At 43.7% G+C, this 137408-nt stretch overlaps 1 protein-coding gene across 6 annotated transcripts; it reads left to right on the top strand.

The window, feature by feature from the left end:
* Positions 1-24556: 24556 nt before the first annotated feature.
* Positions 24557-115481, top strand: ZNF462 (zinc finger protein 462). 6 transcript variants are annotated; one of them, XM_050986610.1, is made up of 13 exons: positions 24559-25371; positions 64273-64523; positions 65154-70684; positions 71553-71717; positions 73496-73599; positions 76674-76792; positions 80920-81111; positions 95952-96216; positions 98726-98862; positions 104129-104352; positions 106779-106911; positions 111379-111493; positions 112391-115481. In XM_050986610.1, exons 2-13 carry the CDS (start codon positions 64304-64306, stop codon positions 112590-112592), a joined length of 7407 nt encoding a protein of 2468 aa, XP_050842567.1. In that variant the 5' UTR covers positions 24559-25371; positions 64273-64303; the 3' UTR covers positions 112593-115481. The 6 variants fall into 6 exon arrangements, with proteins under 6 accessions (XP_050842570.1, XP_050842567.1, XP_050842568.1 ...); XM_050986611.1 differs by having other exon boundaries at positions 24559-25689; XM_050986614.1 differs by having other exon boundaries at positions 24560-25371; positions 65574-70684.
* Positions 115482-137408: the final 21927 nt, after the last annotated feature.

The following is a 137408-nucleotide window of genomic DNA, read 5'->3' as shown; positions in this document are numbered from 1 at the left end:
GGATGGATGGATGGATGGATGGATGGATGGATGGATGGATGGATGGATGGATGGATGGATGGATGGATGGATGGATGGGTGGGTTGATGGATGGATGGAAGGATGGATGGATGGATGGATACATTAATTGATGGAAGGATGACTGAATAGATGGATGTGTCGATGGGTTCATGGATTGATGAATGGAGAGATGGAAGGATGGATGGATGGATGGATGGATGGATGGATGGATGGATGGATGGATGGATGGATGGATGGATGACAAACGGAGGAGGAATGATGGGTGGACAGATGAATGGATGATGGATGGTTTATTATGGAAGGATAGATGGATGGATCTATCGAGGAATGGATGGATGCAGGTATGGATGGATGATGGATGGACATATAGATAAATGAAAAGGTGAATGGGTGGATGGGTGGATGGATGGATGGATGGATGGATGGATGGATGGAGGATGGATGGATGGATACATTAATGGATGGAAGGATGACTGAATAGATGGATGTTTCGATGGGTTCATGGATTAATGAATGGAGAGATGGAAGGATGGAAGGATGGTTGTTGTTTGGATGACAAACGGAGGAGGAATGATGGGTGGACAGATGAATGGATGATGGATGGTTTATTATGGAAGGATAGATGGATGGATCTATCAAGGAATGGATGGATGCAGGTATGGATGGAGGATGGATGGACATATAGGTAAATGAAAGGTGAATGGATGGATGGGTGGATGGATGGATGGATGGATGGATGGATGGATGGATGGATGGATGGATGGATGGATGGATGATGGATGGATGGATGGATGGACATTATGGATGGAAGGAGGACTGAATAGATGGATGTGTCGATGGGTCATGGATGATGAATGGAGAGATGGAAGGATGGAAGGATGGTTGTTGTTTGGATGACAAACGGAGGAGGAATGATGGGTGGACAGATGAATGGATGATGGATGGTTTATTATGGAAGGATAGATGGATGGATCTATCGAGGAATGGATGGATGCAGGTATGGATGGATGATGGATGGACATATAGATAAATGAAAAGGTGAATGGATGGATGGGTGGATGGATGGATGGATGGATGGATGGATGGATGGATGGATGGATGGATGGATGGATGGATGGATGGATGGATGGAGGGATGGATGGATCGATGCATGGATGGATGGAGGATGGATGCATGGATGGATGGATGGATGGATGGATTATGGATGGATGGATATATTGATGGACAGATGGATGCATGGATGGATGGATGGATGGATAGATTAATGGATGGATGGATTATGGATAGATCGACTGATGGGTTGGTGGTTTAATGGGTGAAGGGTCCATCAATGTATAGTTTTGGCATAGATGAATGGATGGATGGATTATGGATGGATGGATAGATTGATGGATAGATGGATGGATGGATAAATGGATGAACTGAGAGATGGATGATGGTTTTTTTATGAATGGATGGATGGATGGATGGATGGATGGATGGATGGATGGATGGATGGATGGATGGATGGATGGATGGATGGGTGTTCGGATGGAATGATGAATGTATGATGGATGAATGGTCGTTTTGATTGATGGGAGAGGTATGATGGATGGACGGATGGATGAGAGAAGGATGAATTGATAGGTGGTTGGATTCATGAAGGGATAGTTAGATGGATAGTTGGATGGATGATGGATAAATGGATGAGTGATGGATGTGTGGATGGATGGATTATGTATGGATGGATGGATTGATGGATGACTGTAGGATGGGTGGATATATGGATTGAAGGCTGGCTGATGGATTGATGGATGGATGAATGGATGGATGAGTTCTTGGAGAACCGGAGACAGAAGGCAGGACATGTAAACATGTTTTCTCCCAGCATGTCTGTTGTGACGAAACTGTAGACAACTCCAGGCTCCCTGAGGTTTTCCTATCATACCAGGCAGGTGGATCATTCCTCAGGTGAAAGTGCCCTCTTCCTGTCTGGGACACCCCAGTGTGTGTGTGTTGAATGGGCAGCGAGGTGTGATGAGTGGGGACTGCAGCACTGCAGCCGGCCAAGGCATATCTCACCGGCCACCTTTGAAACCTTAGCTTAAAGCTGGGTGAAAGGAATCTGTCCAACAGGTGTTCTGGGAGCCTGGGTCAGGGACTTGGGCTGGGGCCAGTGCTGCTGAGTGTCTGCTCTGCTGCTTGGCTGGCTGGCTAGAGTTACAGCTGGGTGGAGGGAATGCCTGTCCATCTGCAGCAGCTTCTTACTTGCTAGAATATTCTCCCAACATTCCTGAGTCATCTACTGCCCAGACCCACAGCCCTCTTTTCCTTTTGCTTTTCTTTTTTTCCCACCAGGTACCTGTGTAGCTGCCCTTGCCAAGTGTTGCTCCTTTGCAGCCCCAGTTTGAACCAGAGAACACAGGGCACAAGGGAGCAGCAGCCCTGGGATTTGGCTAGCTCAGGTCTAGCATCAAAATCTTTCAGATAGGTCTAGGAACAGTGAGCAGATCAGCATCTGGTTGTTGGTGATATAACCTCAGAGTAGGGATTTATGCAGCAGCCTGATCCCTCCTGTGCAGTTACTCTCAGGACTGCCAGAACTACCTTATCCCAGCGAGGAAATTACTCCAATTTCTAGACTGTCATTTCAGAGCTGCCAAGTCAACCTTCTCACCACACAACTATCAGATAACGATTGGAAGGGATCTAAACACATTAGGCTTGATGGGTTGGGACAGTTTTGGATAGCAAGCTGAGTAAGAGCTTTCAGAGACAAGGCAGTATCCTCTGCTTCCTCATGACTCCAGCCACGTCAGCCAGCCCTCACATGTGAATATGCCTGACTGTCAGCCAGAAAGCTTCCTGATAACCCTTGACTGGCAGTTTTGGGTGCACAGGACCACTTGACAAAGGAACAGGAGAAGCTTTCTTTGATGAGTTTTAAAATAGGCCATTATGATTATTTTTCTTTTTTATAAATGGAAGTTTGACTCTGTGTGCCTAAGATCATCAGGAGTTTTGCTTCTCATCTTAATAGGATTTTTGGAAGGGCACTTAGCAATTCCTGTGCCTCTGTTCACCAACAACAGGAATGTCCTTACCAAGTCCTGGCACCAGATGGGACAAATAAGAAAAGAAGCTAGAAAACCTTGGCCTTGGTATACAAGTGGCCCAGTTGCCTCCAGAAATAAATCTTGAAATGGGAAACTTCAAGTACCCCAGACTGCACAAATCTAGTCAAGTGTAGTTGTCCACAGTGTGACACATTCAGTCCACTGAAAATGTTTGCAAGGCCAGAGCAATTATCACCTCAGGTCTGCGAGCTCTTACTACTTGATTGACCTCGCAGAATGAGGAAGTATAGCAGAGTCCATCCGAGAGCAGTTCAGATCAAAAATCAGATCAAAAAGTGTTTTTCATCACCTGAAAACAAAAACTAACAAAGCCAAAACTGTGGATTATACAGGTGAGTGTTCCTAAATGAGCCTCATTCATTAATTCTTCCAAACAGCAAGCATGCAATCAGGTCAGGGAGAATTGCTAACCTGAAACAATAATTATGATTTGCCTTTTGTGATTTAGCAATTAATTAGCATATGACTAGTGAACATTAAGCATTTATAAGATTGCAAATCTGTAGTCCCAACCCCAGCTGGAGGCTCTGTTGGACTACCCTGCTAACATAAGTCTTAATAAGTGGATTGGTAATCTCTGTTATGGGTTTCTTTCCTGTTCAGATCGTAGGAAACATCCCATTCCTCTAGGTCTGAACCAGGATTAATTGATTGGTCTCATATGAACCTGAAAGCCATTAAGAGCATGAAGGATGAAAAGCAATTCAAACTGCTTTATTACCATTTTCTAGTAAAGTACCAGTTTAGACTCTGGACCTACTGTGAAGCAGCAGGTTTCCAGATATTGACTGTGCTGGCATGTGCTTCTGGAAAAGAGGAAACGGCTGATTCCTAAAAGCAGAAACATCTGCTCAAGTCATGAACACACTTTCTGTCTGAGGCCAAGCAGCAGGACTGATAAAGAAGTCCCTGTGCTGCCAGCCACATCGGATAGAATCACAGCAAAACAGTGGTGAACTGTGAACCATGCTGATCCTCCTTCATCCTCAAACTAAAATATTTGTTTTATGGGGCTCACCATTGCCCTTACTGTGTTAGCTTTCACAAATAAGACACAGAGAATCTTTTTTTCCTCCCAGGTATGGGTGGAGGAGCAAAACTGTTTGCCCAGGAGAGTCATCCAGGAGTCCAGAGAGGCCAAACTTGCCAGTCTGGGCACTGCACTAGGACAATCCACATTTTTGAATATGGTTGTTCTCAAACACCAATTTCTTGGGCTTTTTGATGCATTTGGCTTATTTAAATCAGTGCATCTACCAGAGTGCTCCTGACAAGGCAATGAACAAGAATAAAAGAATTTGGCCCAGTGAGTACAATACTGATGTTTGGGCCCCATCTAAGATGTTTCCTCATCTGCCCTGAGTTCATTTTATTTGACAGAACCACAAAAGGAAAAAAGTGACCATTCCAATGCTTTTCTTGAATCAGCAGAGCTGCAAAATCCAGGCATAAATATCAAGACACTTTTGATAGTTTAGTACTACTGGCAAGTGAATATGACTGAGGAACCTAACCCTTGGGGTACTGGTCTGATGCTCTTACAAGAAAAATCCTCTCCCCCTTTTATCATGAACTAGAAGGTGGACTTCTCCATTTGTATCAGGAGAACAACATTCTTAAAATCAAAAGAACAACAGCAAAGGGGCCAGGCTGTAAAATTCAACCTTGTATCGACATGCAGTGTGTGTGGACTCACATTCTGCACAACAAGCAGAGCATGAGTGGAATTTCTCCCACTGAAGCCATCAGATACTGACCACAATTATTTCCTGAAGTCCTTGTGGAACACGAGGGCCACAGGGATACAGCCCAGAGAGAAGGAGGGTGCACAGCTGACCTGTGGGCCACGTTTTCCAGATCCCACCACACCTTCCTTACAAATTGCTCACCCCTGTTGCCTGCTTCACAGCGCTGTGAGGACATTCCCAGCCTCAGAACTGACACTGCAGCCTTTGATCCTGCCTGAATCCCACAAATGAGAACCTACAGCAAGGGGCTCTTTCTTCCTCTTGCTCCCAGCCCTCCCCAAACCACGTCTCCACCTGCACTTCAGCAATTCGCTCGAGCACGTGCTTAACATCAGGGTCATGCAGGACTTATGTCTGTGGTTAAAATTAAGCATGCATTTAAATGCTGTGTGGAACTGGGACCTCAGTGAGGATGGCTGTTGGATCAATCTGCTATGACCTCTGCTGAGCTGATTATAACTCAGCCTTTTGTAGTATTTTATTTTTCCCCAAAAGTCACAGTTTGCTCACAGTGTGTTATAACAGAAATTTAAATGGTCCTGGGTTTAGGTTTCTGTTCTTTTTTTTTTTTTTCCCTATAACATTGTGCAAATTACATCGATTTTTCTAGCCCTGCAAATATTTGAGATGACAGGAAAGTTGTCCCACACCCCCCAGCTTCCCCCCCAACCCATTTTGTAACACCTTCTGTACACCAAGGAGGCATGTGAAACATAAACATACCTCTTAAAGTTCTAGGAAGGAAATAAAAAGAGTTTCTGCAAAAATTTCAAGTTTCTGCAAACAAAGTTTAAGAGAAAACAGGTGGGTGCTGTCTTTGTGTGTGCAGCAGAAGAAAGAAGAATGGTTAATCACCACCCACGCCACAGAGATTCCTGACTTGTCCTCTTCTGACCACTGAAAAATGTGGTGGCATAAATAATCAGGCAGATTTCCTCCACTTTCTCTCCAGAAGAAACATTGCTTTCTTGCTGGAAGCTCAGAGAGGAGCTCTGAATACGCCTGACTGATTGAGAAGCAGAAGGAGATCTTTAATTTTTGTCCTGCAGATTCATATCTGTGAATTTTGCTAGTCTATTATCCCAAAGGGGAAAAAAACCAAAGAAAATAAAACAAAAGAGAAAATAAACAGGCCACGGGATCATCTGCATCACTGCTGTGAACAGATTAGCCCCATGCCATGTGAAAACTCCTTATCACACAGCTGGGATTTAACCTGTGAGGACTCACTCCTTTGCTGTGTGGCCTTGCTTGCCCATTTCACCCTGAAGTTCCAAAGGCAAAATATTCCAACGTCGCTTTTTCCAATTTACCTATCACCCATATTATGAACAGAGACAGCTGATCTTCCTTCTGATTTTTAATCCTTCCCCCTTTCTGTCCAGAAGGACTGCTTAACCTAAAACCTTAATCCTTAAGCTTGGAAAGTCTGCAGTCACTTGCCTTCATAACCATGTTAGCTTTATCACTGCATCATCAGAAGTGCTATTTTTCTATTTATTTATTTATTTATTTTTTTAACAGAAAAGTCGATGTGCTAAGCCTCTCCTCCAGCACTGCAGTCTTCTGATATTTCACCCTCAGATACAGCTGGTGTCCTCACCCAGCCTCACAGCTGGGGCACTTTGTAAATTCAGGTTTATTTTATCATCCCCAGCAAGCCAGGAAATCTTGGCTAATAGAGAACCAAAGGGTTAATAAAAATTTCATATCTCACCCTGACAGAGGAGAAACAGACCTGTCTGAGCAGACAAAAACAGGGGGTGAAAGCCCAGCACTGTGAAGTCAAGGAAAGCTCTGTCACCCACACCAGCAGGGCAGAATTTTACCTGGGATGTTTTATTTGGTTCCTGGGTGCTCTTAGCTTTGGCTCTGCTCTCCTTGGGCAGCAGCTTCAGCCCTCTTTTTTTTTTTTTTTTTTTTTCCAGTGAGAAACCACTCGTATAATTGAGAGTATGATGTTTCCTTTTCCTTTCCCTGAGAGTGGCTAATAACCTCACCCTTTATTAGAGATGGGAAAAAAGCACATAAGAAAGAGATGCTGAAAAAAAAATTCATTATTTCTGCCACTCATGGAGGACTTTTTCTTCATTAAGAGAGTTATCTTGAGGGCATAAGGGAGCTTTAAATCCTTTTTCTCTGGTTCAGGCTTCTGTTCTCATACACTTTTACCACTCCATCCAAGCATTTCTCCACTTACAGCCTTGGCACTTCTTTTTTTTTTTTTTGGTTTTTCTACTACACCTCTCACCCAGCTACCTCTCCACAGGATTTGTTCTTTTAAAGACACACAGAACTTCTCCATGACACATGAGATGCCTCTGTTAACACAAGATATGCAAAATATATGCTTCACATTTTCATGCCCCGCTGTCAAATTGGGTAATATGAGATTAAATAAAGCATGTGGATAGACTTGTTTAGCTCTATGGTAGTCATGAATGAAAAGCTGAAACCTCTTTTTTTTCTCCTGAATATTTACATTTCAGGTCTTAAGTGTGTTTATATTACAACTATTCATACTTTTTTTTTTTTTTTAATTTTAACTAATAAAAAAAAAACAATCATAGAAAATATATTCCACTTTTCTTTCAGAAAAGGGTAACTTTTAATGAAAAATAGAGAAAATTTGTAATATAGCAAAAAAATATGGACAAGTTCAGACTTCAGTGGTCACTTCATGTGAACAACTTTATATTTTTGTAGAATTTCCATTTTTTAGTAAAAAGTCACTAATGAAAATGACAGTCTAGTAGCTAATATCTGACGTCATAAATTCATCAAAAACTGAAGAAGGACCTAAAAAAAGTCCATTACAAGACTTTTACATGAAAAGCATAGCAACTAAGCCATCAGTCCTTTACATCCAGAGTTCCACACCTAATCTTTAGGGAAGACATGCAAATACAGCCTTCATCACATGGGATTTTCTAGAATTACAAATTATTGTATATTTTTGGCATGAGTGCATGCACACATCTGGAATCCTGCAGGGGAGAGTCGACCCAGCTCCACTGAAACCACTGTCGCCACACTGTTACCTCCTGGGCGAGGATTTTGGGGACAAAAATGGGAGATCTGTGCTGCCCACAGCACTGCCAGTGTGCTCACAACCAGCTCAGGTGGTTTGTGCTTCCATCAGATTCTTCCTCTGAAAGGCTGGTTAGCTGACTGCTAAGATTAAAATAACATTAAAATAAAATAAATATAAATAAAATATTTAAAATAAAATTTAAAAAATAAATGTAAAAAGATTTAAGAAATAAAATATTTTTTTAAAAAAATTAAAATAAAATAAAATAAAATAATTTTTACATAATTTTTAAATTAAAATAAAATAAAATAAAATTTTAAAAAATAAACTAAACTACAATAAAATAAAATTCAATTTTTTAAAAAATAAAATGAAATAAAAAATAAAAAATTAAAAATTAAAAAACCCCCTAAACTAAACTAAAATAATAAAATAAGCACTCCTGATTAAATAACAAAGCAAGGCATCAGAGAGCCTGTGTAATTTCTGTGGAAAATTGAAGCCCACTCTGGCTTACCTTAACATATACATCATTTTTTGCATGTCTGTTGTGCTCCTAATGCAGAAAGTGATGCTGCAGACATGTTGTAGTGCCAAGACTCTTGAATTTAATCCATTCCCTTCTCCTTCACTAATATTATTTATTTAAAAGCATCAGGGAAAATCAAGGCTCCATCCTACTCGACTATTCACCAGCATTGTCAAGCAGAAGAAAAAAGAAAATATGCAATTACATGAAGTATGCAGAGTTTGTCATGTTAGGTCAGATTGATCCTGTCTCTGACAATGACCAACAGCAGATGCTTGAGGAAGGAATGCAAGGTCAGAACAGACACAGAGAGATCTTTTCCTTGTATAATCCTCCACATTCTGAGGAAAAAAAAAAAAAGAAAATAAAATAAGGTAAGCCTCTACAAAACTGAATGTATTACTGCAAGCTGTGAGAATTTGGTTGTGTAATTGCCCCTGTGCTTAGTGTCATGCATGTCCAGAAGTGGCTTCTAATCCAATCTCATACTCTGAACAGCAGCTGGCTCACAGAGCCAGCAACTCCATCAAAAAACACCTGACGTGCTGCACCCCTGAACAGAGCTTGGAAACTGCAAATATTGAAAGTGGTGTCAGAGAGCAGCACCTTGTCAAGTCTTCCACTTTTACTTCAGCTCAGATTTTCAGCTCTGGCCAGGTGTGGACGCCACCACCTCCACAAACCCTCCTCCAAAAGGGGTTTTATTAGGGAATGAAATGGAGCACACACCTAAACAAGAGGAGGAAACCCCACCAGGCTGCTGCCTGTGCACTGGAGGCTCTAAACACAGAGGAATCTGAGGGAGTTAACACCATGAGGATGACAGCCATGGTGTTACTAATGCTCAACCCTGCAAACTATTTGGCCAAAAGAGAACAGGCATTCCCTTCATTTCTGTGGAACAATCCTCACTGCACTGAGCTTGGATTGAGGAGCCTGAAGCTTGCCAAAACTTTGGCTTTATCAAATGTTCTACAGCAGCTCAGCCAAAACCAACTGCCTTTGGGCTGGTTGAAGAGGGTTTCTGTTCTTTTCTGCTCGGGGTTAGTACTGTGAGCATCACCTGGGGCTCTGAGCACTTCCAGTGGGGCTGAGCAAACCAGGGGAGCTCTGTGGTGGTCCTGTGGCTCTCTTTGCCCATTTCCAACAGGATGTTTGGGCTCACATCCTGCTCACACACTTCTGTGTGTTCCATGTATGCAGCCTTCACATACACGCATTGCTTTTGTGTTTGCAGGAGCCAGGGCAATGTCAAAGGAGCCCACTTTCCTTTTTAAGCAGTTTGCAATTGTCTGTATAAGGCTGTTTCTTAGCAGGCCTGACAAGATTCTCTGTTCTGTTCAGCAAGTGTGCAGGGTGGGGGATCCACTGTTTTCTGCAGCCATGAAGGGCACTTGTTACCTTGGAAAACAAAGGGAAAGCTGATTGAGGCCCCATGGGATATTGTTCCCCTTCCTTAAAATCCTTCCTGAGCTGAAGGACTGGCTGATTCTTCCATAAAAGAGCAAAGTGCAAGTACACCTAGATGGAAATTTTTTTTTTCTCTATTTGTTTAGATGTGTGGCAGGAAGGGGCCAATCTCTTGAAAAGGAACATATGAAGATTAAAAAAAACAAAACAAAACAAAACAAAAAAAAGCCTAGCAAATGAGTGCAACAGGCTGCTTTTGTGCTAGAGCATGGCCTTGTTAGGTGAGACCAGAAGCAGAGTTTTGGAGGAGGAGCAGGGGGAAGCATCCTTCCCCTGCCTGTAAAGTGAAGGCCACACTGAAAACCAAGGATGCACAGGTGCTCCTCCTTCTCCACACTGCTCCTGTGCTCGCAGAGAGAAAAAAAGCCAGTGCCTGAGCTGAGGAAGAGGTGGCAGAAGCTGCTGGCAAGGATGAGGATGGTGGGAATACATCCAGAGGAAATCAGCACTGGGAGCAAGGAAGATGAGATGCCCTCAAGGTCTGAGTCAAGCCCTGTTGTGGTTGGTGGGGAGGTTTGCATTAATTTGAGTGGAGCACACTAATGAGTGGTGGCACACCTTGTTTGTATGGCAGTGAGCAGTGCAGCTCCCCAGCGGCAGGAGTGAATCAGAAAGGTGCAAGCTCATCATGCATATGAAATCTTTTCTAGATACCGATCACAACTACAGGAAGTCTTTGATCTTCAAGGAAAACCTCACTTTGCCTTCAGCAATGAGGAATACACACACAGAGGGAGGCAGAAATGTCCTCCTCAAGCAATATTTGTTGTTTCACCTCCCCAGCGAAACAGGGGGTGAGAAAGTGACAGGGCTGAAAAAACTGAGTGGAAACAGGACGAGGCTGCAGCTCAGGGCACTTGGCCATGTAGGAAATGTGGCTTCCAGGCTGATCAAACCTGACTAGCGTTAATTTTCCCACAAATTGCTTCCTATATTTGGCAGTTCTGTGCCCAGCCCCACCAGCTGCTGGAGGGCAGGAGCTGGGTGTGAGGCATTTGTGCAGAAACCATCTGCACCCAACAGCAGCGTGGTTTGTGCCCCTCTTTGCCACAGGAGGTGCCTGTGGATGCCAGAGTTAGAATAATTCCTGGTTGTTCCTTTGCTTCTTGGCTCAGCCAAACCCACCTGTGCCTTAAACTGAGCAGGGACACTTCTTTCCCCTGTAAACTGAATATTTTCTCCAGGCAATTCAAAGCCTTTGTGTTGCTCCACCTTCATTACAGATCCACCTTGGTCTTTCAGAATTTGGTTTGCTCACCCTCCTGCTCCACTCTTCTCAATGTTTTGAGTGCACTGGTAATATATTGGTGCTGTTCTGATTAAACTTGCCTGGAAAACTCTGGTTCAGTATTAGTCTTCAGTGCCTGCCATTCCTACCCAACACTTTTTAAGATGCTTGCCTCACTTTTGTGTTGAACACTGTTTATTTACTGGAATGCCACACGAATTCTACAAAATTTGCCAAGATGGATGGGTTACAACTTCCACTTAAATTTTTCTGCAAAACTCAATGACTGTGGTTATAACTTTCCCAAATTCCTATGGAATGGATTTGTTCAGTCTAGGATGCCAACAACTTCTAAAGTGTGGCGATGAAAGTGTTGTGAAATACTAAATTCCTGTTTTACAAGTCTTCAAATTACTTTCACTGTATTCACAAAAAAAAAATATAAAATATTAATATATTTCAGTACAACAACTCTTTCATTCAAGCCTCTGTTAGAGAAGACTATTTTTCTAAACCTTTCCAGCCATCAAGAAGTTATTGGGATACCAATTATATATTGCCAATTAATGACTTTAGAAACTCGCTCAATTGGAATTTGTTTAGAACTTAATGCTAGAAAAATGCATGGAAGCACAAAAAATTATTAAAATTACTTTTGAGACACCAATTTTCTGTACACAGATATACAGAAAGTTACACAGAAAATTACAACTTTACAGCTGGAGTTATACAGTTTTACAAAAATGCTGGTGTTATGTCTTTGGTAATTTTTAATCAGAAAATGTGTCATTAAATTAAAATACAGTGGAATAGTCATGAGAGTTTTTTAGCTCCTCTTCTGAATAGAATAAGAAAATTCAAAATAGCGAAGTTCTCTTGAATTTAAAAGTTTGCATTCCTGACAACTTAACTTAGTGGCCATTAAAAATAACACACTGATTAATTAAAAGAAACCTGAAATAAGAAGTGCCTGAATTAACTGGTGTGTTTTTCAGTACTTTGGAATAAGTTTAATTGTGCTCCATTGCATGGCTGAGGTGACCCAATACAGCCATGCTTCTCAGGAAGATCAATTGAGAGCTACTGCATCTTCTTCTCTTATGTTCCAGGGAAAAGGAGAGAATAGGAAATGATTTATGCTCCCAAGACCTCAGGGAAAAGTCACTAGTGGCAGGGAATGGGATTAATTTGACTTTTGTCCTCACGTGCAAGAGCATTTCTTAATAAAGAACATTTACAAAATCCGAGCGCTTTTTTTTACCTTTCACAAACCCTTTTTTTTTTTGGAGATGGGAAAAAGTCAGATGGCTCTCCAGACACACATTTCCTCACCTGTACAGCATTTGGTTTCAACACTTTGTTCCAGGTCACATCTTTGCTCTCCAAGGCCCTTCCCAGCCCTGATTTCAACCTCGAGTGCCCAGTGGAGCTGAGAAGGACTGGTGGAGCAGGATGCAAGGCACAGCTGGATCCAGGGAGACATCCCAGGGGAGATGAATGTGTCCCTCTGGTATTACAGATATTTTTGGTTTTCATGAAGGAGATAAATGATGAGGAGGATTTTATTTTATTAGGAGGTGAATTATTGTATTATATGTATATATTATGTCATATAACATCAAGAGAGAAGAGTAGAGTAAGGGATATATGAAGTAGGTCATGAGAATAGGAATGAGTGATTAGTATGATAAGTTGATGTTAGATTATAGGACAGAATTTGGTGGACTGTCACAAAAGAGGGACAGGGATAGAGAGAGAGAATAGTGGAGGTAATGGGTAGGGAAGGAAAAATAGGAGGGGAGAAGGGAAGGATGAATGGGGAGGGAAAGAAGTGTAGAAGGTAGAAAAGGGAGAGGAGAAGCAAGAGGCAAGGGAGAGGGAGAAGAGAGAAGAAGACAAGAAGAGGAGAGGAGAGAAAGAGAGAAGGGAGGAGGAAGAGAAGGAGAAGAAAGAGAAGAGAAAGAGAAGAGAAGAGAAGAGAAGAGAAGAGAAGAGCAGAGCAGAGCAGAGGCAGAGCAGAGCAGAGCATGAGCAGAGAAATGCAGAGAAACAGCAGAGAAGAGAAACAGCAGAGAACAGGAGAAACAGCAGAGAAACAGCAGAGAACAGCATGATCGAAGAGTAACAGCAGAGAACAGGAGAGAACAGAAAAGAAGAGGAGAGGAGAGGAGTAGGTAGGAGAGGAGAGAGAGGAGAGGAGAGGAGAGGAGAGGAGATAGAGAGAGATGAGAGGGAGAGGAGAGGAGAGGAGAGGAGATGAGAGCAGAGATAGGCAGAGAGAGCAGAGCAGAGCAGAGCAGATGTAGAGGAGAGGATATGACAGGACAGGAGAGTGGAGTATGAGATTATATTAAATAATATATGATCATTTAATATAGTTAAGAAAATATATAATTAATAGATAATATATTAATATAATTACATATTCACACATTTTATTTGTGAATAAATATAGGTAAATGAGACAAGAATTTCTTTTTTCCTGGGGTTTAGAGAATATGAATTTTAGAAATTTCTTGGTAAGTTGGGCTTTGCTTTTCTCTTTGAAGAGAAATGTGACGACACTCTGGGGCCCCTGGGACAGCCAGCCCTGCTGGAGAGCAGATCCTTGGGAAGGACATGGGAATGCTGCTCCTCAGCCTGGTCCCCAGGGGATGGGAGAAATGAGAGAGGACAGACCTGGCTGACAGGTACTGGAGATATTTTAGATTTTAGAGGATTTTAGATAAGCAGAACGCTGGGACAAAACTTGGCAGAAGTGAGGTCGAAATTCTGAGGAAAACAGCCAGGACTGTGATCTTTATTTTTTTTTTTCCCCCAGAAAAGGGATGAGCAGGAGTTCCTGCACTTCCTACCTGAGAGCATTCAAGCAACGGGATTCTTTTGTACTGTTGAATTTTACACAGCAAGAAGAAGAATTACTGCCATACAGTGAAACTTTTGTGTCTGCTGCAATCTTCTTTTTATAGTGCATTCCCACAATGCTAAAGACACCACATAAACTTGCTCTTGCTGGTCTGGCTTGGAATCGAATTAAAAAAAAAAAAAAATTAGGAATAGTATGTGAGCCTTATTAAAACTGAAAACTACAAAATGCAAAAAAAAACTACTCACCCTGTGGTGTGCACTTACACTTTAGTGTCTTCATAAGATAAATCTATCTGCATCACTGCAAATCTCTTAGGTGTTCTGGTGTTTTGGAGATTTTTCATTTAATTTAAAAATTAATAAAATAAATTAAAGCAAGAACAATGGGATGTAGGAAACCATGAAACAAGGACTGCAGAAGAAAAACGTCACCTTTGCTTGCTATTTCCACACAGGTAAGTTGATGAAAAAAATCAGTGTTTGATGGTTAAACTACAAAAAAGATTGAATAGGAAAAATGGAATTTCTTGATTTTGCAAGGCAGCATTAGAGACAGTGGAGAGTACTGGTGCCTTTAGATCACAGAACTCTCTAGGAGCAGGTGCCTCTGTAGCCATTTGTGAAAATTAACAATGAGAAAAAATAACAGACCTCCAAACCTGCATTCCAGCCTCAAAATGCCCGCTCCTCAAGTCGTCAGTGTTTGAACAAGGTTAGATATCCATGGACAGAAGAACTGAGGAGGATTTTGAGCTTGGCACAGTGGGAGCATCCTGGTGGCAGGATGTATGTGGCTTGGCTGAAACTCCTTGGCTGGTGGGCAAAAGATCTGGAATCAGATGGGTTCCAATGCTGAAATGGCAGGAAGCCTCGAACAAAATGAAAAGGTTTGGCAGGCTTCATAATCCAGGAGTGAAATGAGACTCCAAAACATGTTCCAAGGCTTCTGCAACTGGGGTTGAGTGTCAGGCAAGAAGATTAGTCTTAAGGGCTTGTCTACACAGGAAATGGGCTGGTTATACTGAAATAATGATACTGCAAGAGCTTGGCTGGTCCATTTCCTGGTGCAGATGAGACCTCATCAAGGCAAAGAAATCCTGATGAGACAGGGAAAGCACAAAGCTGGCTGAGCTTACCCATCAGGCTAAAAACTGTGGCTCTCTCAGAGCTTAGTCTGAGGATGAGTTTCAGTCTCCTGCTTGCTGGGGAAAACCAAGGTAAAACAGCTCATGGCAGATGAAGAGGTCAGCTGGGAAACTGGGCTCCTTCAGGAGCTGCACACTGACCAGGAATGCCAAGTGTCCACCTCCTGTGATTCACACCTCCTCTGCTGTCCTTCCATCCCAAGGGACAAAGAGCAGTTGTTTAACTTAGCAGTAGAGGAGGATGGATATTTGAATAAACTCGTGGAGTACCAAACTGCTGTGGACTGATCAGCACAATCAGGCAGGGTTTGGTGGAACAAAACTGGCTAACACCAGCCCTCCAACCCCAGGAGTGCAAGATCAAGAGTGAACAGGCACTTTGAGCTCCTCACCAGCAAACCACACCTGAGCTGGTGTGCCAAAGGGTTCTTGTTGCTGTGAAATTACATGGCAGCTTGATTTTACACTGAGGACACTGAAACCCGTGAGTAGCTGGCTATGAAGGTAATTAATCACTCAGTACCTCAATCCCAGGGACAATTAAGTAGGTAGGCAAACCAATTAATTTGTTGGAGTCCCTATGTTTTTTTTTTTTCTAGTGTGCCATGGGTTCTTGCACTGGAAATTCCCATTTGCAGCTTGAAAGCTGTCAAGAGGGAAAACAGATATCACTGTAGCTCTGGACTTTCTCACCTGGAAGGCACAAGAAACACTTTGAAATTAGGGAATAAAGACTTCAGAGGGCTTCTATGAAATGATCAAAAGGGAAACAGTTAAACATGTGAGCCCAGCTCTAAAGCTGATGTTTAAGTTAGAAGAATGTGAAGAATGACAATTTAAGAACATACTGAGATGAATGAGAAGGTCCAAACCTCTTGGAGCTGTTGCTCCAGGCTCTCTGCAGACTCTGAAGTACCTGCATCGGCTGTGTTTGAGGCACATTTATCAGAATTTAATTTGCAGTCACAATGACTAAGAAATACATTATACAACATGCACACTTGGACCTTGGAGAATGACCAGGCACCAGGGAGAAGCTTCCACAGGCAACAGCACCTGCAGCAAAAAAAGAAAAAAACCAAAACCACTGAGAACAGAACAGGCAGGCAGCAACAGTATGATAATCCAGTCCAGAGACAGGGAGCAATTTTCAGTAGACACTCAATTGAACTGGAGCTAACTGGCTGCAGAATAAACCTGACTATAACTCCAGCATACATCATTTACCTAGTTTTCCTTCTGAAGGGCTGCAAACTTGATATTGCTCTCACCTTTTCTATCCAAAACATGAACCCTTAGTGTTTCCCATGAAGCTCCTAATTTCTTTGTGGCTGTTCTGAAAAACATTGCCTCTGCTGGTGTATTTCCTAATTCTCACTATGTCCCCTCCAATCTGTCCCAGATACCACCACTAAGTATCAACACGTGATTCCAGCCACATCCCTGCCTTCTCCTGAATCCCCTTCTCTGGTTACTACTGCAATCAAGTCAAATTTGAACTTTTTCTTTTCCTTTTTTGACCCTTCCCTGTTCTTCCCTGTTCTTCCCTGTTCTTCCCTGTTCTTCCCTGTTCTTCCCTGTTCTTCCATTCCCTTCCCTTCCCTTCCCTTCGCTTCCCGTCCCTCCCTTCCCTGTCCCTTCCCTTCCCTGCCCTTCCCTTCCCTTTCCCTTCCTCCCTTCACCGTCCCTGCCCCTTCCCGTCCCGTCCTCCTTGCCTGCCCGTCCTGCCTCCTTCCCTTCCCTTCCTTCCCTTCCTCCCTTCCCTTCCCAAACCTTCCCAAACCTTCCCAAACTTCCCAAACCTTCCCAAACCTTCCCAAACCTTCCCAAACCTTCCCTTCCCAAACCTTCCCAAACCTTCCCAAACCTTCACAAACCTTCCCTTTCCAAACCTTCCCTTCCCAAACCTTCCCTTCCCAAACCTTCCCAAACCTTCCCTTCCCAAACCTTCCCAAACCTTCCCAAACCTTCCCATGTAAAAACCTTTCACGACCCAGAGCAGCAATCACTCTCACAATAACACAACCAACATATCTGCTAAATCTCTGCTCAATTATATCACTTCTCATTACATTCCATGTCAAGTTTTGATGCTCGGCATGTTTTACTATTAGAATAATAAGTACCAGCTTGATTGCAGCTATATCTTTTGAAAGACTACACCAAAAGGAGTACCACCCACTTGCAGTTGTCAGATTTTCAGATAAATTAGTTCATTACTGAGGAAATGATGGCTTTTTTTTTTTCTGCCATCTTCTTTGAAATTAATTCAAATATTAATATATTGATTGGACAGGTGGCATTTACATAGAGACTGATATGTATAAATAATTGTTACCTTTCTGAAGACAGAATGGGATGCTGAAATATTTTTGTAATTGTAGGTGAGGATTTTTTTCCAAGTGTGCTGGTACTATTTATGGACTTTCTTTTGTGTTCTTTTCTGCATCTTTCTTTTGTCCTACCTTCTCCTGTTAATGGGATCCACCCAGTCACCTCAAAAGCCTGGGTTTCCACAAAAGAACTGGAAAATCCACATATTTTTTGTGCTGGAAAAAGGAAACAAAATATACCCAGCTGTTTCCACGTGTTAGTGTAAAAACATTACTGTGTGCAGTCACAAGACAGGCAAGTATGTCCACAAATTATGAAAGATATTTGAATGTTTGGGTTTTTTTAGGTTTTTAGTTTTTTTTTTTTTTTTTAATATGCAATGTAGCACCAGTCTCCTTCAAGATGAGGTTACATTTCATGACAACAGGATTGGCTGTCCCTGACTAGATCAATCTGCAATGTAATCACTGGAAATATGAACTCACATCACAAATGGTGTATCTTCAATTATTCTAGAGAGCACAACAGCTGTGAAGAGAAAAACTGGAAAAAATGCCTTCTACATAATTGTCTCATCATGAGTATAGGTGAGAGGTTGCAGAAGAAGGGCTCCTTTGAAATACAGCATATTAAATTAAATTAATGGAGAGAGAAACTCATCAAAAGTGTGGTTTAAAATAAAGGAGGTCAGGGTGGGCATTAGGAGACAATAACTCTGGAGAAATCAGAACGGGGAGCAGAAAAGAAATGTAATTCTTAAAACAGACTCAGACTTTAAGAGCTATCACTGTATCATAGATAAAACACCAATGGAGAGAAACACAAAATTTCAATACATAGCACCTACAAGGAAAAAGAAAAATCTCCAAGTTACTGAGAGGAATTGGTAAAGATTATTAACCCAATTAGATGCAAGAATGAGCCAAGCAGAAGGTTTAAATTAGCAGTTTATCCATTGGAGTCAATGAAGCCAGCCAAATTGCATCAGCTGAGGATTTGGCTGATCATTTGGAGATGTGGAATAGGGAGGAAAAAAATTAAAAGTGCCATAAATACATGGGATTAGAGAAAATTAAATGTTGTAACAGAGATGAATGGCCAGCAAATGGATGAGGAAGACCTTGATTTTGTGCTGGCCATAGATTTAAAATCCTGAGCAAAATCTTCAGAGGGATTTTGTCAGAACCTCTCCAGACAAGCAGCGGCAGCGACAAGCTCAGAGAGAGGAAAGGTGTGCCCAAAACAAATGACATTATTAGAAGAATAGAGCTTTGGCAGGCACTTCAGCAATGTTCCACTTTCTGCAGCGTGCATCCCTCTGCTCCCAGGGAAAATGAACTGGAATTGACCCACAGGCACCGCTGGGACTTCAGCGAAAGCTGACGAAGAAACAACTTCATTTGGAAATAAACTATGAGCTGAGGTGTTTCAAAAAGCAGAAGATAAAATACATTGTTTCCTTTTTATATCTTCAAAGGCATGCAAGATGGGAAATCAACTACGCCTGAAATCCTTCCACAGGCAACGAAAATACCTGCTGGAGTTGCTTCAAAAGAAGAAACTTGGGCTAACTTTGTAATGTATCAATAAAAATGTCATCAAACTGCATATACCAGACAGATTATTCTGTGGTAGCAGGTACTTCCCTACAAAGCCAGAGATGGCCTTGATCAATTTTATGGTGTGTCTAGAAAAATTAGGTATCAGAAAAACTAGCTAGGGAAGGGGAACTCAGGCCTTTTGGAGGCTGTATATTACACAGGTTGGTTAGGACACACAGAATAAAAATTATTGGCTAGTATTTGAGAGCTTAAGTTTTAAAAAAACTGAGGTGTTAGAGAGACATATCAAGAGATGCAAGGGTTGTATTTGGGTCTTGGGGAAAAAAAAAACCCAAGGAAATGCTTTCCTCAAGGGTGTACAAGCAAAAATAGATTTGTATTGAATTGCATACATCTAGTAAAATACACGAGGACAGGGGCACACTCTGAAAAATGACCAGTAAATATAGCCAGAAACCTTTTTTATCTAACCCATACATTCAAAATCATTTCACAAATCACTCAGTACCTCTCTCCTCTGAAGACAAAATCAAAATGTTTCTCTCCTGAAGTCTTCTTAGCAGTGAGCATAATGCAATATTGGGATACCTTATCCCAACCAGCAAACTGTTGTCATCTTCCAAAGGTCAGATGATGTAAAATGACTGCAGTTACAATCTCACTGACTCCATCTAAAGCCATGTTGAAGGTAAATGAAATCCAGCTGTGTCTTTTGAAGGACTGAATTTCATAAAACCTAATTTGCACCTACAGCAAAGAATATTTTTGCTTCTAAAGATTTCAAAAGTGAAAAAAAAGTGAATTTGATTAAGCTTCATGGTCACTGCTTTTTAGCAGTAAGTGAAGTCAGGACGTGCCTTCAGTTGCTTAGAAATCCTTGTTATGGTAATTGCAGATTTTTTGCAGAGTCAGTTTGTTGCTTGTATTCTAGTGGCGGATAAAGCATCCTTTTGGCTAGACTTCATTCTATTATTTTATTAAATCAAACTTATCACTGAAGAGTGGATGCATGCCGACAAATTACTTAATGAAGATCTAGGGCCATTTGCGGTTCATGTTTTAGTGACTAACGGATGTGTTTAGTTTGGTTCCAACCCAGTTAATTTTAACACTGGAGGAATTCTTTTTCATTAACTCTACTGCAAGTTTCACTGGTCTCCAAACACAAGTTTTTCTGCTGCTTGAACTTTCAGGCATGTTCTGAGGCTGGGGAAGTGTGACCTGTGGTACCCACCAAACCCACCTTGCGGTCTACCACAGCCTGCCAACACCACACACATCCATTACTCCTGTCTCACGCCTCAATTAAAAGGTTTTGGAGAAGGACTGGTTCTCTTTGCAAAGTGATTTCTTGAGCCCTGGTCCTGGTGAAGAGTTTTTGAGGAGCACTGGGGGCAGGTATAAAAACCCAACTGTGAGTTTACTCAAGCATTTCGACTGCTAAGGATTCTGCTTCCTCAAGGGAGCAAAATCTCTATTTCTAATAATTACCACTTGTGCATCTATCAGAGAAGGAAGTGACTTCCAACACCCAGCATGGTCCTCACCAGTGCACTCCTCTTCAGCATTCTCAGCAACATAAAAATACATCTTTCTATGGGTTTTCAACATTCTGGGGTGTGCTTGCAGACAAAGTGATCTCACCGTGAAGAGTTTGCTCTTGGAGATCACAGTCTGAGCTCTGCCAGGTTAAAAGAAAAGCATTTCAAATTTTGCTAGCAGGCTAAAAGTTTTATGTTTTAATAGGAGAATTTTCTGAAGAGTTCTTAAGAGCCTAGATTTGCACTATTTACACGTAAACCTTTTTGAATACACTACAAGAATCTACAAGAGTACTTGCTTAAAGAAAATTTTCTTGATGAGATGATGTCCCTTGTCTTTCATAGATCAGAGCAAGACTTCAGCACTCCCAGACAAAAAGCTTCTCCTCACAGTCCTCTCCAAAGAAGGAAACTCTTAGAGGTTAAAAAAATATGAGAGTTACCAGGGTAAAAGTCAGATCAGCACATTACCAATCTTTTTTAGACAGGAAAGTGAAATTCTCTCAAGAGCTGGAGAACATAATATTCTACAGACAGACTGGTATTTAGTTGTTCAGGGAGCTGACACAATACTTACTTGCCTCTTGCATAAGGATTCTGAAGCCCAGCTCTGCTAGGATAAAACAGCTGTGAAGAAGAGGAGAATAAATACAAGTTCATACAAACTTGTTGTAGGAAAATGAAGAAATTCTTCCAAATCTGGGAAGGAAAAGAGAGAAGCCACTTCCAGTTCTGTGAGTGGACATTAACAACAGTGCTTCACTGCTGACTGTGTACAAAGATTGTGCTTTCAGTGTCTTTATTTTCCACATTGCTTTCCTGGTGTCTCCTGCTCACTATGGCTGTGTCCACACTAAAAATACCAGTTTGCCATCCTGAAAAGCTGAATAGACCCCGTGGAGAAACAGGTTTGGCTGGGGGCAATGGGCTAGGAGGAAAGGAAATTCAGGAGAGCATCATCTTGATCTTTCCACACCATCTTCTCTCCCCTTTGCCTGTGGTCTTGCTAACCTGGGGCTCGCTGTGCAGCCTCCATGGGCTGCAGGAACAGGACACAGGTCCATGCAAACCTGACTCTGCACAGCAGCCAAGCCCAGACTGAGAGATGAAATGCTTGGGGATCGAGCTCAGGCTGGTCATATCCTCCGGGTGAGGAAAGTCAATCCCAGAAGCTGGAAAGGTGTTTGTGTTTGGTTCTTTGTTGAAAAACCTACAGTTGTTTGGTTGGTTTGGGGGGTTTTTTGTGGGTTTTCTCCCCCCACCCCTGGCTTTTTGTTCCCCTGGCTGCATGGTGGAACATCAACCAGATAAATGAGCAAAGGCTTAATTTTTTTTATTTAAAACCAAAGAAGATCCCTTCTACTGTGGCGTCAAACCAACACGGCGGTGGGACACCACCTTTGCTGGGAAGACAGAAAGGAGCTGAAATCCCTCTCTATTTCCCCACCCGCGGGTGGGGAGCGGGGCTACCGAGGGCTCCGTCCCGCAGGAGCCCCGGGCCACCCTGGCCACTGCCCGACGTTCCCCGGCCACACAAACGCCAGCACCCAGAGAAGAGCAAACTATCCCCATCGCCCTTAATGGGACACTTAACCCGCCCGGGTAATTAAGACCAGGGGGCTGTCAGCAAGATTAACCCCCTTATTGCCGGGAGCGGCACCGGGGCTTGCCAGGAGGGTCCCCCCTCACTCCCACCACCCGCGGAGGGTCCCGCACCCCCTGGGCTCGCCCCCCTCCTCTCGGTAGCCACAAACGCCCGCTCCTGAGCGAAACCAGCGCTCCGAAGGGCTTGGGGGGGTCTCCGGGGAAGCTCCCTCTTCCTCTTTCCCCTGGAGTCCGCTTCTTGGGAGCCCAGCGTGCCCACCTCGCTGCGGGCTGCTCGGAGCGCCCTGGGGATGGCAGCAAGCCTGCGGGAGGAAGTTATGGACCACCGGAGCCCTGGGGAGCAGCCCCCCTTGCCGTGCCCCCCGGCGCTGCCCCGCCGAGCCCCCGGTTCCTCCGGCCGCCCCCAGCTCCTCCCGCCGGAGCCCCGCGGTCCCCCCGGGGCTCGGGGGGCTCCTCCGGGACCGGCGAGGGAGGGACTCCCCCCTCCCCTCCGCCCAAGGACCGGGGGGGATAGGGCGGGAAAACACTTCCAGACTATCTCCATGAAGATCCAGTTTCTTTCTTTCTGGTCAGAAGCAACGTGTTTTGTGGTTGTGGGTTGGTCTTTGTCGCTCGCTTTTAATTTATTTTAATTTTTTCTTTTTTAGGTTTGTTTCTGGTGGGTTTTTATTTTCTTTTTCCGTTTGTTTTTGTTTGTTTGTTTGCCTGGGTTTTAAATTTAAAATGCTGAGAGACAAAGAGGTGAATTATCTGTCTCGGCGTTGATGGTACGTCAAAGATTGCAAAGCCCAGGCGCTCTGTTCCTGCGATGAGGATGATTTATAGAAAATTGCAGGCAGAACACATGCACATTCTGGCAGCCGTAAAGACAGTCCCTCCCTTTTCCTTAATGTTCTTTTATCAGCTTCTTAGGAGGTGTCCGCTCCGTTTGTCTGCATGAAACCAGGAGTCTTAGCAGGAATCCTCAGTTTTGGTGTTTTTCCCCCTTTTCCTTAAGAAGAATTCTCTAAATCCAACAGTGCTCCTTCTGCCCAGATATTATCCTTCTTCCCATTCCTCACAGCACTTGTTTGGGGTGGAGGGGGGGGAGCGGAAAGAGGGGAGAGGAGGAGGAGGAGGGAGAAGATCTTTCTCCTGTTTAGTCATTAACTTGCACGGCTCAAAGAAAAAGAAGATTTAATGGGAGAGATCCTGCATGTGTGCTTTGTCCTCACGGCATTCTTGCGGATGGGAAGATCGGAGGATGCATGGGTTTAATATTTGACCACTACTTGGTCTACCGATTTTTGTTATTTTATTTTATTTTATTGCCGTGGTTAGCACTCCTGCATTTGGTCTTCAGTTGAGCTGAGAGGGACAATGAAGTTCTAACACGCCTGACTTCTCCCAGAGTCAGTAAAACCAGAAGTCAAAAATTTCCAGGAGATCACCTCAGGTTCACCACTCCCATGTTAACTTCCTCGGAGCAGGGGAGGATCTCCCCCTCCACCCGAACCGGAGCTCCGTGGTTCTAGTCTCTCTTCCAGCCATGCAAAACTGCAGAGCTGGAGAGCTGGAGAAACCCCACTGATGTTCCAATACCAGTCATGCCCTTGTGCTCAAATTGATTTTGCCTCACTCCCGCGTATTGATTTACTGAGTCTGCACGTAAACCCTAATTCCTCCCGCCCCTCCACCCCCATCCCCCTTTCCTCGCTAGACATAACCCCAGAAAGAATCTGACCTGGTGCTGTGGAAAGACTGGAGGGGAGGGGAGGGGGGGGGTGGTTTGCGCTGAGGTGGGGGTGTCGGGCAAAAAGAAGTAGCTCAGGACAATGCTTAATAGAAACGAGACTAAATAAAAATGCAGGCTACAGCCGCTTTGTCTTTGTCTGCTTGCCTTCATCACCCAGATACCTTTCTTTGTGAGCCTTGATCGTTAGTTTCCACGGTTTTAAATAATCAGTCACAAAGAGGCAGACAACTAGGTGTTGGGAGGCATAAAAGTTGTTTTAAAGTGGAATTATTTATTTTATTTTGCGGCTAAAAAAACCGTTTCACCAATGTAGAAGTGATTTTGGTGATAGTAGTGCAAGCTCTCTTTTCTCCCAAACGCTTGTGAGAAATAAAAAACCTGGAGATGACTGTCTTTATTTCCAGGAGTAGACTTCAAAATACGTGCCAGAAATGGACAATTTGAGTGTCCTTTCTCCACATCAAATGCGAGCTGGAAGGGGGATTAAAAACCAACCACGTGGTAGATCTGGTTTTATACTTTGCAACCTCCTGCTCCATTTATGTTCTTTACCCTGCTCAGGGAAGATTAGCCTCTAGATGGATGTGTCTGAGGGATCACCTCGGGGGCAGATCTGCATGCAGAAACCGGTTTTTGTCATGGCTGGAAGAGAGCTATGACCCAGCAGAGCGCTCCATCCCAGCGGCTCCCCCAGCATCGCAGGAGCTGCTGAGTGCTCCTGTACAGGAAGCTTTGTGAAGGCAACAGCTTGGAAGGGGAAGATCTTCAGATCTTTCCCCCTTCTTCTCCTTCTCCCTGGCCTGTGAGTGATTCAGTGTCCCAAACCTTAACTTTTTGTTACCACCTTCCTCCTCTTAATCTCCTTCATCTTCAACACCTCCTCCTCTATCACTACCATCTTCTCCTCCATCTGTCTGCCTGCTGGATCTCTCTCGCTTGCTTGCTTTCCCCCCTCCTCTTCCACCTCCCTCCTCTTTCTTCTTGCCTTTTCCTCCTCTCTTTTCTTCTCTTTTCTTTCTCTTTTTCCTCCTCTTCCCCTACACGTTGTTGTTGTTGTTAGAAAGGATTCTTGCACCCCCTGGTGCTCTTGCGTTTTGTGTGGTAGGAGAGGAGATTGTCTTCTTTCTCTCTCTCCCTCTGGTTGCTCATTATTCAGAGAGAGACACAGAGGGTGAGAGAGAGAGAGAGAGAGAGACGGATATCTCAGGTCATCTGCAGCTGCAGCAAACCAGTGAAGGAGAGAGAGAGAGAGGGAGAGGGAGAGAGAGAGGGGGGGAAAAGCAGGGAAAGATGGCGATCCTCCATTGCTGAGACCTGGCAAGGAGCACATGAGACTCACAAAACAACTTCCACAACAATAACAAGAAGAGCTAGGCAGAGAGGAAGAGGAGAGGAGAGGAGGCAGCAGCAAGAGCAGCAGTGCCGGGACGCTCCTGTAAGTTCTTGCAATTAAAACCCATCTCTGGTTTGGCATTGGAGAGATCATCTCTCGTTTGTGTTGTGTGTGTGTGTGTGGTGTGTGTGTGTGTGTGTCTCTGTTGTGTGTGTGTCTGTGCGTGTGTTATTTTGTTTGGTCTTTTATGTCTGTCTTTCTTTCCACCACCTTCCTCTGAAATCCATTCATTCGGTCAACGGAGGAAGGAGGAAGAAAGAAAGGAAGGAAAAAAAAAAAAAGAGAGAAGAGAGGGGAGCGAGAGCGGGGTGTTTTGTTTGAGAGAGAAGTCTCTTGCATGGAGGAGGAGAAGAGGAGGAGGTGCTGGTGGTGGTGGTGGTGGTGGTGGGAGGAGGAGGAAGGCGGTTAATTAATTTTTTGTTGTTGCATTACGGTGGGGGGGGGGGAGGTGGGGGGAAATATGGGGAGATAAGTGAGATACCAGCCGAGCTTTCGGGGTGGGGGGTGCCTGAGAGGATATGTGTGTGTGTGCGAGGTCTGGATGGTGCTGTGCGTGTGGACTTGGATCAGAGACGGGAGACACACGGAGGAGAGAAAAGCTCCGTGCTGGCACGACCCAGGCAATCGGGTGACCTCCTTCTTCCTTCCTTCCTTCCTTCCTTCCTTCCTTTCTTTCTTCCTTTCTTTCTCGCTCTCTTTCTTTCTTTCTTTCCTTCTTGCTTTCTTTCTTCCTTTCTCCCAGCCACTCTCCCCCTCCTCCTCTTTCTCCTGGTCCCCTCTCCCTGCCCTCCTCGCCGCTGCCGAGGCTGGTCCCTCACCCCGGCGGTGGTGCCCCCACCGCGGCTCTCCTGGAGTTGGGATGCGGGGGTCCCCGGCGGCTGGAGTCGGGGCTGGGGGGCTGCCGGTGTCCGCAGGAGGTGGCTTGGAGGAGGACAGCGTTCAGCTGGAGAGCAGGAGCCATTACACACGCTTGTGCTCTCCTTTGAGAGAAAGGAGAGCGAGAAGGGAAGAAAGGAAGGGGAAGGAGCCCACTTCTACTTGCTCAGTTCCCCGATGTGCCTACCTTTAAACCAGGCAAGGGAGAAGGCGCTTCCTCCCCTGCCCCTTTCTCAACCCACCCGGAGCAGGTTTCTCCCTATCTCTCCCCCTCTTTCCCTTTCTTTATCTCCCTGTCCTCCATTTGCAAGCTGTCTGCTTTGGTTCCAGTCCAGGCTCCACAACACAAAGCTTCTCCTCGCTCTCGCACACATGCACACACACAGTCCACAGGCTCTTTATGTCTTCTGGAGTAACCTTCTCCTTCCCCCCCCGTGCCCCCCGGCTCCCCTCAGCATTGTGGTTTCTATTCTCCTCACACAGAGATCCTCCTGGAGCTTCATGTAGTTGTGATCTGATAGCATTCCTCCCCCCCTTCCCTTCACCTCCCTCTTTTTGGGGGAGAAAAAGGCAAAAGTTTCATTTGTTTCTCTGGTGTTTGGAAGGGGAGAGACCTCCAAGTTTTGAGTGCTTTCTGCTCCTGCTTTTGTGTGTGCGTCTGTGGGGGTCTGTTTGTCTCATGAAGCTGCTTGCATGTCTAAGAGGAAGTGACTAGTTTGGCAGAGAGCTGTGATCTGAGTCAGGTAAGCCATGTCATGTTCTCTAGCTCCACCAGAAAATGGAGGAGAGAGAGAGTAGACAAAGCTGAGATGGGAAGTGCTCCTAACATTGTGGATGTCTCTCCATGTTTTGAGGCTTTGCTGGGCAGGAGCTGGCTTAATCATGATTTTTTCCCCTAAGGTTTTCCCTTCAGATTTTTCAATGCACAACATTGTGATGGGTCTTCTCGCTGTCTTCATGCTATCAGGAAATGAGGATTGGAGGAAATTGCTCAGATTCTCCTTCACACAGAGAAACACATCCTCAGGCTTTTTTTCTCTGATGCTTTCATTCGGAGGTCACCTTTCTAGATATTTTTCCTTGGTTAAAGACCACAGGATTTTGGAGGTTGATCAGTTGGCCAAGTAAATAGTGTATATAAGCATATATTTTTAGATTTCTGAAAGCATTTGGAGGTAAGTGCGTGCAGCTTGAGGCTGCTCAGGTTCTTCCAGAGGGTATCATGAAATGTCTCTTTTTTTCCTAGGTGATGATGCCTAATTTTTGGGATTTTTAACATCTCATTTTCAAGAGCATTCCTTCTTTTGGATGCGTTTTAAATTAAGATGGAATATTTCTCCCCACTCACTAGGTTGCATTAAAGTGATACTGGCGAGCTTTTAGTAGGTTCCTCAGAGCATCATAACATACATAATTTCCCTTGGAAAAAGCAAAACAGTTTTCACAGCTGTCTTTTTGGTGTCATAAAATACTGTTTTTTCCTGAAAACTCACAGCAACATTCTTATTGTGATTTTAATGTCATTATGGAAACCTGAGATCTTTAAGGCGAGATAGCAGTTGAGCAGGAATCCGTGTGCTTTGTTTTTAACCCACCTTTTAATCTGAAGCAATTTTGAGTAGACCCAAAGCAGGCCTCAGGTCTTTTCCCACCCACTGAAATCTGCACATCAGCTGCACAGTAGATGCAGCTCCTCAAAAAGTTCAAAATACACCCCAAAATGCAGGAGGGGGACACCGGGGTGTGGTGCTGCTGAGCTTGAAGGCACAGCTCCATGGAAGGGTGTCAGGGATGTCCATACATTGGTTATTCTAAGGTGTTTAAGAACAAATCTGGGAAGGTGTTAAGTGGCAGGATGGGGGGACCAGTGAATCTGAATCAGAACAGCCTCCCAGATGTGCAGAAAAACCAGAAGGGTTTGAGGATTGCAGTGATGAACTTGAGATCCGTCTTAGAGGTTAAAAATCAATGCCCTTGCTTTATTTTTGCTGTGGAAGAAATGTTTTAATGTGTAATCTAATACACCTCGGAAGGATGCTGCTTTATCAACTGTGCATCTCTTAAGTTCTGGTTGCTGATGTGTCACCCAAATTATTGAGATTCTCTGGTTGTCTCCATCTTTCAGAAGAAGGCCATGGAACATACCATTTCAGGTATGTTTAATCTTATATTTTGACAAAAAGAGAGACTATAACTGCTTTTGGTTTTGGGGTTTTGTTTGTTTGTTTGTTTTTGCTGTTGTTGTGGTGTTTTGGCTTCCCCCACCCCACCCTGAGGTGGTATTTTTTGATGGATTTTTCAGACCTCTGTACAGGTCTAAGTCAGCCATTGAAGAAAAATTGAAAAATTGCCCACTGACCTTTGCTTATTTGGGCCAGATCCCAAATCTCCATCCCCTATATGGACCGTAGGGCTTGTGCTTCAGAGCTGTGAATCTCCTCTTACTTCTGGGGAGGTCAGCCCAGTGCTGGCACTACGGGGTGCCCTGCAGACACACTGCCCTTGAGCGTGGCATGTGCAATCCAAGAACAGCTCTGAGATTTAAGATCAGGATCTTTTTGGGAGGGCCTCTTAACGCCCTAGATAACCAAACAACATTGTAGTAGTTTTTATGGGGTTTTTTTTCATTGGGTTTTTGGTTTTTTTTCTGGGTTTCCTCACTATGAGACTGAAACCTCTTCAGAGAATTATACTCTTGTTAATGGTACTTCTTGCTGTGGTTCTGCCCAGACAGACTGAAGTTCATCTTGCTGTTAAAATTCTAGCTGAAGAACTTTTATATATATATTAAAAAAAAAATACCCAAACAACACAAAACAATTCTACCCCCCCCCCAAAAAAAAATCCCAAACAAACAAAACCCCCAAAACCCACTGGTTTTTAAAGAAGTTCCCGAGAGATGATCTTAATTCATGCCATGGTGGTGACATGAGTGTTTCTCCTAATCAGGCATAAATTTCTTCATTCAGACAATGGCTTTCAATTGCTTTTGCTTTAGAGCACACAGAGTCTTTTATTGGTCCAATCTCTAATAGAAAGAGTAAGCATTGGTAGCTTATTCTCCAAAATGTGCTTTTCTTAACCACTTTTCTCACATCTACTCGACGTAGCCTATGAACCACTGCTTTAAAAATATTTAAATGATTATTTGATTTCCTTCTACATTTTCACTAGCTTCACACCTGGTTATGTTGTTGAGAAAGTTAAGATGTCCTGTTTACAATTTCCTTCCATAATTAAAAATAATATTTTATTGCAAGAAGAAAACTAAGAATACAGTAATGTGCATGCTTGGAGTGTGAAGAATATGAGCACATAATGGGGTGCTGCAAAGGGAAAGCAGGGCCAACTGCAAGTGGAACTGGAAAAAAATATGATCATCCAGTGACCTTTATAACAAAATTTGTTAGCGTTGTGCGCTTTGGCTTAAAAGAGGAATTGACTTTTATGAAGACCGATAAAAGGATGATTAAAAAGAGAGTTGACAAGTAGATGACTATTGTTCAACATAGATGTCTGGACATCTGGCAGATGTTGCTCTGGGCCCCAAGGAATGGGCAAGTTTAATTTTAGCCTTAAAAAGGAAATGGGAAGAACTTAAGTCTTATAATAGTACAACTTAACAGTTTGAGGAAGATTACTTCAGAAGAGCTCAAAAGATGTCTCTTGAAATCTGGAGCTCCCAGAAACCCAGTGTGAATTAGCATTTCCTGTTGGGTTTTCCCATTACTCCAAACAACATGTGTGGAGTTACAATATAAATTGAGATTACCTCAGTTAAACACTTTCTCTGTGTGGTGTTGTGGATAATTTCCTTAAACGGGCAGAACAACACTGCTTTGAAGTAAGAAACTCCACAAAAAGGACTTGAAAGTGTGAAACTGGTGAATAGCTGTGTTCTTACTCATTAACTAATATTGTCCCATGTTGAAGCTTCACCGGGCAAACATAGGGACAAATGGAAAAGTCCTCAGTGAGACAGGGACTGGAAGAAGCTGCTGATGGAGGAATGAGGTCCTGTTTTCCACAGATCAGGAAAGGTTTACAAAGGCCAAGGTGTCTGTGTAATTTTGTTTCCTTATATTTTGCTTCACTTCCAATCTATTGTGGAAGAAAAATAATGGAAATACTCCTTTAGCATCATGTATTTGTCTTATTCTGACTCTTTAACAGATACTTTTCTACCTTGAAGTAGAAGATTATATATTTTATGAACTTGTTCTGGATGAATATGGTCTGCTGCCAGTGCCAGAGCTGTATGATTGGCTTAACTTGCATGCTTGATCCAAGATGTGTTCAAGTATGAACTTCTGATTGCTGGCTTCAGCAGAGGTGTAGAACTTCACCAGTCCAAATGCCTGCTTGCTTTTCCAGCAGCTGCTTCACTCTAGGGTATACTAAACAACCAAGAAATCTCTGGGCCCACAGGAGGTGAGCAGGAGGTCTGCTGGGTGTTAATTGAGGAGAGAATGAGAAACTCCATCTTACTCTTCAGAGAGTGAGAATCACTTTTTTTTTTTTTGGGGGGGGGGAATGAAAGGAGCATGATGAGAGTGAAGGTTGCTTAAACATCTGCTAAGTTCTCAGAGAGGGGAACTCAAATTGTTTAATCAAGAGGTGCTGGAGAAGGTGGTGTGATGCAAGTCCTCAGCTGCTGGCAGAGACACAGTTAACATTGTACACGGTTGAACTTCAGCATGGCACTTCTCCAAATGAGTTGACTGTTGAAAATAAAATGTTCCAGAAGAACTGGGAGAACAGGAAAGAAGTTAAAATAGCATGGTTTGTATGCCAGTGCTGAAAGAAGAAAAGGGGGGAGGAAGGGAGATAGATCGACTTATGATAATTATCTTGTTGGTTGTAGCAAAAAGGGAAAAATAAAAAGGTCTTTAGTAGAAGTTTCCAAACTTAGGGGACCAGTTTTAATAGGAGTGGTCTTTATTTGCATCCTGAGTTTTGGAAGCATTCTTCTTCTTTCAGCTTGTGTTTGGGAAGTTCAACACTTAGGTAAAAACAAAGTAGTGTGAGTTCTCCTGTTTTTGGGTTCTGTTCCGTTTTGTTCTTTCAACGTTAAAAACAATACCAAGATCTGAAAAGTCTGCCCCTCATCTCTTCAGCTTTATTAAGCTGTGCCAGAGGTTGCAGCACAAATACATCACTGAAGGGATTTGAGGAAGAGGAGAGAGAGTTTGAGATAGGGAAAGGGGAGGGAGCCATTGTGTTTGGTGTCTTGCAGTTGAACACAATCTTAAACACAATGTAATTTTTTTTTCCTCTGGGCTCTTTTACCTGTCTGGGAGTTGAAGGTCTTGGTGCAGTTGCTTTGGTCAGCTCAAGGCACCAAATGTTACTGCAGTAACTCAAAATCTCCTGGCCTAATCACTCCTTGAAGGAGCTTTGCCTTAAGCAGTGTTTGGGAAAGAGCTTTCCCTCATCTTTGGTTTTGTCCGCTTTGTAGCCATTTTTGAGATACACTTGCTATCAGAAGATACCTCCCAGACCTAGCAGCAGGGCTAGATACTGTGTTTTACCTTGATCAAAAGTCTCATCGTTTTTGGCTGGTTTTTGTGGTCCGTAATTATAATTATGGACCTCCACAGCTGCTGTCTAGGGGGAATACAGTGGGGTTTTGGCTTGGGCTAAAAGCAGCTTCTTAGGTAGAAGAAGCTAAGATCCATCAGGAGAAGCAATTAATTAGGTTGAGTTTAGCTGGTAATTGAAAGAAGATGGAAATAGGAGACCTCAGGATGTTGAGGAGTTGTTCTTGAGTGGAGTCAAACGCAGTCTCTTAAAGAATACTTGTTTAATAGTGTCAGCATAAAGAGCTGTAGGCACAGCATCAATGTCATGAGTGATTAGGAGGGACTTATTTAGAGCTTATTAGGGCAGCAATCATTGCAAGGCCAGTGTGTGTTGAGGACAAATAATTCTGGGAAAGCACTTGATTCACTGGGTTACTTCTATTAGTTTTGAACCTGTTAAATTAAGAATTCAGTTCTTGACGTGTGTCACTTGTTACTTCCTGGTGGAAAATAAGACCTTCTAATTGGGATTATGTGTGAAGAAGCTAAGTGCTTGCATTATGTGACAGTCTTTTTCCTTCTCCTTCCAGTTCCAGGAATATGCAATTAATAACTTGAAGTCATTTAGATAATGGGTGCTCTGCAGCCCGGGATGTGTTGTATTTGCAGCACTTGTTACAGATGCAGGCTTTGTGCTGACCTGAAGATTAGGAAGTGGGATGTTCATCAGAGTGGCATTACAGTTGCTATTATAAAGGTCTGGAAAGGGTCCTGAGAACTCCAGCTGCTGTCATGGTGTGGAGGAAGTCAGGCCTTCAAAGGATACAAGGATTAGAGTCAGGAAAAGTAAATGGTAGCATCAGCACAAGTAGAAAATAGGCAGAGCTGTTCAGCAAACAGAAAAAAGTAGGCTAAGGCATGCCATAATTATGTGCAGTGGAAACTTGCTGCTAATAGAGCAGTGGCATGGGGTAGAGAGGCAGGAGGATGATTTTTCAAGACAAAACAAAGCAGACATTGCAGAGAATGATATAGGAAGACTGAGGATTCAGTGTGCTCGTGATAATGTGAAAGAGAAGACTTTGTTTTGAAAGATGCTAAAAATGGAATCTTCTGATGCACATGTGGTCAGTGTTTCCGTGGCCTGGTAGGACAATGGGGGCTTCTTTTGCATTGCTGGGATGAGCAAACCCTTCCTTTCCGCCTGCAGCTCTTGGGTTCAAACAGTGGCTTGGGATGGTATCGGTGGCTGTGGAAAGAAGGCATCACAGGATATTCCTTTTGGGAAGAAGATGGGTCATCCTGGGCTGGACTGTTGTCATGCAAATGCTTCAAAACACAATGGCCAGGCAAGCACATTCCTCCCACACACAGTCCCCAGACCTCTCCAAGGAAAAGGGCAAAATGGGAGGGAATGTAACGCTTGGAACCTGTGCTCCAGCAAGCACACAACACTTTCTTAGATTTCTCTTAATTTTTCTCTTATCCCTATTTGTCAAAGAAACAGCAAAGCTAAGGGAGAGACTACTTTTGCTGGAAGATTTTGGTTCAGAGTGATGGGAATGTGGAGGGTGGTTCATTTACCTTCTAATGACCGAGGTGCTGGAGAATTTGATTGAGTGTGTATCTGGAGAGGGATCATTAATAAAGGCCTTGCTGTGGTCCAAAAGTCAGAATTCAGCTGGCTGCTGATGCTTAAAATGGTTTGGGTTGTTTTCTTCTTTTGTTTGTTGGGGTTTGGGGTTTTTTTTTTGTTTGTTTGTTTTTTTGTTTGGTTGTTTTTTGGGGTTTTTTTTTGGGTTTTTTTAATGTTTTTGTTTGTTTGTTTGTTTTTTGTTAGGGTTTTTTTTCTTTGTTTTCTTGGGGGTTTGTTTTTGTTTTTTCCTTTCTGCCTCGCTCTTGTTGATATGAAATGGACAGCTGAAATAGATCCTAGGCCAGAAATTCAGAGGGATTGGTGAAGGTGGTTTATGTCAGTGGTGATTGTTAAACAACTTCTTTGTAATCTTCTTTTTTTTTTTTTAATTTAAATTTTCATTATTTTATTACACAAAGGGAAAACTGCAGTCTGGGCTAAACTTGGAATAGCTTGAGGAGTGCTGGTCTGGAGGGGGATGCAGTGAGTCAAGGATTAGTACTCATCTCTAGTTGAGCAAACTGCTGCTGAAGAGAACTTAAGAGGCCCATGGATATTTATTTATTTTAACTCAGACTTGGATTCTTCAGTCATAGTCAGACACAGCTAGATTTGTAGGCTTGTAGCTGTTTGTTAAGAGTATTTGGGTCTCTCTGACCAAAAAGAAGGAAAACCAAGGAATTGCTGTACAGTCCTTGAAATATTGCTCTTTTTTTTAATTTGTTAATCTATCCCTCTACCCAATAAAATAGGCATAATTAGGATTTGAAATGGATGTTGGAAATTATAACCCTGATGCTGGAATTCTGCTGCCGTGTGTGTTAAAACAAACCAAGATGAGGAAAGAAAAAGCTTCCTTTTGTGTGTGGTTCTGGTGTGTGAGACTGGAGCAGAGCTCTTCTCTTGGCGAGCACTTGAGAGATGAGATGTGGTTACCTGCCACCTTGTTTTTGTGTCACTGCTGTCATTCTGACTGAGCCTGTCTTCTCAAGTGTGTTGCTGCTTGTGGTGAGTATGGATAAATATATTTATATATACACAGTACCTACTTAGTTGGTGATGCAGCAAAGTTTGGAAGGCAGTGGCCAACGGAGTCATCTTCTTGTTTTCTTCTGTGTTGTGAGACAAGTGGCACCCTGAAGACAAATAAATAAATAAATAAAACGTCAGTGTGAACAAATTTGGAATTATTTCTCTCTGTACTTGATTGGAAGCCCTGACTTTTGCATTCCAGATTCTCCCCTCCCTTTTGTCTACAAGCTGGGTGGCTCGGGCTGCAGGATGTGGGACCTCTTGAAGCCTTGCTTCTATCATGCTCAGCTAAATAGCATGACAAGTGTAAAAAATGTAACAAATGGCTGATGGAAAATCGAGAGCAGCCAGACAGCTCTCAGCCTGGTTAATTAGCTCCTTGACTGCTGAATTGTTCCTGCCCCGTCATATGGCTGTGGCTTGCAGCCCTGCAAGAAAGGGTTTGGCTTCCTGGCCAGGAGCGTGCATCCCAAAAGTTGAATTAATGTAACTTGAAGTCAGTGTGGACAGGTTCCTTTTGGTCTAAATGACCTTTTATCTTTGCTGGGGGCGGGCAGTGGGGAGAAAGCATATCAGCTTTCAGCTGTGTCAGGTCATGCAGAGGCCAAGTTCTCTTGTCTGTGATCAAGCATATGGTGTGAAACAGCCCAGTGTGCAACAGCACAGGGGGAGAGGAGCACTCCAGCAGCCCTTCTGTAGGTAAATGTGACCCAGGGCCATGTTCTGCCATGCAGGATGGGTGTGTTTAACCCTTCAGTGGCTCCTGGTGTGTTTCCATCTTGGTAGGTTGGGAAGGAGCTGCTGCTGCTCAAGAGCGCGCGGGTTTCTCCTGCCAGAGCACCCGTGCATGTGTGAGACCTGAAATCTCTGGCTCCAAGGACTTCACTGTATTACTCACTGGGGCTGCTGAGAGAGTGAGTCAGTGTGTTTGGGTCTTTGCATGAATAGAGTAAACCTGAATTATTCTAAAAATGATCAGATTGCAGAGGTGATGAAAAACTACAATGAGTTTTCTGTTCCACGCCGTCTACCAGTGTTCTGCTCTCCTTCCACCGTGGGGCAGGGGAGCAGGGGGAAGACAGAGATTTTCAGTGTGTTGTTCTCCCAAGGAACCACATAAAAAAACCTGCTGAGGCTGTAGTGTAGCCAGAAGATGTCTTTCAGACAGTCAAAAGTTGCTTGGCAAGATGTCAGGCAGGTTGACCAAAGGTTGCACGAGTTGTGCTCCCTCGAAATGAACATGGAATGGTCGTTGCCATCCATGGTTCTCCAGTGCTTCCACAGGTTCACCAGTTGGTGTACAGGAATATAGTTTGCTTGCTAGTATTCTGGTCTTATCTCTGAAGATATTTATTTTAAGAATTCATGTCTACATAGGTTTGTTAATACTGTACTGTAATATCAGATGGGCTGCTGAGACCTCAAGGGGGTGAGGAATCTATTTTTAGTGTGTTTGAAGGGTAGATGATGTTTCAGGTTGTGGAATGACTTTCTAGGGGGCCTGTCACCATATACTGAAGTTTTGTATGTCATGGCAGTGGAGGCCAGTCATATGATGATGAGTTAGTAACTTAAATGGGACATTAAAAAAAAAAATCCTGCTCTTTGGGGAAATTTTAAAGATAGATGGAGCTAAAATGTCACACTGCCTGTTCTCATGCTTTTTTCCTTGATGTGCTGAAGACATCTAATCCTCTTTACAGGTGAATTAAGCAGTCTGCTTATGAGCTGAAGGCAATACCTGCTGATCTGTTGACATCCAGATTGGAGGGTTATTCATGTCTCAGTAAGACTTTTAGTAATGGATGACCACAAGAACATTTTAGCTGCCCAGGTGGTGTGAAGAAGACGCTTTGTGATCTCCTTCCACATCAGAAGTTAGTCACATGTAGGAAGTTGGGTAGTAGCAGTGCTGTCCTCTTTGAGCATGTGTGACACCCCAGCCTGCAGAGGTTTGGAGCTTTAGGTTGAAAAGATCCAACCTCAGATAAATGCATGTGTGCTGCAATCTGAGCAGTGAACCCCGTTGTGCTTTTGAAGCACTGAACTGTGGTGGCAGCCACGGAGAACAGATTTTAATGATTTATTATAGTTAGGTTTTACGTGGATTTCCTTCCTATTTCCTTTGGAAGACAGCAGAACTGCAACCTTTTACAGGATTCCTCTTGCATTCCTGGGATTTTGTTTAGTGTGCAGGCATGTGCACTTTATTTATTTATTTTGTAACTGCTCACTGCCACTGTTAGGAATGTTGACAAAGGCTTTTTAATAGGTCAGACCTCACCACTGTTGCATTTTCATAGTTACCGTAGTGCATTTGGTAGATAATAGATGGTGGGGAGCTGAAGCCCTTCTGCTCTAAGAGCTCATTCATGTGAACAGTCGCTGTGCCCTGATTCTGAATTTTCACTGCAGCTACTTGTGTGAGTAAACATTTGAAGATCAGATCCTTAGCGGCACGGAGTAATTCTTGTGGAGCTTTTCAGGGAGGCGTTTTGAAAATTACATCTTGAATTGAGGATGCCCTTAACTTTCAACAGCTTCCACCTACATACATGAGATGCTCATTTGTGGTTGCATGTGAGGGCATGGCCGTAGCAGATTTGCAAGATTCAGCGGAAGCTTTTGCATTAGATAATTCTTTCACTTTCGTTCGTGTGCTCCTTCTTTCGTTCTCACTCTTTGTATTTTGACAGCAGGAGCATGCATGTTATAAATACTCAACTTTGACTTCAATTAGTGCTGGCACGTCCCTGAAGTACTGTTTCATGTGACTTTGCAGATGTTCTGGTGAGAACATTCCTGTTGCTGTGTTGTCTGTGGATGATGTTCACGTGTTCTGGAGCCCCATCACTAACTCTGGTGGTTTTGGAAGCCGTTTCTCCCCCTCATTTTTTTCCTCTTAATTAAGGGATTGGCTTGAATAGATACTAGTATGGTAATGGTTTGTTGAAGGCAAATGTTTTGGATCAGGAAAAATGCAACCTAGGTCCTTTTACAATGGCAGAAGTGTGTACCTTTGTGTGTGTGTACATAATACAAGTTCCTATCCATGTGGTTCATGCTGCTGTGGTGGTTCATCTGGCAGATCATTTAAATATTTACTCCAAAAGAGCTTGTTCTCTGTTGGTGTGAAGCAGCATTTCCAGTTATTTTTAGGTCATTTTCATTTTAGCAACCCTGTTGGAGATAAACCAGATACGAGGGCTCCAGACCGTCCCTGCGTTTTGGTAGAGATTAATGAAATAAAACTTAATGGTTTGATCCCAAGGGGAGAGAACAGGCCATCTGGTTAACAGAAGGTTAGGCAAAGCAGTGCAGCACTGAGAGTGCCATAAACCAGCCCAGAATATCTGGTAGTGTGTCCAGTGGCTGCGTGTGTTAAGTTGAAATGGTGCTCTGGGATCTGCAGAGCCAGCAGTTCTGTTACCACTGCTGTGACGCAGGAGATAATTCTGTTGGGCAAGCATCAGCATGGGGGTGGATCTACAGCACAGGATGTGTAATGTCAACATGAAGCATGGGAGCTGGCAGTAAGAAGGAAAGCAGCCATTTCATGCCAGTGCAGGAAGCCCAGATAGATTTTTTTCTTTCCCCCCTTCTGCATCTTGTCCCTTTGTGCTGCTTTCACACTTCATATTAAACAATTACCTTCTCTGTTTTGTCATCTGGAAACTTCAGCCCAACAGGGTTTAATTTCTTCCTCTCTTCCTGAACCTGTGGAATTTTTTTGTTTTTGTTTTTGTTTTTGTTTTTTGTTTTGTTTTGTATGTATTGTTCTTTTTTAAAAATACCATACAAAACAAATAGCAATGAAGTGCACTCCAGAAGCATGTCTGATGGATTATAAAAGGGGCTGGGGGGAGGCTGAAGGGCTGAGCAGATCTGGAGGAAGAGAAGAGTTCAGTCATGTGCAAGTCCTGAGCTTCAGATGAAGCTCCGCTGTAGATCCTGTTGGCTTTGGTGCAGACACAGTTTGTTCAAAAGCTGTAACCATTTGAGAACATTGAACTGCAGCTGGGAAAGGCAGAAGGTATGAAAGGCTGTGATACTGTGTAGGCCTTGAAACTCTGTAAGAAGCTGTAGCAAGCTACTGTAACTGTTCCTGCTTTCTTTTTACCAGAAACACGCTTTTAGAATGCCTTTGTCCTATTTGGCTAATGTGTGACAGCCTTCTGTGTTGGTTTTTTTTGTTGTTTTTATTTTTGAAGAGCCAAATATTGTTAATAGTCTGTCTAAATCTGGAGAAGAAAGATTTCTAAATAAGTTTACTAAGCATTTAATAGACTTTAAAAATCTGGTGGTATGGCTTCTGTCAGCTCAGTCACACACTTGGCCAACAGGTTTAGGGTTTTTTTCCGCACCTAACATTTGGAGATATCTTCCTGTAGCTTCAGCCTGGGAAGCTCAGGGATACTAAAGCTTGCTCCTTGATGGGCACAGAGAGCTGAGCTTCATAATCAGGGCTGTCATGATTTCCATTGCCTGTTCAGCAGGATCTTGAGATAATGTATTACAGATCCCCTTGAATGAGTCCTTGTCTTGGATGCCGTTCTGTGGCAGCCCTGCGAAAGCATGACTTTCTTCATGTGTTCCTAAGAACTGGAGTGGGAGTAGTCAACCCACAGGTATGTTTTCCCAGTTGCAATTCGGTGATGGGAGGAGGGGATGCATATAAAACATGGCTTGTGTGTGAAGACTGCTAGTTCTGTTCTGCAGTAACTCCATCCTTAAAACTGCTCCACTGGCCCCGTTCAGATTTTTTGGTTGGAGCTGTGGGAGTCTGGCCCTTCTGCATAGGGCACTTGCAAATAAGTGGCACTGAGGAGTAATATGGGACTTGAACATCATCTCTCAGGGGAGAACTCCTTCTTGGTTCCATAGATAGGCCATGGTGTGGCTGTTTCATCATCAAATTATTAAGGATGCAGGCGAATCAAACGATTTTTTTAGAAATAAAGCATGTGCACTCTGTTCTGTCTACTCATGTAATTTCCACTGGAGGTTTTACTTTGTAGTGGCTGGTAATTTTGTGTTTTTCCTGGTGGTGTTGGAACAGTTTCCAGAGCCTGCTGGAGGAATGTTCATCAGAAGTGCTTCTTCGTACGCAAATGAACAATGCCACCAGATATTGTCTGCACGTTTTCTCATAGACCATCTCTGCACTGCGAAGAAAATGCATTGTCCTTGACTTTTTTCCTACTGAAAAAGGTGCTACTTGCTGAAGATAGTTTATTATAAATAACTACTAAGATGATAATCTCACCACAGCATGCTTGGCAGTCTTCCACTGAGTTAGCCTGTTTCAGCAAGGAGCTGTCGCTTAAGATACAAAGCAATCTGCAGGGACATATGATCACACACACTGACTGTTTTCTCAGTCATCATGGATGCCTTATCGTTTCCTGTGCCTGTAATTAGGAGCTGGAATTATTATCTGGCGAACCAGCAGGATCCACCTCCAGAAGGATGGACCTGAGTTCCCTCCTCACAAACATTTTGGTTGCAGGGAAGTTCTCAGTTGTGGAGGCTCTAGCAGATGAATGTCTGTTAGACATGGGGTTTTTTGCCTTTTATTTTTGTCACAAGGATGGATGTGAACTACTGGGGAAACTCCTGAGAGATATATACATTATATATATATATATTATAATATATATCTATATATATATATATTATATATAAAATATATATATATAAAAATATATATAAAATATATATATATATATATATGTATGTATGTATGTGTGTATGCTTACGCAGCCATTCCTAATAGAAATTATGGAGAAATGAAAGCCTACCCTTGGCAGTAGTGTAGAGATTTTTTTTTTTATTGTTAGCTTTGTTTGGGTAAATAACAACTTCAGGATCTCTGAGTGTTTGTTTTGTAGGGATGCTGTCCAGAAGAAAGATAATGATAAAGAGATAAGGGATGATACCCACTTTTTATGAGAGTATCAGAAAAGTAATATTAGTATCTGTATACACCTAGTGGCAAGATTTGGCTGTAGTCACATAGCTGGATGGTGACTTTTTTGAATTTGAAAAGTTTACACTGCTTTGTGGTACATGACTGTTGAGTTATCATGTTATTGCAACAATTATGTGATGGATATCAGTGGCAAACTTCCTTTCAATTAGAGTGCTGGCAAGTGTTTGACTTTTATTTGTTTGAAAACAACTTGATCAGGCCATCTCTACTGCTTTGTTGACAGTACAACATGAATCAGAATTTTTTCTAATTTCCATGTTACTCATGGATTTTGTTCTGGGATGCTTGATGCTTCTCAGTCCTAAAAACTTCTCTTTAAAGCTTGGGCATATGTGGTTGCTTAGAAGTGTGGAATGTGATATTTAGTGGAAGAAATTGGTGGGATTGAGGTGGAACAAATGAAGATACCAGCAATGATGATGGACTTTTTCTTCTGCTGGATTTGGCAGATGATGTTAAATCCATGTATCTCAACGAGATCAGTGAGAAAGCAGGAGACATGAAGAATTTAAGCAGACACTGACTTGCAAGGCTGAATATCAGCCCTTTTTTTCCCCCCAGATGTTGCAAAAGCATGGAATTGACTCATCCAGGCAGAGAGATGCCAAGTCTTTATCTAGCGATGGTATCCTTCACTAGAAACTCTACAAAGGCTCTGCTTTTTTCCTGCAAAGTTGTGGGAGCAGATCCATGGTGGAATGGGCTCTGTTCACATCTAAGATGAGGAAATTCTTGGAGCAGATTCCTGGTATTCAGTGTCTCAAGGGTGACTGTGGATTGTTCTTCATCTCAACAGCTGACCCAGATGCTTTTACACTCTGGGATGGCTCTTCAGAGTCTGTCACGTCCATAAATCACCTGCCTTGGATGACCTTGTGTCTTTAAGGAAAATCCTGTGGAACTGTTAGCTTCAACCTTACTGAAGGACACACTCTGAAGAGCCAGCTCATTAAGCGAGCTTTGAAGGGTGTGCTCTGCAGAGCAGCTTCCTGTTATTTGGTTAATGGTTGACCTAGTTCTACTGCCATATGCCTCCTGGAACGCATTCTAATATAAAATATGTGCTAAGGCAAGACTGGGATAATAGATGGAACATCAGAGCCTCTGTGGAACAGAAGTCATATAATGCTGTTGCGTTTTGGAGGGTATCATAGTTACTAAAAATGGCAATATCTTCATGGAGCTGTGCTGATTCTGATGGCAAACTCAGGAATGTTAAACACAGCCACCCATGTTGGGTTTTTTTTCAGGCTGGCCTTTTGCAGCAGTAATTCCCTGTGCTCTGTATGTGAAGCTAAAGTTAGGTAGTGAAGCATTCAGAGTGATATTACAGCTGTGAGAAAAGATTAGATTAGATTTGGCTAAAGGCAGGAGGATTTTTTCCCTGTGGTAGGTGTTTTTTCCATTGCAACCATGGATTAGCAATTTTTTTTTTTCCTTTTTAAATGCTGGCTAGAAGCCAGAAATTGGTATTTGAGCTTTTACCTGATAACAGAGACTGCATATTTATGTACATGCTTGCACTTAGGCAAAAATACAAGAAATTTGGAGGTGGTGGGTGAAGTTCAACCTCCAGCCTGGATGAGGCTTTCAGATGTGCTGAAGTTCTGAAGAGCTTGACCGGCTGTGTTTTCTGGTTGATTTGGTTTTGTGCCTTAGGAAGAGGAAGGATGTATGATAACAACTGTTTTCATAAGCAAGTGTGCATTATGGCAGAACAAGGGGAAGGGAAAATTAAAGCCACATTTTGTAACCTCTCAGGAGCTCAGGACTCTCTATCAGTCGAGGTTGGCGATTTATTTTTCTTCTGGCAGTGTGGGAAACTGAACTGCTCAGCAGACAGCACCACGTTGATGTGTGTTCACACAACCTGGCAGCGGCCAGCCTTTGTCTCTTGGGTTGCAGATGGCTTGCAAGCAGTCCAGGTGTGAATTCTGGGCAGAGGTATGTCACCACAGCGGTGGGGGTGGCTGGGGCCAGCCCAATTTGTCTGTGTGGGAAGCAGTAAGCTGTCGGGACACGCAGAGGCAGCCGCTGCTGATGAGCACGAGGAGTGCCCAACCTTCAGAGAACTGGTGGGAAGTCTTGGGAGTCACAATAATCTTGTGTCTCTCTGACTTCTTCAAGCCTGTTCAGGTGCTCCTGGTGACTCTGTGCTCCTTTGTGTGAGGCTGGGAGTATTTTGGCACCTTTTTGTAGGATACATGCAGCAGCAGCCTTGTGCAGTTTCCACTTCTTTCTTAGCATTTAAGGCTGAACTGAGCTTTTTGTAGGAGAGCTGCCTGGTGGAAAACAAAACTGCAACATTTTTAGCAGGACACGGTGCGTTGTGTGAGCCCTAAGTCGTATTGGTCATGAAAAAAAAAAAAGGGGGGGAAAAAAAAAAGAAAAAATCTCTGCGACTGACACAAGCACAGAAGCACAGCTATTTGTGCAACCTGATCAGAACAAAGGATAATGCTTCTGCTGCAAGATCAGACAGATCTGACGTTTCAGCAGGCTGGGCAAATGAATGGCGGAAGTGGTCCGCCTCCTCTTATCCATTGTCTCAAAGATGCAGGCTCATAGAGAAGAAAGGGAGTTTGAATAGGGCTTCTGAAGGAATATGCTGCTTTGTGTTCTGTGGGAAGAGAGCAAGGAGGAGTTCTAGAAGTTCTCTGCATTGGCAGGCTGACAAGCTCGCAATGGGAAAATGTGGCAGTGGACTGCTGGTGTTGAAGGAGCACTTTCGCTTCTGTAGCCTGCCTAGAAAATCTGACCTGGTGAAATGTTCCAGGCCTGGAATATGGGACCAAGCCTTTCCTGAAGGAAGGTCAGTGGGTCTTTAAATCCAGTGAACTCTGACCTCCTGCTTGAGACTTCTCCTATACTTCTTTTTTTTTTCTTTTCTTTTTTCCTGTGTCCCCTGAATAGTCTGTGTCTTCTGGGATACCTCTCAGTTGTGTTCCTGATGGGATTTCTGGGACAGTCTTCTACTTGGGAGATTCTTGTGGTTTTTCGTGTTCCAGCTGTCAAATTAACCCAATTGGGATTTTAGTAGCAATCTCCCTTTTTAAAAGCATAATGAAGCCAAGGAAATGTGAGAAGGGAGAGAGCAGGACAGGGATTTTTGATAAGCTGGGTAGAATTGAGGGTTACTTCACATTTCAGAACTATAATACATGACTTCCAGCCTCAAGGAGTATTTAATCTGAGAAATTAATCCTTTGGAGGGCGGGGTGTAGAATTTCTAGCAGTAACCTGGCTGGTTAGATTTCTGTATATTACCTTTTTGCATGGCCACTAGGACTAGAAAATGCTAGCAGTTATAGGTGCACCATGATCAGAAAGCTTTCATATGGAACCAGTTTTCTTTAAAATCGAGCGTTCCTTGGCTCCAGGATCAACAGCTGTATTTTTTTTTTAGCAAACACGCTATTTTTCTTTAAGTTAATGGAGATAAGATTTGTGTCTGTGATAACAGAACCGGTCTTGGTCGTCCATGAGATCCCTTCTGCCCTTTGTTTTCCCACGTACAGCCTAAACGATTCTGTCACTCCAAAAAAAGACATAAATTAATTCCACAGGATGCTGACAGTCCATCATCAGCCTGCACTGGGAACAAAGCTGCTGCTTTAGAAGCCCACTTTAAAAAAGCACATCAGAAAGTCACCAGAGTCTCCTGAGTGGAAGCCTGTGTTGAAAGTTCCAAATGTGTGATGGCCAGGCTGCCATGATTGGTGTGTTCAGTGTCCAGAAGCAATTGTGAAAATTCACATTCACATAGAATCACAGCAAGGGTCAGGTGGGGAAGTGACCATTGGCGATCTTTTGGTCCAACCTCCTCTTGTCTCTTTTCAAGAGGCAGCCCCAGCTCCCCCAGCCTTTCCTGGTGAGGGAGATGCCCCAGGCCCTTCCCCAGCCCCACAGCCTTTGCTGGTCCCTCTCCAGGAGCTCTGTGTCCCTCCTGCCCTGAGGAGCCCAGAGCTGGACACAGCCCTCCAGAGGTGCCTCCAGGGCTGGGCAGAGGGGCAGGATCCCTCCCTGCCCTGCTGGCAATGCCCTCCCAAGGGCACTCCAGGATCCCCTTGGCCTCCTTGTCCCCAGGACACTCTGCTGGCTCAGGGACAGCTCTTTGTCCCCCAGGACCTGCAGGTCCTCCTCTGCAGAGCTGTTTGCCAGCAGATCACCCTGGCCTGTGCTGGTGCTTGGGGTTATTCCTGCCCAGGTGTAGGACCTTTGCATTTCAAAAGGTTCTGCTGTACCCATACCTTTGAGAAGGGCAGCAGAGCACTCCCAGTTTTGTATCATCAGTGAACTTGCTGAGGGGACACTCTTTCCCAAGCCACTAAACAGTACTGGACCCAGTACCAAACCTTGGGGACATCAGTAATCAGAGGACTCTGTGCCACTGGTCACATCCTCTGAGACCTACCCTTCAGCCAGTTCTCAGTCCACCTCACTGTTCCCTCTGTTTATTCTCAGCAGAGGCTAAAAAGCCATCCCAGAGGATGTGCCATGCTGGATTTGACCCAAAAACCACCAGCATGTGTTTCCAGCTTCTTTGACCTAAGGGGAATAATACTGGGGACAGGAAATAATACCACTAGTGTTGGTCTTTTATTCAACCATGGTTGCAAACTGTGTCTAAACTAAGTCAGTGTTATTTGGACAGAGTGATCAAAAATGTTTATATTCCAAAAATATCTAGTGGAAGGAGTTCATTGAGCTTTCAATCCATGCCTGAGTGTGAAGACAAGGAGAAAAATCTCATAAATTGCACATAAATCTCTCTCTCTCTCTCTCTCTCAAAAAAAGAAAAAAAAGAAAAAAAGAAGGAGTTTTCTCTCAAGTTATAAAGTTTTGGGTCTAAAAGTGAACGAATGGTATCAGCCTGGCACTAAGCAGAGATTAAAAGGTCAACTGTGCATCAGTGAAGGGTGCAAAATGATTTCTTGCAATCTTCTGCTTACTCACCTCTTCAGGAGATAGGAGGGGCAGCAGAGGATCTTGGCTAGGTTCAGAGATCTTGAGAAAAGTATCCTTTGAAGCTGTTACATTCCCAAATTTATATTAGGCAGATCTTATCTTGGTGGGATATTTTTATTATTTTCTTAGTAATACGACTCCTAGAGATATAAGACAGCTGGACCAATCTCTGCTTTCTGAAAATTCAGAGCACTGTGCCAGTCATAAAGCTGATAATTTTTTTGCCCAAAAAAAAAAAAAAAAAAAAAGAAAAAAGGCTATATTGTGGCCTAAATCAAAGAGGAAGCATGGGAAGCATGGAGGATTGGCTTGTATGAAACTTTGAATGACAGCAATGTGCTTCGGTTCTCAGGCATGTTAGGTCAAGCAAAATGGAATTTTCAAAAACTTGATTTTTGAATTTATCAATTTTGCTTAAATACTACAACAGACTTTTGGTCTGCCATCGATTGTTCCCAGTGGAGCTAAGCTGAAGGAGACAAAAGATCAAAGCATGCTTTTGTACCATCTTTAGATCTACATCTGACATATTTTGTGGTTTGGTTTTGGTTGGTTTTTGGTCTTTTTCACCTCACCAAGTAAAAGGGATTGAGCGTGGGTCGGAGCCTCAGGGATCATCCAGATGGAGGCACCTGTTTTCTGCAGCTGTAGGAGAAAGGGACCATGCAGAAAGTGCAGGAGAGTCACAGATCTCCTTGGCCATTGGCTCTTCTGGTGTATCAGAAGTCTTTTGGATCTTTCCAAGACTGAAGTAATGACCTTGCTTTGATGTATCAAACAAATAACACCAGTGTTGTGCCTTTGAGAGCCCTGATCCCAAAGAGATAAGCAAGGGTTTTCCTTTGTATCTTGGACCCATTCCATTCAAAACAAAAGCATCCCACAGGTCAGAAAAGAAGGGTATCTGACAGGATTTAAAGAGACTTTTCCTTTTTTTCTGTCTGTTTTCTATGCCGGTAATTAATACTATTTTATGTATCAGACCTAAAAGCTCATCATTCAGTTTCTATCTGTAAAAGACAGAAAACATGGAACAGAAACTGGTCTGTGACTCACTCAAGGCACTGTGTTGGCTTTGCAGCCTCTGTGGACTTGAAGGAAGACTCCAGTCTTGTTTTAATTAAAAAAAAAAAAAAAAAAGTGATCCTGCAAACTAGTAGATATTTAAAATTGTTATAATAGCCAGGTGGATTAGGCTGGAAATGCTTGTGATGGTAAAGGTTTGAAGCCTGGAAAATTGTGCTTCACCATGAGAGCTCTCAGGTAGTCCATTCCTCCCTTTCAGAGGTTTTCAGGAATGACATTTGGAGGACTAAAAGCAGCCAGTTTGCCTGTCTGTGTACAGTACTACAGGAATCTGGAGTCTGTATAGAGCTGTAAAAAGATGCAGTGGCTGGAACCTAAGACTAGAAAGATGCTCATTATGTAAACAATTCCTAATTTCTAACTGAATTGAAAAGGGAAAAAAATAAGAGCGATTGGAACTTCTGATGGACTGTCAAAAGTTGTAAGGGGTCAAGTGTAGCTTCTCCTCAGATGCTGTGGTGGGAGACAGGCTTGATTGAGTTGGTTGTGGACAGATGATGTGGCTGTAAAAGCTGAACCTTCAGCAGGAGGAGTCCCAGTGCTGCTATCTCAATTTAGGGATTAAAGCACCTCTGATGAGGATCCTGCCTTGTGGAGCTGCAGGGAGTCCAGGGAGGTGCTTGTGTTCTACCAGAATGTGCAAGAAGGTTCTTCCTCACCTGGCAAAAGAATGGGAAGCAAATAAACCAAATTAGGTGAAATGATAAGGCTGACTGTGGGTTTGTAGTTATCAGATAAGACTTGATTATCTGTACTGGGCATTCCTCCATATCTCCATTTTAGGCTTAAAACTATGGACAAGTGATAGGAATTTTGTTCTCCAAGCGGAATCTGTGCAGAAGGTTGGTGGAAGCTGCTTTCCTCTTTCCTCCTTTTTTTTTTTTTTTTTTTTTTTTTGTCCTGACGGAGCTACTGTGGATTTTCACACAGTAATTTTTAAAGGATAAATAAATCCCACAGAAGGAACATCTCTGGTTTCCTCTGGAATTTAGCAGCACTTTAGTCACCCCGAACTTTAGCCCTGGTTTTACAGATGGGAACCAGAGGCTTTTGTCCTGTAGTTACCATAGAGGAGGTTGTTGCACAAAAACCCAATCATGATTTGTCAACATGTCAGTTTCCTAGGGTAACCTAACATTCTACTACAGACAGCCCAACCAAGCCATCTGAAATTATTATTAGCAGCAGAATTATTATTGTAAATGCTTTTCAGTAGATTTGAGGGTCTCAGCAATTTCAGTTGTAATTTGGTTTTCTTTTTTTTTTTGTTAGTCATCTCTCAAAATCTTAGGCTTTGGTCTGTCAAGGGTGATAAATCTAGGAAACCGAGAGATTAGGTCGTTTTGTCTTCTGTGCTTGTAAAAGACTTTAACAGTAAGCACCATCATTAGATCCTCTTTTTTGATAACTGATGCAAAAACAAGTCAGTTTCAGGGGAAAAATAGTTCATTAGCTTGGTTTTGAAGGTCAGCAGTAGAGGTCTCACTGTAAATGCATTTTTTTTTTCCTTTCTAAACCAATTACTACAGCAGGATGAAGGAGAATTTTGATTCCCTAATTGACAGGCTGTTTTCAATTCTTAATTTTTAGTTTCAGTTTTGGAAGGGTTCTTTCAAGATTCAGAACTCTGTATGGCAGCAGTCTGACTGAAGGAGCTAGAAGCCAGTGGGAGAAGAAAGGAGATCAGGAAGGAAGAAGGAGAAAGATGTTGAAGCTGTTCCCCTTGTTTTTGGAATGAGTGACTATTTGAACCTGTAAATAACCCTCTTAATTAGTGATGTCCCATCATGAAATGCAAGCAAAGATAAGATAAGATACAAAAAGATTGCTTCCTCTTGACAAACCACTTTTTCTCCGTTTCTCTCCCATGTTCTGTGTCAAATCCTTTCTCCCAGGCATGGGTGCAAGTCCTTTTTCCTTCAGCTTGAACACTTCCTTTCTTCTAGTAATCAAGCCTACAGATACAGGCCCTGTGTGCTCAGCTGAAAAGGAAACAATTCCCCCCCCCCTTTTTTGACAGTGAACCTTCACTGCTGAAATGATCCTGTAGTGCAGGTGGCTCAGAGGTATCAGTTATTTTGTCAGCTTTGCAACACATCTGAAGGCTCTCCAGAATGGCTGAACAATAGCACCAGTCCCTGATTAGCATGTCTGGGCTCTGCCTCCTTCAGCTTCTGAGACCTGGGAGTTCCATTGCAGGTTCTCCTTTCAGGTGAGGAGAAACTCACTCCTGTTTCAACCCCCCACTTCATGATAAAAGGCTGTAGTGAGCACTGATCCACACAAAGGTCTGGTCCTCAGCTGGGGAAAACTGGCAGAGCTCCAGCAAATTTCTAGAAATAAAAACCTAGAGAAGTCTCTAAAACCACAGCAGTTGCTGGGGCTTGCACAATATTATACAGCTTGCAACAATACAGCAGCATGAAGCTGGGATGACACTGATGGCTTAATATTTTTTGTGATCTGCTGTTTTGTTGGTTTTCTTTTCTTGTGAGAGTGAAAATCCTAAGGCGAGAACTTTGCTCCTGTTCTCTTGGTGGCATTGGCTTGGGTGCCTTTGTTTTTCTTTGAAAACTGATAGCAGAAGACTATCCAACCTTCAGGAGTGGAGCCATTATATGTGGGGCCGTGCAACAGGAGCCAAAGTTTAAAAATAAAATACCAGGCTGCCTTCCTGAGGATCCAGACATAGCAAACACACGCACACACATACGCAGGACCTCGGCTGGCCACGGTTGTATCAGTTACAGAGCCCAGAGCAGCAGACAATGAGAACCAAAAAGGGAGCCTTGTTCCTCAAAAAGAAAGAGGAAGAAATGCAAGGCTTTTGTAGCCTCAGATGCCAGTTTCTGGTGTGCCATGGGAGGCCCCTCAGCAGCAGCAGGCTCAGGGACAAGCGAGTGCCAGTCATTCCTGGTGATGTTTGCTGTAGGTCCTTCCTGGCCCTGCCTTCTCTCTCCCACATTTTCTCTGCCCTACTGAGTAAGGGGGTCTGAGCTGAGCAGTTCTTTTTTGAGAATGTGCTCCTTTCTTAAGACAGAAAATCAGTGGCTTTTATGCCATACTGAGTGCTGAGTGATTGGCATGGCAAACACCTTCAGAAGAAAGGAAGGACCAACTATTTTGGCTTCAGATAAACACATTGCTCACATGTTTATCTGCTGGACTGCAGAAATAGCAGATGATCAGATCATCTTTCTAGAAGACCTGGAGGATGAGAGGCATACAGAGGAGATAGTGGAGAGACCAGGAAGAATAATTTGTGGCAGGAAAGCAGAAAGGTATGGCTTAGTGCCAGGAATACAGCTTGGAAAGTGAGGCAAGTTATGTTAGAAAGGAATGGTCTTTTGAAAGAAAAGGTGACTCTACTCAGACAAACAAGTCTAGGAACCTAGGAAGATACAATTCTTCATTAATTATGAATGTGGAGAGGGATGAAGAAGGCGAAAGATTTAACCCTTTTTTGCCTGCTTCACAGTGCTGATGTGATCTCACACCCAACTCCTGATTGTGAGCTGGGCTGGCCAGAGTGGGAAGCCAGCATTCCTCCAGAGTCTGGGTGTGGAGCAGCTGGGATTGTCCTTCTCTCAGGTGTCCCTGACAGAAACGGTGTCCAGCCTTCCCTGTAGCCTGTGTGCCACCCCAGGTGTGCTGAAAGATTGGAGCCCATGCTTTTGACTGCCCAGATGCACCTCCTAGTAAATGCAAGCTGAGTTTTCAGCCAGGTGTCTTCCAACTGCACCAGGAAAGTTTGTGTATCTCAGCTGACAGCTACAGGCAGAAAAAAAAACAAAAACAAAAAACCAAACAAACAAAAAAAAAAACCACCCAAAGGAGAGGTGTTTTTCCTCATTTCTGCCCAGGCAAAGTAGCAGTCACAGCTGCCCATGACACATTTGGCTTTCAGCAGAGCTCAGGCTGGTTCTGCTCTGCAGACATAGGATGAAGCATGCTCAGTGTGCTTCCTTTCAGCAGGAATGCCAGCAGTATCTTGGATTACTACAGAGGCTGCTCTGTGTCTGTAAGCTCCTTTTGCAGAGTTTGGGTTCACATGAAATGGGATCAGGAGTCCTTGGTAGGCTGTGCATGGCTCTGAGCACAGAGCCTTTTGGAAAGATGTGTTTTCTTAGACATCCAGACTCTCAGCAGAGAACACTTATTTTATTGAAAAACCTTATTTTCAGGAAAACCATAGTAGCTTCACATGCTGGTTGAACATAGGCTGAAGGTGATGTGTAGCCTAAAGGCTCTGTAGGACGTGATTCTCATACAATCTAAGCATTAAAAAAAAAAATCTATAAAATACCTTTGTCTTGCTTGTGGTGATATACAAACAATGAAGGATAGGTGCAACTGGCAGCATGTGAAAATTAATTGCTTGGTTTGCTGCTGTCATAAATTTTGTCAGCTAGGGTGGAGTGGAAGTGTGCACATGCTTTGTGGCTCCTGCTAGCATGTGTGAAAGAGAGGTCTGATTAAATCAAACTTCCTCTTCTATGGTCTTGAATATCTCCTGCTTAAAAAGAGACACTAAGGAAGATCCAGAGAGTTCTTCTTGCAAGTATCTTTATGAAGGTGCTATAAAGGAGACTCTCTTTGATGACTGCTAGTGAGTATTGATGGGGTTTTGTCCAGATTCTTTGATAGAACAGAATTATTATTATGTTTCTGATTATTTACAAGAGTTTGGGAAGAAAGACTTAGCAGTCTGGGCAAAGTCCTCTCAGGAGAAAAGCCTCTCAGATCATCCAAGAATTTCAGTTTTTCTAGCTGCCAGCCTTGCAAAACAAATACTCTCCCTCACCCTCATTAAAAGCTTCCCTAAAACACCAGTTTTTTTTTTTACCATGTGCATCCTCCAGTGCAATGTCAAGTAACATGAGGGTTAGACCATGTTCACCAACCCCAAACCCCATCTCCACTGGTATTCTTCTCTACAGCTCTGCAGACATTTTGCTGAGTTGACCCAAATTCTGCAGCAAAAGGCTTGGATTCTGGGCAGAAGGGTGGAAATGGCAACTCCAGCCAGAAAATAAATACAGAGATAAATAAAGAGCATCAGTTGTATCCCTGTGTGCGGTGTTTTGATTTACCTTTCCTTCTGGAATTGCAACTTCTGCCACGCTGGAGAGCTTTTTAATTTCTTCTTCTTGTGGAAAGTTAGCACTGGGATTCCAGGGGTAGTGGCACAGGAAGGTAGCGTGGCACCACAGGGAAGGGCTGGGGTCTGGAAAGCCACTTTGTGCTGCTGGCTGTGCCACAAACCAGCTGTGTGACCGGGAGCCAGGCTGCTTCTCTTCTTTGTGGTTCTCCACTACCAGGTAGAGGAGGAAGGCTTTTTTGTGGTGCAGACTCACCCAATTTGCTTTTCACACAGCCAGAGCCCACCAAGAAGGGTGGCCTGAACTTTGTGAGCCAAATAAATAGGTTGTGATTGGATGGAGTAGACTGTCAGCACTGCTGCCTGAAATACTTACATATATCTGCCTTTTTGTTTCCTATCTGCCAGCTGAAATCGCGAGCCTTCAGATTTCATTTTGAATTTGCAGCCATTTGAAAACCAGGGAGATACTTCAGTCTTTGACTTACTCTGAGAGCAAGTCACTTCTGCTGGCCTTAATGACTTGTCTGTGATAAATGAATGGAAACCTGAAACATATGATCCTGCCTTTTGTCATGCTCCAGTGTTCCATAAACAGCAGAAGGGAAAATGAAATTTGCGCAGAACTGATTGTACACTTCTCCCATAGACACTTTGTCAATGAGGTCATGAATTAATGTGGAACTTTGACTCTGCCTGCATTCCTGCAAACAAGAACCCACGCTTGAATGAATGCTTGTTGCTAGAAATGAATAAAAAAAAAAAGTGCAAATGCCTCTTATTCAAATTACTTTTAAAAGGGAAAAAAGTCTAGAGTGGACTGCAAACCACGTTATGTTCCTTTTTTTTCTTCCATTCCGTTCAAGGACGTTGGCTAAAAACAAATCAAATGTCTCAGAACACTCTTTGTATGAATTCTGGTGTCATGTATGCCTCTTTTGGGATGAAAGAAACACCTGACTGAGAAGTGGTGTTGCTGAAGAGCTGTTCATGTAGCTGGACTCTTAATGTAAGGAGAATATGTTGTTTACAGATGTGATTCTCCTTGTGTCCTCTCCATTTGTAAATTAAAAGATGCACCCTGTCCCTTTCAATCACCATAGTTTTGGGTTTTTTTAAACTCTTGAGTCTAGCATAGGTCTTCACACTTTGGGTTTTGCTTTCTGGTTTTCTGCTTTTTCATTTTTTTTCCTTGTTTCCTTTTTTTTTCTTTTGCTTGTTTCCATCTTTATTCCTTTAGCAGGAACAAGACAGAATTCTTTACGTGGTTCTGCTCTGAACTTAATCCTGCTTTATTTTAAAATTTGCTTGAGCTGGAGGAGTCAATGACACTTGATCAACTGAAAGTACTTAGATGTATGTCTTGGAAAAGCAGCAAGCTGGGAAGGTTTTAAGTGCCTTCCCTTTAAGTCAAACTTGGTTACTTTTATTTTTTTTTTTTTTAATGATTCTACAATCATCAGTAAAGATAATAGGAATTATGTACCCATTTGCTTTGGAGCTGTGGAATGCAGCACATGTGCCTTTGTCATTATCACAGGTGAATTTACTTTGTTGAAATCACTGAGAGCCAGAAAACCCTTCCTTTGCTTTCAGAACATTACTTCTGAACTTCCCCAGACCAAAAAGGCAGCTAAATTCCATAATTCTGTTTGTATCTCATCAGGCTGAAGGTTCTGTTTGGTTTATAGATGGATTTTAAACCACCATAGGGCTTCAGTCTTCTGGGTTTCTTTTGCATATTTTGAAGCTTTTTTTTTTTTTTTTTTTCCATCTTTCTTAGCTTAAAAATGTCTTACCCACTCCTGTCCACTTTTGCATGCAGAGTAAATGTCAAGGCTTGCCTAGCCATGGAGTTATTTAGACAGAGGCACTGCAGTTCCAAACAGCCTTTTTGGGTCCCAAAGCACGTAGCCAAAAGCAGAATACCTATCCTGAAGAGCCACTGTCTCACCAATTTTCAGAAATGCAACAAAATAAGGGTTTTTCTGAGGCCAGGTCTTATTAGAAGACCATTTATTGGCCATTTATTTAACAGTTCTCCTGAGGCTTGTCTTTATTGCTTCTGATTATACACAAAACCAAAATCCTGACAAAGCCTGAGTTGCCACTGGGCTGCCTTCCCTTGAATTTGTCTAAGAATCTTGGTGGGGTTTTAAGTGCATTTTGTTTTCTCCTAATTGGAGACGGTTCAAATTTTTAATAGGGACACATATATGTGCTTTTTTAAAAGTCTCTCCACCTTGAATTTCCCCAAGAATTCTCCTCTTTTAGGCCAGGAAAACTGAAAATCTCTTCCAGTCTCCTCTTCTGTGTTACAAAAATAAAGATTTGGGTGCAGATTCCAAGCTACTCAGTTGTTGGGTGATTTAGTTTTGTTTTTTTTTACCTCAAGAGATACTTTTTATTTTGACAACCTAGTCTTGAACAGAGCTTTCCTTGTGAGGAGAGACACTGGGGGTTAAATATGTAGCTTGGCAATTGTTTACATATTCTGGAGTGAAGTTTTTGCTTCACTTTTTCTTTTGTCAGGTGTCATCTTGTATCTTTAAGGCCACGTGAGAATGGTTCTTCAGAAATGAGAGTCATCTTACGACAATGGAGACTGATTATTTTGTTCTAAAATTAGATTTTCTAACCTTCCTAGATAAATTTAAATGCTCGAAGATTGCTGAGTTTCAAATCATTAAGTGCAGAGCATTTGCAACAGCTGAAAAAATTAGGTGTTGTGTAATGGACTTGCAGAAGAGAAAAAAAAAAACTCTTTAAGAGTTCTGTAATGTCCACATATTTGCAAGGATTGTAGCTTTTGAAGGATGCAGTTGCTTATAATCTAAGCCCTTATTACAAAGAAAATCAGGGGTTTTTTTATTCTTTATGATCCATTCCCTGTTTGAGTATTTCTTAGGAGAAAAAAAAAAGAAATTGGATGTCAGTGGCTGACCCTCAAACTGCTTATTTAAAGCAAAAAGAATTAAACTAGGACAGAAGAGCTCCATTAGGAGCTTCAATTTCTTACCATTTTTGATATAACTGAGCCATAGTACTAGATTTCTCCTTAATTGGAATGCATTCATAGTAGTCAGGGACACAAGATGTTTATTACTGGAAAGACATGAAATAAGGTTAATAAGAGGTTGGTTGTGGTTTGGTTTTGGTTTTTTTTTTGTTGTTTTTTTTTTCTGTGTGGGAGATTGTTCTTAATTATTACCTGCATAATGAAGTGCATTTTTTTTTACAGACAGGGACTAACAGGTTTTTCCTTGTTTTAATGTAATAGTTTCTAATTCCTCTTTGATTAAACCACTTTCTGGCTAAGGAACTTTCATTAACACTGGTCAATTCACAAATGTTGTGATCCATAATTGCAGGATCACTCGGAATTCCCTTTCCTCCAACCCTGAAGTGCAATGGAGATGTTCCACTTGGTTTCTTCTAGAGCCTGTCTGCCATCCATGTATCACATTAATGAGTATGATTATGAGCCAGAGTGCTATTTTAAGACTTGAGCTTTGTATTATTACATCAACTACAAAAATCTGATTCCTGGAAGGAGTAAGTGAGTGAAAATGGGGAGTAAAAGGGGCAAGGTTCTCTTTTGGACCCAGGATATTGCACTCATAGTGCACCTCAACATGCAATCCAAAGGATTATATCTATACCTGAAGTTGTTTGGGACAAATAAGTTGTTATTTTGGGCAATGTGTTATCAGCAACTTGCTCCTCCCTTTCTGCAGCATCCCTTCTCAGCTGGCATCTTGCTGCCACCAGCACAAAACAGACAGGGGACCTTCACTTGCCCAGGTGGAAAAGAACTCTTGGGAGGGGTTGTCAGGGAGAAAAGGTGTCACCCTAATGGTAATCACTGGTCTGAGATCTGTCAAGTGCTGGAAAAGTGTATGTTCTTTTACCTGGGGCAGAGATGCTGGCTGCCATGCTGCGTGTGAGTCAGTGGGCAAACAAAACTGTGTATTCTGTCTGGTATTATAAATGGGTCAGTGATGGATTTGTATTACCTGAGGAAATGAACTGGCGGACAGAGGAGCTTCTGCTTGCTGCCCTGCAAATGTCAAATATAGCAGAAAGCTTGGGGGAAGGGGAGGGATAGCTGGAGACAAAGGCAGTGTTAAAATAGCCAGGGTGTCAGTGGAGCTCCTCAAACAAACATGTGCTTCTGAGGGGGGGGCTGGGAGAGCTGAACAATCTTTAGATTTCGTTAATCAGTATTTTCTTACCTTCCAGCAAGGTTTCAGCAGTGGATCTTGCTTTATAACTGGAGTTGTGCATGAGGTGGGTTTGGGCTTGCATGAGGTGGTGTGCTGCTGCACCCAGCTTTGCTGGCCAGAACAGAACATGAATTCTGGTGCTCTGATTTTATGGGGTTAAAATAATCTGAAAGTCCTTTTCCATCCTCTCCACAAGCTCTCTTGTACTTTTAAAGTACTTCTGGAGCATGTAAGATCTCTGGATGGACTGAGGGAGAGGGCTTCTTACTTCCCAGAGCTCTTGGGAAGCTGAGCTCTTATGGGTGTGACAGACAGGCAGAGGGCTATGGCTCACCTGGATCTGATCCAGGCAATGTTCCTTTGGTTCCCAGCTGCCCTGTGATCTTCTCTTAGCGAGTCTTGAGTGACCAAACAGGGTAACGTGGTGCCAAATTAGGAAAGTGATCTCTGGCTGGAAGATTACTCCTCTCACCAGCCAAGTTCAATCTTTGTCACCACGGCTATACCAGGTCCAGTTCAGTTTCTGCACCTAGAGGAGGAACATGAGTCCAGAAAAGCAACTTTTGACATACATCTTTCAAGCTAGTGATATTCTGGCTTTATTTGGCATCACATTTTTTTTAGCTGGAGGCCCAAGGCAGAGCTTTGCCCTTTGCATTTGTGGTTTCTGAGTGCTAGTGACTTGGTTTTCACCTCTGTGACTACACTCACAGTGCCTGCATGTGTTTTAAACCAGCTGTGTTGGCTGGTCTAATCTCAGATCTCTTAAGATTAAAATTCTGTGGCCCCTAAAATAATCCAGCAGTTTCTGTGTTCCCATGGTTTAGCCCTGTCACCAGTTCATAAAGCTGTATTTAGCCTCTGTAAAAATACCGTGCTTCTTGCAAACTGAGATTTGGTCCTCTTTAAAGCTGACAGCACTGCCAGTGACCATGGAACGGAGCATGGAGTTCAGGGTGAATGGCAAGATTACCTCTGAAGGCACTGGAGGGTGTTTTAAGGGCAGATGGCTATCAGGAGATAATCTCTTCTCTCTCCAGACTTTGTGACTGTTCTTTCAGCCCACGGTCCAGCGGGGTACGTGGTGGAGTTTGTCATGTCTGGTTTGCCACTGGCAGGACCCCCTTTTAAACAGCTCCGACTTTTCCTGGCAAGGAAGAGGTCTTTGCTGGGGTTGTGCCAAGATGAGGAGCCTGCACCTCCCCTGCTTCTTCCAGGGTGAGGCTGGTAATGCATCCTTTGTGTGAAAGCTCCTGGAAGGTATTTGCAAATGCATGAGAAGGAATTAGGTTGTTTCTGGAGTGCCCGGGCACCGGTGCTGCCGTGTTCTTCAGCACCACCTACTGACATCTTCCTCTCCCTCTCAACTCAGCACAGACCGGGGTTTGCACCTCTTTCTTACTCGAGGTAATTAACAATGCACTCTTGGCTGGAAATTAGAAACCCCAGACCCCAGTGCATTCAGTTCCATTGTGCCATATGGGGAGCACTAATGAGCAGGGTACAAAAGCCAAGCTGCTTGGCTCTGGTGTCTGTTTTCCTCGCCTGGGCCAGCCCACTTGCCCCTTGTGTCTGTGGAGAAGAGCACTGAGGGGCTGTGGATTGTGTTGGGGAGGTGAACGACTTGGCTCATGTCCTGTTAGTACGGGAACCAAGTGGCAAAACCGCATTTCTGCTCTGATTTTTTGCCCCATCCTGTTTCACCTCCCTCTTAAACTAGTTTTGTGCAGCAAATTAAGTATCATACTTCATAAGGGAGAAGCTCCTACTCTGACCATGAGTTGTTCAGATTCTCATATATATATGTCTGTGTGTGTGTGTATATGTTTAGTGTCTTTCTGAATTCTGTAGGGATTAATAACTTGCCATGAAAGTAATTCAGAAGATCAGAAGAACCCATCCTAGCCTTGCTTGGAGCAAGAGCATTTAATGTTTGAGAGCCTTTCTCATCGGGGAAGTTCTTTATCCTCAGACTCTGTTGCCTATGCTCTGTATCATGTACTGCCTCACAGCTAACCCAAAGGAAAGGGACAAAAAAGGCCAGAATTGTAATTTGTATGACAGTCTGAGTTTGTAATTTAATAAGACTGTGGCATTTTATTTGCAATCTGCTTTTATTTCAAAAGTTTGAAGTTTGAAAGTACCCTTCAGGCATTTGGATGGCCTCTTAATGTATTTTTTTTAACAGATCAGGTATATATGGAGACCCCAGGACAGAAAGAAAGAGAAGAAACATTATTTGTGAGAAAAGGAGTCATCAGCACTTAGGTAGCTTGAATCAGTAAAGCCCTATCAGAAGCAGACAGATAGGTGCCACTATCGGTGATTTTCATTTCACACTTTCTTCTAAAATCCATGGTGTGCCTTTATTCTGCTATGGTCTTACACTGAGATAGCTAATAGGTATTAATACTCAATTGCTACGTTTTTCTGGGGTTTTGGAGTTTCTGTTTATTTGTTTTGCCTTTTTTCCACCCCCATTTTTGAGAAGTCACAGTCAGGGGGAACCAGTTGAGTTGATACCAGTGTATCAGTCATTTGGACCCATTTAATATCATTTATATGAGAGGTTCTGTGAATCCTTGTTTTCTTGAACTGGGAAAAAAAAAAAAAAAAGAAAACCCAACTGTGCTTCTGGCAGCAGTGAGAATCCTGTCTTCCATGAGCTTTAAGAATAAAAGAATAATGTGGTTTATATATTTTTTTTTTAAGGTAGAAGATTTTGCAAGCTGCAATAGATTTAGTGTGGTATTGGTGTCTGGATTCAGGAACATAAATAAATATCAACTGCATGGGAGTTAGCCATCCTATTTTCCAAGACATGGAGATTTCTGATAATGTACAAAGCGTGTGTAGAAGATCTCCTTTTGTGAAACCAGATCTGAAACCCACTTCAGGTTCAAACAGTCTTTCAGGTAGCTGGATAAGGGCATTTTGGAAAGAAATGAATTTGTGTCTTCTCAGTTTAGATTTTGTTTATTATTGATTTGTAATGAATCTCCAATAGTAAAGTTATTCCTGAAAATACCTTTACATTTTGACATATATTTCCATATAAATCAAGGGAAATATTTACTGGAAGAATGGAATTACAGACATTACAGCTCATGGAACAAACAACCCAAAACTGGATGTATGGAGATATTGATAAATAAAGCTGTAATTAGTGAAACAGTTTTATCATTAATTCCTTCACAAGAAAATATGAACCACAAAGTATGTCTATTATACAGTTGCAGCCCAACCCATAGAGTTCTATCAAAATCTGGTTGTATTGAATAAAAAAGGAAAAAAAAGAAAAAGAAAAAAGAAATGGTATTTCAGTTTAGTTTGTGTTGTTACCAGCTTAGAGAAGTAACTCCAAAGACAGTCCTCAGAGGACCAAGAATTCCAGCAGCTTGACTGGAATTCAGTCATTGAAAATGACCCATGAGTTGAGTAGGTTTACCTGACTGTAGTTGATAGTTGAATTTATTCTTTGAATTCTTAATTAATTATGGGGTTTCCTTCATAAATGAAAGGAGAGGTTGGCTTCCTCCAGTTGGAATAGCCCTCAGGTTTCCAGTTTCTCAAATGTGTCAGTTTTGGCATTACTCTTATGATTTTCTTTGCTTAGTCCTCATTTTCGCTGTTGTGACCTTACATTATAAAAAGTGTTTGAGAAATAAAAATCAGGGCTAAAAAAAAGCCCAAAACCCCAAATCAAAGATGAGAGCTGCAGCTCCACTGAACATGGGTTGAACCTGGCCAGGAGCCCAGGCAGCAGGGCTGGAAGGTCCTCAGCACAGCTGTAGGCAATGGTATAAACCCCAGGCTTCTCTAGCAGGGAAAAATGCCTGAGGTGTTACTCATGGGAATTTTGAAAACTTGTCTTATCTGTAATTATATGCCAGCAAAATTTTGTTTCCGTGTTGTTTGGTAATTAATTTCTGGAAGGGTGGGGAAGACTGGAAAAACCTCGAGGACCACAGAGTCCCAACACTGCTCATGTTCACCCACTAAACTGTGCCCCCAAGGTACACATCCACACATCTTTTAAATACCTCCAGGGAGGGTGACTCAACCACTTCCCTGCTCCAAGCTCTGGGGGAAAGAAATTTTCTCTCCAGCTCCACCTTTTTGCTGAGTGAAAGGAAGGCTCTGAGTGCAACCTGCAGTTGTAGAGATGAAGAGGGCTCTGATCATCTGACCAGGGGAAGGGCTGGAGAGCTGGAGATGCCTTTGTTTCACCTGCAGTGTTACTAATGCTGAGCTGGAAGCTCGTGGAGTGCTGTGTGGTCTGACTGACCTTTTTAGTTGTGGTTGTGCATGTGCATATTCTAAACTTGTAGGAGCTCTGCTGACTCCGTCTCAAAATATAACGGATGGGTAGTCAAACCACAGAAGCTCAATTTTGAGGTCAGTGCCTTGGGCTTCACAATTAATTTTGTATTTTGAAGCTTTAAAACCAAACTTAAACATAATGATTTGTACTACTTTGGCTGCTGCCAAATTCTGTAATTACTGTTGTTCAACAAGCACAATTATCTTTTGTTTTGGATTTTTAAAAACCTCAAAATCTAATGCAACTGTGTCTCAGATGTTCTCAGGCGTTTATGAGTGTAGAGAAGGATGCTGTAGATGATTTGAGACCACCTTGTGTCTTTAAAATGATGGCTTTGAGGATCTCTGTTGCCCAATGTTTTGAAAGCTTTTTGCTCGTAAGAAAAATGAGAATACCTCCATATTTAAGAAGACGTTGTAAATGCAAATTAGCCAGACAATGGCATTTTAATAATGTTTTGTGAGGTTAGCATTGCATTAGTAAGGGTATTTTAGAAGTCACATATTATTTATACACAATGTGGTCTCAAGAGATTGCTTGTGAATATGTTCAAGGGCTTCTGGGATTTATGGATTCATTTAATGGTGGTTTTGTGTTTGGTTGCTTCAGGTTTTTCTTCCCACACTTCTGCTGCTGAGTTACTAGATTTGGTAACTCCTGTCTCACTCCACCTCCATTTCCCCTCTAAAATTTTTTTACTGAAAATGTAAAGGGTTATGGAATGAGTTAGCTTAGCTGACCATGATGGAGACGCGTGAACCTCGCTTTGACTCCATGGCTTGGGATGTGTCTTGACATTGTTTTAACATCTGCACTTGAAAATGCTCTTTGCTCTTTTCACTGGGTGAGTCTCTCCTGGTGTCAGGTCCCGTGTGGACAAAAAAGAAGAAAGATGCACATTGTGTTACAGTTTCTTTAGATATATGAGCTCAAACTGGCAGTGTGTGTTTTTAGCCCTTATGCAATGGAGGGAGTTTAAAGAAGAGCATGGAAATGGTGGAGCAGAATCCCTTACGGAAGGCTTCATCCTGCTCTCAGTAGGTGATGGGTGGTGGAAACATCACACTGAAGTCCCCTCAGCTGTACCTGATGTTCATTCCTCACGGGAAGAGCAGCAAGATTAACCTCTTCTTGGGCTTGGTGCTGCCTATGTGATGCAGACCCTGCTGAGATTGGAGCTGGAACCCATTAGGGAGTCTCCATCAGTTTTGTAATCAGCAGCTATTAATGATATCTCTCAAGGCAGTGGTTGGTTTAAGCTTGTGTAGACAGCAACCAGCATCCTTAAGGATGCCTTCTCCAAGCAGCACTGCCTGCTGGAGATGAATGAAGATGGTGGTGGTTTTCACCTCTTGGAGCTGCCAGGATTCTCCTTTTTTTTTTTCCATATCCTCAGCGTTGGTCTCCCTTCTGGTTTTTTATTTTATAAGCTGGCCTGAAGTTTTCCAACAGAGACAGAGCTCAGAGCGTTTTGTGGTGATGTTTCTAAAGGGTCTGAAGTTTTCGGGGGGCTGAGGAGGGTGAGGGCTGAGGGGGGGGGGGTTGCGGCGAAGAGTGAGATTTTTGTGTGTGCCCGCGTTGTTTTTCATCTCTTCCACACAATGGAGCTTTCAGAGAACCTCTCTTAAAAGGCATAGCTACAGCCTTTGTGTGAAGGGTGTGTCCGCTGGCAGGGTTTGCTGATGCAGACAGGCTGGGTGGTGATTAACAAAGGTCATTAGACTTTGGAATCTGGCAGGGGAGTGGGGTGGTGTGTCTTCTGCGCCAAGCAGGAGAGCTCCCCAGGGACAGGCCCGGCTGGAGGCTTCCCGCCTGCTGTCCCCCCTCACTCCCCCGCGCCTCCTCCTCCTCCTCCTCCTCCTCCTCCTCCTGCTCCTGCTGCTCCTGGGAGGCTCAGCTGCGTGTCGCCTCTGCCCGTAGGACAGCTTGGACCAGTGTCTTGACGCTGTGAACGCAGCGTTTTGTGGAGCCCCATTTTGTCATCCATGGGTCAGGGGAACCCAACCCTGAGGAGATGGTTTGGGGAAACCCAAAGCCTTCTGCTGGAGGAGAGAAGGTGCAGCTTTGAGGGAAAGGAGCAGGGGGAGGAGAGCAGAGACACGATTTGGAGGGCAAGCCATGCAGGAGAAAGCGAGATGTGATTCTGGGGGATGGTGATATTTTTTTTTTTAAAAGCATCACCTTCAGGAGGAGGAGTTAAAAAAGGGAGGGGAAAAAAAAAAAAAAAGAAAATAAGAGGAAAAAAGAAAATAAAGGAAAAAAAGGCTGGTGTGCTTGAGCTGAAGCTGAGATAAGTGAGGCCATGTTGTGCACAGGCGAGGAGCTCTGAGGCTCTGAGTGCAGGAGTTGTCTGAGCTAAAATGGCTGCTCCCAAAGCTCAGAGGACTAGGGCAGCTTAGTGAGTCTTAAAGCTTCAGTGACGCAGGGGCTCATATCTCTTGAAAGTGTGATAAACACATTCAGTGGAGCTGTGGCTTGTTTGGCTGAGATGAAAGGACTAAGCTTGGGGGATGGGTAGTGAAAACTGGATGATCTGCTTTTCTGTGAAGTGCTCTAAATGCAGGAGTCGTCTGCTCCATGGAAAAATTTGTTTTCAGGTCTAATGGACTGTGCTAAAGGAGACGTGGGGTGGGGCTTCACTCACTGCTGTAATTTGATCCAGAGCAGATAGCAACCTCTTCCACACAATTTGGTCTGGTGCTTGCACATAAAAGCTTGAGTATCTCGATTATTGTAACTTTGTTAGCTGAAAAGAAGCTGGTGCAGCGTTCATTTTCTTTATTGGTGGAGAGAGGGACTGGGGGGAGAGAAAGGACACCGTGCAGCCTGCAAAGTAATGTAGGTAAATGTGAGGAGAGCCTCTGTGCTCAGACGGTCCGGAATTTGACTAGCTAGAAGTTTATTTTAGCAGGCTATCAGGAGAAGCATTCTTCCATCTAAAATCCTGGTGCAGTACCCTCTCTTGTTTCTGTGCCTTAATGTTTTGGAGCTCTCTCCTCACTTCGTAGGTTGCTTCCTTCATACTCCACGAGCAACAAACACATGGGATTTAAATAGCTGTGGGCTGCTGTTGTGTCTTGGACCTCTGAAATGCTCAATCCTTTTCCAGCAGATGCATGGAAGTTTAAAGAGGCAATTGCTGTATTAGCATAGGAAGGTGGCTCTTGTGCCTAAGCACTGCACAGGGTAGGAGGGTTTGAGTCTTTTGTTTGGCTTGTGCTTTGTGTCTCCTGTCCTTCATGGCAATGCAGCCCTCTGTCTCAGGATTAATTGTCACAACTGAACCACTGTTCTTCACTGTGTCTTGTGTTTCTTTCTACTTGAAGGTATGCGGGGCTTTTGGATAAATCAGGGAAGTCGTAATGGCTCTTGAGTCTTTGTAACTCATGTTTCCATTGTACTTTTTCAGTGTGGTTATTCCTTTTGCTGTCCTTTTCTTCCTCGGGCTGTCTCCATCCCCCAGACTGCTAAGGCACAAGGGTCTTGTCCCTAGAATAGACTGAAATGAAACTGTAAACATTTTAACAAAGAGCAGAGGTGCCCTTAAAAGCTTGGTGGAAGTAGGGCAGAGCCAAGTATTCTGCCTTGGGTTTGTGTAAGTGTATCTAACCTTGCTGCTAGGTCTAGGTTTTCAATATCAGGACAGATAGGGTGCTGTGAAGAAAGACAGATTTCTCCCTGTGAAAGCTTTTGATGCATGGTACTGAACGAGGTAGGAATTGGCAACTTCCAGGAAGGTTAGAGTGTGTCTCCTGAAGGCAGAAGCTGCTGTCTTCTGATTGTAAATTCCAGTGTATGACTGGGAGTAATGTGCCATTTCTCTGCACATGGGCTGTGGTCTTTGGACAAGACCAAATTCTGAAAAACAGCCCCATGTAATGAAAAAGCCAAGAGGACAAAGTCCACTGGATCAGTAGTCACTTGTCAGAGAGTTGACTGCTCACAGAGTTGAGTCAGCAGCTTGTGAGCTACCTAGATAGGACTTCTTGTGGATCTGAGCAGACGCTTCTTAATAGGGTAAGGAAAGGTTGAGTTCCACGCCGCTGTGTTTGTGGAATCTCTGCAAATGACTGAGTCATCAAAAGCTTGGTGTTACCTTGGCGTTCCCAGGATTTGTTCCAAAAGCGCTGCTGTAAACTCATATCGTTCTTCTTCTCCCCTCCTCCTGTTTTTCTTGCAGATTTTTCTAATGTAAAAGATCATCCTGAACCATGGAGGTCCTGCAGTGTGATGGCTGCGATTTTCGAGCTCCATCTTACGAAGACCTAAAAGCTCACATTCAGGATGTTCACACTGCTTTCCTGCAGCCAACTGATGTCTCTGAGGAGAGTCCTACCCAGCCAAGGTCTGGTTCCATCAACGCCAGCAACCAGACCGAGGTTGAATTTTCTTCTGTAAAGGATGAATTTGCAATTGCAGATGACATAGCAGGTAAATCTCAACTCCAAGACTGATCTCAGCTCTTACCCCCTATTTTACATGTGTCTTATTTCAGTGTGTTTTGGTTTCTGCCTTAATTGTGGCTTAAAAATCTGCATTATCTTTATGGCTGTGTCAGCAAAGCAGATATCTAGCATCAGCCATACTACTGGCTCTGACCATGGCTTTTATTTCTTTTTTTTCCCTGCAAACGCAAGCATGGAGGATGGTTTTATTTCCCAGCTTCTTTTCATGGGGTTCTTCATACAGATTTTTCATTTTCAGCTTTTCATGGTTGTTCTTCACTACCATGAACCACCTCAAAATTACAACTTTTGTTAGTTTTCAAACTGAAACTAGTTTTATTCCCCCTGCCCCCGCCAAGAAGGTCATTTTGGAAACTATCCACCCAAAACTGTACACCACAGTCATTTGTATGTAGAAATTATGCTTAATGGTCACTTTTCTGACCATTGCCAGGTCTGTAGATATTAACATAAGTGAGTGAGGGAATCCTGTAATGGTTGTTGTCAGTTCAGGGTGTGGTTACATTCCTAAACATACAGGGTGGGTGAAGGAAAAGCCTTTTTAAAATTTTCTTTTATTTACAAATTTACATATACACCTTAATTCTCATTTTAGGGCAAAATGCAACAAGTCAGATGGGGACTGGAAGTTACTATAGCCAGAGCCAGACTTTCTATGGCCAGCATATGGCTCCAAACCCTAAACCAACCAGCAAGTTTTTCCAGTGCAAGTTCTGTGTGCGTTACTTCCGTTCCAAAAACCTCCTCATAGAGCACACACGGAAGGTTCATGGAGCACAGGCTGGGGGGAGCTCAGTGGGGCCACCAGCTTCTAGTTCCCTAAATTACAACATCATGATGCATGAAGGGTTTGGTAAAGTTTTCAGTTGCCAGTTCTGCACCTACAAGTCACCCAGGCGTGCGAGGATTATTAAGCACCAGAAAATGTATCACAAAAACAACCTGAAAGAGAGTTCAGCTCCTGCTGCTGCTGCTGCTGCTGCTGTGTCTGAATCAACGTCTGCTTCTGTGCCAGTGCAGGAACCCTGCAAGGAGCTGCCGGCAGAGGTGGTGGAGCGGAGCATTTTGGAGTCGATGGTCAAGCCCCTGACCAAGTCTAGGGGCAACTTTTGCTGTGAGTGGTGCAGCTACCAGACACCTCGGAGGGAGCGCTGGTGTGACCACATGATGAAGAAGCACCGCAGCATGGTGAAAATCCTGTCGAGCCTGAGGCAGCAGCAGGATGGAACCAGCGCACCTGAGGTGCAGAGTAAGAGTGCCCAGAGTGCCTCTCCAAACTCGAATTACATGTCCATGAACACAACAGGACGTGAGATGTCGAGTGCTAATGTCTCAAACTTCAGGGGATCTATGGGCAATTCACTCATCAGGCCCAACTCTTCTACATCTTCGAAGTTTTCTTCTGTGTCTTACCCTCAAATGAAGCCTAAGTCACCTCACAACTCGGGCATGGTTAATTTGTCTGACAGATCCCGCTATGGAATTGCTGATATGACGAATTCTTCTGCTGACCTGGAAACAAGCAGTATGCTAAATGACTCCAGCTCAGATGAAGAGCTAAATGAAATGGACAGCGAGAATGGCTTAAACTCCATGGATCACCAGACCTCAGGAATGTCTGCAGAGCAGCTGATGGGATCTGATGGCAACAAACTATTGGAAACAAAGGGAATTCCCTTCAGAAGGTACATGAACAGGTTCCAGTGTCCTTTCTGCCCTTTCCTGACCATGCACCGCCGAAGTATTTCCCGTCACATTGAGAACATCCACCTGTCTGGGAAGACGGCTGTCTACAAGTGTGACGAGTGCCCCTTCACCTGCAAGAGTTCCCTGAAGCTCGGTGCCCACAAGCAGTGCCACACAGGAACAACATCCGACTGGGACACCATGAACTCCCAGGCTGAGAGCATTGCCTCGTCCCTGAACGACAGCACGGTGTCCTACGAGAGCGGGAATATCAACGGCAGGAAGTCAGCCGGGATGATGGAACCCGTGCAGCCGCAGCTGCCGCAGCCGCAACCACAGCAGCAGCAGCAGCAGCAGCAGCAGCAGCAGCAGCAGTCGCCCCAGCCCCATTCACAGCATCCATACAAGTGCACGTTGTGCAACTATTCCACCACCACCCTGAAAGGCCTCAGAGTTCATCAGCAGCACAAGCATTCCTTCTGTGACAACTTGCCAAAATACGATGGGCCGCCATCAAACGCACCGCAGGAGAGCGAGGCAGATGCTCACCCCTCTGCCAGCACAGTGAAGAAGAGCCAGACCTCCATCCTTGGGCTCTCATCTAAAAATAACTTCGTTGCAAAAGCCCCTAGGAAGGTCTCAAATGACTTCCCTTTAGATCTCTCTCCCGTGAAAAAGAGAACTAGGATTGATGAAATAGCGAGCAACCTGCAGAGCAAGATCAGCCAAAACAAACAGCAGGAGGATGCTGTGATTAACGTAGAGGATGATGAGGAGGAGGAGGAGGACAATGAGGTGGAGATAGAGGTGGAGTTAGACAGAGAGGAAGAGCAAACAGAACCAATGATAGAGGTTTCCAGTTCTTATGCACCCCAGCAAATGTGGGGCAGGGAGGCTAATGATTCCCAGAAGGAGGCGAGCTTCAGGAGCATGCAGCATGACTACAATTCCACCAACGGGGCAGAGATTGAGCTCACTTTGTCTGAGGATGAGGAGGACTACTACTCTGCTGTCAGCATGAAGGACCATCAGAGCCCTAATGCCTCCGTTCTGGGCAGCCAGTCCAACATGTACGGTACCGACCAGAACAACGAGAATTCGGAGTTCAGTGACTCTGGCAGGCTTTACTATTGTAAACACTGTGATTTCAGCAACAAATCTGCCAGGAGTGTTAGCACCCACTACCAGCGAATGCATCCCTACATCAAATTCAGCTTCAGGTACATCCTGGATCCCAATGATCACAGTGCAGTGTACCGGTGTCTCGAGTGCTACATTGACTACACAAATTTTGAAGACCTGCAGCAGCATTATGGGGAGCATCATCCTGAAGCTATGAATGTACTGAACTTTGATCATTCTGATCTGATTTACCGCTGCCGCTTCTGCTCTTACACAAGCCCAAATGTTAGAAGCCTGATGCCGCATTACCAAAGAATGCATCCCACAGTGAAAATTAACAATGCAATGATATTTTCAAGCTATGTTGTTGAGCAGCAAGAAGGGCTGAACACAGAGTCTCAGACACTGAGAGAGATCCTGAATTCTGCTCCAAAAACTATGGCAACCTCCACCCCCGTGGCTCGCGGGACTGGTGTGCCAGCTGGTTTTAACAAAAGTGCCACCAAGAGTTTCAGTCCTGAATGTGAAAATCAGAAGGAACCTTCAGTCAACACTGTGGTTGTTTATGACTGTGACGTGTGTTCATTTGCAAGCCCTAACATGCATTCAGTTCTGGTGCACTACCAGAAAAAGCACCCTGAAGAAAAGGCCTCATATTTCAGGATCCAGAAGACCATGCGTGTAGTCTCTGTTGACAGGGGCTCTGCCCTCGCCCAAATGTCGTTTGAGCTGGGGGCCCCCATCTCCCCGAAACTCTCCAACTTGGGTTCTCAGCCTCCACCACCCCCGCCACCACCCCCAGACCTCTCTACTGAGCTCTACTACTGCAAGCACTGCTCCTACAGCAACCGCTCCGTCGTGGGGGTGCTCGTCCACTACCAGAAGAGGCACCCGGAGATCAAGGTCACGGCCAAGTACATCAGGCAGGCCCCGCCGACCGCAGCCATGATGCGGGCAGGGGAGCTGCCCCCCGGCATCCAGAGGCCGCCGGTGTCCATGCAGCAGCTGGGCCGTGGCGGCTCCGAGGGCTCCGTGAACCCCCCGGAGAACGAGATGTTCTTCTGCCAGCACTGCGACTACGGGAACCGGACCGTGAAGGGCGTGCTCATCCACTACCAGAAGAAGCACCGCGACTTCAAAGCCAACGCGGATGTGATCAGGCAGCACACGGCCACCATCAGGAGCCTCTGTGACCGCGGGCAGAAGAAATCAGCTGGCAGCCTGCCCGCCCACGCCTCCGGCACCGAGCGGGACAAGTCCAAGCTGAGAGCCCTCAAGTGCAGGCAGTGCAGCTACACCTCCCCTTACTTCTATGCACTGAGGAAGCATATCAAGAAAGACCACCCGAATCTGAAGGCCACGGTGACATCCATACTGAGGTGGGCGTTTCTGGATGGCTTGATAGAAGCTGGTTATCACTGTGAATGGTGCATTTATTCACACACAGAGCCGAGTGGCTTGCTTGTGCATTACCAAAGGAGACATCCCGAGCATTATGTTGATTATACCTACATGGCAACCAAACTCTGGGCAGGTCCCGATCCTTCCCCTCCTGCCCTGGTGATGCCAACAGAGATGAAGACCTATAAATGCAGAGACTGCATTTTTGAAGCATCTTCTATTTGGGATATTACCAATCACTACCAAGCATTTCACCCTTGGGCCATGAATGGAGATGAATCCGTGTTGTTAGATATCATTAAGGAGAAAGATACTGCTGAGAAAACCATGCCACAGCCTGATGAAGGCGGGGTCAGGATGGAATCTGAAGACCAGATAGCAACACCACAGATGGATCAGGATGCAGAGTGTGCAGAGGATCCCAGCCTTTCCCATGAAAAAACTGTCCAGCTGGCTTCTGCAAATCCTGCCATCTCCTCCACTCCATACCAGTGTACAGTGTGCCAGTCTGAGTACAACAACCTACATGGCCTCCTGACGCATTATGGCAAAAAGCATCCCGGCATGAAAGTGAAGGCAGCAGACTTTGCTCAGGATATAGACATTAACCCAGGGGCTGTGTACAAGTGCAGACACTGCCCCTACATTAACACACGTATTCACGGCGTCCTCACCCACTACCAGAAGCGTCACCCATCAGTAAAAGTCACTGCTGAGGACTTTGTGCACGACGTGGAGCAGTCGACTGACATAGCTCAGAACGACGTGGAAGAGACAAGCAGGATTTTCAAGCAAGGCTATGGTGCTTACCGCTGCAAACTCTGCCCTTACACCCACGGAACCCTTGAGAAGCTGAAAATCCACTATGAGAAGTACCACAATCAGCCCGAGTTCGACGTTTTTGCCCAGTCACCGCCAAAGGTGTCTGCCTCAGTGGAGCCAGACATGGTGACTGAAATCAAGGCCTCCCCGGACATTGCTGCTGAGGACGTTGGGGAGGTCTCCATGCCCGCGCCTCATTTCTCCAGTTCTCACTTAGTGTCTCACACAGTTTTCCGGTGTCAGCTCTGTAAATATTTCTGCTCCACCCGGAAGGGGATAGCAAGACACTACCGCATCAAACACAACAATGTTCGGGCGCAGCCGGAGGGCAAGAACAACCTCTTCAAGTGTGCTCTGTGCTCCTACACCAACCCCATCCGCAAAGGGCTCGCGGCACACTACCAGAAAAGACATGACATTGATGCTTACTACACTCACTGCCTGGCAGCCTCCAGGACAGTAAGCGACAAACCCAATAAAGTGATCATTCCATCTCCTCCCAAGGATGACACTCCTCAGCTCAGCGAGGAGCTGAGGAGGGCTGTGGAGAAGAAGAAGTGCTCGCTCTGTTCCTTCCAGTCCTTCAGCAAGAAGGGCATCGTGTCCCACTACATGAAGCGTCATCCTGGTGTTTTCCCTAAGAAGCAGCACGCCAGCAAGCTGGGGGGATACTTCACTGCCGTGTACGCTGATGAGCACGAAAAACCGGCCCCAGCTGAGGAGAGGAACGACTTTGAAAAGCCTGAGGTGGAGGCTGAGGCTCAGGAAATCGAGTGGCTTCCCTTCAGGTGCATTAAATGTTTCAAGCTGTCCTTCAGCACGGCGGAGCTGCTGTGCATGCATTACACTGACCACCACAGCAAGGATTTGAAGAGGGACTTTTCCATACTTGGAAGTGGCACCCGCTCTCAGAGCCCCGTCTACCAGTGCAAGCACTGTGATACAAAATTGCATAGCACGGCAGAGCTGACTGCACACTTGAATGGTCACAATGAGGAATTCCAGAAGCGTGCCAAACGTCAGGAGAGGAGGAAGCAGCTTTTGAGCAAGCAGAAATATGCAGATGGTGCTTTTGCAGATTTCAAACAAGAGAGGGTAAGGATTTGTGTGTCTGGTCTCTTTCTCTGCCCCCTGCTCCCCACCAGGGAGCCCACCAATGCCCACTTGCATGTTCTCTTTGACAGCCAAATGACCACAGGCTAATGAATGACTCAGAGTGCCAGTGAGCTCCATAAGTCAATTACACATCCTGCTTTAATTTCCTCATCCATCCTCCCTAGGTTCTGTAGGAAACCTTGTTCCTTCCTACCGCTTTCTTCAGTATTTTCTTTATCTTCTTTCCTCCCTCCCACGCTTCTGGAGGGCCATCTGTGTCTGACACTCGCTTGGTCTTTTGTGGCAAGGCTGCCATGTACTTTCAGATTCTCTACAAAATGTCCCATCCCCTTCTTCCATGTCCCTCTGAATAACACATCAGTTTTCTTCTCAACCTTCTCTCTCTCAATCCTTTGTCTCATTGAGCACTCGGGATTAGCATGACACGGATCTGTCTGGTGACAGGAGCTATGGGCAGGTGCCTCATAAGGAGAAGACCAAATTGTTGCTCCATTTCTTGCCCACTTAACCCCCTTCCTTCTGCTTCAGTTTGAAAAAATGCACTTGCGCAGGAAAAGCTTTGCACAGAAGTTGGGGAAGTTCTGGGGTTGTGGAGGAGGAGGCACAGTTTCAGGCCAAACCAAAATGGTCTTCTAGAGGACCACTGTTACCCATAAAATGAATGTTACTTCTGCATAGAGGTCTTGTCCACGTACTTTGTAGGAATCAATGATCTCAGCAGAAATTGACCTTGCAGTTCTGCAAGACTGGGCATCAAGTGTAACATCAGGTCTAAAGTCTGGTCTGTGCTCCTAAAAACGAGGTGGCAAAACCTGCTTCAGTGGTTTGTGCTTGTGTGCTCAAACAGGCTTTTGGACACTTGGAGGATGTTTCAAAACTCAAGGAGAGGAAGGTGGTTGGCTACAAGTGCAAGTTTTGCGTGGAAGTCCATCCAACACTTCGAGCCATCTGTAATCACCTCCGCAAGCATGTCCAGTACGGGAATGTCTCTTCTGTGTCGGCCACTGTAAAGGTAAGAACTCCTGAAAGGTGACTGAAAGGGACTGAAACTACTTGCATTGTTTAAAATAAAGGCCTCGTTGATAACCTGTGGAGGGCTCTTGTGAAGCTGGATGGGTTTTGAGCTGGGCATTCCGGTTCAGCATGATGTTTTAATCTAACACCGAGTTTCTGAAGTGCGTTTGGTTCTTTTCAAGATGTTTTAACTTCTTTTCACTCTCGATCCAGGGGCACGAAGACTCTTTAATTCTCATTTCTTCCCAGCCACAAAGGAGTTGGTGTCATTGATGACCAGGAGACGGTGTATGAGCGAGAAACTTTCTCTCAGCTGCTTTATGGGCTACATTTCTGCTTAGTTAAGCTCAAAAAGAGTCGCTTGTTCCCTTTTTTTTTTTTTCTGTATGTATATGATTTTTATTTTAGGAAGATGAAGTGTGCGCCTCCAAATGTGTGAAGCTGCTTGTGGTGCACCTTACCACATGGAGTTTGCACGCTGGCTCCAGACAAAACATTCAGTGGCCAGCTGAGCCAGTGATCCCCTCCAGGTGATGAGGTGCAAACGTGTTGTTCCTTTCTCCCTGTGGAAAGGGGGTGCTTCCTATGACATCTCCAAGGACAAGTGGTGTTCCAGAGTCTGATTTCCAGGACGTTTATTGGCAGGGGAAGTGAAAGTGAAGCAAGGCTTTGGGAATTAGCTCTTGTCAGAGGCTCCTGCTGCATGAGTGACAGGCCTTTTTTGGTGACATAATCTGCTTTTTGTGATGAAGCCCTGTCCTCCACAGCCTAACTCCCCCCACCTGAGAGCTTTCATTGCCCTACCACTGACCTTTCCTTACCTTCTCACCAGGTACTCCTGACAGATTCAGATGCTTCTCTCCTAAGAGTCCTTTCCCTCTTCTCCTCACTTCTCAAGTGATGCTTGTGTAGGGTCAGTGCTTTCTTTTGAGTAAATAAAATCTTGCATCAGGGAACAAAAGCTGAAAGCCATGGCCTAAAGAATGTGCTGGAAATGCCTCTTACAGGGTATTTAAGTAGCTGCACAAATGCATGCTCTAGTTAGAAATGGTTAAGGAAGGTTATGAAAGAGAGTTTAAAAAAGGACTTTTTGTGTTTGCTCTATATTTTTAGAGGGTTCTAGGGTCTTAGTCTACCAGCTTGTTTCTTGAGAGTTTGATGCTGGTGGACAAAGTGTACTGAAGAGTAGACAGCTGTATTAGCCTGCAGGGCAGCTACAGTCAGCTAGAGCAAAATAAACTAAAATTAACTTCTCTGCAACCTACTAATTATTATCTGATCAAGTTTAGAAGATCCACACCAAGACCACGGAAGGATAGGTTTCTTGGCTTTTTGCATGATCTGACACAAAGAGTGAGATCTTTTTTTTTTTTTTTTTTACGTATGCATGCATGTACATAATAGATGTAATTATGTTTTTCTCTCCCAAGAATAGGTCTTTTTTTTTTTTTTTTTTCAGAAAGCCATTCATGTGGAGCTTGTGTAGGGATATGTTTAGAGAAATACAGCAGTGGGAAGCCTGGATGTTCTGGTGAACACAGGGGAAAGACTGAGGGGCAGAAGGGAGAGAGAATTGATGGCTTTGGGGGGATATGTCTTTTTTAGCAGGAAGCTGAAGATCCTTCAAACACAACTTTGATGGAGGGTTTTGAGGGAGCCAAAGACCCTGGCATTGTGGAATTTACAGAAGCTGAATATGGAGCATCCCTGGAAGATGAAGCCAGGCCTGGGGGCTACCACTGCAGCCAGTGTGACCGGGTTTTGATGTCTATGCAGGGTCTGCGGTCCCACGAGAGGAGTCACTTGGCTCTGGCCATGTTTGCCCGGGAAGACAAGTACAGCTGCCAGTATTGCTCCTTTGTCTCTGCTTTCAGGCACAAGTAAGTTGTGGCTTTTTTTTTTTTTTCTCTCTTTTTTTTTTTTTTTTTTTTGCCTTTTTTTTTTGTTGTTTCCTAAAGAATTTCCAGCCAGCCGTGCTGGTTTGTGGGCTGACACTGAAGGAGAGCTCTCCCGACTTGATGTTGAGCCACACTTTTCTCGTGGTGTTTACATTATTTTCCACACTGCAAAGTGTTTGGCCATTATGATTGGCTGTTTGTAAAAGATTGCACCTTTATGTGTTCCTGAATTCGTGTTAGCCTTCTTTTTGCATGCAGGGGAGAAGCATGCAAGCCAAAGAATAAGGATTATTTCAGCATGCAAACAGTGCAGCCCCACCACTTTTGCATCTTTGTCACATGCATGACAATTAACAAGCCAAAAAGAGAAAAGTTAATCTTATTTAAGAAACTTTTGCTGCATATAGCTACCTTGTTTGTAATTACTAGGTTTTTTGTGGGTTGATTTCTCATTTTCTAGCATTTAAACAGTGTCATAAATTTACCTTAAATCAGGCTTTTTTCCTTAATTATGGCATGCAATTTCAGTCAAATATTTCAAGTTCATAACAGTATGTTGAATGAGTGACTCCTTCATCCTGCTTCCTTGTCTGATATAAGGTCATCATTAATAGTCACATTTCTTGTCATTTTTTCCCTGAGATTTGACTTAGCTTAAAGTTAGTTAGTTTAAAAAAATATTTAAATAATAAAAATATATATGTCCCCTCCCCCAAAATGGGGTTTGTGATATATTTTCCAATGGCACCCTGGACCTGATTCACATGTTTGTGTTTCCTCTTAATTTCTGGGGAGAGAGCTGCTTGTTCACTGTTTTAGCAAAAGGAGACAGATCCAGGTGCTCATTTGATGCCGCACTCTTAAATTTGGTGATGATGTCACTGTTTTGCACTCAAATGCAAGTGGAACAGAAGACATTTTTTAGTTCCTTGTGTTAAAAAGCAAAGTTTCTGCTGGTGTCACAGCACTGCAAATTGATGCCACAGTTGGAAAGGTCCAAGGAATTGAGCAGCCAAGGGTAGAAGAGGGACTTGGGGGAAGGATGTGCACTGCTGGATGTATCCCACCCTGTTTTGGCAAGGCTGGCAAGTGAGGGGAGTTCCTGCAGGGCTTGCTGTTTGCCTGGTAAACTTGCTTCAACAATCAGACTTTTGTTGACTTTGGTGCCTAGTCACTCTGTTTCCTACTGAGGATAAGTCATGTCCCAGTAGTTGCAGGATGGGTGAATCAAAAAGTGGTGGATGGCAGGGAAGAACTCACCACCTAACTTGATGATAGGTGTGGTCTCTGTTGTTGAAGTTGTTTGCTTCTTTTATTTTTGTTTCTGATGCAATTATTCCCCTGGGAGATTAAGTCGGTGAAGGAACCCAAGCCAAATGCTTAAACTGCCCACTATTCTCCCAAATCTGACCAAAACTTTAAAAACCTCCTTTTGCAAGAGTGCAGATGGCAAACTGTGTGGTTGTGAATATAGTTTTAATTACTGCCATGTTGAATACCTTAAGGTATGTATATTTATAATAGCTTAATATGTATTACATACCTCTTTGGCAGTCTGCTTTAATTGTTAAGTAATCTCATGCCCTGGAGGATGTTTAAAACAAGTTTTGTTCTATGAAGTATTCACTGCGAGTCTTCAAAGTCTTACTGGTTTAGGAGACGTTTTCCCCCGTTTCTCTGGAAAAGCTATGCATTTTGTCTTGTCCCAAACTCCATCCTGGATTTCTGCTAAGTTGTATTTGTATGAAGTGACCCTGTGAGGAGATACAAGTTCATTTTCTATTTTTTTGCTGTTATCAGATGTTTGAATACACAGGCTTCAGTGTTAGCTCTCGTAAACAGGGATTTTCTGGCTCAGGCTCTTGTCAGTGTGGGACTAAAGATCACGTGAAATCTTGTGTAGTGTGACAGGGCTGGAACAACTGCTATTTGAGCTACGTGTTGATACTCTGTAAAAGAGCAGGACAGTTTAGGACAAATAAAAAGAACTACGCCTGAAACACTTCTAGAGCTGAGGTGGGGGTGGAGGGCAGTTTTGGCAAATTGCAACTCCTGCAGTGTCTCTGCCCCGTTGTTGTTCCATCACTGTGCATGAGATGACTCAAGCTAAGCCCAGATCACAAAGCATAAATGTGTCCAAAGGAGAGGGCTGTGCTGGAAATATTTACAGCTTGGGCTCAGACTACCTGCCTGCCACCCAGAGACAGTGAATTCGTGTCTGTCAGCCACAGTGTAGGAACTGCAGAGCTCTGCAGGATTCACTCAGTTAGAATGAATTTGATCTTCTGTTAGAAAATGTGGGAAGCATCCTTTTTTCTCCTCCAAACTTTACTGAGCTGCTAGGACAAATTGTGTCGAGAGCAGTTTTTGATCACTTCACAGTATTCAGGCTGTTGGTACTTCCATTTTCCCTGAAGAAAGTAGAGGCTGGTCTTTGCCACCCCTTCTTCTCCTGCTGAGCTTCATGTAGAATCTCCTACACCGCTGCTTCTGAAACTCTGCTGCCTTTTAATCCTGGAACTCATCAACTGTAGCCTGCTGGCACCCTCCCCAGAGCAGGATCTCTAATCTGCTTTTGCTGCTGTAACCAAAAGAAGGCTTCCTCAGTAAAGCTGGTCAACAAAATTTTTTTTTTTTTTTTTTTTTTTTACTCTTGATCACCAGGGCAAGAGGGCACATACATATTTTCACAAAAATGTTTGGCAGGAGAAAAATTGGGCAATGACAATTTAATAAAATAATTTCTTGCTTGCTTCATGTTTCTTCAGCTGGTCCTCTCAGTCTGGATCATGCATAACTTAATTTATACTAATATTGCCCTATAAGTTTATTTAGGTGGCTTGCTCTCTGCATATACAGAATTGGTGTCAGCTCTGCTCCTTGACACTAGATTTGACTTCATTATGCAAGCAGACCTGTTGAATTTGCTGGAGAGAGAGTGTGAGAGAGGACCCTTACTTGCTCTGCTGTTGCTGTAAAGTGCTTTGCTCTGCCTCTGAAGGCACAGCTGAAACAATTGACCCTTTTCTGTCTCCCTTTTTTTGTCTCTCCTCAAGCCTGGACCGCCACATGCAGACCCACCACGGGCACCACAAACCGTTCCGCTGCAAGCTCTGCCCCTTCAAGTCCTCCTACAACAGCCGCCTGAAAACCCATATCCTCAAGGCTCATGCTGGTAAGTTTTGCCCTCTCAGTCTTGCAGCTGAAATGGCCCAGTGTGTTCTTGTGGCTGATCACAGATCACCAGGTTGAACCCACGTGTTTTGTCACCAGAACTGGGTAAGGTTTTTCCAAGGGCCACATTTGTGGCTGGACAGCCGACGGAATCTGTTGGGCTAAGTGGGAGTTTGGGTAATGGGAAGGGCAAGGATTTAAATTGGTGGGTACTTTGAGAACTTTCTTCTCTTTCCTCTTACATGAATGATATTTTTTCCTTATTTCTGCTTTTTTCCAAGTGGATTCCATCGCTTATACCATAGATGCCATAACGAAACTGGCAGTGAGCATTGCTCTGCTCTTTGCATTTTTGTTTGTGCTTTAGGAGACTCTGGGAAAAAGACTGTGAACAGCACCTTGGTTTTTGGTAGAGTCTAATGCTGGCTTTCCTGTTAAAACCAAATCCTGCAAACACGGGAGTCAGGTCTCTGTGCAACAGACTGAGAATGTCAAAACTGCTTTACCAAAGGTGGAAATTTGTCTTGCAAATCTCTGTATTTCAGTATGGAATCCATACCAGCAAGAAAGCAAGACATACTTGTGAGGAACAGGAATTGGGAAGGTCATGTGTCACACAGAGTAGGTCACCTGAAATTGTTGCACCTTTGATTATTAAAAAGTGGGACTCGGGATGTCCTCATCTTTATTCCTTGGCCATAGACTCTTGGCACCATCACACATCCTACACTGAAAGGTTATCTTTTGGTTTGCAATCCAAACATGCACTCTGGTGCAAATAATAGAATAGTCACCAGTCTGAAAATCTGAGAACTAGCCCAGCTGCTTAAAAGTTGTGAGTAGAAACTCCTTGAACAGGAGTTTTTGATAAAAAGGACCAACAAGTATGTTCCTTTATTTATTATTTGCTTACTTAAAGTCATATACTCTGGAGTGGAGGAGGAAGGTGGAAAAATGGGGAGAAAAGGCATAAGAAATTTGTATCTGCTGGTACAAAAAAAAAAAAAAAAAAGTTGCCATTGATCCAAAGGCATTTTTCATCTACAGAAATATAGGAGGGATTGATGGTCTTGTATATTTTGTTCCATGTATTTTTTTTAAATTTCACAGAGCTTGTGCCAGTTTTTCTCCCTGGATGGATAAAATAGATTAGCTTAACTTTTCCACTTTTCTTTTGTATGGGAGGACCGTGGCATTCTGTCCCTTCCCGGAAATCCAACTGTGTGCAGCAGTTCCAGTTCACAGAATCCCACGTCCTGTATGGAGGAGCCATGGTTCTTTATTTTCACCAACCATTAAGTAATGTTTTCTTTATGCTATTACACAGCTGGGCTCCTTGCTTGAACCTGCCAGATTTTTAGACCCAAAGTTACCATGCAACTAATACTTACTTCACACTTCTCTTCATGTAATTCATCGATCTACTTATTAGGAATTCATGCTTCTGAGCTTTGTTTAGTGGACAGACACCCCTTGAAGGGCCATGTTTTGCATTCTGCAAGAACACAATTTCATGGTTGTCTAGACAGTGCTTGCACAGTGACTTGGGTAATAGGGTTTCCAAAGGCTTATAGATGTTTCTGCCTCAGTCCCATTTCTACCAAGTGGATGTTCACGTCACAGAAAAGTTGCTTGTATGTTTTTCAGTCAGAACTTTGCTTTGGTGTGTTTTGACTTAGTCATTCAGAAATATGTTTTACTGAACAAACATGTCTGACTTCCTCAGACTCCCCAGTTTTTAATGACACGGTGGTTCTCTGAAACTGTCTTATGTTACCTTTTTTTTTTTTAAACTGTCAATTGTCTCATGATCCATTTATTGAGAATTTAAAACTTCAGTCCTCCTGAATTTTCCCTGAACTCTCCTGGAGATCTTTAAAAGACCATGAAATCCTGAATCCTGAAGTGTTTTACTCAGTCTGCCTCTCTGCCTCATTTTCTGGGTATGGATCAAAATTTAGTGAACTACAAAATCCGTTCTTGTGTGACAGCTGGTACCAGTGTTTCTGGCATTTGTTTTTCATCCAGTGTGTGTGCCATCTCCTTTGGCATGGAACAGAACAGTTTACTGTTACTCTAAACGGGCTCTCTGTTGTTTTCATCTGAACTTTTTCACCTGTTCTTTACGTTTTTTTCTTTTTTCTTACCTGCTTGTGTTTTTGGGGAATCCTTGTTACCAATTTCTTAATCAGCAGTTACTCTGGAAATGCAGAAATGGGTGATTGAAGATAAGAGCATTGGTCCTGTTCAGTTTCTGTGTATTCTGGAACATAAGTGCTTTGAGTACATATCAAGTGTTGAGACCCACTACATAAATGCTTACATTTATTTATTTGCATGTGTATTAATATGATCACTTGGTGAGACACAAAACCAGCAGTCAAAAAAAGTGCAGAAGACTTCTGTTGGGCTAAACTGTAGCTTTTCCTCTGCAATCAGGCACATCCTTTCATGCTTTGATGTCCATTGGAAATGAATAGTGGTCATATTTATTAGTGTGTCCAGGCTGCTTGGTATGTAATCATCCTTTATTTGCTTTAATGTCTTGTGGTGCTTTTAAGTTAATGCTTGGTGAATGTTGTCATCCAGGAATCTCTTACACTGACAAAGCCATGAAGGTCTGTATCTGTATCCCACTGGTATCTTGTAACCTTGGAATATCTTTTGTCCTCAAATTATTGTGTTCCATTGAGCAACTTGTTGTGCGTGCCACTCAAGAAATGTGGTATTCCTGTTTGCAAAAAAGGAAATATGTAACTGGTACAATGCACAGGTGAGGAATGTCACTCGCAAAAACACAAAGGGGAGTTTTTTTGTTTCACCACTTCAGACTCTCCGAGTGACCTGTTCTCTTTCAGATGCACCCAAAAAGGGTGTTCTAAGAGTTTGTATTTTGTCCTGATGATTAGCATGGAGGACAGGGGTGGGAGTTTTGTGGAGGATGGTTGCTAATCATTTCAGGTGTGCTTACTCTGAATGGCTGCTGTGTTTTTATATTCTCTTTTGGTTCACTTTATTTCTGGTGTGGGAAAAAGTGCTGCTTGAGAACATTCTTTGCTGGATTTGTCAAGAGGTGGAAAACATTTTCTGCTTCATCCATTACCAAAACTCTCGTTCTTCTGTTGCTGTTCATGAATATTTCGCTTCTGTATTAGTTTTGGCACTTTTTGTACAACTCATATGTGGCAGTGTTACTCTTGTACATGGAAGTGGCACTTCCAAAACAATAACTTGGCACCTGTATATAGTATCACATTGTTTGTGTTGGGACAGTTTCACTTTGTGTTACAATTGCCTCCATGCCCCAGTGCAAAACAAATCTTGTATCAGGATTTGTTTCCCCTTGTTTGCTCTCTCTATAGCTCGGAATGTATTCAAAATTAAATCCACTACTGTGCATCACTTCTGTTCTTTCACTTCTTTTAGTGGTTTCTCATAACACACTTCCACACAGCCTGGTAGATACACCCTTTTGTACTTGGCATTGCCATGTTCACCAGCCTTGACTTGGTTGCCACTTCTTTGAAGACTGATGCTGCCTAATGGCAGGTTTTTCTTAAGGAAAACTGTAACCTTTCCCAAATGTAATTACACTACACGCTTTTTTTTTTTTTTTTTAATTTTTTTGCTTTCCTTTTTTTTTTTTTTTTTTTGTATGTGGAGGGCTCTTTGTTAGAGTTTTGTAGTGTCCTTCTTGCTTCATTAATAATGACGCTGGATGTGCTGCATGCAGAAACAAATGACTTCACCATCTCTAGCTGTTGTGCTCCCAAACAAATTTGGAAGTGCTGTGGTTAAGTTGCTCCATTTTCATCCCAGAGTCTGTTTTCTTCCCATACCATGCAACACAGGCATGCTGAAAGTCTGGTCTCTGTTTTTCTTGACATCAGCCGCTGTACAAGGATCTGCAGTTGCCAGAAAATGATACTTTGGTCCAGAGCAGGTGTCTACACCCACAGACTCCAGACTGCTCCAACAAGGAGACATGCATAGCTTGTTTCCTTTGGGATCAGTCATTTCGCTGAAGAGTCCATGGGAATTTTACTGCCAAGTTCAGTAAGAGAAGTGTGAGGGCCCCATTTTGTTTCTTTTGTGAGCTGATGACTTGCCTGTATTTCGCTCACCCAGGTGAACATGCCTACAAATGTTCCTCCTGCTCATTTTCCACCATGACAATCAGCCAGCTGAAAGAGCACTCCTTGAAAGTGCATGGGAAAGCACTGACACTACCAAGACCCCGCATTGTCAACCTTGCAGCCTCACACGCCCACCACACCTCCAAGAACCACACTCCTGCTGAAGAAGTGGAGGACTCTAATGGTAAGAGGTGCCTCAGAGCAAGAATTTAATTGTCTAAGGTGCCGCTTAATATTTTTGTTGCAAACCAAATGGCAGCAGGCAGCTTTGCACCAAGGGCATCTTCATTTGGTCATGAAAAGGAAACCAGAAGTTGCATCAGAAACCAAGAGTTAAACATGGTGTTGTGGGAAGTGATCTGCTTTAGGTCCTCACCAGTTCATACTACAGCTATTTGTTCCCTCACTGCTCCAGCTGACTTTGGAACATGTCACTGCTGGCTTTGCTAGCAAAGATTTACATTGTAGAAAATATTTCAGACTCATAATTTCCATTTGTAGCCGGTGGGAAAGGGGTCTTCAAATTCCATCCACGCTCCTGATTTTCTTCCTGATTTTCTTTTATATTTCTAGAATAATAGAGTGGTTTGGGTTGGAAGGGGCACCTTGATGATCATCTCCTTTCACCCTTCTGCCATGGCTAGGGACACCTTCCACTATCCCAGATTGCTCCAAGCCCCATCCATCCTTGGACTCTTCCAGGGATGGGGCAGCCACAGCTTCTCTGGGAAACCTCTGCCAGGGCCTCACCATCCTCACAGGGAACAATGTTTTCCTAATGCCTAATCTCATGAGTAGAACACTTTGATGAAACCACATGATTAAGCTTAAAATGTGAACCAGTAATAGTAGGAAGAGTAATTACTGTTGTTGTCTGTTGTACAGAGGATACCAAAAGATACTCAGCTGCAGGAAGGAGAACCTGGGCACTGTTTCCTTTTCAGCGCTTCTTTTGAAAGCTGTTAATCCCCTTCTGCTGGAGGGGTGTGTAGAAGATTCTTGGAAAGCAGCAGAGGGAGGAACACTGTTTAAACAGAGAAAATAGAAAGGAGGTGTGGGGTATCATGGGGTATCACAGCAAGCTTTAAGGCTTTTTGAGTAGCAGCTTACGAGGCATCTTCTGGTGTCACTTCCTACCAGTTAAGAGCAGAGCTCTTCTTTGGAGAAAAGAAACCCCAGCCTTAATTCCTGGATAAATTTCATTGACATGGAAGGAGAATATTTGCAGATGTTCAAAGAACTGGAATGTGTGGAAGGTGTGTTAGAAGAAGGGAAAATACTTGGGTTTTTTTTCCAGAAGCTTGAATGGTTCTAGCTGCTAAACAGCAGGAATTTTGTTGTTTGCTGTTTTTCTTGGGATAGTGGTGAACTAAGGATGGGAGGTAGATAATATCTGTAATTGTTTTGTAGCATTTTTGGTCTCCTCTTTTCCTTTTTTTCTCACCAAACAAAAACAACAAAAAACCTGAAAGTGAAATCAGAAAGAGTGGAAGAAAAGAAGTTCAGAAGACAGCTGAAAGGAATTGAAAGAAGTGAATAATCAACATAAAAATACCTTCTTGAAGGAAAAAAAAATAAGGGAAAATATTTTTGTGATTTAGCAAATCACTTTTTGGGTCAGAATCAGGATCCTATCAAGAGATTCTGACCAACTGCTCCCAGACAACCTATTTGTCAGTGGGTTGTCTGGAACAGTGCAGCTACTGAATTTTTTTGCTAATGCTAGCTTAAGCTAATCCAGCAAGCTGAGTACATCTTGAGATGTGTTCTACTGCTTTATTTTTTTTTCTGCTTTAAAAATAATATGTTCCACTACTGACTTAAGAAGTGGAGAATAATTTTCAGTGGCTGTCCAAGCCTTTCCTGTGTGTTGGCAGTCTTTTGTTATTGGTGTGTGGACAATACTATGTTTTGGGAAGGATGGTTCAGTTACCTCTTTTTTTTTTTATTTATTTTCCTTATCCCAGGAGCTCAAACTCTTGATTAGTGGAGTTAAAATTCAGGATACCTGCTGTATCCTGCAGAGAATAATTTTGCAGCCTTTAAGAACTCTTCCTAGAAACAGTTAAAACGATGACTCTGTTAACAATAGCATTTCATTGGGTTGACTTTGTTACCTAGACCTGTATTACAGCCTGAGACCAAGGCCAAATTTGTCCCAATTAGCTAGATCATCTTTAAATGGGGTTAATGGTTAAGTCACTTTGACAATAATAGAAGCCACCCACTGGGGAGCTCATCAGACAAGTACAGGTGTTACAATAATAGTGTTAGCATTTTCAGCATTGCTTGAGGAAGGAATAACCTGCTTTAAGTAGATTTTTCACATTCTACAGTTGGCTGCAGATCAGCTTAATGGTGGCTGCTCTTGTGGCATCACGTGTTTTTTTGGGTTTTTAGAAGGCAATAAATCATTGCCTCCGTGTCCCAGGCCTGTGAGTCACAGTTGGTGTGCAAGACCAGATGAAATAACTGGTCCCAATAATAGGAAATGCAGGCACTGTTACGTCCAGCTGGAGTATTAGGAAGGGCTCACGTGGTGTGGAGTAGCTGGATTTTGTCTGCTGGTGTGTGTGAATAACCTGCAGTGTGAGCCATGATCAAAGCTAATTCACCAGGGAGGCAGCCCTGAACCTGGGCTGGGGTGACAGGCAGACAAAAGGCTGCATCCCATTGTTAGGGAGCTTGTTTTGTAGGCTGATGGGTGTGCAGCAGGCTTGTGTAATTGAGGTGGTTGCAGAAAGGAGCTGTTCCTGCCTGTGAATGAATGCTGTGGTCAGAGTAGGAAATACAGCAGGGCGGTTTGGGGAGCTGGCAGGACTCATCTTGTGGATTGTTAAGCTCTGTAAAAATGTGGAAGAGGGAGAAGGGTACTGGGTTGTGACAGCAAAGTGCATGAATGGAGCTGCTCTGCAACAGCAACCCAGTGGAACTTCTGTGATGCTTCTTTTCCCTGCAAAACTTGTTCCCTGATGGGCCTTTCTTAGAACATTCCTTTTGTTCTTCTGGATCCATCCATTGATTAAAAGAGGTGAATGTATTCAGATTTCTCTGGCTCATCTCTTTCAGTCCTGTGTTGGTAGCAGCAGACCTAATCTGGAGTACTCAGCTGCACATCCCAGAGGTGTTTTGGGGGTGCCTGGTAGGCTTTCCATGGAACTGAAGCTGAAGTAGGAGTAAGTGCTGAGTGTTTTGGGTAAACCCATCCTTGCCAGCTGTAATTCTGGTGGCAGCTGTCATCAGAAAGCATAACAACCTCTTCAGTCCAGTTAGTAACAATGATTCAGAGCATGTGTGCTTCTCTCAGGGCAGTAGTGTAAGAAGGGGATGGTGTCACTCATGGTGGGTCAGCAGAGAAGGCTTTTTTTACAGATGCATCATTCAAAGATCCTGCCTTTTTTATCCTAGCCCCTCTTTGCCTGCTGGGCGATATTTTAATACATAAAGAACCTGTTTTCAGTCTTCTAACCATAAGTAAAGCACTCTGTGGTTTTTTTAGGGGGGTATAGAGTGATGAAATTTTGGTTTGTGGGTGTTCTTCTTACAGACAGTCACAAAAAACTCCAAGACAATACTGGTCATGAGTGCTGTTTTTCTGGTTTTAATGGTACAGGGGCACTGAATGGTTTGTAGTGTCCTGCTCTTGTTGACACAGTGAGGTTGCCATTGTGATAAAATGTTCTTTGGCTCTCCTGATAGTCCACAGGTATTTTTTGTCTTGCAAAAAGGAAATGGTGGGGGTTTGCTATATATTTGAATGAGTGTTTGGCTTGTTTGTTTGAATTTGCTTATTTTCAATTTACACTAAAATGTTCATTAACAGTTCCAGGAGCATGAGCAGCAAAAGTTAATTGTAGATGGAAATACTACAAACTGCTAGGAGGACTGGATGAATCTGCTCACAAGATCTGCTTCCATTTTCTTTAAGCCTTTGTGAGAGTAAGAGCTTGCATTCATGTTAATCTCTGGCCAGGATGGGTTTTTTTTTTGATGGTGGTGTCATGCTGTGAGGCTCGGTGTGTCACAGGTAAGTGTTCCCAGCTCTGCTCCTATTGAGGGCAAGGCAATGGAATCCAAAAAAAAAAAAAAATCCCCAAAAAAATCTTCATTTCCAAGGCACCAGGCTGGAATGCTCCCATCTCTTTCCATCCATCTCTTTCCATAAGAAAGAGCTGCAAAGACACAGAGCAGACACACAAAAATTGTGTGTCCGAGCGTGAGAAAACACGGCGCAGCAGCAGCAGCAGGAGTTGTGTGCAGAGGGATCATCAGCTGAGGGCAGAGCACGTGGCCACAGACACTGTCTGTGTGAGTGGTGTTACAAATGTGTGTTTGTGGTCAGGGGCTGGGGATCTGCCCTCCTCTCACAAACTGCAGAGACACACCAGCTCAGCCCCTTGCCATAAAGTCTGTAAAGCAGAGTGGCTTAACAGACTGATGAACAGGTTCATCTTGTGGCTTCAAACACAGCAAAGGCTTCTTGAGAGCATGTGAAATGCCTGTCCTAAATGGCCCTGGCTGCTATTACTGATTTTTGGAGTAGCCCTTTATTTTTTGAAAATAACCCCTTTGGCCTAGGCATGCTGTAGAGCAAAGCACTGCTCTTTGTTCATATGGCTGGCAGATCTGGAGCCTCATAAATTTCCTTGTGTCAAGGCTGCGTGCAGTAATTCAAAATTACAGCTTTTTGAAATTTTAGAGTGTTTAAGAATATTGAGTTGTCAAAATAAAACAGCAAAATTTTAAACAGACCTGGATGTGCTTTCTAATGTCTCCTCAGCCATGCTGCTGTGGTATAAGACCATTTATTTTCACTGGCCACCAGTTCTTGATCTATAGAAAGTAGCACAATATTTGTGTGCAGCTGAAGTTCTATAATTATGCTTTTCACTGCTGTGCAAACCAAACAGGATTTATCATTAATACTAGCACACATCACAAAACACATGTAAGTAAGGTCAGAACTAGAAGATTTCTTGAGTCTCCCAGTACATGGTATGTCAACATCTTAATTAAATTTAATTAATTGCAGCAGCAAATGCATTGAAAACTGCTAAGTGAAACATCCAGTGCCCTGTTCCAGGTTTTTTTCCTGAACTTTAGCCTTTGCCAGTGGAAAATAACTTTGCCTCATCTAGAGGCTGAAATATAAATACATCTGCTTGCTTTGCCAGAGCTAGGCTGGGCACAAAACTGCTTGACTAAGTCTTGTTTCCTGCACTGTTGTTCCAGAGCTGTAAATCCCTTCCCATTTCTGTGCACTTTTTCAAAGTAGATAGTGCCTAATCAAACTGTATGTCTTCTTCTGTGCTGCCTCACAGATGAACTCCTGAAGGGTGCAGAGAGCCTTTGGCAGGTTTTGCTAAAGCAATTTCAAGTAATACCAGAATGAGGGGAGAACTATGGGCAGCAAGGCATCATTTCAAGAAAATCCAGAAATCTGGTGCCCGTGAGTCATGATTCTGCCTTCCACCTTTCAGAGGAGAGGCAGGCTTTCCATGTGGCCAGGCATGCTACCCTGATTTTTGGGTTCTCCTGTTTTTTGTTGTTGTTGAGTCTTTTAAATCCATATCATGGATTGTGGCTGACTTGCTTATTTTTATTCACGTGCACTGTTACTCTTCATAAGGGATATTTTTCTAACCTTGCAATCAGGGCAGAAAGTTCCTAAGATGGTCCCGTCCCCTTTGGTGCTGTTTCTCTGTTATTGTTGCTTGTGTGTCTTTGTGTTTTATGGCTGCTGCTGCCTGGGGAAAATCACAATGGTCAGTCCTCACAGCCAGAAAACTTGGTGTTAGAGCAGAGTGTGGTTTAGTTATGGGTTTGGGGGTTTTTTGGGAGGAGGGCTTGGATAAAGACTCTTTGGAACTTGCAGGCCCTTTTGTTTCACCGCAGTTTGGCTGGAAGGGCAGAGAGCCAGTAGTGACTACAGGGCAAATTCAGGCAGAGCTTCAACAGCTAATTGCTTTAATTGCCAGGTGAGTTGGAAGGATGGCATCCCTGTTAAGGATGCAAGATGGTGATCTGCATACTGCAGAATAGGAGATGGTTTTGCTTTTGTAGTTACACTTGGGCTGCAAAGAGCTGTCTGCTTGTTCTTCTTGTTTCCCTGCTTTTGTGCCCCACCGGAGTGATGCCTCATGCTCACTCTCAGCTATCAGATTAACCTGTGTTACCTGCAGGCTCCTTTTTTTATTTTCCCCATCTGTGTTCCTTCTTTCTCTAACCTAGAGCAAGTTCCTGCTTTCCCCTCAGCCTTTGCTCTTCTTCCCACAGTGGCCACGCTGCCTCACAAAACTCCGTGGTAATTGTTGGTGTGTCTCACTCCTTGTGGTCAGTGTTAAGCTAAATACCAGATGCTGGGTCAGATAGGACTTTTCTCCTCCATCAGATTGGCAGGGACTAGTGGAACAAGCACAGGGCTTGTTCACCTCCACTTTTACTGAACAAACTCCTCACTGTTCCAAGGTCCTGAGGCGCTGGGGGGGATGACCTTGTTCTCTGAAGCTCCCTTCCACTGGGGTATAGTTGTTTGGCTGCTGGCCTTTTCCTGCAGCATGTTGAGAACTGTTTTGTGGCTGGTGGAACAGAGGGAGATGTCATTGGCTGTGCTGAGGGGAGTGTCAGCTCGCTGTTCATTGTGCTTTTTTTTTTTTTTTTTTTTTTTTTTCTGGTGCTGTTTTGTTTTTTTTTTTTTTGTGCTTGAGCTGAACGGGCAAAGGCAAAGCTGAGATTGAGCAGGACACAGACTGGAGAAGGTTGGTGTCAGCCTTGTGTGGAGCTGGCCCCTCTGCTCTGGTGGGATTGCTGTGGCCCTGGAAAGTTTGCCTAGGCTTGGGAGAAGACAGAATGTTTGGGCAGGTCAAGGAATTAATGAAAGAAGAAACATCTGATGAAGAAAGAAGTTAACCTGATAACACCCACAATGAAAGAAAGATGCATATCCTGACTCCTGTTGTGGGTTGGGGTTTTTTATTTTGTTTTGGGTTTTCTCCCTTGAGATTTTTGCTTTCTTTTGGCTCTGGTTTTCATGTTCAGAATAAAGGACAAAGTGGTAGATGCTGATCTCTTGTGTGTCTGGGGAATCTGTGATCACTCAGCACAGAGTGGAAAGGATGCTGTTGGCATGACAGGGGTACAGGGTGTGCAAGAGGGCATTTCTGCAGAGCATCATGCCCACATATCACAGCCTTCCCTGTCAGCCTCACTGATAGTTTCCCTGTCACCTGAGACTCCAGTTTATCCCATTGATTTAAAACATGCTGGAGGGATCTGGTGCTTGGCAGAGAGGTAAAACTTCTTTGCTCATTTTAGCTCTGTTGAAATGGATGTGTGTTATCATCATAGCTGACAGCCCAAGATTTGACATTTAAGTAGTTGGTTTTATTTCTTCTTTAAGGAACATTGTTGCTACAAGTGCTTGGAAACACTGCCCGGAGTGTTCTGAGCTCAGAGCTGGTGACAGAGATGAGGACTTTCTGTTGGCAGTAAAAATAATGTCAAGGTGTGTGCTGGAGGTCTCCAGAACAAATTACAAAGTTCAGGTTCCTGAGCTCTGTGGTTAGAATGAATCCTTGTCACCCACATACTGACACTGTAATTTTAGGGCCAGTTTTAAAGCAGAATGCCAATAGGTATTGCTTGATAAATTGATTTTTTTTTTTCTCCCCCTTTTCATTTCAAGCCTTAGAGGAGAGTGAGCATTTGGGTGACAGAAACACGTGTGTTTGCGGCACTGTGTTTGCATTAATACAAATATGTACAGCATCACATAGGGGAGGAAATGTGAAAATTACCTGATGAATTGCCCTTAAAAATGAGAAGGAAATCATGGAACACAACAGCATGAGGATCAAATGGCTACTGATGAAAAGGAAAAAAGTTGACTGGTAGATTATTGTCTTGAGTGAAGAATCAGTTGAAATAGAACTTTGTAAATTCCAAAAAAAAAACCTGTTACCAGTAAGTCCTTTTAGCACATTGGTTAAATCAGTCTTGTTAAAGCTATTTCCAGTTCTCTTTGTGTTCCCCTCTTCTGCAAATGCACTTCCATTTATGAAGTTTGAGTTTGGTTCAACTGAATAAAGGAATATCTTGACAAACTTTTTATTTTATGTGTTTTATGGAAATAGGTAAGATCATGGAGGTCCCAGTGTGTGACATGTAGCAGAAATCCTGGCTTTAAGTGCAATCCTGCATTTAGGCAATGGGATTTAATTCTGTTTACAGTGAGAGGGTTGTGTGCAGCCTAAATGTGACCAGTAAGCAGCCAAGTCACCTAAAGAACAGGAAAGTTAGATTGATTTGAGTGCAGGAAATAAATATTGTTGTGGGGAGAAGAGATGAAAACAAGGGATAACTGGAAGTTGTGGTGAAGCATTTCCTGAGCACTGACCTGATCCTTCCAAATCACAGCATCAGCAGAGCAGGGTGGTGCCTGCCTTGAAAGCTCATGCAAATGGGAATTTCTGGTGGTGTTGAATACTCTAAAACAGAGGAGCATGGGGATCTCATGAACTGATCTTCTCCTTCTCACAGAAACACTGTGATATAACTTATTTCATCAATTACATTGCTCCTCCTTAGATCTTAATTAGTTCCTGCTTCTTTCAGATACATCATTTTTCACAGACTATTGTAGGCACTCTTGATCTCAACTATGAAACTCCAAAATTCCTGTTCAGGCAGCAGGGTGAGAGTCTCTCTGTGGAAGTGCTTCGGATGATAAATATTATTTATTATTTTCTTCTTGACAGGTGAAATTTATGTCCCTTGGAAGTTACTTTGAAGCTGCAGAGCCTCTGTAGCTATGGTATGCACAAAAATTCAGAGGAAATTCAAAGTTACAGAGAAATATGGATATAGCTTCTCTCACCTCTTCTGAATAAGCAAGATTGCATAGTCCATGTGCCTTTCTCACTGCTCTCTTCTGAAATACATGTAATATCTTTCTCACAAAAGCTGGTCTGTCATGATCCAAGAAGTGGTCTTAAGAGATAAAACTGAAATAAATTCCACCAACAAGGTTTGGTTTGGTTTTGTTTGTTTTTGTTTTTTTTTTTCCTCTGGTTGGTTATCTTTTTTTGTTGTTTTGGTTTGGACTTGTTGTTGTTTTTTGTGGGAGTTTTTGGGGGGTACTAGTGGTATATAAATCCCTTAAATGGCGATTTTATTCCAGGGCTTAATTTTCTTTACTTTGTGATTACTCTTTGCTTTTTTCTTTGGGAGTGTGCAAGTGAGGGCACAAAACTTGTGTCTGCTATCTCTCACTCTTAATATTCTGGCAATGTAAAGGTTCTTAAGCAGAAATCAAAATTTAGGTAGAGGACTAGGCTCACACTGGTTTTAAGCATGCAGTGAACAAGACTTGCCCTGTCTGTTTCCCTGAGCTTCCTCATGATTAGTTGCATCTCTCTGAGTCTTAGTCTATTCTATCTTCCCCTCCCCTCAGCTTAATTTATTGCCAGAACATTTCACCCTCCCACATACTCTTCCTTCCAGGTCAGTGCTGTGTGGCATGAAGTGAACAAATGTGTGCAGTCTTCACAATCTTTGTGTGGCACCCTGCTTCGCCACCTTCCCACTTTTCAAGCTGTTGCCATTCATGGCTATGTGCAATCCTGCCACTCAGTCAGCTGGTGGTTTTGAATTTTGGAAGGGATTGTGTTCCTAAATCTCCTAAACTCCACCCTTACGCTTATCCTTAAGCATTTTAAAATAGCAATTTGCCTTATGTTGTCTGTTGTTGTTCTTTGGTGAAGAATTGCATCTTCACTTGGTTTTACAAATTTTTATCCAGAGGAGACTGCTGCTTTTTTGAAATCCTTGGATTTTTTTTTGTTTTGTTGTTCTTCACAGAAAGTTTCTTTTCATGAATGAATTCAGATAAAATTAAATAGCACTCCAAATATTTTCCTCTTAGTCTCTCTAGAACATTTCCTTTCAGATCCAGAATGTCCAGGGCCTGTATTAATATTTAATTTCCCTTTTTCTCTCACAAAGTGTTACTAAGTACTTTCTTTTATTTATACATTCCCTTTGGGTTTTTTCCTTATCTCATGAGCCAAGCTTCTCCATCCCCAGTTTCACTGTTCTTACAAATACTGGTCTCCTTTGACTGGTTGATGTTTTTGTGTGAATATACCAGGAGAGCATGGTGTCTTCACTTTTATCTCCCAGTGACTTCTCCTGGCCCTTGAGCTATTAAATTATTAAAATTCTGTAAAGGCAACAGCGTCACTTCCCAGTGCACTCCAACAGCTGCTTTTCCTGGGCAGTGTTCCTCCCTCCACCCCTATCCATCACTCTGCAAGCATGAAAGTGTTTATATTACATATGGCTGGTTCTGTCCACCCTGAAAGGATAGAACAGTGCTTTAGTTTCCTCCCTCTAAAAAGTCCTTTTCCCTCTTGTTTCTCAGCTGTTGCTCAGTGTCTCTTGCTTAGATGTGTCTGGGTGAATTTCTTCCCTCTTGTTGTTGGGTTTAGGAGTCTTGTGGAAGTGTTTTCCTGCTGCATATGGTGTTGGTTGATACCTCTGAAAATACCTACAAGCAGCTGAAACATCACTGAGTTTCTGTGTAAATTTTTGGTTTCAGTTCTGGATCTGAAACTGCTTTTTTTTTTTTTTTTTCTCCTGGAAGGGATCCCAAAGTTTTGTTTTCGTTTAGGTATCTCAAACCTGTTACATGCTACACAGGCTCCAATGAAACTTTGGATTTTCATTTTGCTTCTGAGGTGGGTTTTCGTTGTATATTTTCTCTGTACATTTTTTCCCCAGTGTGTGACCCTGGGATATGCAGGGAATCAAGCTGAATTTTCATGACTTGCTCTTTTGGCTGGGGTAGTAACTTCCAGATTTGTTGGCAGACTCAGATTTGTCCCAGTCTTTGGGACTGTACTCTGGATGAAGTTTTTGGAGTGATAGCATTCCTGGCCAGGGATTTTAGTGTTCTGGGCATTCTGGAAATGCCCCTGGAGGGACAGGCACAGTGAGACTTGCTTGTGTTCTCTTACCAGAATGCAGCAGTAATTTAGATACAGCTGTGCTGATAAATCACCCCATGGACAATAATTTCTTCTGCTTTCCTTTTCAACTTCTGGAATTTGGGGTATAAAAATGCTCTTCCATACTAAGGAAAGATAATGTCTTTTAGATCCATAGGTGCTGGCAGGGGTTACATTATTTGTTGGCCTTGTTATTTGTCCTGTGCAGGTAATATGTAGGTAGATGCCATATGTAAAATCTCAAAATTGAGATTCACAGCGTTGCTGCTGTTTTTTCCATTTTTAACTGCAGCAATCACTGTTAATTTTGCCTGTTGATACGACTGTAGGTGTCCTTCATTTTATCTCAGATCATCCTATGCTGTTATCTTGTTTTTGAAGTTGCACAGTGAAGTCCTTCCATTCGTTTTGAATAAAATTGGTCTTTAAAAAGGAGTCTCAGTGTTTTGGGTGTGGGCTTTTTTTGTTTGTTTGATTGTTTCGAATGAGTCAGGGCTAAGTGTTCCATTTTCTTCCCTTTCATTGCATATATGAATGTGCTTTATTTTCTTCTGCTGCCTCAAGGCTGTTGAGTGGAAAAAAAAAAAAAGTGCCTTTTTTCCTTAAAATGTATATGGTCTTTCCTGGTGTTACATTTTTCTTAATTTCTCTTCCATTCGTGTTTATTCACTGCTGCTGTGTTTTACATGTTCTTAATACAAATTTTCTTACATCTTCCTTTGGCTTATTTTAAATGTTTTCTGCTCTCTGATTTTGTAGGTTTTTAGGGCCTTTTTCACTTTTTTCCAGACATGGATGGCTAAACTCTCTTCCTGCTGTAGGCCAAGGTTGTTAGCACTTTATCAGAGTGCACCCAGCCCTTTGTGCCTGGGGGTGCAGGAAAAAGAAGAGGTGGAACTTGCATTGTGTACATCCATGACTCATTTTTTGGGTCAGTTCTGGAGGAAAAGCTCTGTTCCATTCCTCCTTCATCCTGTTGTTGGGGCAACACCTCCAAAGAGTGTCTGGAACATCAGCCCACTCTTCCAGCTGGAGTAGAGCAAGGAAAAATGCAGCTTTTAAAGCAGTGCTCTGTGACTGTGGATGTGCATCCCCTGGCCCCTCTCTAAGACACTGCTTTCGAAAAAAGAAATTAAAAAAAAATAAAATCCAGAAGCTCACCCCCATCCACAGTTTCTCATTTGCTGGCAGTTTGCATTCTGTGTGCCAGAATGCATCTCTGGTCAGCTGCTGCTGCTTTTGGAGTGGCATAATGAAGGTGGGGCTCACTGAAACCCAGGGGAAAACTTCTTCCCATGCCTTCAGTCAACTTTGGGCTCTGTCCAGGGTGTTCCTGGTGGAGCTGGGCTGCCCCTTCGTGCCAGGGGAGCTGTCTGGCTAGCTGATTCTCAGACACCATCAGGAGCCCTATGCACATGTGTTAATCCTGAGTGTTTTCCTTCAGGAAGTGCTAAATCTTGCGCTGCAGCAAGTGTAATGAGAGAATTTGGCAAGGGAAAAGGCAAGGAGTACACTAGGCCATGCATGCTGCCATTGTTCAAGGGTACAACTCACTGGAAAAACTCTTCAGATGGCTTTTTGAAATTACTTTAAATGCCATGACTCTTCCAAGTGTAATGAAGCAATTTACTAAAAACCGTGGGGTGGCCTGTGTGAAAGGTAGAATTTTCTTCTGGCTGTTGTTGATGACAGGGAAAGCCACTTGATGTGCTTTTTTCTTTTTTTTGTTTGTGTTTTGGGTTTTTTGTGTGGGAATTGACATGGAACTATCTGCCTCTGCAGTTTTCACATACCAGATTCCACGGGGCTGTGTAAATAACCCATGGAAAGTCCGAAAGCTGGAATAATAGACACCAGATGATAGGAGGAGTAAAAACATCTGAAGCACAGTAGATCTTGCAGACAACAGCAGAACTTCCTTCTCCTGGAAAGAATGGTTTTTCAGACCTGTAGCTTTCTTAGCCATGGATATCTCTGGGAGTGTGGCCAGGAACATTGGTGATGTGGTGGAAATTTTTGATCCTTTCTTCCTGAGGAGGGGAACAAGTGAGCCGCAAAGTAGACTTCAATACCCTAAGAGTAATTTGACTAGAATACATTAAAAAAAAAAAAAAAGAAAAAATGACAGAAAAGAAACAAACAAAAAAACCCCACCCCTGTTTCAAATGCTATGAACTTTCTTTTTAGGCTGCCTTACCCTTGCCAGGAGATCTGTCTACCAGCATTTTGAGCTTTTAGACTCACTGAACCTGGTAGCCCAGAGAAGTGAGTCAGCAAATCCTGTCTGAGCCCTCAAGGTTCTGTTCCAGAGGAGGGGTGAGCACACAGTTTCTGCCTTTGAGAGAAGAGAGACTTCTGCAGAGGGTTTGCAGCTCCTCAGGGCTGTCCTGTGCCAAAGTAAAGGATGTGGGGAGCCTGATTCAAACGCAAGGGAAGGAGAGCCTTGACATTTAAACAGGTGGAGCTCACTGTGAGCCTTCCTGGTGAACAAACGTGCTGTGGAAGTGGTGGAAGCAAGGGATGATAAATGCTGCGTTGTAATCCAGCCTCACTCAGCTGATGGGGCTTGGATAAGAAAAACAAACCCATTTTACCAGAACCTTTCATGTCTCTGCCTTTCTATTTGCTGTGTACACCTGGTGGTGAAGCCAGGGGAGCCTGGAGACATTTACCTGCTGTGTCTGTTTTGTTTCGGGGTCTGGTTTGGTTTTTTTTTATTGTCATTATTTGTTACTCATTTCTTGGGCATGTGTAACCCCCTGCCTGTGGTAGTGGGAAAAGAAAGCAAGCATTTTGCTCTTTTGAAGACAGGTGGAGAAGTCCCCACACTCAGTGTTGTATAGGCCTGTTTGCCTTTTGTTTCCCCATACTGATTGGTTGGAATGGATGGTGTTAAGTTCCCACAAATGTGTGTCTGTTAGGGAATTCTTATATATCTAGCCTTGGGGAATTCAGCTTGGGAAAATGAAGAACACATCAAAGCAGGAGGTGGCTGGTACAGTTTGTATCCTGACTTCCCTCCCACCTCCCCCCTCCCCTAGCTTTTCTTCCCCCTTCTAGAAAGCTTAGGAAAAGAGCCTTTTGTCTTCTATTCGGGAAAATTGCACTGAAATTCATCTGTGCTTTATTCATCTGCTTTGATTTGTGCCATTCATGGGCAGCTGTGGGTTATGTAGAACAAAGCAGACAGATTCCTAACCTCCACATTCAAGCAGTGTGTTGGGAAAGGTTCAACAACACCCTCCCTCCCCCCACACTCTTTTTTTGGGGTATCTAACCAACATTATAAAGCTTTCAGTTTCACTACTGAGACATCTCTGGACTCTATGCCTCCACATGCCATGAAAATGGTGTGGCAGAGTTCTGCTGGCATGTGGAAGGGATGTGTCTTTGGAGATCTCTTTTCTCAGTATGGCAAAGAAGCAGTTTGAAAGTTTGCTTTACTGGAATTTATGATTAAACATCTTTATTTTCTAATGATGATTTAATTTCTAACATCATCAGCATGAGTAGGGAAGAGTATCCATTTGGTTTTCTTCTTTTTTGCTTCTTTTTTCTTTTTCCATATAGATAGATTATTTACATGTATCCTGTTCCAGATCTTCACCTTGTGTGAACTGGCATAAGATATTTGAGAGGATCTGCTCTGATTTTTTGTGCCAAACACATAAAACACTTGGCAGCATGATTAAAGGGCTTTACCTTCAAAAATTACGTGTCTTAAAATCAGGCTTCTTTTTTAGACTACTTTAATTTAAATGTGTCACTCATTTTCTCCCTGAATCAGATCTAAAAAAGCATCATTTATATTTCTCACCTTATAAATTGTAGAATACACATTAAATTAGATTAAGAAGTGCTGCACCTCTTAATCCCTTCAGAAAGCAGGATTAGTTTCATAACCAGCAGCTTGGTCAACCCCCTCCAAAAGCCAGTAGGTTCTGGAGCAGGCATCATCAAACCTTTTTGAGATTTGTTGATCCACCTGGAATAACAACTCCGCTCTGTTTCCCTGCAGACTCTTCATACTCGGAGCCTCCTGATGTTCAGCAGCAGTTGAACCACTACCAGTCTGCAGCTTTGGCCAGGAACAACAACAACATCAGCCCAATCCCACTTTCTGGGAGTGCTGCAGGAGTGGAAAAAGCAGAAGCCATCCTTAACTGTGAATTTTGCGAATTCTCTTCGGGTTACATTCAGAGCATCCGGCGCCACTACCGCGACAAGCACGGAGGGAAGAAGCTCTTCAAGTGCAAAGATTGTTCCTTCTACACAGGCTTTAAGTAAGTACTCTGCTAAACAGATGAACTGAACTCATGTGGGGGTTTTTTTCAGTGCTTGAAAAGACTTCTGAGGTCTTTGATGGCTAACAGGAACATGGCCACTGCTGACCAGGGAGAGGAGCGTAGGGAATGCCGTGCCAAATCACAGCAGCATCCATGTAATCCATTTTCTTCTCTCCTACAACAGCCGGTACCATCTGCTGCAGACAACAGCACAGTTGCAGAAGGTTTCAGAATCATGGAATTGTTTAGGATGGGAAAGACCCTTCAGATCATTGAGTTAACCATTAACCCAGCACTGCCAAGCCCAGTGTTAAATCCTAGTGACACATCTGCACATCTTCTAAATCCCTCCAGGGGTGGTGACTCAGCCACTTCTCTGGGCTGCCTGTTCCTGTGCCTGAAAACCCTTTCTTGGAAGAAATTTTTCCTTACATTCAGTCCAAATCTCCTCTGGTGCAACCTGAGGCCAACAGGTTCCCAACATCCCCGTTGTCCGCTTGGCACGATCCTTCTTGCAAAACTCATTTGCCACAAAGTTGCAGACACATCCCTCTGTCCAGCCATGCCAGTCTCATCTTTTGGCACGTGGAGTCAATCTGTTCTTGCAACTTTCAGGATTTTCTCCTTGGAGAACATCCAGTGTTCCTGGATTCCTTTGTCCTCCAGGATGCCCTCCCAGGGGACTTTCTCAATCAGTCCCTTAACTATGCCAAAGTCTGCCTTCTGTAAGTCTAGTGTGGCAGTCTGCTGCACCCCTCTTTACTTCTCTGAGATTCTCTGAGAATGAAAAACTATCATTTCGTAATCCCTTTGTCCTTAAGTGTGAAAATTTTCTCTGCAGAAATAATGTAATTTCCACATGCAGCCAGCATGAAACGTGGGACAATCAAGTGTCCAGCGGTGACAGGGGAAATTATTTCACCTTACTGAAGAATCTCTTCTCATGTAATTTTATTCCCCCCCCAAGTCTTTCTAGCTTAAATGATAGAAAGATGCTGTTCTCTAGCATATCTGACAGTATACAGAGACATTTCAGAAAATCCAGTTATTTAAATTTAAAGGCTCGGTGCCTTGTGTGTTTGTTTGTGCCTGTGTTTTTAGCTGCTCTTCTGTAAGAAAAGAGAAAAAGGCACCTGTGCAGTTCATCATTTCCTCCTGATGTGCTGGGCCCTTGAGCATAACACCCTGAGCTGACATTTGAGGTCTTAAACTTGTTAAGAGTGACAGTGAACAGTAGGACTGGGTCAAGGGAAGGAGTTCTGTTGAAGAAAATGTTAAACACAAACCTGAGAGAATCCACATGTGAGCAGCCTCTAGTTACATGTCTCTGTTCTTTGTTGCTTCATTTCTACTCTCCCCATGTTAAAATTTCCTGCTTATGTTTAGTATCCTGATGGCTCTCTTAAATACTACCAGAAATTTACAGGTCAAATCTGTCTGTGTCTTTCAAGTGCCATTTCCTTTCACCTTGATATGATGAAATAAATCAGGCAGCATTTAAACACATTCATAGCAGTGTATTTTCTGTCTTAAAAGGGGGAGGAGGAGGCAAAAAAACCTCTCAAAAACATGTCAATCACCTCTTCAAGCCATCCTGGAATCTTAAAATCATGAGAGCTGTGACCAAAGTTGACAGAAATTTACCTGCAGAATTCAGTGATTGCTGGATTGGGTCCAAAGCCACTTTTTACTCTAGTTCAATGTGTCAAGCCCCTTAGCTTTTGCAAGGTTTATCATTGCTTTAGGAAAAAAAAAAAGAAGTGCCCCAAGTTTAGAGACAGCTCTTGATTTCACTAGTTGGGCTTGTGGTTTAATGGATGTACAGTTAATTTCTTCTGTTATGTATATCTCTTGCAACTTCTAAGTATGCAGCCAGCGTAATGCCAGCACGAAATTTTTGGTTCAAAAGTACTGTGAAGGATTCATTCATTCTTCCACACTAATAAATACAGTATTCTAAATCTTGGGTTTTCAGATCCTTACAGCTGATGCTCTGAAAGTTAAACAACTCAGTGCCAAACTCGCTGTGAACACAGCTCCCTTTGGTACCCACAACCTAAACAGTTTAGCTGGTTAGATCAAGATGGTTAAGGATGTTTTGTGCCTGAAATAAGTTCGTCCTCCCCTCTGCAAGTCCAGAACAGCTGACAGATTTTGTTCAACTTGCTGAAAATTCAGCCTTCGCCGGAGAAAGCGCGCTGATCATTTCAGCCTGAAGACAGATAGTGAGCATGAAGGATGGGAATTCTTCTGCTATCTTGACTATAGCAGTGTGACTACATGGAGCAGCCCATGCAGCAGAATATCTTGTCACGACGAGTGTTTGTTGCTTTGAGGGCAGGAGCCTGCAGATTCCTCCGCTCATGTGTCGCTCACGTGAGCAGCCCCTCTGCGGGGCCGCGCGGACAGGGCTGAGTGGCACCTGCACCTTTTTACACCACACATCCCTTATAGAGAGCTGTGGCACCCTCCTGACTGCTGCCATTGTCTCCCTCCTCTCTCACAGATCTGCTTTTACTATGCACGTGGAGGCCGGGCATTCGGCAGTCCCCGAGGAAGGACCCAAAGACCTTCGCTGCCCTCTCTGTCTCTACCACACCAAATACAAACGCAACATGATCGACCACATAGTTCTGCACAGAGGTAAAAACATCCATGTCCGTGTCTGTGTCCAGTGAGGGGATTGCTGGACAGGGCCCTGGTTCTGGTTTCGTTCAATATTTCAGTCTGGTTTCATTAAGTTTTTCCTCTCTCTGTACGTGAGGACAAATGGAGAGAGAAGTCACTAGCCCTTGATTGTATTTTTGTTTCATTTCAGTAAGATGCATCTGATTTATTTGCTCTAAAATTCAAAGTTTGCCAGTGCTGATTTAGGATAGTTTTTAAGGTTTTCCTCAAGGGAGGATAAAAGCCATCAAACACCTGTTTAAAAAGAGTTGCCCTAATTTGCAACTTTGATCTAGGCCAGAGTTGTGCCCTGACCGTGTCCTTGCTATCTTAAAGGCCTTGCTATCATAAAGTCACCCAAAAGCCTTATCAGCTAACCATAGAGGCCTCAGAATATCCCTTGATAAATTCCCCGAGTATTTTCTCCTCCGTGTTCTTAGGGACAAAATAATTATCTCATTTTTCGCTTTACTGTAAGACTCCTTTTCTGTCTACACCTCTCCATTTTTAAATTTATTTTGTTTTCAAGCCTGCTAAAAGTGGGAGTAGGGATTTCTATATTCTATTAACTGTGGGCTTGGTAGCTCAGAAGAGACAGCAGTTTGGGCTCTCTGGGCTGGGATTCCTGCCCACAGCTATCACACTTGATGCTTGTGGATGGTCTGTTGGCTGCCGAAATCCAAACCCATGTGTTGGGATGGCACTCTGCCTGCGTGCAGGTTGGGCAGAGATTCACAGCGGGGTACTGGTGGTGAGCAAACACAGGTTTTGCATGCCATCTTTTTCCTGGAGGAGATTCTGGTGTGACAAGTGCTGTCGTAATTCCATGTCGTATACCACTTCTCAGTGCTGGTAGCTTGAAGTCCTTCTTGTACCAGCTCAGTGAGCTTGGCAGAATTCAGATTTCTTTCTGCTAGCAGGGCTTCTGTGAGGGAACATCTGGGGAAATGACCTGAAAGCACATTACAAAGCTGACACACTTGGTTGCAAGGGTTTGGCTGGTGCTTTGGCTTTTACTTCCTGCCCTTGAAGGTGTTGCTGTGTCAGATTTTGCCCGGTTTTCTCCATTTTGTGGCCATGTCAGGGCTCTAGCAGACAATGCCCAACCTTTAAAACAGAGGGAACTGGATGGGTTTAGGGTATTTTCCATCTTGCATAGGTTGGATATTGGGAATGTCCAGTTGCAGAAGTGGAAGAGTGCTTCATGAGCTCAAGCAGCCCTACTGCTTTTGCAGAGCTCTTTCTGACCAGTTGAGCTGTTTCTATCCAGTTGTCACCTCCTGGATAGATGAAACTGTGACTCTTTTCTTCTGTAGGACTTCCTTTAGTTAAGGAAAGAAGAAACCAGCCTCAAAGAGTTTTTGCTGCTGGAACAAACCTTATGGCAAAAGGACACGAAGGTCTACACACCACAGTGCTGGGGGGGAGGAGAAAACAGAGTAAAAGAAGTTTTAATGCAAATGGAATTATAGCTGATAAAGTCTCAGAGGCCACAAAAGGGTTTTCTTTGACATCATGTATCCAGGGTTCATACTTAGAGTGATTTCTTGTGCACACATCCAGCTAAAAAACAGCCCTCTGCTGTTGTGTTTAATTGTGTGGCAGCTGAAGCAGATGGTTTTGACAAGATTTAATGTGTGCTGGAAAAGAGACTGAGGGATAGTCAGTGTAGACTGAGATAGTCTTCCTGTTTTATGGCCATTGCATTGGCAAAGCAAGGGCATAGCCCTGAGCTGCAGCCCAAGAAAATTAGTTTTGAGGTAGATGGAGTGGTACAGTATGTAAAATCAGGAGTGAAGGATTTGATCCATTCATAGTTAATGTTCCTTTTGTGCAAAAGGCATGTTTACAGATGCATGACTCTTACATTACTTCCAAGTTGCTGCACCCCTAATCCTTGGAGAAACAGCATGTGCTTGAAATGGAGAATATATTTGCCTCCTAATGAGTGGCTACAGAGGCTGAATTTCACAGGGTGAAAGCAGGATCAGCTAGAAGCTTGAATGCCTAGTGAGGGAAAAAAATATATAAGGCAAGGAATTTGCTTTCCATGAAGAAGAGGTTCCAAGAGCTTCTCTCATGTACCACCTGTCCCTGGCCAGTGCCAGGGCAGTTCAGCCTCCTTCCCATGGGTGCAGAGGGTGCTGTAGGTCAGTCAGGAGAAGTTTGGCTCTCTGGTTCTTCCTGGTCTTTGTGACAGGCAGGAGGAGACAGGGAATTCCTGATCTTAGCAGCATGTTAGCCTTTAATTTATGCAGCACAACACAGTTAGTGTGTCACAGAATCAGTTAGGTGGGAAAAGAGCTCTGAGACCATCGAGTACCCACCTTGTCCTCAGCCCAGAGCTCCGAGTGCCACCTCCAGGTGCTCCTGGGACACCTCCAGGGATGGGGACTCCAAACCTCCCTGGGCAGCCCCTTCCAGTGCCTGACCACCTTTTCTCCTGGTGTTGTCCTTTCCAGTAGCATTCCCCTCATGCATTTTGAAGTATATTACTGTTTTTCCAGGGCTGAATCCAACTTAGCAAGTTCACTAAGTTGGCTATACTTTTAAATCCTCGGGCATTTTTATTCTTTATCCTTCCTTTAAAGAACGTAGTGATTTTCTTTTTCATATAAGAAAACAACACCCATATCTTTTGAATAGCAACCTCTAAGGTAAATTTTCAAATTTACCCACCTCCCCAAAGGCTTCCTTGCTACAGATCCTAGTTCCTTGCACTTGCTCCTTGCATGTGCTTTTTTTCTGGCATTTTCCATTGCTCATGCAGAACCCTTGTTCAGTGCTTGCTTTTGACTGCTGGAATCCAAATACTACTTGTTCTGTGGGTGTAGTTTGGATTTCCAGGCAAAAATGTGTATTTTCAAAATCCAGGATGACCAAGTAATCGGTGTGTGTCTAGATAGTAGGACTGTTGGATTTTTTTTTTTTTTTGTTTTTGTTTACCTTTGAGGGAAGGAATTGAATTGTATGTGCTTTGATGTGCTGCTGAACAAAGATTTCTTCTTATAACTAAGGACTAATAACGTCCTGAGCTCTCTTGTGCCTTGAGCCAAAAAATGTATGTCTGCTTTGAGAAAAGTTTGTCATTAATGTCCTTTCAGTTCATTCCCTGATAGAATTAGCCTGAATATTCCAGCCTAGCGGAAGGATTGGATTTCTTAAACCAAGACGATGCTTTTGTTAGGTGTTTATTTTGTTGTTAATTTTTTAATTGCCACTCTTGCAAAATTGTTCCACAAGCTGGGACATCTTTTTGTGAGGTTTCCACAGTAGTCTTTGATTAGACACAGATGGAACTTAGAAGAAGTCTCACGAGGGTAAAGGAGCTGCCTCTTCAATTTCTGTGTGGGGCTTTATGGTTTGCTGCAATTTTGTTGGTTGTCCAGACATGATAAGTGCATTCTAAATGAGTAATTAAATAAACAGGGCTTTGCAGGGGCAAGCCGGAGGTGAGAGCATCACCTTAAGAAATGTAACATTCCAGGTCCAGCTAGCCCTGCAAGTTCCAAAACCATAGCTTGGAGGAAGCTCACTGACATGAGTACCTCATGTAAAAGTTATAAATCATTCCCTGTAATTGAAATCTTTCAATCTAGAGTTGATATTTGTGTCTATTTTGCCCTTCTCTTGCTGTGTTGCCTTTGATTTGGGGGCTCTGTGTGTGTGGTTGTGAGGCAATAGATTTTGTTCACCTGAGTAAGAGAATGCTGCTTTACTTCAGGCTGGTAAGTTTAAGATTTTATACCATGGCATGTTTTAGCCTTTTTAATCCGTGCCAGGTGTTAGAGGAAAGGTGAATGTTAAAATATTTTAATTACTATTTCTGTTTTTGAAAACTTCCCTTGGCTTTTTCACTTCTGAAACTGGCTGTGTCACTTATTTCTGAGAGTCCAAAAGCACACAGCTGCAACAACCTTGTAAAAAGTTTCTCTAGTGATCGCAGCAGCACAGCTTTGAATTCTGCTGTGTCTTAAACCCTATTCTCCCCTCCCCTGTTTCCACCCTGAATGGCCACTATTTGGTTTCTTTATAGTCAGAGAAGCTGCTGGTGGTGTAGAAAAGAATCAGAAGTCTTTGGGTGTTTCTTTATTTGGGTTTTTTTGAGGGGGGGGTTAAGGCAGTGCCTTGGGGAAAACTTCAAAAAGAGGAAGTTAGGAGATAGATAAGTTTTTTCTGCTTAGGGAGAAGCTAGGCAGGATGGAATATTTTGTGGGGCAGTAGAAAAAAACGTCTTGCTGTAAAGAGAGTGTGTGTTTCTGTAGTTGTCTTTGGATGTAATTTTACCCTCCTCACTAGAAGAAAGGGCCCGTTGGCTCAGATCCATGTGTGCACTGCCACGTCTCACATTCCTTCAGCCTTCATGTCTACCATAAGAGATTCAGGCCTCTTTTTTTTCACTCCTGTCCTTGGGGATGAGCCTGGATGAGGAGGATCAAAAAACCCTCCTTTAGTATGCAGTGCATGAGGAGGAGCAATGCTAAGTTTCAAGTGTTCCAGCTCAAAACGCCAGTTTGGGTAACAAAAGCCTTAATGAGGATCTGCTGGTGACCCTCAGCTGAAGGGTGAGGTTTGGGGTTTCTCTGGTGTGCACAGCGTGGAGGGAACCACAGTGGATGAGTGTTGAGGCACATCAGATTCTGGCTGTGTCAAATGACCGAAATTAATTGCTGCTCTGTTAAACATCACTGCTTTGTTAGAGGGAGTGCAGAGTTTAAAAACTCAGCAAGAGCATTTTCAGTTCATCACGCGTGCAGAGTTTGGGCTTTCTGAAAGCTCTGGGTATGTCAGGAAGTTTCTGCTGCTGGCTGAACTTGCACAGCCTTTTTCCAGGGAGAAGTGCTGCCTTGCTCACCTTCTCAGTCCCCAGAGGGCAGGTTTGGGTGTGGTGGTGAGGACACCAGTTCCAGTTTGTGCAGAGCCAGCAGTGTCTGATGCTTTGCAAAGCACACCCTGCAGCTCCCCCTGTTTCTTACTTTCATAGAAGCAGTTCCCAGCTGCTGTCAAGTACTGAACAAAAACAAACTTTTGGTCTGGGCTGATTTATGGCTGGTTTTGTGTTCCTAGGCTCTGCTCCTCTGACTCATAGATGGAATCTCACTTGGCCCAAAACCTTCCCGTTCCCATCCTCTTCACCCCATCACCAGTCACAGAGGACACCTGCATTTGTGACTTTTGGAGATCCTGGCAGGCAGGATTGTTTTCCTGGTGTTGTTAAGTCAGTGTTGTGCTGTCCCCACAGAGGAGAGGGTCGTTCCCATTGAAGTCTGCCGTTCCAAGCTGTCCAAGTACCTGCAGGGAGTCGTTTTCCGCTGTGACAAGTGTACCTTCACCTGCTCCAGTGACGAGAGCTTGCAGCAGCACATAGAGAAGCACAATGAACTGAAACCTTACAAATGCCAACTCTGCTACTATGAGACCAAACACACAGAGGAGCTGGATGCTCACCTTCGAGATGAGCACAAGGTAGGACCCGATTAACTTTCAATTTGTGGCCATCTAGTCTTTGCAAATGCTGAGTTGGTTTAATTTGCATGTCTGGCTAGCCAGCTTGACATGGGGTTATTTTTTTTTATCCCTCCCCAAATCCGAAAACTAATCCCGTGTTGCACTTCTCTTTCACGTTTTTCTCTTTATTTATCTTTTTTTTTTTTTTTTTAATTCCCCTTCAGAAACTGAAAAATAATCGTTTCTGAAGCTGTTCAGATTGATCAGAATTGGCAAACTGCTGCTGAATGCAGAGTGTGATTATCTGGAAAAGGCTCTTGTGTATGCTGGGTTTATCTAAAGGGGGATGGGGAAAGAGTTGTGGAACAATACTAAGGCAGTGTGATTCAGCCCCTGTGAAAGGCAGGAGATTCCAAACACGGGATTGCTCTGGTAACTTCAGCAGCATGACATGCCACGCATATTTTAATAACAAAGAGGTCTATACATCCCCTTTTACCTTTAACAAGGGAAAGATAAACAGCAAGTCTAACCAGGTCCTCTGTTAAGACTGCTCTGGAGTTTTTGTGGATTACCTGAGAGCATATCAGGTCCAGTGTTTGAGAAGTCATTAAAGGCTCTCCACAGACTGCTAGCTTTGAATTTCTGTAGCTGAGAAATGTTGAAGTTCTAGAACTGAGATGTGTTTTGGAATATTTCCTAGAGTGCTTCCTTGGCAGGTTTCCAGGGGAGGCAGCTATATGCCTTCCCCTCTTGGAGCTTAGCTGCCCACTAAAGGTCCTCACTAAAAGCTTCATGGACTGAGTGACTTTTCCTTAAAGCCAAATATATATTGAAGGTATTAGCAGCAGAATCCCAGGGAAAAAAAAAAAAAAAAAAAGGAACCCCCCCCCCCAAAAACAACAGTTTTCATGCTCAAAAAATAGTTGGCCATCTTATAAAACCAAACTTTGTTAATTTATGTTGGCGTGCTAGGCTCCTCTGCCACCTTTATTATTTCTGGAGAGTCTTCTGTGATTCAAATGGCACAGAAGGAGTTCCACACCTCCTGGTGCCTGCTGTATCCATACAGGAGGAACTATTGCTTGGGTTTTTTTGACTCAGTGCATCAGTCTGGGATAATTATTCCTTTAACTTAGCTCTCCCTTCTGATCTGGACCTGCAGTGGTGGTGCTGGTGGTTTAAGGTATCATTTCCCCTTTTTTGAGGGGGTAAATTATACCTCTCCAATTTGTGTCTTAAGTTCTGGGCTCAGATACTACCCAGGTTGTATAGTGCACCTTAAAAAGAGTTTCCTTCACAAGAGCTGAGTTGTATCAAGTGCCTTGCATGTGGTCTTGTTTGTTTAAACCTCTGTGGGTGATGTGTTAAGTTAGAGAACCTGATCACAACTGTCTGTAACCCAGCACTAGGAATCCTCACACGTCCATATTCAGTATACTTTGCTGTTTGGGTGTGTCCTACAGCCTGCTTCCCATCCTCCTTGGGATCATGCACATTTCCTTTCCCACAGAGGGGTAAAGAGCAGTCAGTGGGTGTTGCTGTTTCATTCAGCCCCTTGCAGGATGCATTGTGCTGCACTCACTGCTCCGTCTCCATCCCCTCTGCCGGCGTGGCTCAGTGCCTGTGCTGCTGGAGGGCTGTCTCTCTGCATGAAAGATGAATCCAAAACCCTTCCCAGCAGTGATCAATGAGCTCAGAGGGCGCTTGTCATGCAGCAAGTATTAGCCTTAGTGTCCTGGTCACGCTCTCCGCCTCCGCTGTAAATCTGGGCTGCTGCTCCGCTGTTCCTCTTGGATGTGGAGCAGTTCCTGACTCCTGTGCCCTGAGCTGCTCCTTTCATACTGCTGCTGTGAGCTGTTAAGTAGCTGGTGCATTTCACCCCAGGGTTAGCTGAATTTGACTGCTGGGTGAAGTGTTCCCATTATAGGCTGCTGTATCAGTTTGCAAAGCACTTTGCAGCCCGGGCATAATGAAAATTAATCTGTTATTAATGAGTGAGAGTGTATGTGCCACACAGCAGCCATGTGCTTAGTGGGAAAAAAAAAGAACCATCCTTTCATGAATAAAGCTGAATGAACCCATCACAGAGAGTTTCCCTTCAGCCTGGATGTGTGGTAGCAGTGTTTGATCACAGCAGTTGAATAATGCCATAAAAATGAGGGTACGACTCGATGTTTTACATCTCTTGGATGAAGAGATGAAGGGGGTTTGCCCAATCTCATTAATTACCAAAAAAAACATAAATGAGAAATGCAGAATAAACAGCAATGGAAGAATCACTGCCCCTGGAAATAAATGAGTGTTACTTTGATTATGGGGACTGCGTGTCACCTCGAGCTGAGCAGGCTTTGGGGTGTACTTGGTCTTGTTCTGCATTTTTGGCCACTTTTCTGTCTGGTTGGTGATTGTGCTGAGTGCTAACAGAAGTGTTTCCTTCAAAGGTGAGTCGTAATTTTGAGCTGGTTGGACGGGTTAACTTGGACCAGTTGGAGCAAATGAAAGGGAAAACAGAGAGCTCTAGCAGTGATGAAGAAGAAAAAGAAGAAGAGCTAAGCCCCAAGGCTCAAGAGAGAGGTCAGTGCAGCTCTTTGATGTGTTGGGGGGGGGAGTTTGTTGGATTTTTTTGGGCGCTGCAGCCTGTCTCACCAGTCCAACCATGCCAGGTCAGCTGTTGAGTGGACAGCACATACTCTGCAGAAATACTGACAGATTGTGGCTTTCCTGAAGACACAGCTCCTGTGGGAATCTTGTGTTTCTAATCCTCCTTACAAGTTTTTTCTCTGTCCAGAGAGAGTACATACTATGAGAAAGCACAGATAGCATCTGTGACTAATCTGCCTGTTCAGATACCATCTATAAGGGCTTGGAAAACTATGTAAGTGTATTTTAGTGGCCTGTCAGATTTTCTGTTTTGGTAACCAGTTTCCAGCTTTCACTTGGCATTGCCCAAGTGGGGGATGAAGGCTGCTTTATGGGCTGTTACTTATCTCTCTGCCCAGCATTCTTTGTCAGACAGTCAGTCCTGTTTGCATTTGCTGCTGTTGGCAGCTCCAGAGCCAGGGTACATCCATGCCCTCCTGTCTGTACCATTTTATATTTAAATATGTGCCTAGGTTTGTGTCAAAGGATAATCCCACTGACTTCAACAAAGCCGGGCCATATACTTTTGGTTTGGTTGAATTTAGATCAGCAGAGGAAAAGTAAGTTCTCTGATAATTAAATGTAGGGTTTCCTTTCCAACAACCTTCTCCAGTGAAAGGCAAGTTATTCCAATATCTGGTGTAACTGTGTTTTGTTCTGGTGCAACAATGCATCATGTAATGCAACAACTCCTTTAATATCTTTAGTCCCCTCATTAGTTTGAAGGACAGGCCACCCAGTTCTTGATGCTGACAGCTCCACTTAGCCAAGTTCTGTGCACTTCAGCTAAAGGTGCCACCATCATGTTCAGTAAACATTTTCCTCCTGATTTTTTAGCTTTCAAACTCACCCATGAGCTTTTCACAAAAAAATAAAAAGGCATCTCTGTACATGTTTTCAGGCATTGAAAAATTCCCATTTCTGGATTCACAGCGAGTTAACAGAACTGGGGGGGTTCAGATCATGCTTCTTACCTTATAACAGCAAGACCCAAGGATTTTGGATTTTGTGTCCTTGCAGCATGAATTCGGTTTGCGCTTATCAGCAGCGCTTCAGGAGCACTTAGTGATGCCTTTTAACTTTAAAGAGAATGCAGGCCAATTGGATAGGAAGCCATTTATGTTTTAGAGAAAAATACCCTGCACGAGGTCTTAGAGGCAGAAGAATCAGAGGAGGGATGTCAGTTCCACGTGTACATCTCAGAGTTCAGCATTCCTCACGGACAGCTCCGACCCTCTCGGCTTCCTCTGTGGCTGGAGCAGTGATTGTGCCATGAAATGACTAAAGCACCAGCTCACCTCAGCTGCAGATGCAGCAGGCTGATTAATGTCCTGTGCAGACCCACAGCTAGCAGGGGGTGAGGAGTCAAGCTGTCCTTGTGAGGATTACCTTAGCATTACACACAGGCACAGGTGCTGAGGTGACCTTGGAGGCTGTGGTGCCCGGACCAAGGAGAAGAAAGTGCTCTCTGCCAAGCCTCACAAATCCCTGTGCATGTGCCACATGTGCAGGGGGGCAGCCCAAGGTGAAGTTCATTGTTTAAATTGGCTTTAGGTTACACCCTGGAAGTATAAAAACCATCACCTTCCATGCTGGAGTGTTACATGTGCAAGGGTTAACAGATGTGCTGTCCTCTTGTTTCAGAGTTAAGCAAGGCAGCATTTTGATGATGCTGTTCTTTTTTCTTTTTTTTTTTCTTTTTTTCACCTCTGTCTCTGTTTTCTTTAATCTGTGGCTGGCTAAAATGATTTCTGCACGCTTGTTTTTATGACCAGCCTAAAAAAATCAGTCGTATTTTCAGGTTTGGTTTGCAGCATTTCTTTCTTCTCTGGCCTGTAGGGTTGATGTTTCACTACTTTTTTTTTTCAGGTTTTTTTGTCCTTTTCAAGCTCTTAACCATTTGTAATAGATTATTGTAAAATAGGTAGAAAATGCAGAATACTCTTACTACAGCAAAGATAGTAGAAAAGATCTGGTTGTATTGATTGCATTTTTCTAGGTAAGTTGTGTGAATTACCACTCTTAAGGTGCAAGATTTCTGAAAAATGTCCCAGTGAGACAGGAACTGAAGGATGCTAAGTTGCATGCTGGCATCTCCCTAGGCATTTTCAGAAGATCCTTCTGACACAGAAATGATTTGCCCTGATAGCAGGGAGCCAGACCTGTGGTTTCAAATAGAGCCTGTCACAGTGGCTAATGCTGTCACAGCTTTCAAACCACACCAAACTGTGCAGTCCTGGGTGCTGCTGGGGTGCACCTGGCAATTCTAGCCTTTGTGGTGTTAGCAGGAAGGGATTTGCTGAGAGTGCCTCCGTGTGCTCCAAGTATCTGTCTGAGGTCTGTGACTTTGGGAGAATCAGGGTTTCTTCCCTGGCTTCACCACTTCGACTTGAGCTTCTCTGTGTAGTGCTGAAGGTGCAAATAAGAATTTGGGGGTTCTTCACATGGGCTGCTGGACCAAGCAAAGGCCATTGTCCATGGGGACAGGCAGAGGTGAACATCAGAGCTGAACTGCACTCATGGATGGGAAAGGAAGGGGTGGTAAAGGATATGGAATAATCCATGTGTGGGGGGAGAATGAAGTGCCTCGCATAGACCATGCCATGAACAGCTTTTCCTGGTAGAACTGTGCCTTAGAGAGAGGCTGTCACTGATCTTTATGTCTTGGTCTCAGCAGATCAAGAGGTGTTTTTCCATAATGGGCAAAAATTAAATGTCCATGAGTGTTTGTATGTGTGACAGAGCAAAACCACAGAGAGGTCAGAGGTGTGTGCAATCTGTTACTTCTCCTCTGCAGGACCCAGAGAAGAGCAGCTTCTGATAATCCTCCAGGGAAGCAGCCCAAATTCACATCCCTAGAGGCAAAAGTTACTGGCAGTAGGATGAACAAGATAGTGTTGTCTGAAGGGGTGGTAGATTTACTAGAGTAACATTTGATAAACTTAATGGGATTTGCAGTTGTAAATTATGAACTGGCTTGGGTTGGAAGAGCTCTTTAAAGAGCGTCCTAAGAGTCTCAGTCTCTGCCATGGTCAGGTTCACCATCCAGCCATCCCAGGTTGCTCCAAGCCCCATCCATAGCTATTCTCTTAAACAGAACATCAGCAGCATTTGCTTCCAAAACTGTTACCCAGCAAAAATATTTATCTCTCTGTCATGACTAGTCTGTGTGTTGCAGTGTGTTTATACATTTGTGCCATGCTCAAGGTGTTAAAAATCCAGATGTAAACTGAGCTGATGGCATTTGCTGTTTGCATTCTGGGCTTCCCCAACACAGCAGCTTTATGGCATTTAACCACATAATAAATAAACCTCCAACAATAAGCAATACAAAGTGGATTTTTTTTTTCCTTTCATGGAAAGAGGCCAAAAAATTGTGACAAGAACCATTCCATATAAAACTGAAGTAAAGGTTAACTAGTGAGAAGTGTGTCACAAAAATGCATTTGCAGGACTTAGGTGTGGGTAATAGGGGATGTGTGAGCAATTTGAGTTCACAGGCTGATCCTGAGCAGAGGAAATCTGAGAGTGAAGAAATCAAGTGAGCAGAGATCAGAACCAAAATTAAGCAAAATCCCTTTTCTTTTATTATGTAGTTCAGGAGGAGTCAGAAAGACATTCTGTTGATTTCTTGCTTAAGATAATCCCTGCTAAGGAATTAATGCTCTGAGCAGATGGTGCTGTCTCATTTCCAGCAAAAGAATCAAGTGAGATAGTTCATGCAATTATTTTCAATGGCCTGTGCGGTGATCTTCTTAATTTGTGAGAAAATGTTTCATCTTTTGTCAGAGCAGGCTGTGTTCACATGGAGCTTGGCTTTCTGGAATGTCATTCCCTGAGCTGCCAGTGACTTCACTCATATTACAAGGTGCTTGACACTTCTGCAAATGAGGCCCCAAGCACTTTGTGTGAAAGATTAGAATGAGCATGAAACACCTCTGCAGTTAGGATACAGCACTTAATCCATGAGACTTTATGATCTATTACAAGAATCACATGTTAAATGTACCAGATCCATGTGTTTCCTAAAATTTGTGCTACTGGTTCCAGAATTATGGATGGACTTGAGTGGGGATTTTTGATTTTGCTTTTCTAAGCTTTGCAGTTTTGGTTCAGAATTTAAATTCCACGGTCTCTTCGTTTGTTGAAACAGAGGAGCAGGGTCTAGTAACTTGTTACCCTCACTTGCAGAGATGCTTTAAGACCTAGGGCAGGATTTGTCCCTGGCAGTGTCACTTTTCTTTTCAGCACTCCATTTTCCCAGTTACTTGACAAGAAAGTCCTTTTGCTTCTCTGGAGTGAGAGGTGCAGCAGAGAGGACCGGAGCAGGATAGCTGTGGTGAGAATTCCCTTCTTGCCCTGGCATTTCTGAGCTCATGGGGTGTGCTGTCTTTTTTCCAGATCCCATGATGTTTCCTGACAGCAGTGCTCCAGAGAAACGCTTCCCATGCGAGTTCTGCGGCCGATCCTTCACCGAGGGCTCCGAGTGGGAGCGGCACGTGCTGAGACACGGCATGTGAGTTGGTTTGTGTCCCCTTGCCAAGCAGACAAAGGTGGCCGTAGATCTCTGTATGTTCCCCCCCCAGCCCATCCCTGCCCTCCCAAAAAGCTGCAGTAAATGCCAACACAGTTCTGCGAAGACCAGATTAGTCTTTGGATAATCATCTCTGTGTCCTTTTTAACTCTGCTGCCCAGGGTGGCTGTAAACTGTAGGGTTTCACTGTGATTCTGAAACTTAAAATTGTCCCTAGGTGAATGTCTCTTGGCCAGGATTAACTTCCCCTAAGTGTGCCGTTGATTTTTTAAAAAAATTTTTCCTCTCTAGGTCAGTTTGCACACTGTAGGATGATAGACATCACAGATAGGAGTTTCTGGAGCAATTGTTTCCTTCTTTTGATGTAGATCTCATTGGTAGCAGAGACCTCTTTCCTAGCCAGAGTTTTTTCAAAGAGTAGATTTCACTCAAGGCTGCTGACATGTGGGAAGCATCTGAATACAATATTGTGGGTTAACTGCAATGGAATGAGAAATAATAACTTCTCTTACCCTTAAGAGAATGTAAGTCTGAGCATAAGTACTGGAAATGCTGCAACCTATGAAAAGTTGTATTGGATTTCATTAACTCTTTGGGAAAAGCACTTCTTTCCTGTACCTTCGGCGCCTGCTAAGTCTTGTTTACAAGGAACCACCTGGGAGATGGGAATAAACTTCAAGTGCCACAGTTTGAGCTCATCCTTCTGATCCCAAATCCGTCCCAGCGCAGAACAAAGAAAGATTCTGTTTCGGGGCTGTCCCGAACCAGCAACTTCATTCCTCCTCCTTTCCTTTGGAGCCAGTGGCGTGGCTGCCCTTTTGGAGGGTGACCTGCTGCTGTCCCTCCTGTGACAGGCCTGACTGTTGCTGTTCTCTGCAGGGCGCTGAACGAGAGCAAGCACAGGAGCGGCGAGGACAGCCAGCCCAAGGAGGACGTGGAGGACACGGCCAGCACGCTGCCAGAAGAGAAGGAAGGCATCGAGGCCATGGTGCTGGACTACTCCCACACTGGGGAAACGGCTGTCAGCATGGTGGCTGCTGACCAACCTCTCCTAGACACCCCGGAGGCCAAAAACGAATAAGAAAAAGTGTTTGGTGTGGTTCTAATCGACAGTACTTGAACAGTGATGAGCGGGGCGGGGCGGGGCAGGGAGGGCAGAAGGAAGAAATAAAGCTGCTTTTAGGACTGAATGATCTATTTTCAAAGCACTGGTACCTGTGTGAGTGTGTGTATATTAAAGTTATTTAAGTGATGGAATAAGTGGCTCCATTACATCACTGCATCTTTGTTTTCCTCCTGGATCTGACGATGGGAAGTTACGCTCATCTTTGGACTAATGAAGCTAAACTCCCCGTGTTTTTCCTACATTTCACATCGTGCTTTGCAGTGGAGACTTCGATTGTTTTATGAGTGGAAGCGTCGTGAGCGTGGAAGAAGTGGTAGGGGGACAACTTTTGGACGCACAAGTTTGTGTGCGTTTTTCTAGTTTTAATACATAACGCTTTTCCAGACTGAAAGCAATTGCTTTAGAAAAGAAAAGAGAAAAAAAAAAAAAAGAGAGAAAAAAAAAGGAAAAAAAAAAAAAAACACCACAGGGAGAAAAAAAAAAAAGGAAAACAGAAAAAAAAAAGAAAAAAAAAAAAAACAAAACAGAAACTGCTTTGCTTAAAACAGTCACCTGTTTCCTAGTACCTCAGAATTAACCAAGGGAGATCTCTGCATTTGTCAGTACTACCTGTTGTTGTTGTGGTTAAATGTAGAGAGACTGCTGGGCAAGGTGGTGAATGGAGGAAGAAAAAAAAAAAAAGTTTTAAAGAAAGGAAAAACAAATTGTGCTTAAAATCCCAGTGTGGGTTTTATTTCTTAAAATACTGTGATTTTTTTAATTATTTTAGTAAAAAAAAAAAACAAAAAAAAGAGAGAGATACTTTAATTCCTAGATAACTGTTTGTGAATTGTCATCCTTTATTCCAGGTAAGCTGTTTGTTAGTATTCAGTTATAATTTTAGTATTTGGTAGATTTCATGTGACTGATTGTGCGGTTTTGTTTGCCACACGTTTTGTTTTCTATCAGCCTGAGGTGTTACAAATACAGCACAATTAAGTTTCTCATGTAAAAATGAGTATTTCTTTTTGAGTGGGGGACAGGGAAAGGAGACTAGATCTTGTGAATAGAACCTTTTTTTTGTTGTCGCTGTCGTCGTCGTTGTTGTCCTCGTTAATTTTAAACATAATGGAGATAACAAAGAAGTTTTAACTTTAAAAAAAAAAAAAAACCTAAAGAACCAAACTTACAGCACAGCTATGCAGCTCATGGGCCAAACACATGGGTCCTCATAACCGTTCTGTTGCTTGTCATATTAACATCTATCAGTCTCACAACTGTAACTTTTCGTTGAGATTGGCTGCCTTTTTTCTTTTTTTCTTTTCTTTTTTTTTTTTTAACTCCGTCTGTGGTTTGTGCGTGGGTTTTTGATTGGTTTATTTTTTTTTTTTTTTTTTGTTTGTTTGTATTTCTGTTTGGTTTTCTTTTCGGTTTTTTTCTTTAGTTTTGGTGTGGTGGGAGGGAGGGGTGTCTGTTAACACATCTTTTTGCAAGCGGAGGTGAGTTGGTTACACACGACATTGAGCCTGGAGAACTACTTTTAACTCGATTCAGTGGATGGAGTTGCTGAGTTTTTTTCCCCTCCTCCTTAGCTTTTTAGCATGAGGGGAGCAGTGTAGAATGGATAGGAACCTGCATACCTTAAGTGGCTGATCCTGAAACTACCCCCTGGGTAGAAAGCCTATTTAAACTCAATTTGGGGATTTTGCCTGAGCGGCCAACACAGGATCTGGTGCCCATGGTATGTTCCGATTGTGAACAAAAAAAGAGGAGAAAAAAAAAAAAAAGAATTAAAATTATTTCCAAAAAAAAAAAAAAAAAACGAAAGAAAAAAAGAGAAAAACAAGAAAAGAAAAAAAAAACTGAAAAAAAAAAGTTTTCTTTCCAAAAAGTAGAAAGTACTTGACTGAAACCTAGTTTTAGAAATGCATGTGTCTTCGTTTGTTTTTTTTGTTTTTTGGGGGGGATCTGGGGGAGGGGGAGGGGGGAAAATAGGAAGCTCTCCAGGAAATTGTGTCCTGGAGAGCTTCACTTAAAAGCGATGGCAAAAATGTTGCATTTGTGGAATAAGTGCTACTTGAGAAGCATGGTGTTTTGCTTTTGGGGATTCATCAATTGTGTGTTAGGGGGATTCTTTCAATTTTTCCGTTGTTTTGGTTTTTGGTTTTTTTTTTGGTTTTGTTTTGGTTTCTTTTTTTTTTTTTAATAGGGAGGGAACGTCATAAAAAAGACACATTTGAGGGACAAGTATAAGTACACATTTTGTGTCTGTATTTGTTTTTTAATTGGCCTCATTTCAAATATATTTAAACAGTTCCATACCTGGATTGGGTGTTTGTAATGGTTACCAAAAAGGAAAACGAAAAAAAAAAAAAAAAAAAAAGAAACAATGATTGTGACATGCTTTTATCACTACTTAATTTTTCAAATAACATGTAAATATTGTAATCCATTGGATTTTGTTTTGCTAACCTGTAATAAAAAAAAATATGGGACCATTATCCTTTTAACAAGCTTAGAATGTCATATTTTTTTCCTTTTTTTCTTTTCCCAAAAATGTATACCTGATATATTGTGGACACACATTTTAGGTGCATTATTATGATTCTGTTGACTGTAATGACATAGAATGAAAATAACATTTTTTTCATTGTTTAATTTATACAGAGGACTTTTTCAGAGTTTGACAGAAGGAAATAATAGCAAAATGCTAACCCATTGGCTTCAGCACTCGGTATTTCCTGATTTTAAAATTACTGCTTACTGATGGGGGATAGGAAGGGGATACTGAACTGTTGCACTGACGGGTTTGTTTTTTTTAAAAAAAAAAAAACAATGAAAATTAATAAAAACTTTTTAAGAGTGCTTGCTCGTCTTGTGTGGTTTTTATATTTATATTGCTCTGGAGGTGGGTTTCCCACAATTTACTGGTTCTGCTCTTGGCAGCTCTGGGAGGGGAGCAGAGCCCTCTTTTTTTCCCTCCTGCAGCCTTTCCCCCAGTGCTTCACAGGGAATTTTTGATTTGCAGGTGATGGGGAGTTAGTTGCCCTAGCCCACACAGGTCTAGGGTCTGCAGCATCCCCCAAAACTGCCCCGAATGTGCCCCAGCCCAACATCCATCCGAGGTCAGGGGCAGGCTGCCAAGCTCTGCTGACTCCAAACAAACATGGAAAGGAGGAAATTTTGCAGGCTGTATGGGAAGATCAAAATAGATGGAGACAGGCTGGTGTTTGGATTACCAACTCAGCCCTGTCACGAGCTGTTGCAATTTTGCATTTCCCAGTATCTGATGGATCCAGCACTGAGGCTGTTCTTGTCTGGAGATGAACATTCACCCACAAAATCTGGAGCTGGGTGTATTCCCTCACTCTCTTCCAAAAATCCAAAGTGATGCTCGTGCTGTTGTCACAGAATCTCCCTTTGCTAAACACAGGTTTTTAAATATATGTTGGTAAGATGTCTGAAGGTTGTTGGTTTGGTTTGGTTTTTTTCTGTTTGTTTGTTTTTTCCTATCTGGTTGTGTTTTAATCAGCTCCTGACCTCAGTTTAAGCAGCTTTTTGATTGCTCTGGAGTTGGATCTCAAAGGAATGTGTGTGCTGTGTAACAGAATGAAACCTTTGATCACCTGATAGCTTCACCTGCTCCTGCCTTTTCCCCTAGGAGTCAAAAAATAGAGAAATGCTACATTTCCCTGTTAAGATGCTTACTTCCTTAACCTGTATTCCCAGGGAAAGGGTTTGAATGATGCATTTTGGGCTGTCAGACACTACATTTTTTCAAGGATCCCTGGAAGCATTTATTCAGAAAGACCTACAAGTAATTTCCACATGATGTGTTCTAGCCCAAAGCCTACCTGCACTTTCTCTAAATTAAAAGAGGAAAGGGCTGCTCAGTGAGATATCACTAATAATAATTACACCACTAATGTAATAATGGAAGACCTTGGGGTGAGTTCTAGATCCCTGCAGTTGCATTTCCCACCCAGTTTAGTGTCAGGATTGTGTGAGTTTGAAATAAAGAATCTGATATCCCCATCTTTGGGTATCAAGCTGGATGTGACTGTCTTATAAAATCACAGAATGGTTTTGGTTGGAAGGAACCCTAAGGGATGATCTTGTTCCAACCCCCTGCCATGGTCAGGGACACTTTCCAGGTTGCTCCAAGCCCTCTCCAACCTGGCCTTGAGGGAAACCTGTGCCTCACCACCCTCACAGCCAAGGACTTTTCCCTAAAATCTCATTTCTTAAATTCTCTCCTAAACCCATTCTCTTTGGTTGTAACCCTCTCCCCCTTGCTGTCACTACAGGGACAGTCTCACCCTGTCTTTCCTTAAGTTCCTTCCATGTCCTGGATCAGCTGTGTTGAGGACCCTGTGCTGACCTGAAATCACAGGAATTTGCAAAGGGAATGGTTACAAAAAATGATCCTTTTCTCACATTATTACCCCTCTGCCTCCATGGGCAAGTCCATTTCTTTGGGCTGAGAGCCCTGGGCTTCCCAGGGGATGTCTGTGCCGTGGGACAAGTGGGATTTTGCACACACTGTGTTCCCAGTCTCATTGTCCTCCCTTTGCTTATGGAGCCTGGGTAAATGTTTGCCTCATGTTTGCTATCTTGACTGCTGGCATTTCCCTCCAGCCTGGAGGTGCAGTGGCTGAATGTTCCCCATGCAGAGCTCTTGCCTTGGTATCCATCGTGGAGCAAAGGATTTGCAGGAGTTGCCATGGGAATAGGAGTATCAGGCTGGTATCTCCCTCCCTTCCAAACATCCACCCTCCCTGGAGAAGAGTTCAGCTTTTGAGGCTGTCCTGTGACTCAGGGACAGCACTGAAGCCTGCCAGAGTCACTTACAAGTCTGGATCTGTGGGGTTTCCAGAGGAAAATCCAGTCTTTGTGAAAGTGGGTGTGAAACCAGAGTTTCACACCCACTCCTGGCCCGTGTGTCTTCATGTGAACCCGCTCAGCAGAAGTCAGTCTCCAGGCTAGGAGGAAACACCTCAGCACAGCTGCTGGTGTTCAGTTCAGTGCAAGCTGGCCCACGTTTCTGCTCTCTCCCTCACCCTGAAGTCTTCCTTCAGTGTTTTTCTGAGAACACACAGGACTTTTCCTCCACGAGAGTCAGCTGCCTGGCTCCAAAGCAAAGAGATCACAAACACCACTGGCCTGCTCTAGTGTCAGCAATAATCCTTCTTTTGGCAAGAGGCTGAAGCTCTTGATCTCCAGATCTCCCTCCTGAGCCTGTTTCCCAATTCCTGTTTGTTTGGTGTTCCCTAAACCCTTGACTGCTCTAAACCCTTGGCTTCTCCAGCTTGTGTCTTTTCGCAAGCCCGTGTTTTTGGTGGAGCGCAAGCTGCTTCGAGGGTGTGCTCACTGACTCACAGCTCTTCTCTTGATTTCTCCCTGTCCTGTGTCTCATCATTTCTGACCAAAAGTCAAATATAAAGGTAGGAGCAAAACAAAATGGGCAATGAATGGATGCTCAGTGGCACAACATGTAACTGAGACAGGGATTCCTTAGCAGAAATCAAAGTGGATTTTATCAGATTCTCTCTTTAGGTTTATAGGCATCACTGCCAAGGGACAGCACAGAAGAGCCCTTAACAAGTAGAAAATTTTCATCACACAGGAGAGGATGTCGATCTCTATCTCAGATTTAATTCATTCCAGCTTGGGTCCGACAATTCCTTCTCTCCAGCACTCACACCCAAAGTGGTGCCAGCATGGGGAGATTTTGGGTTTGCTTTGCTCTTGTGGTTGAGCCGATGTTCTCCCTCTTCATAGCTGGAGCAAAGTTCTGCCAGCTCACAAAAAATGAGGAAAAAAAAATCTCAAAAAAGGGGCAAAATAAAATAAAACCCCATGCAATGCACTGTATTGTCCACAACAGACAGGGTGTGCAGCTGAGACTCAGGTAGCACAATTGACTTTCCTTCTGCTGCATTTGAGATCTGTTCTCTTCCAGCAAAATGTGGGAATTTATCAGATCAGGTGTGTTCCCTCTCTGGCTCAATGTCTTGACTCCTGAAGGAGAAAAAAGAAAATCCCATGGTGAGCAGGAAGGGAGTCATCTGTCCCTAATGAAAGTCTCACCTTCATCTATTCTCACAAAAGTTTTATCCATGGAAGTAGAAAAAGTCCTACCTCTTTCACATTCATTTTGTGTTCTGATAATATAAGTTACAATACTTTTCAATTTCAGATTTGACTGAACACCTGGTTTTTCTGATGAGAACTGAGAGGTAAAATACTTCTGTGTTAAAAATTTTTTCTACTTCAATATCCCAAAAAGAAATGTTTCCTAGAAGTTAGTTGTGTGAGCTGTGTTACTCTGACGTTGTTCCTAAAATGCATTTTTTTCATAAAATAATCAGTCAAGAATTGCAATTGATTAATTTCAGCTAGGATGCTTTGGGAAAAGATGAAGTCAGGTGCTGGAATGAGAAGAGACACGCTTTCCTTCTCAAGTAATTTCTCTCTTTGAATATTTGGTGCAGCAGCAAATGTGCCTCAGCTCGATTCCTGAATTCTCTGTGGAGTTTACACTTCTGTTAATGAAGAGCTTAGCTCAGTCTAGCCAACTGTACATGCATGACTTCCAAATCTAAGTGAAATGTGTCTCCCTGCAGCTGTTCTGTTGTGCTCTCAGCAGCATTTAGAGAGAGGCGGGTGTTCACCAGCAGTGCCTCAAATTAATTTAGCTCGTGCTGAAAATGTTGGGCTGGAATTTGAAGTTTTCTCTGCCACTGAAGAAAACTGTATTTAGCTGCTGTGCCAAGTATTGCTTCAAGTCCTTGTGGAATCATTTAGACCAAAGCCACTGCAGGCTTCTAGCAGAGATGCTGCAGTTAAAGGAATTTTAAACTGCTGCAGGTAGTTTTTGTCTGTGAGAACCCACAGGTAATTAGCAGGCAAGCTCTGTAAAGCACTAGGCCTTTGATGTGTTTTTTCCAGGACAAAAAACCCCATATTTTCCTCTGCTTAGACTCCTCAGAACTTGAGGCACCTGATTGTTGAAGCCATGTGATCTGAGTAAAAATAGTAATTCAGAAGTGGAAAGGGTTTGGTTTCTCATAGGTAAATAAATATCCATATAAAAATAAATATAAAAATAAATATAAAAATAAATATAAAAATAAATATAAAAATATTATAAATATAATAAATAAATATAAAAACCTCAAAACATGCTGCCTGCAGAAAGGCACGAGGCCTTTGAGATGCTCTGCTGCAGCTGCAGAGTATTTCTTGCTAATACTACAGGAAGACCCTCCTGGAAAGCAGGTTAGAAAATTCTGTTTGCTCCCCCTGTTCTTCCTTTAAGCTCCTCTTCCTCTTTGCCCCACAGGATCACCCTGGAAGCCAGGTGGCAAATGCTGGCCAGGGTGGGGCAGGTAGGAGTTGGTCTGTTTGAGCAGACATTATTAGGGTTGTTGGCTGGGGTGCTGCCAGCAGGATTTGTGTTCCTTCAGCTCAGTGGCAGAAAAAATATTTTTGGGGGTCAGCAGCTTTGAAAGTGACTGATCCCTCCTTGAGGAGCTGTTTGTGCCTCTGTGCAGTTAACCAAAGGCAGGAAGGACAGGTGGTCAGGTGTTGGTATCAAACACCATGTAAATGTCTCAATCAACAGCAGAAACAAGAGTGTCATGGTATTCTTAACAACAGATTAAATGTATGTTGTTATTTAATCCATTTATAAGTTCATGCAGTTAGGACATCAGTCTGCAGGGTTTCATGCTGTAACCAAGACTTCTTTCCATGTAATTTAATTGGAAAGCTGACAAGGAGGTGTTTATTTCCCTCCCATTATTTATATCAAAAGGGGTGCTGAGTCAGTGGGCTGTTCCTGGGGGCTTTCTGCATTCTGGGAGAGCCTTAGAAGGAGAGAATTCACCTGAAGAGCATCCTGGAGAGCATCCTGGAGAGCAAACTTTGTGAATTCAAATAGAGGCATGACCAGGTACCTCCACCAGCCAGCAGTGGAAAAGTGCTGTGCCAACAGGTGGTTAAAGTGCTCAGGGAAGAGGTGATCACTTCGTTTTCCGTGCAAAACTGGAACCTTGAGCAGGAGGAGTTTCCAAGATTTCTCAGTTTAAAATGTCCAGGTTAAGTTTCAGAGAGCTCCCATCCTGAAATGAACACCAGCAAATGCTGCAAATGAAATATCAAGGGTGCAACACAGCTGGGCTGTTCTCCAGTACTCAGTTTCTGCTTTGTGAGAGCTTTCTACTTCTCTGTTCATTTATATTTCCTGCAAATACCAGGAACTCCATCCCCTGGCTGGTTCTTATGCACAGAAATGTGGTTTGCATTTTTAGCAAGATAAAGTATCTCAAACATCACCATTACACTTATTTCTTTTTCCTTTTTTGCTCCTTTCTTCAAATTTTTAGATGTCTAATCTGAAAACCAATGATGGAAAAGGGCAAACAAAAGCAGGGAGTGATGAAAAAAGCTTGCTTCCTGGTTTCCTTCTCTCTTTGGGGTTATCTGTAAGTCCTGCCCATGCTGACACAGTGGTTTTCCACACAAACCTCAAAGCAGAGGAGGGCTCTGAGCTTTTGGGGCTTGAGCTGGGTGTGAGCTGAACCCACTCAGGTCCAAATGTTGCAAGAACTCTGGAGACATCAGGATGTGAGCACTGTCCCAGTCCCATGGTAGGTCAGACTGGAGACTCGCCTGTAGCCTGTCTGAATCCTGATCACAACTTTGTGGCTCAGATCCACCTCTAGAAAATCAGAAAATCTGAACTGATGGTTCAGGAATCACCTGCCTGCACAGCTGTCTCATTGCTGGACTGCTTTGCTCTGCACCAAGTTTTCCAGGTTGCCTTCAGCTGACTCTGAGCAGGGGGAATCCTGTTTTCCTCTTCAATTGCAGGTCTCCAGCACAGCTTTAGTTAGTCTAGGCTGTCTCCAGTTCCAAGCTGGGATGTTTTCCTTTTAAAGGCAGTGATAGTCCCCTCTTGACTGACTTTACTGTGTCAGGAATAACATATTCCACCCAACCTATAATATTTAATTTTGAGTCTCTCAAAGCAGGAAGAGTTGTACAAACTTGCATTCAAAGTCCCCAAACTTTAATTCCTGTTTACAGTCCAGTAAGAGACAAGGGCTTAGAACTACGTATAAATCATCTCCTGTCACCATTTCAGGGTCCCTTTCAGGGAGGATCAGTTGCACTAGAGAGGCTTTTGTTGTTCATGAAGCATTTCAGTTATTTTAAATCCAATGTTTCTTTTCACCAGCAGTAGATAGAGTTTGAGCAGAAGTCTGCAAGCATTTCATCCTCTGCCACTAATGCTCTTTCAAAGAGAGTAATTAGAGGATGGAATGAGAAAATTGGAATAAGACAATAATCTATTTTGCATGACAATGGCATAAAGAAATTGTGTCACACAAATATTTCTGTACTGTTTCCTGTAGTAGGAAGAGAGCAGAAAAAAAACCTTTCACAAAAAAATCTTACTGTGTAAAGGACAAACAAGTTGTGTCTTGCTGTTGGGGCAGTAAAGGGGTTTAACATCCTTTTTTTGCCAGATGGAGAACTGGTAGAAGAGAGAATGTGCTTTTGAGGAATTCTAAATTCTATCATAAACCAAAAATTAATTCTGGTGAGTTGGGTCTTTGTCCATGGCCTGAGCCTGAAATGGAAAGGAAATGTTTCAATTAAATATTTTCTATTAAACTAGACATTTAAATATATAAATTTAATAATTTAAATATTTTATTTAAATATTTAATTAAATATTTTCTCCAAGTTATACCTTTGTTCATGAAAGGCACACATTTTTCTTATTGCTATTTTTATTTTTTAATGTTTATATTTAATTTTTTATTTCTTTTTAGTCTTTGAATCTGGCGAGGTACCATATCTTAGGATTCACTATCTAGATGAGGAATGACTCATATTGTCAAATATTTTCAAATCAAATCAAATACTGCCTAATAAACAATTTAGGTGAGAGAATACCCTTTTTCTGAGGGGGAACAAATTTCCACACCCCCTTGGGGCCTGTTAAAAAACACTTTTGAGGAAAGGAAGGCTTTTCTACCCATTTTGGGGAGAAGAAACCACCCATCTGTGTGCCTGGGGCCAGGAGAAGACCCTCTCCTGTTGGACCAACCACTCCCAGACCTAGCCCGTGGAATCAGGGGTCTCTTTGGGTGTCCCAGCTTCACCACCTCCTCGTGCCTCCCTTGGCAGGCTTGGAGCTGAGGAGAGGATGTTACCTGGCTGGGAAAATGGAGTTTGATGCTTCCAAAGCTGGTTGTGATGGGGAGAGTGGTAACACTAGCCCGGGCAGCAGCAGATGGCTTTTTCAGGAGGACGTCCCGGGAACACATTCAGGATTTGCCTTTCATGTGGTGTGTGTGCACGCTGGCAGCTGACTGAGACTAAACAAAGGGTAATTCCGCCTTGTGGTTTCCTTCTGTCAACACACTGCGTGCTCGGGTGGTGCTCCCAGCGGCACATGTCAGGTATTGCTTTCCTCCCTCTGGGATCCCTAGCAAGAATCCATCCTGGCTGCAGCTCTAGGTTGCAGCCCTACCCCCTGCTCTGCCAGCCCTCACCTTGGTTTTTCCCTGCTTTTCCAGACTCCCGTGGTGATATCCAGTCCCATCACTTCCCTCCTGGTGATGCTGGCTTAAAGCACAGCCTGGTGGAGGTGAGGGCTGTAAACCTTGCTCAGGAGCATCTCTTCCCACTGCCCCTCCCCTGCCCTCTGGCTCTCGCAGGAATATGCTGAGGTGATTCTGGAGCCAGGGGAAATGGGCAGGGCATCATTGTCCCCGATCTAAAATCCCTGAGCAGGAGCTGAAATCGCCTAATTCCCAGGACAATTCCAGCCCTGCATGCTGGAGGGCTGGTTTCACATGGCTAATGAAGAGCTCAACAATGTTTTAGTGATAATTTGGTACTTAACTTTTAGCCCGTTATGTGCGTGCTAATTAAATGTTTTAACATGCTGCACATGTTTTATGTATTAATAAGCAATAAGTGTACAAGTTACACTTTTTTTTATGTGATTTAGATCTAATTGCAGGGTGGTGAGATTTCCTCCTTTATATACCTATTAAACCCACATAACTGCTGTTTTTACAGTTGATGGGTGTTCAGTTAACATGGAGTAATTGCTCTTTAAGGGCTTCAGTAAGTGCGTGTTTGAGACAATTTACAACGCTGGCAATTTCCTGGTGCTGTTCCTCAGAGGGGCAGGGGAGTTAATCACACCCAGCTCTGGATTTCACTGGGAGTCTGCCTGGAGTCCCTTGCTGTGCATCCAGCCATCAGGGATTCCACTTTCAAGGATGATAAACACACAGAGGAACATTTTATTGGCTACCACACAGCTGTTTAGGCTGGAAAAAACCCCCCTTTGATATCATCAAACCCAACCACTAACCCAGATCTGCCAAGCCTGAGGTGCCACATCTACATGTCCTTTAAATCCCTCCAAGGATGGTGACTCCATCACTACTTCCCTGGACAGCCTGCTCCAAAGCTTAATAGCCCTTTCACTGAATAAATTCTTCCTAATATCCAAACCTAATCTCCCCTGGCACAGCCTGAGGCTATTGGTGAGGAGCTTTCTGAGGCTTTTCTTCTCCTCAGAATGTGGAATTTCTCTGGTGCTGTGGTGGGAATGCTAAAGGCTTGCCCAGGCTGAGAAACAAGGTGTGTAATGTTAGTGCACTGAAACACATCTCTTCCAAATTGCATCTTTCAGTGCACACAACAGCTGGGAGAAATCCCTGCCTTGCTAACTTCTTTATATTTAATTGCAATTCCTGGGGTACCAAGGACTCGGTGACTGAAAGTCACCGGGTTTAGGAGTTGTGTGAATTCACGAAAAATTTCAGGGACTCACAGATTCATTTGGGTTGGAAAAGACCTTTGAGATCAGTGAGTCCAACCACCAACCCAGCACTAAACCATGGCCCCAGGAGCCACATCTACACATCTTTAAATCCCTCCATGGATGGTGACTCCACCACCTCCCTCCCTGGACAGCCTGTTCCAATGCTTTTCACCATTTCTGTGAAAAAATTCCTCCCAATATCCAAATTTAACCCCCCCGGCCCAGCCTGAGGCCGTTCCCTCTGCTCCTGTTCCTGTTCCCTGGAGCACAGCCTGACCCACCCCAGCTGTCCCCTCCTGGCAGGAGCTGTGCAGAGCCACAAGGGCCCCCTGAGCCTCCTTTTCTCCAGGCTGAGCCCCTTCCCAGCTCCCTCAGCTGCTCCTGATGAGCTCTGAGCTCCAGCACTTCACCGCACAGCATCCCGAGAGCAGCTGGGATTCAGGGACACGTTGTTAGAAAAACAAATCAGGAGGGGCATCACTCACTGTTTCCTGGTTTATCCTGCAAAGCCACAGAGGAAAACAACCATCTGTCCTCTTTTCTCTCTGTGGATCACGCAGTCCCTCTCTGCCTGCCTCCAGAACGAAGCCAGGGAAGCTGTGAGCCTTGGTCCCTGCTCCTGCACTCGGCGTCCCCTCGGGCAGATCCCTTGGTGCCTCTGTGCCCCTCCTGCCCCTCTGGGGGTGTGACACTGTGCCTGCCTTCGCTCCGGGGGGATGTTGTTCATTCCGGGCTGCAGGCTCCCGCAGTAAGCTGTTCAAATGCTTATTTAAGGCAGATTTAAAACCAGACAAACAGCACCACCCTTCTGCCCCATTAATTTAGACATTTTGTGGGCAGGAGGAAACTGCTTCCTGAGGCAGCAAGGTGCTCTTGCTGCTTAATTGACACAGTCATCTGAAATCCAATCTACCAGACAAAGCAAAGGAGGAATGAAATAATTTGAAAACTGTATGCCAGTGAGAGAGAGCATGTGGAAAAGAAAGCAATTCTTTTTTGTTGTTGTTCCACTTCATTCCTTTTGCATAATGTTGTATCCTTTTGACAAGGCAGCATAATAAAGCTTAACTCCCTCTCTGCTGTCCACCCTCCAAATGCTGACTTAAAAGAAAACAGCAAAGCTCTATCTTTAGTGTCAAATGAACAATGGGCTCTCTTCCAACAAGAAGAAACGAGCTGATTTTGAAAGAGTTCTGGAGAAAAGTGCAAAATGTTCTTACTTCTCATGAAATAAATATTTGAATGATAGTCACTTGGCTCATCCTGTAACGTGTCAGCTCAGACTCTGCACTCCAGGTTCATATGAAATATTGCTTGGGGTAGAGAGAAGGGCCAAGAAGCCCATACTGCAGATAAGAAGAGACAGAGGCACCATAACATCTAATCCACTTCAGAAACAGTAACTAATTAATATTTCCACCACAAGATGGTATATTTCATCCTATCTCCCTGACAAAGCTTGGCCAAAGCTTTCCAAGCAGGCTGCAGGAGGGGGAAGCTCAGTGCCTCAGGCAGCGCTGTGCATTTCACCAGAGGATACAGGGAGCTGCAGGGGCTCCTCAGCACAAAAAGCAGGGAAAGTGCTTTATCCTAAAGGTGATGGAGATCCAACAGAGCACCACAGGCTGAGATTGTCCCAGGACCTCTCGCTGATCTGAGTGATCCCGGGAAAAATTCGAAAGTCCCTTTTCCCAGCCTGGCGTTTGAAGAAGGAGTCAGGGCTCTTCACTTCTCAGTCTCAAGGTTGTTTATTGTATCTTATCTATAAAATTATTTCTCCTGTCCTGCCAAGGTCTGCTCAGCAAGACAGTCAGAGGCATTCTGCCTGCCCCCGGGGTGGTGTTATGTCTTTATGCTAAAAACTATGTGTACAATGTTTACAATTACTTTCCAATACCTATCACCTATGTTCAACAGCGAGCTTCTACTCTAAACCAAAATGTGCCAACATCACAGCAGAAGATGGAGGCCAAGAAGAAGAAGGAGAAAGGCGGGACACACCCAGATCCCTCCATCTCACCCCCTGAACCCCCATTCTAGAAACCCCAAAATTTACTTTTTCACCCCGTGATAAATTCACTGTCATTCTACTTAATTTACTGTGGCTTGCAGATCTTCATCTAAGGTTGGTAACTTGCTCCGTGGGTTATAATCACAACCACAGGCATTTTTGGGCTCTGTGCCCAGGTCTCTGAGACCCCTGGCAGAGGTGTTGGCTGCTCAGGACATCCAGAGGGATACCCTGGGTTCTGACAGAGATTAGCCAGGACCCTGCCTGACAAAGCTCAAGGCTTGAGCCAGAGGTTTTACCAAAGCTACAAGGCACTCGGACCAGGCATGCGTTGTCCCCACGGAGACAGGGACAGCCTTGATATCCCACAGCTTTTCTGATTTTGTCTCTTATTTTCTCACTTTTCTTCCTTATTAAGCTGTTCAGCATGGAAAAGACACTTTGCTGACAGTGTTTAGGCTGCTGGTTTTTTTTGTTGAGAGCTTTCGGGAAAGTTTGGAAGAGCTAATTTAAAATATGTTCTGGAGGGCTAAGGAGTTGTAGATTTAGCATTTCTGAAGGAATGCCTTCATTTAACCCACTTCAGGGTGCTTGAGAGGGACACCACCAGTCTTCTCCCCCATCCCAGAAAACAGCCACTGGAGCTTTCAATACTTCCTTCACAACGTGGTAATAATGAAAAATCCTTCGTGTGTTTGTGCTAGCTCCTGTGCCCACAGCAAAACTCATATCAAAATGATAATTTACCTGGATGTGCATAATGTCAGACCTCAGCAGCTGTCAGAGATCTGGCAGCTCTGCATTGTCTCAGTTACTCACAGGTCTCCCAGTTATTTTCCTCCTCCAGCGCAGTTGCGTGTTTCCCACTGATGATGATATATCGAGACTTGGCACACTTGGCAGCTGGGAGAGGGAAAACAATCTTAAAGGTCAGGCTTGGGGGTAAGGTTGGGATGAATCGTCCTCAGTTTTCTCCTCCACAGGGTGACTCCTGCTGCAGTCAGCTGTGACAGTTCTGTCCTCCTCCTGCAGGCAGCAGGAATGTGGGGAAAGTGAATTCCACAGGAGGTTCAAGGTGGGCAGAGGGGGCTTGAAATGCTCCCTGTGAACCTGGTTCACAACGTGGACTGGTGTTTTAGACCATTTTTACTTTTACTTTTACCTGCCTTCTGATGCAACAGTGGCTGTGGAAAGACACCTGAAAGAGCAAAGAGCAGCAAAATATGTGTTCAAAGCAAGTTGCTTGGAGGCATCTGATATTCTGGCTTTTTCACAAGGTTTAGTGTTTAGGATTCTTGCCTCTTGAAGCAGAGTGATAGTTAAATGTGGCCACATATCCTGTTTGCTCTTAGTGCTTCTGAAATTGCTGCCTGTGAGTAGCTAGCATCACCTAGAAGCTCCTGTGGTGGTGAGAGAGATAATGTTAATTTGGCAGAGAGCAGCAACGTAAACACTTCTAACAATGCTCATTGCCCTGGGAAGAACTGGAAGTGGAAAAAGGATTCTTCTTGAATTAAGGGTGTGGTGAAATAAAAAAAAAAAAAAAAAAAACTTGTTCTGGAAACCCTGTAGGCTTCTATCTGCATCTGAGGTATGATTCAGTGTTGATGTGGCAGTGTGATTTGCCCTAAGCGCTGCTTCCAAAGCAATGATGGCTGGAAATTTTCCACAGGCGAGGTTGAGGCTTTCTGCTGGGAGGTGCTGATTCCATGGATGCAAAACCTGCCAAGCAGGAGCTTTGCCGTGGCTGGAATCTCCTGGAAAATCAAAGCCAGTGGGTGCCACTTGCTCAAAGTCCCAGCGCTGGCCTTTGTTTAGGGACAATGTGCTGCTAAGAGCTCCATTCAAGAGGGAAGGTTTTAGTTTCGATTGGAACCTGCAGCATTCCTGTTCCACCCAGCCCCACAAGCCCACCAGAGAGGGCTTCAACACCTGGGCACTTCATTAAACACCCACTCTGAAGCAGGAATCCATGATCTCCAGCTTCTCTTAAACCTAGTGCTGAAGGCTGGGCTGTCAAACGGGGCCACAGTGGCCAAAGAGGGACTAAAGCTGAGTTATCCCTGTGGAGCAGAGATGCAGAAGGAAGGGGGCTCTGCAGATTTGGTGGCATCTCAGCCAACCAGCAGAAGTGCCAGGGAGTCAATGCCTTCACTGACAGCTTCTCTGAAGCTTGGTAAAGAGGCAGACAACCGAGATGAGAAGCTTCAGTTACCGTCCCTGGATCCAGGCTGGACACCGGAGAAAAGGATGAGGTCAGGATTACAGAAACAGCACAGGCTGAGGAAAGGCAGAGCATGTCAGCCAGCGCTTCCCTGGTGTTTTTCCATGACCTCACCAGGCTTGGTTTCTCACCTCCTGAAGCCCAGGAGGCTCACTAACTGTGGATCCTAAAGAAGGGCATGCACTTTGCACGCTCCTGGTGAAAAATTCCCCTGTGCCAGAAAGCTGGATCACGCCTTTAGACTTGCAAGCATCCCACAGTAGCTGTTTTGTTTCCCTGTTGTATCCTACCACCAGCTGCTGCCTGAAAACTGGAGTATTTTCCCCTCTTTGTACCTTTCCAGAGATATTACCACAACAAAAAGAGTTTTCAACTGTCAGTGGACTTGCACTGGTTCAATATTCTTTCTTGTTGCACAAAGTCTTGTTACAGGTTTTCCTGAACCTTAGTTTAGAAAAGGTTGAGTCTCACATGATGCCCAGAGCTGTAATCCTCCCTTTCTTACAAAAACACCTATTTTGCTCAACTGCACGTCTGTGGCTTGTTGCTCTCTGTCAAGGGGACTGCAAAAAAAACCACAGAAGCTCTGTCAGCTTCTCCTTCCTCACCCACACTGGTCAGCCCTTGTTTCCTCCAGCACTTTATGCTGCTGCAGAAAAAGAAGATTATGAACTCTGTCAAATTACCCCCAGAAAGATTTGATAAATACAATAAGACTCTGGGTACAATTAAAAATATTTTTCATAAAGAGAAAAAAATATAACACAATGGAAGGTCACCTATTTCCCAACCTATGGCAGTGACAGCAAAGGTGTTGATCCCTTGTGGGGGCAGCTGTGGCACTAAATTTTGGTTCCATTGCCAGGACAAGCGCTGCCTGACAGAATTGGGGCAGGTAGATGGTGCAGGACACAAAGTTATTGGGATGCACTGGGCATGAAGGAGTGGGAAAGGTGGTGGCCCTGCAAGCACAGGCTTAGTGGGGACCATGAATGTGGAAAGATGGGAAGAACACCATGGAACTAGAAGGTGTGTGAAGATCTGCTGTTTGGGTAGCTGCCACACAGTCCATAAAGAGTCTGGATGAAGCTGTTCCCACCTGGTTGAAGAGGAAAAAAAAATAAAGAGGGAAATCTTAATAGCTTCACACATGCACACACATGCATCTCGCAGTGCCTCTGCAAGAGCAATTTCCTGATCTACTTGAACTGAAGTGTTTGTGAAGTTTCCCCCGAGGCAAGGCAACAGCTCTTCCACTGGCACACATCACCACCCCTCCCCGGACTGATGGGTTTGCCCCCCTTTGTGCCCCCCAAAAATCTGACCAGAGGCTCTGGCCACAGTTCTTTTCTGCCCTGTCGGGTGCTCAGAGGTGCAGATTTACACCACCAGGTTCTCTGAAATCCCATTTTGAAATCCCATCTTTTGGTTCCAGCGACAAAACAAGTCAGCCTGGAGCATTTCCAGTGATTTGGAAGGTCCCTCTATAAATAGCTAGCTGGATCCAGCTCCTCAATGTTTCTAACCACGGTTGCAGTGACGTGAGCTGCGCTTCATGAATTTGTGAGAATTTATGGGAGTTATTGCTGCTACTGCCTGGAGAGCAAAAAAACCCAAGGAACCTCCAGGAGCTCAGTGCATCCATGATTTCAGAAGCGTGGCTGACCACTGGAGCTGCTGCTCAGCTGAGTGGCCTCACCTGACAGGGCTGAGAGTCTGTGCGTGGAGCGGGATGAGCAGTGTGGGCTCCCCTGTGCCCCAGCTCTGCCTCCTGGGGTTGAGTGCTGCTTGGCCCAAGGGATTCAGCACAAGGCAGGACAATGCAAGGCATCCTCTTCTGAGGCAGTGTGGCAGGAAAAAATGTGTACTCCTTGGCAAAGAGCTGCCCCTGAGCGAGGCTCAGCTCCGCTCTCAGAAGTGCCTGGAGAGGTGCAGGCTCAGTTTGCTGGTGACCTCCTCACCCTCCGTGCCTCAGTGTGCCATCACCTGCCCCTTCCTCCCCACCTGCCAGGCTCCCAAGCTCTGCCTCAAGTGCTGAGAGCACGTGGGGTGTGCTCATCCTCCTTTGTGAGCAGCAGGAGTGGAAGGGTCTGAGAGGAAAGCTCTGCTTTTCATTCCGCTCACATTAATCTTTGCAGGGTGGTGACAGGAGCTCAGGAAACAATTTAGTGATGATCCACAGCCACAGAGCAAACCCGTCTCCTGCTGTCTCAGGGATGTCATCTCCAGGGTGTCTGGGGAAGGGAGAAGCTATGGAGTGCTTCTGTAATTACTGGGGTCACCAAAGCAGTTGTGCATAGGCAGAGGATCCTTGCTCTGCAGCAGCTGCCTGGCAGATGGAGATTAAATGTAAACATCAGAACTGGTGAAATAATAACAACAACCACAATAATTACAATAACAACCGTAATAATGGGGTTGTGGAGGTGGAGGGAAACTGCTCATAGGAATTTCTGATTTGGGTTTCTCAGCAGATTTGTCTGTTTGGGCCACGCTTCAGCTTTGCCTATGCAGTGCATGCATAACACCTCAAAAATCAGCTTTTTCTACCAACCCATGCACATAAAGCCCTTGCAGGTTGCTGCTGCTGCAGTCCCAAGATCACTGGCTGACCTGTGCTGGCCAATGTCTCTGCTGTTTCTGTATGCTCTCCTGTCTGTAAGTGCCTCTCCTCTGTTGCTCTGCTATTCATCCTTGCTGCAGGATGGGCTACCTGCAACCCTGCCACAAAACCCTGGATCCTGGTTGGATCCAGCACCCTGAAGCAGGTGCCCAACAGTAGAACACAGTACCATTTCCAGAGTTTAAGGATTTTACCAAAATTTTCAGGATCATTGACTCTGTCTTCTAGGAAAGAAAGCTGTGCTACAGACTGAGGGAGTGAAAAATCCAAAGCCAGTTTTTTGTGCCTGAGTATTTTGCTTTCTGCAGTTTCAAGCCTCTATCATTATAACCTGGTGAGAAATGGAGGTTGAACAGATTTATTTTAAAAAAAATTGTGTTTCCTTTAATTAAAATCTTGTAAAATACATCTCTGCTTTAAATATGGTCCTAAATGGCTCCTGACACCATTGCTGCTATATCCCACCCAGATCTTCCTGTTGGTGGGCAGCCAGGGTGGCTTTTGAGAGTTTCACTCTCATTTTCTCAGCGTGGAAGTATATTCCTGAGGGCCCAAAAAAAAAAAAAAAAAAAAAAAAAAAAGGGAGGAACACCATATATTGCACTTCCCTGGACTGCTGGGTTTGAAATCATTGTTCTGTGGAATGCATTGGCTTTAACCTGGATGCTATTTAATCCCATCATCCAACTGACAGCATTGTGTTAGGATGTATGGGATGGCTCTCAGGAGATTACCAGGCAGGCTGGGAAGGATCTTTTGGTCTAAACTTGCTGTATGATATCACTCTGGAAAATAAGAAAAGCCCAAGACTTGCCCTGATTTCACAGAGGTGTTGAATGATTGCAGATGCTTTTGATTTTTTGGAATTGTGTGCTCTTAGGGAAAAAAATGAGGTCGACCTGAAGTTTCTGTGAACTAGATTTCTTCCTTTTTTTTTTTCTTTCTTTTTTTTTATTCCATGGAAAAAAGAAAACTTCCTTCCTTCCCAAAATTAATTTCCATGCAGACCTTATGATCCTCAGCACCTTGCTATCTTGTTAACTTGCTGGTTCTAGCACTTTTTGCTGGCTGCATAGGTTGGTGAGCACACAAAGGCCCCCCACCCCCATGGGAAGTTCTGCAGTGCTTTCATCCCCCTGGAACTGGGTGGGAAAGAAAACACCCAGCTCACCCCTAGAAAATGCCAGTCTGTGTGGTTCCAGAGTTACTTCTCTGGCACTGGAAGGGATTTCACCTGCACTGCTAGGCAAGCAACTAGTGAGAATTCGGCTGCATGTCTCACAAAGTCTGATGGATTGAACACAAGCTGGGGACTCCCAGGGTGCCGTCAGCCAAGTCCTTTATTTACAAATTTTTCAGCTCCCTTGATTGTTACAGCTCGTTATGACACAGTTGAGGTTAGGCTTCACCCCCCCCCCCCCCTTCTTTTTAAAATCAGAAATACTTCCCACTCCTTTCAGGAATGAGTGGTGTTCAAGTAAAGGTTGCCAAGGGCTCTACAGCTTTACACTGTCACCCTGCACAGCCTTGTTTCCAAAACCCAAATGTCTCCTCTGCTGTGCCTCTGAAGGGCAGGACTAGCTGTTCCTTGAGGCTTAGATAATTTATTTTCCTTCATGTTTGCTGATATTGATGGCTACATTAGAGAAAAGGAGCTGTCTGTTCTGGAGGAATGCAATGTTTGGCAGGGATTTGATTTTAAGACTGAGCAGGCAGGAGGGCATCAAAACTAAGGTGATGAATGATGACTTCAATGATGAAACCAACAGCCTTGGAAGAAATGTCTTCAGAATTTGGAAGGAAGTGGCAGAAGTCAGGAAAGCTTCCTTCCCTGAGAATGGAACTGAAGGAATGCATTCCTTGTGATGGAGGTAAATTCAGGGCAGATAGTTACTAACAGTGCAAGAGAAAAGCTCAGGAGGGAAATGAAGGTTTCTAATGAACATGTTGGTGAGGAAAACGCTGAGGAAATGCAATCCTTTTGTCTGAATTTAAGACCCAAGAATTGTGTGCATCTTTCCTAACCCACACTGCACAAGGAGCTGAATCTCAGCCCAAAGTTTGTGCTTGGGCATCTCTGCTGGCACTCGTGAGCTCCTTCTGCATCCTTCTGTGTGTAGGTGAGAACTGGACCTCCTGGTACTGCTCAAAAACACACTGGCATGTGATAGCTGCAGGCTCCTGGCAGGATGCTCCCTCCCCAAAGCACATTCCTGAAGGTTCAGTCAGTGCTGCTAGGGCAGCCTTTTGTGTGTGCGTGGAGGAGCTGCTTGGTATTAAGTACCTAAACCCTTGGTGAGCTGCTTTGGGGTGGCATAAACAATGTCATCTGGAGATGACTGCTCTTCTCCTCCTTTCAGTCCAGAACAATTGGGGTAATAGATGAGGTTTCCTGGACAGATGAGTGTGACTCACCCAGCTTGATGGACAGAAGGGAGGGGAAATGAAGTAAGGGGCCCAAAATAGTCTTAGAGACATTGGCTTGGAAGGAAGGACAAAACAGGGCACAGACTAGAAAATAAAAGACCTACAGTGATGTGACATTAAGACCATCTGGACAATGTTTGGCAGCAGTTGAAAAGCAAACAAAGCCCTGAGAAGGGTTTCTAAAAGTGAGGGGAATATAAACGACAGGCTGATGGGCAAGTGCTCAGAAAGAACTGAGCTCTCCTCATCTCTCTGCGTTGGTGTCTCCACTTTTGAAGAGGGGCAGCCCAGAGGCAAGGGGAAAAAACAAAACAAAACAAAACAAAACAAACAAACAAACAAAAAAAACCAACCAAACAAACAAACAAAAAAAAACCCCAAACAAAATCAACCCAACGCTCTCTCAGGGAATACAACAGTTTGAAGAGAGAGATTCCACCAAGTCTTGGCTTGCTCACACTTGGAGGAGCTCTCTGAGAGATCTGGCTGAGACCAGGGTGTTGGAAAGGCAGGTAGCACAGTAACACTCACCAGCTATGCAAACAAGCCCCAGCAATAACAGGAGAGCTCGGGGGCTGACAAGCAGGACGGTGCAAATGGACCTGGGTGTTTGCACAACATCTGCCAAAACGACTGAGGTTTCTAGGTGCTGCTGCCAGAGGAGTAAAGAAACAGTGATTGTATCAAAAGTGGTGCAAGGAGAACCTCGAAGACCTGAAATCCTTAGGGGAAAATAAAAATAACACTTTTAGGGTTGTCCTTGGTAGCTGCTTTGGCCATGAGAAGTGCTGTGGTTGAAGGGGAAGCAGGAGCTTCTGCCTGCTTTTCTGAACTGAGTAAGGTGGCTTCCTGAAAACCCTTTTTTTTTTTTTTCCCTGAAGAAAATACCAAAGGAGAAGGTTTGCTGTGTTTTCCAGGCTGGTGGTTTAGAGTTCCCCCGCCTATCTTTTCCTTAAAAAAATCCCAAACCATACCAAACCCAAAAATATTCTAACTCCAACTTCTTCAGGCTGTGAGTCAGAGAGATAAGGAAAAGAAGAAATGCCAGGGGAAAAAAAAACAAAAACCCAAACTTGTTTAATTCCTTGTTCCACTCCCCCTGATAACATTGATTTTGATCCAAGTGCCACAGCAACATTGTTGGGAATGTTTCTCCTATCTCCAGTCCAAAATTAGAGTGGAGGAACTTTGCTGGCAGACATCTAAGCTTTGTTTTGGGGAAGCATATCTGTGTAGACAATCATGGTTTTGGGCAGCAGCTGAGGATGTGGGCCCTTATCCACCCAGACTGATGGATGGAACAGAAGTTTTCCTACCCAACAATTCCAATAAAGTCCTTAAAAACACCACTGCTGCTGAAGTGGACAGGTGTCATTCTGTTAACAGCAGTGTCTTTGGGCAGAGGGATGGTTTGCCATCCTTCCATATAATGTGTCTGTGCCTCCTCCTGCTCCTCAAAGAGCTGGAAAAGCGATTATCAGCTTGGGGGTAACACACAGTTTTCACAGTGTTTTGTTTTGTGTGTGTAAAACAGGAAATTCCCCCTGCCCCCTCCTTCTGACTCCGTTCTTGTCTCTCCAGCCCTGGTTTCTGAATCCTTTTATCACAACTGCTGCAAAGTTTCTTCTTATCTAAATTGGCTTTTGTGGCCTTGCATCTGAGCGCCCAGCACAGAGGAAACAATCCATTGCAGGAGCACAAACCACAGGGCTCCCAGCTGTTGATTTCACACTGATTTCCCTGCAATTGGCAAGCAAACCCCTGATTTCCAACTTGGGCACTCCCAGTGACTAAATTCACAAGAACTGGGAGTAAGAGATGAAATATGTGAGGGTGTTTAGTGCGGGAAATAAGGACTCAGAATTAATATAAGTGTAATTAAGCGTTCTGCTTCCTTGTAGACCTTCAACACCAAGGGGGTGAGAGGAGTGTGATCTTTCCAAAACTGTATTTTCCCCAGGGTTTTCAGGTTCTTTATCAGTAAGCAGAGCTGGGGAGGATGGCTGGAGGAGACACCTGGCTCCAGCTGAGCTGTGGTAACTCAAGGACAAACAAGGGAGGTGCTCACAGTGGTCAGACAGCCAGGAAACCCTGCTCTGGGGCTCTCTGCAATGCCAAATCCACAAAGGAGCCCGAGGAAAACTGAGGCAGGGAATTGGAGCATCAGCAACCCATTCACACAACAGAAGAGCAAAATAATCCTCTGATGGAGGAGCTCCATTTAAAAAGTCAAACAGGAAACCAGAGGACAGGCCTGGAAGAGATGTCTGCTCCATGGCCATGCCCCAAGGCTGGTTTGAGTTGTGGATGTTTGTCCAATCTCTTCCTCAAACCCTCCAGAGGTGGAGGGGGGACACCATCCTGCTGCTTGGATGCTTTGTTTCCTGAAGCTGGAGCTGATGACCTTTTCCTGCAGTTGGCAGCATAATTTTGTGACCCATCTGCAATGGAAATGGGAGGCAGGTTATTCCATTCTCCCTAGGAGCAGCTGAGGACATCTCCCACACCTTCCTTTGCTGTTCTCTGAGCTGGACAACCACCAAAGGCTTTCCCATCTGTGCAGGTCAGGATTTCCAGGCTCTCAATCTCACAGTTGCTCTCCTCTGCACTGGCTGCTATGGACCCTCATTTTCCTTGGAATCTCATGCCCACAAAATGTAATGTTTCACAATACATGCAAAACCTGTGTCTGAAGAAGCAGAGGGATGACTTCAGATGTGTCAGCCATAACTGCTGTATTCCTGCATCCAGACAAAACTGTCTGCATCACTCCTGGCTTACATGTAATTTCTGACCACCTTAAAACCCCAGATATTTTTATACTGTATTTGCACAATTGATTATTCCTTGCAGATTTTTTTGTGTTTTTTTTTTTTTTTTTTTTTGGAGTCAGTTAATTTACTTTCTTTACCCTTTTCCCAGGTTAATTTCCTACTCTGCTAAGATCAGATTGAATTCCTCACCCTGTTTTTCAAAGCTCACAGGCCCTCTCACTTACAACCTACAGACTAATGAACAGATTTTCAAGTCCCTCAAATCAATAAAAATACTGAATAAAAAATGTTGAACACAGCCTTTATCTGAATATTGTTGCAAATTGACTTTTTATTATGCCCAGGTAATCTCTGCTTCACTGAGCAGTGTCTCCCTAAAAGGAGGCACACAGAGGAAGCCTCAAGCAGCAAAATGCAATTTGAGACATCAGAGATATGTGTAAGGAAAGGAGGCAGAGTCTGGAGGCAGAACTTGGAGGCTGACCTGGTTTATGGCCAAGTTTTCACACTGGCTTTGGGTCTCACCAAACTTGGGAATGACATCAGGAATCTCTTCTTCACCAAGCAATATAACCAGGAATGTGACTTTCACAGCCTGCCAGACTACACTGACTCACTCCTCGGCATTGAAAAGGGACAAAACTCCTAAAAGTATTATTCCTCCACTGGCTTTTACTACCTGACAGCGATCCAAAACTTCCTATAACACTCACCAGCAATTACACTGGCTGCCCAAAGCTATCTGTTACCACGGGTATTTCATATGCAAAATGCAGGGCCCTGTGCTCCCAGCAGCTCCTGTGAATTCCTCTGATTCTTGAATCCATTCTTGTTGCAACAGCCAGAGGTGGAAGGGCTCATATAAAAAGAGAA

The sequence above is a fragment of the Serinus canaria genome, chromosome Z (assembly GCF_022539315.1).
Source record: "Serinus canaria isolate serCan28SL12 chromosome Z, serCan2020, whole genome shotgun sequence".
In the NCBI taxonomy this organism is placed as follows: domain Eukaryota; kingdom Metazoa; phylum Chordata; class Aves; order Passeriformes; family Fringillidae; genus Serinus; species Serinus canaria.
Note: the sequence above shows the minus strand (reverse complement) of the source record. Positions and strands in the feature narration are given on the sequence as shown.

Excerpts from the sequence above, each read along its gene's own strand:
- ZNF462 (XM_050986610.1), top strand. The coding sequence starts at position 64,304 with ATGGAGGTCCTGCAGTGTGATGGCTGCGATTTTCGAGCTCCATCTTAC. Across the intron at positions 106,912-111,378 it reads CCCCAAGGCTCAAGAGAGAG|ATCCCATGATGTTTCCTGAC; the intron begins GTCAGTGCAGCT and ends TCTTTTTTCCAG. Across the intron at positions 111,494-112,390 it reads CACGTGCTGAGACACGGCAT|GGCGCTGAACGAGAGCAAGC; the intron begins GTGAGTTGGTTT and ends TGTTCTCTGCAG.